Source organism: Rattus rattus, chromosome 5 (assembly GCF_011064425.1).
Source record: "Rattus rattus isolate New Zealand chromosome 5, Rrattus_CSIRO_v1, whole genome shotgun sequence".
Classification (NCBI taxonomy): Eukaryota; Metazoa; Chordata; class Mammalia; order Rodentia; family Muridae; genus Rattus; species Rattus rattus.
Window position 1 is genome coordinate 11,457,205 of NC_046158.1, and position 136,998 is coordinate 11,594,202.

The window sequence follows — 136,998 nt, forward strand, 5'->3', positions numbered from 1 at the left end:
AAGAGAGGAAACAGGGCCCACATGGCCAGAGTGAGTTCCTCCCTATGCCTTTCTAAGGAGGCTGGAGCCAACCTGTAGCCAACCTGATTCTTAGGCAGGAGGGGGACAGGATGTGTGGCCACCGATACCCTGGTGAGAGATCCTGGCACCAGAAAATTTGCTAGCAAACAACTCACAGGAAATGTCTTTGCAGGATTCCATGAGAGGGGACAGGCTGTCTCGAGGTATGATGGCCTAGGCAACAGCTAGCTGCTAGGATTGCAGCTCCTGAGTTAGTCAGTCATGTCCCCAGATGGCCACTTCATAGACAGATAGAGGCTGAGTTCTCTTCTTCTGTGAAAAATGGGCTCAGATGCTCCACGGCCGTCCTTAGCCTATCTCGCATTTCACTGTGTGGCTCACAGCCAGAAGAATCATGGGAGAGTACTCAACCACAGGACTTAGACCAGACCCAGAAGGACATGGCAGGAACACGCCCACTTTTACAGGAGAACTATTTCAAGGCCTAAAACGTTACACAAGGAGGTGAGCTCTAGGAACCCCAGAACTGAGATGCCCCCTTGTTAGTTTGGCCATCATGGAGCCTGAGATCCCTGGATGCACTAAGCCATCCACTAGGGTAAGCGCCATGAATGACACACAGTGGATTCAGCTCAGAGTTAAGAGATTAAGGAGAAGTAGATATCCTCTGGGCTCTGCAGCTACCTGTCCACCTTAGGATAAGCATCTAATCCAAGACTCTCAGATCAAGAAGTTTTTGAGCTACAGAATGGGAAGTCAGGCCGTGAGAAGTGGCTCGGCAGTGAGGAACACTGACTGCTCTGCCAGAGGACCAGGGTTCAATTCCCAGCACCCACATGACAGCTCGTATATGAATCTGTCTGTAACTCCATTTGCAGGAGGTTTTTTTTTTACACCCTCACACAGATGTGCGCAGAACACCAATGCACATAAAATAAAAATGAATAAAATCGTTTTTGAATTTATAAAGAAAGAGACTGGGAATTCCATCGGAGCATCAGGGCCCACTTCTGGCTGCTGGTGGGATCATTCTGTCCCAGGAAGGCAGGCAGTGGGAGGGGCTTCTGGTGATGCCCTGAGTGCTGGGTCAAGGTGAGGCCATTCCCATGAGCTGGTCTTTCAGTGTTCTCTATGGAGGAATCCGAATGTGACTTCAGGCTCAGACACATGAGAGGGAGGCACATGATGGCCTATAGCTGGGAAATGTGCCCAGACATCCCCTTGTAGCCACAGGAGAAAGAGACTCAGGTAGTGATGTGTGATGCCCAGAGATCCCCTGTCTTGGACAATAAACAAGGACCTACCCCGCCTGCCTTTGTGAACTTACGCAGTGACACTTCTCACCTTGGGGACCAACTTGGCAGTACTTGCTAGACCCGGATTCTTGTGGCCCATCCCCGGGGACACTGTTCTTCTGATCTTTCACTCATCTCACCTCACCCAGAAGCAGGAAGTGAGTATAGCCCAGACCCTGTCAAGCGAGGCTGTGTGGGCATCCCCAGATGAGCTTCATGACCCCCACCAACTGCCATCCCGCAGGTGCCAGACCCGTGTCACAGACCAGGTGGTGCGGACACCATGTTTGTGATGGACACTGTCCACTGAGGAGCATCTTAATGCAGGAACGTGGGTGTCCTGCTTTCAACAATTAGATGAACACGGTCCCTGTCCCAGCCCTCCTGTCTGAAGCTCTTCCTTGGTAACTAGGGGTTGAGGAGCACCATCTGTCCTCCCATAGGCCCCTCATGACGTCTCAGCTTCACCTCGCCCTGTGCATCTCTTGCTGGCTTCTGTGTCAGTGCGCCCAACCTAAAGTCTCTACTCTCTTCTTAGAGCCAACATCAGCCCCAGACTGTGCTCAGCTCTGCCAGGCCTCCACACTACTTTGGTGGATATGACAGGGCATAGCTGAGAACAAGGCCATGGTGTCCCCGGGTGATTGTGAGAATTTCTACAACATTCCAATAGTCATGAATTTCCTGACAGAGTCAGTGCTCAACGAGCGGAAAAGACTGACATGTGTACATGTGTGTCCACAGAGACATGCTTGCTTACTCTCATGACATGTGCACATGTGTGTCCACACAGACATGCCTGCTTACTCTCATGACATGTATACATGTGTGTCCACACAGACATGCATGCTTACTCTCATGACATGTGTACATGTGTGTCCACACAGACATGCATGCTTACTCTCACATGTAAGCACACTTACAGGTGAAGTGCATAGGCTCACAGGTTCACAAACATACTGCACACATATACACTTGTATACTCACTCATGGTGTGTACAACCACAAGCCGCTGTACATGTACACGTGAACACGCATAAAAGTGTGTGTGTGCACACATGCATACCAACTGATCTCAGCAGAAGCGGCTGACTGACAGAGTAACAACCTTGCTGGAGGCCCCGGTTTCATCATGGAGCACAGTGGGACTTCCACTGAGAACCCTGGAGTGGCCCTGGCCTACCTTGGCCTTTCCGTCATCTAAGGGGGAGAAAAAACTACAACCTGCAGACTGGGGGCTCAGATCTCCTTCCCCTTCTGCATGAGTGGTCAATTCTCTGACCTTTAGAGCCATAATCCTTTTAGTCTTGCTGGCTGAACAGCCTGGCTCCCATTCCAACGCTGGAGCTAGGGATGAGACGGCAGGCAAGTGTCTGGCATTCAGGGTTCCTATGGACATGAGCAAAGGGCAGAGGGTACCTGAGGGGTGTCCTCCCCAAAGCTCAGCCCTGCTTGTGCCTGGATCCCTGACCTACATACCCAAGGCACCTCGTAAGAGCCTGCAGTATCTTGCAATGGAGTTAGGCGATAGCTTAAAGTTGGCAGTAAGGTTGCCATGAAGACCGACCCTCCTCTAAGTACACGCTCAGCAGCCCCATTACCACCACAGAGTGACCTAAAGACCCAGCTTCCTCAGGAGACAACAGCCACATAACTGTATCAGGTTAGAGGTCAAACCCGTGGGCACAAGTGCAGCTCTGCGTTAGGGCGTTGGCCTCGAGTTCTGTGAAGCCCGGGTCTCTCCCCAGAGGAACACACACCCTGACTAGCCTTCAATTGTTGAGACTTCAGGGCTTAGCCCTTGGCTATTTTTCCAGGCCAATGAGGTGCCACATCTAAAGTGTCCCGGGCTTACCCACTAAGGTGCCTCAGTCCAGAAGCCAAGGTACACAGTGTCCCAGGCCTGGCCTGCACAGGGCTGACAGCATTCTCCTCTGAACTCCAGGCTCTTCCAAACGTGTTAGCTCCGTGGGTGGGGCAGGGGTAGATGGACTTCAGGCCTCAGAACAGTATATATACAGAAGGGTGGAGCCTCTGTGCACCCACATTCTGAGTGCTCAGCCCAAGAAGACACAGGAGAGGAATGAAGGTCCTACTGTTGCTGAGTGTGGGGCTGGGCCTGACCTGGGCACTTCAGGATCAAACCAAAGTTCCTGTGGCGCCGTACTTCGTCCCTGAACAGGTGATGCTCCGGGACCTCTGGCTGAGGCAGGGAGTCAGCCCATGTCTTCAGTTATTTTTCCAGGTCCCTATCACCTTACAGAGTCTTGACAGCAACTCACAGTAATGGGGACCAAGGAGTGGGGTTCTACTTGAGGCCACGGACTCAGAGACACTCTACCAGGTCCCCTCGAGTGTGAGCCACTTCAAAGCCCCACGAAAGATGGTCGGACCCAGGAGAAGCCTGAACCTAGGGACCCAATAGGATACACAGGGTAGCCAGGCCCTCTATTTTGTGTCCTACTGCACAGAGACCCGAAGGTTTCCATATGGTAGAGGACGTCATCGCTCTTTAGAGATCTGGAGAACAGAGAGCCACCACACTCTAACAGTACTCTCCATGGGCAATGGGTACAGTGTGCTGGCCTGTTTGGTTGGGGTGACATTGAAGCAGAGTTAGTGGTCCAGAAGGTTCCTTCTCAGCATACAGTAACACATGAGTTGAGGCCTGTACTCTATTCCTCTGCAGGACATGCCTGGCTCCTCCTGCAGTGATCCACTGTGATCCACAGGAAGATGATGTTCCAGGCTCAGTGGCCAGGATAAAACTTTACTCTGTGCAGGTGACAGGATCTTGGCATACCTTTGGGCTGGCTGCCACTGACCCATCTGTCGTTGAGGAAGGAGGTGCTTATCGGTGCTTCATGACTGGCATTGTTCTCCTGGACAATGGTAACCTGAACATCACCTACTTGCACAGGTATTTTGGCATGGAAAGACCTCTGACGAGGTTCTGTGGGGACACATTCTCCTTACCACCCCCCAGATCCTCAGTGACTCAGGGCTCAAACCCTGAGAAGACCTTGATGATACCGATCTTATGGGCTGCTCCCTAGAGCCTGAAAGCATATGGGGCTCCATCGGGGAGAGCCTGGTGACCCCATAGGACCCAGCTCCCACAGGGGATGGCTCAGAAAGGCTATTTTCCTCATAGAGAAGATGGAAAATGCGTGGAGAAATTCTACATTGCGGAGAAGACTGAGACACCTGGACGCTATACATTTGAGTGTGAGTGAAGGAAGCTGCTGCTTCCTCCCCGGGTGGCATGGTGACTTGGACAGTTGTGGCATCTGCTACAGTACAGATCTGACTGAGCAGAAATGACACAGACGGTAACCCCACAGCCCTCACAGCTGTATCTTCAGAAATTCAAAATCCAAAACCTGTGACTCCAAACTGTGCTCCCTTGGGTTCCCAGGGCTTCCCACAATCCTTCTGAAACCCAGCAGAGAGCTGACCCATTGTCAGATGTCAGGCCTTGATGGGGAGGCTGACAGGGAGAAGGGACCCAGGAGCCTCACCCAGCTGAGGCTCTGGAGTACTGTGTAAGGGCTTCCCTTTGGGACAGATGTCGCTTAGGCAGTGTTGGTGGGTAAGGGGCAGGAGGACAGATGACAGAAGACAGAGAGACCCTTGAGCCCTTCCTCCTTGCTGGAAATGCCCCTTCTCTGACCCAGAAAAAGACTCAGCTCAAGAGGCTAGAGAAGAGAGGGCTGAGGAGGCAGAGCAAGGGTGAGGCTGGTAGAGAAGCAGAGGCAGGAAACAGCCCCTACCTGGTGGGATTTGCACTCCTCAGTGTGCTGGCTTCTGTGAGGTGAGTTGAGCATGTGGAGGAAGGGCCATGCTGTGCTGCCTAGGGCAGTGCAGGGTACCAGGACACTAAGGATCCCAGCAAGTCCATGAACATTTGGTTTCTCGTCACAGACCAAGGCAAAAACTTTCTGACTTTTGTGGATGTTACTGAGGACTCCATCATCATGGACTTGGAAAACCAGAGCAAAGGGGGCAGCTTAATTGTGACTGAGCACCATGGTAAGTGCTGTTCCCACCCACAGCGTGAAGAAGGCAGAAAATGGCTGAAGCTAGAAGGTGGGTGGGGAGGGCAGGGAGATGGGGGCTGGAGCCACTGTCCCTACCCCAAGTACCCTCCCTACTGATCTCTTGGTTTCTCTGTGCATTCAATCCTGTTGGCTGTAGCCAGGAGTCTGTCCACAAGTGACGTTGGATGGGACTACTACTTCTCTCACACATGCAGAAGAGGCATCTCACCACTGGACATTGAGGAACTTTCCTTCTCTCGTAAGCTTCCCTTCCTACGTAGAGCTTCCTCTCTGTGGGGACCCAGCCACAGTAGCTGGGATGTCTGTTGTAGGCCACAGTGTTGAGGGGACGGAGGGGTCTGTCTGGGACTTTGGAGAGCTAGGGCTGATCTGATGAGGGGTCTCTGGAAGGAAAAGGAGACTTGAGGGATGAAATCTGACCTCTGCGTCCACTGTGATCCCCAACAAGGTGTAGTTCCTGAGCTCTGCAGGTGACAAGACTCCTTCCGGTCTTCATCCCCCATATTCTGGCAGACAGATTTTCCAGGGAGCATCTGTAAAGTATATATAACTCCCCAGTATATTAGCCAGGGTTTTTAAAAGGTGTTGTACCCAGGGTCCAGCCTGAATGAGAACATTAATGGGGCCCAGAAAGACCCAGGATCTCTCCAGGGCATCGGGGTGCATGGACACACACCCTTGCATGCATCTTGTGTGTGTGGATGCACATGTACCTCTGCACAAATCTTGTGTGTATGCACAGTCTGTATTCCTGGACTCAGGGGTCTCCTGGACCAGGCTCTCCCCGCAGTTCTATCTCCTGACTTCCCAGACTGCCTATCCATAACCTCAAGAAAGCAGGGTGAGCCCTATTAACCCAGGTCCAGCATTAAAGCACAAAGTGTGCAGAAATTCCATAGGTCCCTCAAAACCCTGGCCCTAAGAATCACACTCTGAGGTGGGGACAGGGCTCAGGGGTGGTTGGATCTTGGAAATTATAGCCCTGTTGGCAAACTTGGTTGACCATGTTGCTCTCCTGGGTGTGAAAGGCCTAGGAGATAAGAACAGCAGCTTGAGGGCAGGGAGGAGGCTGGGTCCTGGGAGGAAGAAACAGAGAGAAACTCCAGGGCACTGATCCAGAGCTATGAGCTCTCTAGAATGTGCAAGTTCCTGTATCCAATTGGAGATCATTCACAGAGCATCTGCCTTCTCCAGGTGAGTGTGACACACTCTAGTCAGCGTTTCCACGACCCACATCTCCTGAAGCTTCTGACGTCGTACACTGACCCACTCTTCTCCGAGTAATAAATAAACTCAGTATCTGCTCAAGGCCTCCAGTGATTTCTTGGCTGTACCCAAAGGCCACAGGGCTCCTCTGCTCAGAGGGAGGTCCATCGGGGAGGGGTGGTGCCCCCCTAGCTCTGGCAAGGAGGGGAAGGGATTGTGTCCCCAAGTAGAAATCTGTTGTCCAGGGCAGCAGCTGGTCTCTAAGGGGCCACAGGGAGAACGGGATTCCTGAGGTTGATCTTTCCAGGACAGATGTGGAGAGGACCCATCAGTGTATATCTGAGAGAGGACACTTGAATGGCCCAGGGGGCATGAGCTAGGCATCATTGTTACCATGCTAGGGTCATTGAACACCTTCCCCTCCTAGACCCTGGACCAGCGCTTTTGGGGTCAGCCACAACCAGATCAACCAAGGTCAGGAATGTTCTGTCCTCTAGGACACAAGGGACACATCATCAAGTCTCTCAAAGCCAGAGATATTTTGGCCAGGAGTAGAGGGTAAGACATCACCAGGGGAGCTGTGCATACACAGAAAGATCTGCAGGTAAGGCCAGGCTCTCCCTGGATGGGTTTGACTTTTCCTGATGAGTGACCATTTCCTGCCTCAGAAGTCAACTTAACTTTGAAGTCAAGGAGCAGGCAAGCACCTGCCTAATGTCAGCTAACTCAACCAATGAGAAGCTGGACTTCTTGTTTCCCTATCACAAGCTATTCCTGCCCCAAACCCAAAGATGGGGCCCATCCCTTTGTGCAGTTCTCTAGAGTGTCCCTGAACCAGGTCTCTGCAGGACAAAATAGGTCAGAGCCTGGGGAAAGGGCTGGGGAACAGACAGTGCAGAAGAAGGCGTCCTACTTGGCATGAATTGGGTGGGGAGCTGCTGAGACCTGCTGCTCTTGGTCTCAGGTACCAGGACACTAGGGAGGGCTATTGTTGGCTGTTAGGTTGTCGGTCCCACATCTGCTCTGCCACAGGGCCTGGCTGCTTGGGAAGGAGGGACTTGGGATGTTTGATTGTGCTTGCCTTATGCTGTCACCAGGGCAAGGATGCTGGGCAGTAGAGGAGCACGGAGACATCTCTCCAGAGTGGGGAAGTACAGTCTGAGAAGTGGGAAAGCTGGAGCTTCCTTGGGGTTCCCTGGGCCTGTGATAAGTCAGAGCCGTGGGGTTCTCAGGCTCTTGGACATCCAGATGCCATTGGGAGTTGTGGAAGTGCTGAGAACAGAGTAGGGACCCTCAGGTTGGGTCTAGTTCAGGGATGGAGGATGGGGAAAGGGAAGCTCCTACTAGTCCCATGGAGAGAGTCCTCAATGGCAGCAGGCATGGTGTTGGTTGTAGCTGGGAGTGCAGGGAGGCCTTGAACAGGTGATTAGACAGCAGCTCTGTGAGGCAAAGGCCTTCTCCACAGCTCCCAGAGTGGATCCTGATGAAAAGAGACAGTCTGGGTTGTGCGATCAGAACAAGTTAGATGGTGACTGTGGAACCGAATCCACCTTTTTACCACTAATCCCCATCTGCAGAAGAGGTCAAAACAGTGTCTCCTCAGGAGGTTGCTAACCCAGAGCACTATCTTAAATGCCCTCTTCAGAACAGGTGGGCACTGCAGTTTTTAAAAAATGATAAAAGCAAAGCTTGGCAAGCAAATCTTTATCTCTAAGTGGGAAACCATTGAAGACTTTTGGGCTCTATGCAACCACATCCAGTTGTCTAGTAATTTAATGCCCGGCTGTGACTACTCACTTTTTAAGGGTGGTATTCAGCCTATGTGAAAAGACACATGGGGTGGTTGGGGTTTAGCTCAGTGGTAGAGCTTGCCTAGGGAAGTGCAAGGCCCTGGGTTCGGTCCCCAGCTCCGAAAAAAAGAACCAAAAAAAAAAAAAAAGAGAGAAAAGACACATGGGGAGGACGATGGCTAACTACACTGAACGATGGCTAATTACATTACATTGAGCAGAGAGGAAGGGACTACAACCAGGTTTAGCTAGAGACGCTGTTGTGCCTTATTAGAGAACCCTCTGATGGCTGCGGTGATGAGCTGTGTGGAGCTGTTGTCGGTGTTAGAGCTAAGGGTGATAAGATAGCAATATGGACGACTGAATGTGAGAACAGAGATGCAGTCACACACATAGGGAGGGTGTACAAGGAAAGGGTAGGACGTCCTCTGAAGATAGTGATTGGTTATCAGTCCCACGCAGACACAGCTACAAAGAGCAGCTCCACCACTAAAAATAGGTTTGTTGTTTAAGACGAACCTTCTGAGTATCCTCACAGGAGACTGCGTCATGCATCAAGATTGGGAGCTGTACTGAAGCTGATCCCATCCAAGTGTTGCTAAGATACAAGAGAAGTCTCATTCGTCTTTGCTTGTACTTCTGTGTTCATTCTCCTCCCCCACCCCAACTCTTGCTAGTGCGTCCACTATCCCAATCAAAGAATTACAGTACGCGTCACCCACAACCCACAGATGTGCTCCTGGCCCGCTCTATAACAGCCGGGTAGAATTACCACGACACACACACTTGCCTTTCCACGGTATTCAGAGAAGAACGGGCATTTCTATCACCTTAGCAGGAAGAGATCTGGGTTTGTTCCACTGCACACAGGAGCGGATTTGCTGGTGTGAGAGTCTGAGTACAGCTTTCTAGCAACCTTCTCTTTCCTGTCACAGCATTGCTGTCACAGCATTGTCCTTGCTGTCCTCCTAAGACGGCTGCTAGATGTTAGTTTATTTGCTTCCCTGCTTGATAACATTAGTGATTCTGATTTCAGTTTTTCATTTGTTTTGAATTTTGTTTTCTTCCTCATGTAACATTGGTGAAGGATCCATGAATATGACAGAAAGGCAGAATAAATATTACATTTGTGCATAAAAGAAAAAAGGACAAGAGATAGACTGTGGTTCCAAACCATTTATTGTCGTGGTGGAAAGTGGATGGTAAAACCATACCCCACTTCTCATGTTGGGCCTAAGATGAAATGCCTTTTGCAGGGAGGAGTGTCTGGGCAGGGAGGCTCATTGGCTAAGAGTCTCCAGGCCTCTAGGTATGTCATTAGCATGGAGATCTCTCTATTGAGCCTACCCAACCACATCACTGTCTCTTTTCCTATTGTCTTGGTCTGAGATGTTAGGGATGCCTTATCCACACGTGGAAGGACTTGGGGCGTTGCCCTTACGGGACTGATGGCCACAAATCTATGGCAGGGGGCTGTGGCTATGGGACGGGGCATGGAGCACAGGTGCAGGTGAAACTCCTCCCATTCCTTCAGGGTCTCCCAGCTTCAAAGTTGCTCAGAGTCCACGGCCCGACATTGGCCGTCAATATAGGCCTGGCCCGGAAGAATCTGGAAGAGGTGCCAGTCAATCCAGACTTTGATGCACATAAAGTGAGGAGCATCAGGGAGTGAGCAAAACTGGGGCTGACTCCATAGCAAAGGAAGATGCTAGAAGAGTAGACAGCTCATGTTGTCCTGGATGCATGGGACCGAGAGGCCATGCAGCTGGGAGTGAGGGTGACCGAGAAAAACCCATTGTAGATCGGTACAGTAACAGCCCACACTGGCTGGGCACTGACATTCTTCAAGTGCTGTCCAGAGAGACTCTCTGTATGTGCCCAAGCTTCCCCATGCCCCAGGGAAGGAAGGAACTGTCTGGGTGTGAGGTGAACAAGGATGTAGAAGGGACCTTTCACTCCTGCTCTTGTGGCCAGTGGCTGGGACACACTAGGAGGATGGCGGGCCTGCCAATAAGGGGCTGCACCCTGAGGGGTAGACACACCTACGGTCTTCTGTGGCCCAGCCACCAGCCTCTCCCCGGGCTCCGAGGACAGACTCGCAGTGTGGTTAAGCTGCCCCGACAGGCTCACCGTGTTCGTGACTAACTTGAGTGGCACTGGGCTCTGCGTCAGTCCTAGGGAAGACTGGAATGTGCAGGGTTTGGAGGTCACCTAGGCTGGCCAGCAACTTCTTAGGGGAAGTGAGCTACTTGGGGTGTTCTTAGAGATGGGCTGCTGCTGGGACCCGCTGCTCTTGGCTGAACTCATGGCTGAATCTCCATCCCTGACTTCCAGCTCTACCTCAGAGCAGTAGTGATAAAGACAGTGTGGGATTGGCATAAAAACAGAATTGTTAATCAATGGAATCAAGTTGAAAACCCATATTTAAATCCACACAACTATGAATGCCTGATTTTTTTTATGAGACTAGAAATACACACTGGAGAGGGAGAAAAGCATCTTCAACAAATGGTGCTGGTCTAACTGGGTGTCTGCATGTAGGATAATCCTAATGGATCCATATCTACATCCTGCACAAAACACAAGTCCAAGTGGATCAATAAAGACCTCAACATTAAACCAGGTACACTGAACCCGAGAGAAGAGAAAGTGGGGAATAGCCTAGGAGACAACTTCCTGAACAGAACATCCATAGCACATACACAAGATTAACAGTCAGTAACTGCGATCCTATGAAACAAAATGCTTCGATAAGGCACAGGACACTGTCAATCTGACAAAGAAGCAGCATATACAATGGAGTTCCACCAGCTCCATATCAGATAGACAGTTAGTACTCAAAACATATAAAGAACTAAGAGGGCTGGAGAGATGGCTCTGCACTTAAGAGCACTGACTGCTCTTCCAAAGGTCCTGAGTTCAATTCCCAGCAACCACATGGTGGCTCACAATCACCTGTAATGGGGTCTGATGCTCTCTTCTGGTGGGTCTGAAGAGAGCTACAGTGTACTCACATACATAAAATAAATAAATAATTCTTTAAAAAAAGAAAGAACTAAAAAAGGTGAGAGCTCACCTTTTCTGAAAAGAAATGGAGGAGGAGTGGATGGGGAGGAGGAGAGCTGGGGGAGGAGAGCTGGGAGGAGGGAAAACTGTGGCTGAGATGCAAAGTAATTAATTTTTAAAAAGGGACACCTGAAAAAATTTAAAGATAGGGTATAGCTCTAAACAGAAAACTTTCAATAAAGGAAACTCAAATGGTGGAGAAACACTTAAAACATGTTCAACCTCTTTAGCCATCAGGGAATTCAAAACTACTTTGAGATTTGATCTTACAGCTGTCAGAATGGCTCCAATCATCAGAACAAGTGATAGCTTGTGCTGGGAGGATGTGGAGAGAGAGGAACAACCACCCATTGCAGGTGTGAGTGCCAACTCATACAGCCACTGTGGAAATCAGTGTGGTGGTTCTCAAGAAGATGAGCATTGATCTACCTCAATATCCAGCTACACCGCTCTCAGACAATATCAAAAGATTCTTCATCCTACCACAGGGACACTTGATGCTCTGTTTCTAGTATCCAGAAATTGCAAATTACTTAGTATTCCTCAGCAGGAGAATGGATAAAGAAAATGTGGTAATCTATAATAGAGTATTGCTTCTCCATTAAAAAATGATATGTGTCTGTGGGCCATGGTGCCGCTGAGGGCCATGTTGATGTCCAAGGCCTATGTTACCGTGGAAACCATGTGAAAGTCCATGATCCATGCTGCTGCTGACTGTAAAGGGCAAAGAAGCTACTTTTGTCATGGTTTCAGTGAATGCAGATTCACAGTTGAGACACAGAAGATTCTGTGACAACACTTACCTCCGCCCTCCCGAAAAAGTGGCAGCCTAGACAGAAAGCGATTGAAGAGAACTCTTAGAAAGTGCAGTAAGGAAGCTAAAGCAGAGCTCTGCACAGTTGATGTTTCTGGTGGATGGGGACAAACTCAGTTTTAAGGGACTGGTCACTGGGAGTTTGACCATGCTTAAGTGTATGGGCAACACAAATTGAACTGGCTCTCCTCCTCCTCCTCCTCCTTCTCCTCCTCCTCCTCCTCCTCCTCCTCCTCCTCCTTCTCCTCCTCCTCCTCCTCCTTCTCCTGGTCCCTCCTCCTCCTCCTCCTCCTGGTCCTCCTCCTCCTCCTCCTTTTCCTCCTCTTCCTCTCCCTTCTCCTCCATGTCGTCGTCTTCTTCTTCTACTTCTTCTTCTTCTTCTTCTTCTTCTTCTTCTTCTTCTTCTTCTTCTTCTTCTTCTTCTTCTTCTTCTTCTTCTTCTTCTTCTTCTTCTTCTTGGGGGTGGGGAGGACACAAGGGTGAGAGAGTTGTGATCAGGGTTCATGATGTGATGTTTCCAAATGATCAGTACAAATATTATGTATTTTAAAAATAACATCATGAAATTTGACTAGATGGAAAGAACTAGAAAATCATTCTGGGTGAGGTATCCCAGACTCAGAAAAACAAACATGGTTTACATTTGCTATATGTGGATATTATCAATGACGTCATTGATAACCAAGGGAACTAATCCATAGAGCCACAGGACTTAGGTATAGAGTAAGGGAACAAAGAGATCTTGTTAGGAGAGGGAAATAGAAAGATATAGATTAGGGGGCTGCAATGGAAAAATCAAGTGGGGAGTGACAGAAAGAGGTGGTTGTGAGAGGGAATAGAAACAACTAAAATTAAGGGATATCTGAGGGGTAGTATGAAAACTTCCTAAAATATATACATATATGAAGGTGATTAAAATAAAACCATTAGATAGTGGGAGAGACAGAGTCCCAAATGGCCATCTCTTGTCACCAAACAAAGCTTCCAGTACTTGTCAGGAGCTATAATGGGACAAGCTAATAACTAGCAGGTAATCTCCCTGAGATGGCCTGCTTCCGATTGTTATACAATCTGTGACAGGTTCACCCTTATTATGCAAGGCTGTAAGGGATTCATTTTAGGAAAGATTCCTGCTATTAAAATGCTTTTCCTGCTATTATTAAACTCATATAACAATCACTAAGTAATAACCCATCCCTTTGGAGCAGATATCTGCAAATCCATGAAGATGTACTGTCTCGTAGTGATGCTATATAGACAAATAGATGACTTCTTAAGTCTTTATGATGATCCTATAGGAATTCCTAAAACTGCTGGGGAAGAGAGCTGACTACCCAGGAGTGAAGACATCCTGAGACTGAAGGACAGACTGCCACCTCTGCATACCTCTGCCCACATCCCTGGTCCAAGGGGAAATTGCATAGTGCCTCTGGACACTATGGAATTTAAGAACAGACAGCCACCGGTACCCGAAGTTCTGGTCTGTGCCCAGGACTGAACTGAACCAGCCAAACGCTCCCTGCATCCAAGTCCCGTGGGGGAGAGAGCTAGAACCTCAGAAGTATAGATACTCCTGAGACGTCAGAGGAGAATACCCTCTGCCTACAGTCCAGACCCAAGAGAGAATTGCATAGTGCCAACTGTGCCCGCTGGGTGCAAGGACCTACACAAGCAGTCAGGTGCAGGACCCTTTGATTCCTGCCCACGCCTAGAGCTGGAAGACAGTCTCCAGGAGCTCCTCCACAGCTGAGAGCAGAGCACCTGTTCTCAGGAAAGGTTGAAGGAAAAAGGGAAAACAGTTCTACAGGAGTGCTGACACAGAGGCCTACAGCAGGGCCAAGTCACTCCCAGAAACAGCAAGACAAGCAAACACCAGAGACAACCCAATGGCTAGAGGCAAGCGCAGGAACCTAAGCAACTGAAACCAAGACTACTTGGCATCATCAGAGCCCAATTCTCCCACCACAGCAAATACTGAATATCCAAACACACCAGAAAAGCAAGATCTAGATTTAAAATCACATTTTCTATAATGATGGAGGACTTTAAGACATAAAGAACTCCCTTAAAGAAATGCAGGAAAACACAAGTAAACAAGTAGAAGCCCTTGGAGAGGAAACACAGAAATCCCTGAAAAATTACAGGAAAACACAATCGAACAGGTGAACGAATTGAAAATGGAAATAGAAACAATAAAGAAAGCACAAAGGGAGACAACCCTGGATATAGAAAACCTAAGGAAGAGACAAGGAGCCGTAGATACAAGCATCACCAACAGAATACAAGAGATAGAAGAGAGAATCTCAGGGGCAGAAGATACCATAGAAAACATGGACAAAACTGTCAAAGATAATGTAAAACGCAAAAGCTCCTAGCCCAAAACATACAGGAAATCAGGACACAATGAGAAGATCAAACATAAGGATAATAGGTATAGAAGAAAGTGAAGACTCCCAACTTAAAGGGCCAGTAAATATATTCAACAAAATTATAGAAGAAAAGTTCCCTAACCTAAAAAAAGAGATGCCCATAAACATACAAGAAGCCTACAGAACTCCAAATAGATTGGACCAGAAGAGAAATTCCTCCCGTTACATAATAGTTAAAACACCAAATGCACAAAACAAAGAAAGAATATTAAAAAAAGCAGTAAGGAAAAAAGATAAAGTAACATATAAAAGGCAGACCTATAAAATTACACCAGACTTCTAACCAGAGACTATGAAAGCCAGAAGATCCTGGACAGATGTCATACAGACCCTAAGAGAACACAAATGCCAGCCCAAGTTACTGTATCCAGCAAAGCTCTCAATTAACATAGATGGAGAAACCAAGATATTCCATGACAAAACCAAATTTACACAATATCTTTCTACAAATCCAGCCCTACGAAGGATAATAGATAGAAAACTCCAACACAAGGAGAGAAACTATACCGTACAGAAAGCAAGAATATAATTTCCTTGCAATGAAACCAAAAAAAGAGACAAAAAAAACATAATTCCACCTCTAACAACGAAAATAACAGGAAGGGACAATCACTACTCCTTAATATCTCTCAACATCAACGGACTCAATTCCCCAATAAAAAGACATAGACTAACAGACTGGTTATGTAAAGAGGACCCAGCATTTTGCTGCATGCAGGAAACACACCTTAGAGAGAACGACAGACACTACCTCAGAGTAAATGGCTGGAAAACAACTTTCCAAGTAAATGGCCCGAAGAAACAAGCTGGAGTTGCCATTCTATTATCAAATAATATTAACTTTCAACCAAAAGTCATTTTAAAAGATAAGGAAGAACACTTCATATTCATCAAAGGAAAAAATCCACCAAGATGAACTCTCAATCCTAAATATCTATACTACAAATGCAAGGGCACCTACATTCATAAAAGAAACCTTACTAAAGCTCAAAGCACACATTGCACCTCACACGATAATAGTAGATTTCAACACCCCACTCTCATCAATGGACAGATCATGGAAATAGAAATTAAACAGAGACATAGAGAAACTAACAGAAGTTATGAACCAAATGAATTTAACAGGTATTTATAGAACATTCCATCCTAAATCAAAAGGATATACCTTCTTCTCAGCACCTCATGGAACCTTCTAGAAAATTAACCATATAATTGATCACAAAACAAGACTCAACAGATACAGGAAGATAGAAATAATCCCAAGCATACTATCAGATCACCATGCACTAAGACTGGTCTTCAATAACAATAATGACAGAAAGTCACATATACATGGAAGTTGAACAATTCTCTACTCAATGACAACTTGGTCAAGGAAGAAATAAAGAAAGAAATAAAAGACTTCTTAGAATTTAATGAAAATGAAGATACAACATTCCCAAACATGGGACACAATGAAAATGGTACTAAGAGGAAAACTCATAGCTCTGAGTGCCTGCAGAAAGAAACAGGAGAGAGCATATGTCAGCAGCTTGACAGCACACCTAAAAGCTCTAGAACTAAAAGAAATAAATAAACCCAAGAGGAGTAGAAGGCAGGAAATAATCAAACTCAGGGCTGAAATCAACCAAGTAGAAATGAAAAGGACTATACAAAGAATCAACAAAACCAAGGAGCTGGTTCTTTGAGAAAATTAACAAGATAGACAAACCCTTAGCCAAACTAACCAGAGGTCACAGATAGTGTATCCAAATTAGCAAAATCAGAAATGAAAAGGGAGACATAACAACAGAATCTGAAGAAATTTTTAAAAATCATCAGATCCTACTACAAAAGCCTATATTCAACAAAACTGGAAAATCTGGAGGAAATGGACGATTTTCTAGAGAGTTACCAGGTACCAAAGTTAAATCAGGAACAAATAAACCATTTAAACAACCCCATAACTCCTAAAGAAGTAGAAGCAGTCATTAAAGGTCTCCCAACCAAAAAGAGCCCAGGTCCAGATGGGTTCAGTGCAGAATTCTATCAGACCTTCATAGAAGACCTCATACCAATGCTATCCAAACTATTCCACAAAATTGAAACAGACAGTGCACTACCAAACTGCTTCTATGAAGCCACAATTACTCTCATACCAAAACCACACAAAGACCCAACAAAGAAAGAGTCTTCAGACCAATTTCCCTTATGAATATTGACGCAAAAATACTCAATAAAATTCTTGCAAACCGAATCCAAGAACACATCAAAATGATCATCCATCATGATCAATTAGGTTTCATCCCAAGGATGCAGGGATGGTTTAATATACGAAAGTCCATCAATGTAATCCACTATATAAACAAACTCAAAGATAAGAACCACATGATCATTTCATTAGATGCTGAGAAATCGTTTGACAAAATTCAACACCCCTTCATGATAAAAGTCCTGGATAGATCAGGAATTCAAGGCCCATATCTAAACATAGTAAAAGCAATATACAGCAAACCAAACTAACATCAAACTAAATGGAGAGAAACCAAGCTAACATCAAACTAAATGGAGAGAAACTTGAAGCAATCCCACTAAAATCAGGGACTAGACAAGGCTGGCCACTCTCTCCCTACTTATTCAATATATTACTCGAAGTCCTAGGCAGAGCAATCAGACAGCGAAACTAGGTCAAAGGGATACAAATTGGAAGGAAAGAAATCAAAATATCGCTATTTGCAGATGATATGATAGTGTACTTAAGTGACCCCAAAATTACACCAGAGAACTACTTAACCTGATAAACAACTTCAGCAAAGTGGCTGGGTATAAAATTAACTCAAACAAATCAATAGCCTTCCTGTACTCAGAGGATAAACAAACTGAGAAAGAAATTAAGGAAATGACACCCTTCTCAATAGTCCCAAATAATATAAAATATCTTGGTGTGACTTTAACCAAGCAAGTGAAAGATCTGTATGACAAGAACTTCAAGTCTCTGAGGAAAGAAATTGAGGAAGATCTCAGAAGATGGAAAGATCTTCCATGTTCATGGACTGGCAGGATTAATATAGTAAAGATGGCCATTTTGCCAAAAGCAATCTACAGATTCAATGCAATCCCCATCAAACTTCCTATTCAATTCTTTATAAAGATAGAAAGGGCAGTTTGCATATTCACTTGGAATAACAAAAAACCCAGGATAGCTAAAACTATACTCAACAATAAAAGAACTTCTGGGGGAAATCACCATCCCTGAACTCAAGCAGTATTACAGAGCAATAGGCATAAAACTGTATGGTATTGGTTCAGAGACAGGCAGATAGATCAGTGGGACAGAATTGAAAACCCAGAGATGAACCCACACACCTATGGTCACTTGATCTTTGACAAAGGAGCTAAAACGATCCAATGAAAGAAAGGTAGCATTTTAAATAAATGGTGCTGGTTCAAGTGGAAGTCAGCATGTAGAAGAATGCAAATTAATCCATGCTTATCTTATCCAAGCTTATGTACAAAGCTTAAGTCCAAGTGGATCAAGGACCTCCACATCAAAACAGATACACTCAAACTAATAGAAGAAAAGGTGGGGAAGAGTCTCGAACACATGGGCACTGGGGAAATTTTCCTGAACAAAACACCAATGGCTTATGCTCTAAGATCAAGAATCGACAAATGGGATCTCATAAAACTGCAAGTCTTCTGTAAGGCAAAGGACACTGTTGTTAGGACAAAACAGCAACCAACAGATTGGGAAAAGATCTTTACCAATCCTACATCTGATAGAGGGCTAATATCCAAAATATACAAAGAACTCAAGAAGTTAGACTCCAGAGAGCCAAATAACCCTATTAGAAAAAGGGGTACAGAGCTAAACAAAGAATTCACAGCTGAAAATATCGAATGGCTGAGAAGCACCCAAAGAAATGTTCAACATCCTTAGTCATCAGGGAAATGCAAATCAAAACAGCCCTGAGTTTCCACCTCACACTAGTCAGAATGGCTAAGATCAAAAACTCAGGTGACAGCAGATGCTAGTGAGGATGTGGAGAAAGAGGGACACTCCTCCATTGTTGGTGGGATTGCAAACTGGTACAACCATTCAACATTCCATACCTGAGGACCCAGCTATACCTCTCTTGGGCATATACCCAAAAGATGCTCCAACATACAACAAAGGCACATGCTCCACTATGTTCATAGCAGCCTTATTTATAATAGCCAGAAGCAGGAAAGAACCCAGATGACCTTCAACAGAGGAATGGATTCAAAAAATGTGGTACATCTACACAATGGAGTACTACTCAGCTATCAAAAACAATGACTTCATGAAATTCATAGGCAAATGGAATGAACTAGAAAATATCATCCTGAGTGAGGTAACCCAATCACAGAAAAATATACTTGGCATGTACTCATTGATAAGTGGATATTAGCCAAAAAGCTCAAATTACCCAAGATGCAATCCACAGACCACAGGAAGCTCAAGAAGGATGATCAAAATGTGGATGCTCCCACTCCTTCTTAAAAGGGGGAAAAATATCCATAGGAGGGAATATGGAAGCAAAGTTTAGAGCAGCGACTCAAGGAATGGCCATTCAGAGCCTGGCCTACATGTGGCCCATATATATACAGCCACCAAAACTAGATAAGATTGATGAAGCTAAAAAATGCATGCTGAAAGGAACTGGATATAGCTCTCTCCTGAGAGACACATCCAGAGCATGTCCAATACAGATGTCAATGCTAGCAGCAAACCACTGAACTGAGAACATGATCCCTTGGGGGAATCAGAGGAAGTATTAAAAGAGTTGAAGGAGCTTGCAACCCCATAAAAACAAAAATGCCAACCAACCAGAGCTTCCAGGGACTAAACCACTACTGAAAGACTATACATGGACTGACCCAGGGCTCCAACTGCATATGTAGCAGAGAATAGCCTTGTTGAGGCACCAGTGGAAGGGGAAGCCCTTGGTCCTGCCAAGGTTGGACCCCAGTACAGGGGAATATGGGGGGTGCAGTAAGGGGGATGTATAGGAGGAATACCCATATGGGGGAGGGGGAGGGAGGGGAATGGGGGCTTATGGACAGGAAACCTGGAAGGGAAATAACATTTGAAATGTAAGTAAAGAAATATATCTAATAAAATATTTTTAAAAAAAGAATTCCTAAAATGACATCAGTGATTACTAAGCTCTTTTATAGTGGGACTGCTCTTAGGTCCTTTTCTGATAGTCAAAACTGCAGTGAGAACTCTGCCAGTCTCCCAAGTGTCACCAGATAATTGTTCTTAGATGGTAACCAGACTTTCTCCTACTCAGAGCACATTCTAAGAGGTTGGAAAAACATTAACCAAAGGTCATAGAAAGGGAACTAAGGATTTATTACAGGTGCTAGGAGAGAAGATAAAATATTGACTGGCTTTATCAATACAAAATTTCACTAACAACTTATAGTTTTCAACCTTCAGTGAACCTGTGGAGATGACCGGTGACGGAAGCTTAGCCGGATAATTCCTCCTAATGGATATGCATGCAAACATTCTCTGCTGTAAACTTCTATTTCAATTTATGATTTGATTTTTTGTGTGAACTTTGTAACATGTAATCATGTATTCTGAGGACCAAGAGAAGAGAATAGAGATATTTTTCCTTTTCCCTGCTTAGATAGAGAAAAAAAAATTCCCCTTAGGAGAATTTTTTGCGTTTCCCCGCTTAGAGTAGAAATTTTTCCCTTTCCCCACTCAGAAGAAATTTTCCCCTTCCCCGATTAGGATCTTCCCACTTTCCCCCTTAGTTAGCTTTCATAGGAAACTTTTTACAAATTAGTAATAAACTCTATAATCACTCTTTGAAGCGTCCCTTTTTCTTCCTGTGACATCCACTAAACAGGCTGAACGTTAGAGCCTCGCAGACCTGCTGAGGTAGAACAAAGGCCACATGACTTACTCCCCTGCTCTTGGGCTAAGCCAGCAGCCTTTTACCCTCAGAACGAGCAAGAATTTTTTTTTAGGATTTTTAGAAGTTATCATCAGCATGTCAGTACCGTTAGAGAGCAAGAATGTCCTGAGACCCTCAGACCTTAAGCCATCGTCAGAGTCCTATTCTGTATCCCTGCCACAGCCCTCTCTGGCCAGGTACTGTGATTAGGGTGCATCTAATTCAGTTGTTGGCCAAAAGGTTCCATGGGAACCCCAAACAGCCCGGGCTGGTGCCAAGACTATGGGTTGGACTCTACAAACTGACGGCAAGTCTCCATTTTGAAAACAACACCTGCATAACTCATTGAAAAGGGAGATGTGGAACCAGGGCCTTCACCTCAACTTTCCAGCATCCTCCTTAACAGGAAGGTACTGTGCACACTACCCAAAGAGTCGTGTAAACACCAAGCCAGACACAATCCTTTATCTACAGAGGTGCTCTGCCTGCAAGATACACTAGCACGAAGTTTGTGGGTGTAATCAACCAGTGGCCAATTTAAAAGCCCATGCATAAGATGGAATCCATACCCAACACTGCTTGTGTGACCAAGAACCTGAGCCTAGACAACCGGATCAGACTGGTCTGAAAGAAAGGGCAAAAGTGTAGTGATAAATGACGACCAATGACATTCCCCTATACTCCCAGATGAGTGCCTCTCTCAGCCACCATCAGAGAGGCTTTCTCCTGCACCAGATGGAAACGGATATAGAAACCTGCAGCCAGACATTATACAGAGAGCAAGAGACCTTAGAAAAATCAGCCCTAGAGGGGACGGCTCCATTAAACCTCTCTCCTCAGAACCTGGAGAACCCCAAGGGAGAGGCAGCAGAAGTGATAAGCCAAGGGAATTAGGACACTAAGGAAACCCAACTCTAAATGAGCACAAGCCAAGCTCACAAACTCACCGGGACTGGAACAGCATGCACAGCCTGCACTGGGCCTCTGCCTGTGTATGACAGTTTCCAACTTGGGTCTTTATGGGACTCCTGAGAGTGCCAACAGCTAGGTCTCTGATTCTTTCCTTCTCTTGGGTTTTCTTGTCCAACTTCAGTGTGATGGTTTTGAGATATATATATATTGAATGAATGAAAACCCAGGCACTGAGGCAAAGGTTAACAACTGCACTGTCACTTAAACCTGCTGGGAGAAGAAAATCAGTTTTCTCCAATTGACACTAAGCATGTCAACCACTCAGGAAAAGCTCATGTCCTGGAGTAGTTGACTAACATAGAATGCACTCCAGTTTGTGTGTGTGTGTGTGTGTGTGTGTGTATGTGTGTGTGTGTGTGTGTGTGTATGCGTATGTGTGTATGTATATGTGTGTATGTGTGTGCATGTGTAAATGCATATGTGTGTTTGTGTGTATGAATATGTGTGTATGTGTTTATGCATGTGTGTATTTATATGTGTGTGTATGTATATGTGTGTATGCATATGTGTGTATGCATATGTGTGTGTATGAATATGTGTATGTGTGTATGCATATGTGTGTATGTATGTGTGTGTATGAATATGTGTGTGTTTGGCAACAGTTTGCTGTTTTATTTTATTTTTGAGTATGCTTTTATTTTGTTTTCTTGGTTTTGTCGTGCTGGGTTTTTGTTTGCTTTTGGGGAAAGAACTTAAAGTTTGGTGGGAGGGGAACCTGGAGGGAATTGGGGGAGGTAAGAATATGATCAAATTATATTTAAAAGTTGCAAGTAATAAAAATAATAAAAAAATTTTAAATCAACAGATGAAGATATATATTTTTATGCCTGTCCTGTAATGGACGCATAATTTTATTTCATAAAAAAATTACCCCTTGAAACCAAAAAATTAAATCATGCATATGTGGTATAGTGGTGCACACCTTTAATCCTACCACTTGAGAAGCAAAGGCTGATTTCTCTGAGTAAAAGGGCAGCCTGACGTGCATAATAGAACGGCTAGAACTACACAGTAAGAGTCTATCTCAAAAACAAACAACAAAAGTTAAGCATGCGCCTTTAATCCTCTCACTTTGAAGACAGAAGCAGGTGGATCTTGGAGTTTCAGACCATCCTGGTCTGCATAGGGGGCTGTCAGCCTAAGATACATAGCAAGAGTTAGTCTCAAAAACATCAACAACAAAAAGACCAATTGTGTCTTTGTAGAATATAATACCAGAAATAGTCTAGACATCTGACAACAGGCTATAGAAGTAGGATGCATCTGGGTCAGCGGGAAGCTGGGGTGACACCCTACCCACACCCCGGACTGGGACCTGCTCCTTGATTCCTGGTCTATCAGGTCTTGGCCCTGTATCTCCCCATCTAGGAGGGCAGGGGGCTGCTTGGCTGAACTTTCCACAGGATAACGACTGGGTCAAGCTGCCACCTTATGATGTTCTGTCCCCCAAGGTCATGTGCAAAGCAAAGCTTGACTCCAGGAGCAGGAAGACATTGCATCCCGTTAGCTGCTGGATCAGCCCCAGGATCCCAAGACAGGTGTCAAAGCTAGGAGCTTCCACAGTCTGAGTTAAGAGACTCAGAGAGCTGCAGAATGTCAGTGCAGAGGCCATGCAGTGAATGCCACCCAGAACAGGCTTGGACACAGACAGCATGGACAGGGTGAGAGATGTGACTTAGCATAACAAAAAAGCCAGGACAGGGAGAGGGAACTTCTCTGGGTGCAGGGGTCACAATGGCTGGTGCCCCTCTCCCAGAGTCCAAGGAAGGAAGACAACCAATGAGGACACCCACAAATCACTAAGATCTCTTCAGGGAAGGCCATATGCTGGATAGCTGACTGGTGGCCCTTTAAACCATGTGACCCAAGGGCATGTGACTGTGAAGCAATATTGCAAAGTGAAACTGGTGGGTAATGACATTTTGCTATACTCCCAGAGTGCCTTGCTCAGCCATCATCAGAGAGGCTTTCTCCTGCACCTTGGAAACAAGAACACAAGAAGAGCTTGCAGTAGTGAATAAGATGGCTGAGGGTCCGGTTGGCCTAAATGCACTGACAAGGATTCTTGTCACAGTCAGACAAAGGGACCTTTGGGGCCCTGGAGGGGTCAAGTGAAGACAAAGGCAGAACTGGAACAAGGAAGAGGTTGAGGAGTGCAGGAAGCTGTCAATCCAGGAGCCTCCCCGGCACCTAGGGAAGTGTGGCACTGACCTAGTCTTCACACCCTACTTCCGCGCCTGAGGGGAGCAGATGTGAGGTGTTCAGGTGGTTTGTTACAGCAACCTCAGGCAGCCCCAGCCAGTGCTCTGAGAAGGAGAAAACCAGGAAGGGGAAGACATGGAGAGTGATTCTAGAAGGACAACTCAGTGACCAGGCTGAGCCCTGAGTTGAAAAAGTGGGTCCTGCAGGACACCCTTGGATGAAGCTACCAAGAGAAAGTTTGGGGTTCTTGGGACTGAGTTGCACACAGGGTGAAGTGGGTCTACAACCCTGCTCTGTCCAGATCGAACCCTTCCACATCACTGCCAAGAGCCCCTTCCAGTTCTCCCAATGGGGACAACACATCCTATTCATGAGACCTATCTTCTGTGTTTCTAATTCCCCCTCAGCTTCTTCAGACTAAAACCAGTAGCTGCCACTTTGGACCGACCATGGAATGTTGATCTCTTGAAGTCTTAACAAACTTTATGCAAAACCTGACATTCCCCTTCCCTGCGGGATGCGGCTATTACTCAGAAGGACCTGGTCCTCTCTGCCAAGCACCTTGTGGACTCTGCAAGAAGCTGAGTCTGAATGCAGCTGACCAAGGAGGCAGAAGAGCCTCCCAAGCCCCAGGAGTACATGAGGGCTGCCTGGGAATGCAGACTCTGGAGAAGAAGGCTCTGTTCTTCACCACTGTCCTCTGCCTTGTGGTCTCATTTCCCAGGATTCCCTAGCCCCGGCATGGAAGGAGCAGAAAGTGAGGCTATGATCTGAGACGTCAATAGACCAGATAGACTAGGGTTCTGGCTTCAGAGGGGACCTAGGTCTGGCCCTCACCTCTCTCTCGTCAAAAGAGTCCCAAGGCATTACTTCTAAACAGGACCACATCCCTAATCGTGGTTACCATCTTTTCTTCCCTCTCTGAACATTTAAAACACCTAAGCCTGCTAGAACACCTGACGATGAGCGGGTCATCTCCTCAGCACACAGGCATCCTCTGTCTGTGAGATGATGTAACAGGGACATCTGTGGAAGACAGCTGCTGCAAACAGAAGAGCACAAAGTTACCAGCACAGGACATCCTGCACCATCGACATCAACCACATCCATGTCACAATGGACACACTGCAGGAAGACGACTGAGCAGCTCCGTACTGCAAGGAGCGGAGGATCGGGAGGAAGAGAATGCAGAGGACAGGGAGAGTGGAGGGCACCGAGAAGTTTGAAGTTCACAGCTCAGCAAAAGCCCTGGCCTTGGGTGGGAAACAGGAAAGTATCCTGAGGAAGAAGCCCCAGCCCTGAGAGGGGCTCTGCCTTCCACACCTGCCTGGCTGTGCTTCCACTCCCTGTACTCTGGGTCCCGCCATTCCAGAAGTCTGACATTCCTGCTAGCAATAGAGACCTCATCCCACTTCACGGAGCTGCTGAGATTGCCCTGAGGCTTCCTCTGTCAGGTAGGAGAGGCCACTCCATGCAACTCTGCAGGAGCCTGCTCTGTCATCCTGCATCCTGGGATCACTGTGCTGGGGATGTGGTGTGAGGACGGTTAAAGCTCCCAGAAGTCCTCTTGTTACACTGAGGGAGTGGGCAGCACCACCTTAAGGAATCTCAGGGCTTCTACACACAACTGCTCAGGTGACTTGGAGCTCATGGAGTTTGTGTCCTCTGATCATTCTGTCTACTTTCACACCCTCTTCCTCTCTTCATGCCCTTCCCCTACTTCCTTGTACCTTTTTCCTCTCCTCCCTCTCCCAGCTTTTCCCATCAAGGATACCAGTTTGTGAGCAACTTCTTTGCCTGGAGAGCTCCAGGAAACTCCATACTGCTGGAAAGTTAAAGATGGCTGCATAATACGACCTGACACCAAGATCTGAAAGACATTGGGACAGTCTTGGTTGTCACAGCTCAGACAGGGTTTGACATTCAGAGAGCCAGCCTCACAGTGGCCTGCATTTTTGTGTCCACCTATGCTCTGTGTGTGGAGACCTAAGTTCAAGGTGATGGGGTCAGGGGTGGGGCCTTTCAGAGGTGCAGGTCTCCTAGTGTAGCTGACACTTGGAAGTGAGCAGAGGGGACCAGGGTTCTTCCCTTCTACCATGCAAGGACACAGTGGCTCACAGCCATCGGAGACCCAGGAAGTGGTCCCTCAGCAAACACCACACCTGCCAGCTCCTTCACCTTGGGCTCCCCCCAGCTCTGAAACTGTGAAATCAGTTTCTGTTAGTGAGCCACACCGCCTTTGTTCTTTTGTTCTCAGAGCCAAGTCAAACTCTGAGGTGCCCCTCCCAGGGTGCCCAGCTGGATGCCCTCAGCCAGGAGCTCACAGGGCACAAGAGCAGGAACAAAACTGACTGGAACTAATTACTAATGGGCAACATGGAGAACGTTGACCAATGGCTGAGCAGCAACGACTGCAATTCTCTAGCATGGTGAAGACCTAACCGAGAGACCTGCAGTTACAGAAGGCTGACAGGTGACTTCATGGGCCCTGGGGGATGAGAAGAGTGAGGGTAAGGAAAAGTCTCTGTAGAGAGCTGCTCTTACAGAGAAAGAGAGGACAGGTCAGACACTCACCAAGGCAGTCATAGGACAGATGGGGACATGTAGGAACAGAGGACAGCATGGACCTGAGGCAGAGAGCTGAAGGAACGCTAGCCAGCCCGCACCTGGCAAGTGAGAGTGACCCAGGCAGGCCTGGCCCTCTCCCCCATTCCCTCTGCCCTGCTAAAAGCCATTGGATTACAGTCCTACAGCTGGACACCAAGGCCCATTCCCTAATTTGGCCACCTCCTCCTCCTCCTCCTGAGGCTGACCACCAAGGTCCAGCTGTCTATCGAAGTCCCCCCTCCCCCCAGCTGCCCTAGTAAACATCTAAATAAAGTCACCCCATCCTGACACCCGGTTTCCCACTTTACCTTTATAAATCACCTCTTGCCTTTGTGACACGTCTGTCCTCTCTGTATCAAGAAGCAGCCTTTTGTCATCTCCCTCCATGTGCCCCCATATTCTCCTGCTGCCCTGGGACAGGCATCCCTCCTCCTCTCCCTTGTTCTTGTCCCTGCTTCTCTCTCCTCCTCTAGTTCTGGCTTTGTTTCTTATTCCCTGTCCTTGCCTCTCTAGGCAGATAATCCCCTCTGTGTTGAGAACTTGGCTTGGGGTATCCTTATCCAGCATGGTGCCTACTGTGTGGGGAGGGGTCAGAACCTCAGGCGGAGGTCAGCATGGTGGCCTTGTGCAGAGCCTGGTGGTCCTTCCCATAGGCCAAGCTCCCACCTCACACATGCCTCAAATGCAGCTGCTCTTCTTGTTAGGAACAGTCACTCTCCTGGCCAGGTGGTCCAGATGTGGAGAACAGTGTCCCAGCTCTATGGGCTGGGATCAGGCGCCATCCTGAAAGGAAACCTGTTGTTTAAACCTGATCTAGCTTGGAGGCCAAGAACAGGGAACCATGGCCATTCAGGGACTGCCACAGAGCTCTGTGAGGCAACTGTGGATACTAGGGGTCTGGTACTGAGAGCCCAAAGGGTCGCAGTGGCAGGAAGCTGGGCTCCGCAGGCACTGCATGGGAGAAGGGACTCCACCCTTGTGGCCTGCAGCTGACCTTATCAACTTGGAGGTTTCTGCAGCTTGGTAGCAGTGAGCTTGGGCCAGAGGCTGTAGCAACACTTAGTTTTAAGTGCCCCCCCCCACCCCCGTGGGGTCTGAGGACCCTGAGGCTGCAGTGGTCTACCCCACATCCCTGTCACAGACTCCACTTTAATATACACCTGGGAGACACTACCCTCATCTCAGCTAGAACTTCAGCTTCTCCTGGGAGAAGGAACTGAGGAAGTTCAGGAGGGAGAGGGGTAAGAGGGCTGCCCAGACTCAGACTGCAGAGCCAAGTACGGCCAGCAGAGGCCCCCGTACTCACTCAGGCAAAGTACCAAGAGATCTCAGCTCTGCTGCCGCCTTGTTTCTTGTGGGCTCAGCACCGGCCTAAACTGTAGGAGAGACAAGAGTCTCTTGACCACGCCACCTCCCAGCAGTGTCTAAATACAGGAGACCCAGAGAGAAGAGGCACAAATACCTTGGTGTTCTTTTTCTCTTGCCTCTCCTGATTCACCTTTTCCCTTCTGCTATAGTTCAGTAGTACCTTTATTTTATTTTTAAAATTCTATCAATTATTTTAAACCTCTTAGCCTATTTAATTTTGTTTATGCGTTTGTTTCATTATTGGGCAATCTTTTGTCTTTTCATCTTTCGTTTTAATTTTTCCTTTTTGGTCATAAAAATTTCCCCCTTTTTACTTTTAGCCTACCTTTAGCAGTAGTATTTTCTGTAGCTTCATGGTTCTTTATTTTGTTAATTTCATAAAGCTGTTTTTTTTTTAAGCATGGACTCAACAAATTTGCCAATATTTTGATTTTCTTAAATCAGTAAAAAAAAAAAAAAAGAATCAGCTTTTAAAAGGAAAATATACCTTTATACTTCATATCTTAGATTTTGTATAACTGATAAAATGTTTTATTGAAGTTATTTACATTTAAGGGTCCAGCTGACGTTGGAAATTGATATACTTTAAGATTTCTTTTTTTTAAACAAATACAAATCTGATAAGGGGAGTGAGGGAGGATGGCAAGCTTAAAAAAGAAAAGGGGGAAGGGAGGGTTCTCTTATGCCCAGAATTTGAGGCCGTTATCATGGCTGAAGCTTACAGTCCAAAGCCCCGGTGCTGTGCGCTCAGGTGTTGCAGGTGCAGTCTGGAGGCGTAGCAGGCTCCGCGTCGGCGGCCGGGCTCACGCTGGCGCCTTCTTTGCGCACAGCCTGGTAGGGGTCCAGCTTGGACACCAGCTTGGCGGAGGCCGAGAAGCCGTTCCACATACAGTCCTGCAGAATGATGTTCTTCACGAAGGTCTCGTCGTCCGGGTCGCAGACGAAGCTCTGCTTCACCGCGTCTCCTGGCAGCTCGGGCAGGTCTGCGGTGGAGAAGCTATCACCGTCGTGATCCCTGGGGGAGAAAGACGCGGCGACCGCTTCGCAGGGAGGCGAGTAGAGGCCGGGGTGGCCCGGGGACGGGCGCGGCGTGGGCAGCAGCTCGAATTTCTTCCAGATGTCCTCGCTGGGCGCTGGCGGCTGCGGGGGCTGCTGGTGCACGTCCTCCTCCTCATCGTCGCACATGAAGTATGGCTGCACCGAGTCGTAGTCCAGGTCGCGGTTGCCGTTGGCGAGGCTCACGTGGAGGGGCATGGTTGCAGCGTTGCGTTTGGAGGCGACCCGGAGGGGTGCAGGGCTGCTGCGGAAACCTGGCGCGCTGCGCAGCAGCCCCGAACCACTCCCCTTCCCAGACCCTCACTTCCGACTATCCCGACAGTCCCTTCTCCAGGCTGGCTCTCCCGCTGCAGCGGAGGGAGGAGGCGTCAGCTCGGCACCAGACGCCACGCTCAAAGTAGCGCGCCACCTTACGGAAAGGGGCTACTGGAGCCGCGTGGTGCGTGCACAGGATACATTTTCCGTGCACGCGTATAACCTATTCTCCGCATATTCCCACTCATTTCCTGCTAGTGTCTTCCCCTCCACCTCTCAGGCCTTTTCGTTCGCCCAGTGTCTCTTCTACTATCACGCCATCTGTAACGTGTGTGATTTCATGTATCTATAAAATCGATGAAAGAAGCAAAGATTTTTGTCTCCGTGAGACTGACTTAATTCACTTAATATGATAATCTCCAATTCCATCCATGTCCTGCAAATGACATTCTTTGCTCTTATTTATGACTGAAAACATTCCATTTCGGCATATGAACCGCATCTTTATTGTCCGTTCCTCTGTTGACGGGCACCTTGGTTCCATTACAGCTATTGTGAAAACGTCCATGATAAACACTCGTTCAAGGACCTCTGTGGTGGTGTACTTGCTTCCTGTCTTCTTCAATGGTTTTCTTAAAGCTACACTATTTTTTTAGATTTATTTATATTATTTTAAGTGTATGAGTGATTTGCCTGCATATATGCAAGTGCAGCACCTGCATTCCCACTGCCCATGGAGACCATGAGTGATCCCCTGGAACTGAATTGGGACACTGTGAGCCTTTATGTGAGTGCTGGGAACTGAGCCCCAGGACCTCTGCAGAGACTGTCTCCAGGGCCATCCCACACATCTCTATTGAATAGACGATGCTTGCATCTATAAATGGCTCCTGCAATTTTTCTAGAGCGTAGACACAAATATCTGTGTTACGCATTAAATTTAGGCATGAACTAAACTTCTAAAATTCGTTATTAATAATATTACTTAATGCCAGGCATTCAAGGCAGCTAGCTCGTGCATTCGAAGGCTGAGGCAGGAGGATTATCAGGGCTGGGCTTACATAGTAAGTTCCGGGATATCCTGACCTACATAGTGAGTTCTTTGCTCAAACATACAATAAAATCCATAATTTTAAAAATTCTTTAAAAATCGAAAGATCTAGCTTATTTTCTCCTTTCTTTCCTTATTTTATACCAAGTGTTTAGAAAGGAAAAATAAACAATTTAAAGAGCATACAGTCTATCTGGTTCCTGGACAATATCTTCTTATAGATATTTAGGTCTGCATTAAACTTCTGAGTGGGGCTGAGGGATAGCTCACTCCCTGGTAGAGAGCGTTGGCTGCTCTTTCAGAGGACTTCAGTTCAACTCCCAGCATCCACAAGTTCAAAAAGACCAACTTAAAAACAAAACAAAACAAAACAAAACAAACAAACAAAAACCCCAAAACAGTTACTTAGTATTTTGTGTTAACTTTTAATTCTTTGGGGTTTTAATTTTTAAATATTTTTAGTGATTCCTTTATTCTTATTTTATGCACATTCAGCTTTTTCCCACCTACTTATGTCTGTTTGATTGTGTCCTCTTGAACTGGAGTTACAGACAGTGATGAGTTGCTAGGAATGAAACCTGGGACCTCTGGAAGAGCAGTCAGTGCTCGTAACCACTGAGCCATCTCTCCAGCCCAAAGAGCTTTAATTTGTTTGTTTGTTTTTGTTTGTTTCCAAGACAGTCTCGCTGCGCAGCTCTGGCCGTCCAGAAAGTGTAGGGCAGGCTGGCCTAAAACTCAACCAAGAACAGTGTGCAAGGATAAAGGTGTGTGCCACCACACCCTAAGGTTTTCAACTTAATGAGGAGTTATTAAATGTCTTTTTGCCGGAACCTTTAATGTCTGTTTTGAGATGTAATTTGGGAGCCACCAAACCAGTACACACAGCCAAACCTAAACCGGATATGGTTTGTCCTTTACCTGACTTGGTACCAGCAGTGTTGGTCCCTGAGTACAAACACAGGCCATGCACAGCCATTTGACTCAGCCCCCAGAACCTTGTAAAATTGGAAAGAGAAAGAGAGCTGCCTGCATACCATCCTGACAGGACCTCCACACCTAGGCAGAGGCTTGTGCATATCTGCATAAACACAAGTAGTATAATAACAACACTTTTATTATCTATCTTGCTATCTGCCCAGCCCCTAACATGTGACCAGACCAACTGCAAAAAGTCACGAGGGGTAAACAAACCTCGGCAAACCATGAGATGCTTGGTCGGTCAGTGAGACCTTTGAAGAGACTGGGCTCGGGGTTCAAGAAGGACAGACAGAGTCCCTGAAGCTTTCCTTCCAGCAGAAATTAAGCCCGAGGAGTTTCAGAGAAGGCTCCCCTGCAGGGTAGCCCGCAGAAAGGCGGGCTACCTCTCCACTCCCTGTCCTGCTGGAATTCTGTTCCTCTCTCCTGAGCTATCATGCCAAATCCAGGGTACCACACCTGAACCCTCAGTACTGACCCAGAGGTCGGGAAAGGGGTTGGAGGGCTGTCATGTGTTGTGATGTCATCTCTGCATACTGAGGCTGGACTTAGAAGTCTTCCTCATGTACTGAACGCAACAGAGAACAATATCAAGTGTTTGAATTTGGGGCAGGTCTGGGGCCCACCGTTCAAAGCCACTTGTAGTCCCTGTCTTGAGCAAAAAGAGAGCCTGGTATGTGGTATTCAGGCTGGCCCCATTCCGCCCTCCAAGACTACTAGACACCTCAGGTCCCACCTTAGAAACATCTGATAGCGCCAAGCAAGAACTGGATCCAGATAGGAGAGGAATTCAAGAGAATGATGAGTCAGTCAGGTGGGAGTTAGAGCAGAGGCTCACAGAGCTGAGGGACACCAGCCTAAGCCCCAATGACCCCTCACAAAAGGCGACAAGCTGGACAGCCAGCCTCCACTGGCATTTGCACTTTGAGGCTGTTACTGATCATTTGGGATAGGAGACATCTGCTCCCTCACTGTGGCCCACTGTGGCCCTATTGGACAGGGAAAGCCCAAGCCCTGATCCTTGGACAAACTGGAAGAGGGATGGAATGGGGAATAGGGCTGGCGGACAACGCTGTAGCTGCTTCTGTCTTCCCGGAGGGAAGATGTAGAAGATGTTCTACCCCTGTCGTGGAGCTCAGCTCCTCAAAGCCGGGTCCTCCCAGTATTCAACCAATTTGCTAGAACAGGGCCCCTGAAGTGACATTCACACCATCTGAAGCCCCGATGGCTTCTCAGTCTTGCCTCCGCAGAGATCTCAGACACTGGTGAGAGTCCACCCTGACAGCAAGTAGCTCACCAGGTAGCTTCTAGAACCTTACATAGCTGGGAAAGCCAGATGCCATGCTCCTTGGGCGCTGGTGAGGCAATAGCGCTGTGACTCTCCCCAGGTCTCCTCCCAGCAGAGCTCTTAGAGCCCACACAAGGTTCTTCACAGGCTGAGCCAGAGCACTGCTGGAAAGCTTTATTTGGAGTGGGGGAGGGGAGCAGGTACTGAGGTGGGGGTTGGGGCGAGGCAGTGGGAAGCTTGGTCCAGGAGAGGTGTGGTGCCGGGATGTCCGTCCCAGCCTGGTGTGGAAGCAAGGCTGGCTCAGCTGTTGCAAACCTGGGTAGCTGCTGTGGTAGGGAAAGAGAGATAAGCACCCTCCTCCCAGTTTTTTTCAGGGGCAGCAGTCAGGGGAGGCATGGACAGGGATGGCACAGGGCAGATATGGGTCGGAGGTCCTCTTTCCCCACATCTCTGTGTGGTCCCTGCTGGGAGCTGGGGCCCTGCACCACTTCCGTAAGAAGCCAGACCTCAGCGTCCTTGGGGAGAAGGAAAAGGACCAGGGCAGGTAGAGACCGGACCAGATTGATCATGACAAGAACAGAATTCCTAAACATCATGGAAACTATACAAAGGGCCACATCCTGAGTGACCACACTTGTCTATGTGGATGGGATGGGGACCCTCATCCAGAGCCCAGAGCCCAGAGCCCAGCATTCTAGACTTTTCCACGGTCCTATGGGCGATGGGGTTGGGAGAGGGGGGACTTACCCTAGTCACTTTCATTAACACACTCATCTGTAGAAACCAAAAGAAGCCCAGGAGTGAGAAGGGTCCTGTCAGATGTCCCCATCACACGTGAAGCTCAGACCCTCCAACAAGACCCTCCTTCCTCTGAAGCAGAGCCCTGGGATATCCCAGTAAGAGCTAAGGGATCTGGAAGGGACAGACAGTACAGAGGCCAGGGATGCAAAGAGACCTGGGGAGACACTGAAGCAGAAGCACAGGAGATTTGGAGGTCATGGGGACACAGAGGGTCACAAAAACAGAATGTCCCCTTTGTGACATTGAGTTATGGGTGACACTGGGGATATTGTGGGGATACCACAGAGGCACACAGGCACATGGAGAGATATGAAATAACACGTAAGGGACAATAGGACCAGGCAGAGACAGGACACAGAAGGCACACACACAAACATGGGTTGGAGACAGGCAGTCAAGAGTCACATAGGGGACAGAGAGAGAGGCGTGGGCATTCCTGCTTTCACCTCTGATCTCTGGCACAAACATGTTTTTCTCTTGGAGTTCCATGCGCTGTATGAATTTCTTAAACTCTTCCATAGCCTCCGGGTTTTCCTCAGGGTTTCTCCCTGTGAGGAGGTGGGGCAGGTTTGAGGGGTGGAACTGAGCTCTGCAGGGCACCAGAGACACAAGATAGAGGTGCAAACCAGCACAGGAGTCAGCGAGGACCCTGGCAGTAGACAAGGAAGTTCAGTGTGTAGACATCCATAGACACCGACTGATCCTCAGACCCTTCAGTGTGTAGACATCCACAGACACTGACTGATCCTCAGATCCAAGCAGGCTTGCAGGGCCTACACAGTCCTATCGGACCCCTGAATCTCAAGGCCATGAGGCTGCTCCTTGCCCTGGAGGATTCCTACCTACAATAAAATGTCCCTACCAAGACATGTCCTTTTAAGTTCATGTGACTCTTGACTGAGAGCCTGGGAGTGGTATTGGCTGCTTCCAGGTATGGGACCCTCTCCTGAGTGTTCAGGCCTCCAGAGGCCACACAAACCCCATTCCTAACCCAGTTTTCCCTATTTTCCACTTTGGACCTCACACATTTTCTGGGCCACGTCCTGGCTGGGTCCAGCGCCAGTACCAGGCATGTCGCATGCCTTTCTCGTGGCTACCAGAAACAGAGACCAGGGACAGGACATGGGTCCTCTGTGGAACCTCACCCATGAGTTTTCCCATCCCAAACGACTTCCCGTTGTGCAGTCCTTCGCAGTAGAAAATGTAGTGCCCCTCCACTGATGTCTTTTCCACATGAACAGTCTTCTTGCCATGAACTGCAGATGAGCAGAAATAGCTTGTGAAGGAACACCTTGGAATTCTTGGGTGGTCACCCAGGACACCTTGCTGGTCTAGCCCTGGCCTTTCTGTGGTCCCCACGGAAGTTGCCAGGCCCAACAGAAGAGTTCATGGAAGTGGGAGCTAAGGTTGCCCCTTAAGCCCAAGTACCACCCTGTCTAGCTTTCCTGTCTTTGGGTCTTCGTGGGTCAAGAGCTGAGCCGGGTAAGAGAACAAAAATGACTCAGTTTTTAGGATTGACAGCCTAGAACAGGAAGTGACTGATGGCCTGTCCTAGAAGCTAGAGCAGGCAGGGACCCATCCACCCCAGGGCTTGCCACTGTAAGAGACACTGAGGCACAGGAACTCACAGGTACTGTATATGCCAGGTTCTTCCATTTTCCTCATCACAAACTTAAATTCATGGCACTGATCCTCCTTCCTGGAAAGCACAAGCCCACGGGCAGCTTCTCTCAGTTTCTCTCATAACTGAGACTTGTTCAGCTCATCTGGTGCATCGGTCCTGGTCAGGTGACCCCTTAAACTCTATGTCAGTCCTGTTCTACTTTTAAGGTGTTATCTAGGAACTGTGTTCCCTCAAAGGTGGGAATCTCTCAGTTACCTAACTCAAATAATGGCTAGCAAGGAAGAGAAAAACTGCAGAGAGCCCCAGCAGAGAACACGTACCAGATTGTAACTGTGACCTCCAAGTCTCCATCTTCCAGGGATACCACTTTCACAGGGAAAACCCTAGTGGGTAACTTGTGATGGGGTAGGCTCCCATTGTGTACCATGGCCTTCGGGTACCAGGTCCCAGAGTACTGCAGGAGACGAAGCTGTCAGCACACCCAGGTCTTCCCAAGTCTACCTCAGTCTAGCTCCTGAATAGACTCTGCAGAGCCCAGGGTGTAACCACTCAGGTGAGCTAACCCCACGTGTTCCAAGACCTGTGGTCAATAAAGAGATACCAGCACTTGGGCTGCCCAATCCCCTGATGGCAGAAGTGTCTTCCCCGAGCCCAGTGTATGTATTCGTTGATGTCTACCCCTCAAAGAGGGCACTGGATGGCTCCTCTGCCCCGAATGTCCTGCTCTCGATGTTCTAGCTCTGGGTGTTACTTGAACAAGGATTCTTCACCCAAACCTGGTTTTCTGTTCTGTCTCAGGTCTTAGAGGACCCATGTTTTCAGGAGGACCCCTATCTTCTATCCTTGATCCAATTGCTGAGATGAAGTATGGAGTCAAACTCAACCTTCAAGAAGATATCCTTCACCTTAGCATAAATCTACCAGCGTCAAGCAGGGGCAGGCCATCTCCAACCACCACCCATTGTCCCTCCGTCCTCACATCCTCCTGGTCATCTAATAGGGGTTCCTGAGCCGTCAGGACAGCCACCAGCCCCAGCAGCAGGACGGTAAGGAGCAGGCTCTTCATCTCCAGTCACTGGGCTCTCACACAATGCAGCTCACCCTGGAAGTGTGTGCTCTGGTTCCTCACAGGGTTCCCTTTATATCCCCCATGGAGAGGGACGTGTGCCCACTTGGCACTAACCAGGTCCCTCCTGTCCATCTCCCATGGCCAAACACACATCCATCATGGAGCCGAAGGTTGTTGTTGTTGGGATCTGATGTATATCAAGTCAGTGCCACCTGCAGATGAAGAAGGACACACAATGCCCTGCACGGTCTGTGCCAAGCAAGTGCTGTGCTCACAAAGGACCCAGGGGATGAGGAACTCAGGTGCAGGGAGGGAGGGAGGACCAGGCTTCCCTTCACACCCCTGCCCTGCATCTGCCCATGGCTGCCCTGAGCTCTGTTCCCTGAGACCTTGCTCCTGACCTCCTGATGCTGAGAACTGCCTGGGGACTCACCTCATTGTCCCTTCCATGCATGGATACCCCACCTGGACTTCCCTGTACATGGGGACACAAATTCCTGATGAGCCTAAATGCCTTCAGGGTAGACCCCATGCCACTATGGAACACCATGACCCCTGACCCACTTCATCCTGCACTGAGGCCAGGTAAGAGCACCTCTTGCTCAAATGTCTTGGTCCTTTTTCACTAACCGGCCAATGCTCATCTACTCAACCACCAAGAGGGTTCCCTTTCCATACATCTCAACTGTAAGCTGGCTGCATGAAGAATTCCATCCACACATTAGGGTCGTGAGTGTGTGTCCCCTGAAGAAATCAGTGAAAGGGTTCACCTCTGTGAACTCAAGGGGATTCATCTCCAACACAGGGACTTGACCTTCTGCTGCTCTGTCATCTGAGGGTCCACAGACAGGACATTTGCAGAGCCAGGGCTGCTCTGGTACAACTGAGGTCCATGTGATTCGTTTCCTGCCATCTTGTGTCCTGATGTGGGATGGAGAACCAGGTTCCATCACAGCCGGTCCTGAGTCACCCCTCTGCTCCTATTGAATGAACTCCATGCCTCTGGAGTCCACAGTCTCCCTTCTCATTAGCTTTGAGGACCCTCATGCTCTCAACAGAGCCAGGTCTCATTCCCTACAGACAAATGCACACAAGAGACACCATGAGTCCACCTGCCAGCCTGTGTTCTGAGTTCAGTGATGGTTGCCCTGGCCGCCCTGGCTGCCCTGGCTGCTGGCTTTAGCCCAGCTTCCCTCCCAATGGGAACTCTGCCTTCCACCCACCACTCGAGAGTTCCTGGACTTAGCCACCTGCCTGAGACACAGAAGGTCATCTCTGGAGAGGGTTTCACTTCCTGTGGGGCTGTCCATACGCCATGGCCTGGAGACAGGTGCTGGTCCCACAATGGCATCTTTGTGCTCTCTGGATCAAAGGTGGACAGGCTCAAGTATCCATAAACAATGTCAGTGAGGACTCTGACAAGCGCTGGGCTATGCTGAGGAGCTGGCATGGCCCGGCCTTGATGTGAGAATTGCAGGCACTGAGCAGGAAACCTGAGGAGCTGGGTGTGAGCGAGTGGGGCGGCGCTCTGTAGGAGAGATCAGGAAGCAGGTTAGCAGTTCCGTATCATGGGAGAGGTCTCTGTACCTGTCAGGTTGTCCTTCATGTGATGCCTGAATCGTTCCTGTACGCGTGTCCCCACAGAGGCACATGTGTCTCAATCCTTGGACAGGAGAACAACATGCACAAATGATTAGCAGAGCCTGGGGCACCGTCACTTTGCTGCTGACTTGGGCTGAAAGTCGAAGGCTGAACCTCACAGCTCCCTGAACCTGTGGTAGACACTTTGTGACATTGTGATAGCCTCAGTTTCCTAATCCAGTGCTGCATCTGCTCCCGTGTTTTCCTAACGCATGGCCTCAGTGAGCAGAGGTGAAGTAAGTTTAACCATCATGTTCGGATCTGAAGCATCCTCCAGAGGCCCACGTGTTGAAGAGTAGTTACCAACTAGTGGCCCTGTTTTGGGGTGTTCTGCAGAATGAAGGCACAGGGCTGGGAGAAATGAGTCCTTCAGAGAACACGTGTCCTTCAGCTAAGTCTTGCTCTGGCCTAGTCTTGCCAGACTCAGAAAGACAAATTCTGCATGTTCTCTTTCATTTGCAGAACGTATCCAAGGGTGACTGAGTGCAGGAAGGAGGAGTCTGAAGGAAGGCAGTAATGGGTGCTGGAAAGACAGACGTCACGAGTTCTCCCTTGTGGAGAATAGATATTCGTCTTACTTGGACACATCTGTTTTGTCATGTCTACTCAAGAGTTCTCTTGTCTATCTTACACATAAGGCCATGCAGGATGTAAGTCACACTGGCCTCAGTGGGTCCCAAATGGCTTTCTATCAAGATGCAGACAACTGCAGGTTCCCAGTGAGGTTTGGAGGTTCCCCAGCAAGCCCTCCTGCACCCGCAAAGGGAGACAGGCTTCTGCTTGCCGGGCAGCATGTACACCTTTCTCTGTTTGCTATTCTCTTCCCTGACCGTACCATCCTGGACTCAGGCAGATACCCTGGGCTGCTGCCACACCATGTCCCAGCAGGTCTGACGGAAGTGTTGTGGAGGGGATACCACCTCCTGCAACCGTAAGCTATGTCTTAGCTTTGTCTTCACCCTTGTGTTGTTCAGTGGCCATTACATAAGCCACCTCTTCTCTACCTATTGTGAAGTTCTGCTTCTTGATTGAACTCTGATTCATATAATTATAAATTATTTAAAAGGTCATAAATGTTATGTGGAACATCAAATGGAACAAGTCGTACAGACAGTGTTGATGCAGTGGGTGTTTGAATGTTAAATTGAATTGTCTGAGCCAACATCACCAAGGTGACATTTGAACACAAAAACTACTATGGTGGAAGAACATTCGACGTGGGAGGAACACAGCGTACAGACCTGGGGGAGAGAGCCAGGCTTGCTCCAGGAACAGACTGAAGGGCAGGATGTCCATAGCAGGCAATGCCTGTGAAGACCGGCCAAAGCCCAGGTCACTAAGAGGGCAAGACCAGCGAGGGTGGCTATCGGCCACTGGGTAAGGAGATTAGCTTTTTCTGTGAGAAGAAACAGGGAGGCCTGAAGGCTTGCCCCAGCACTATGTGGCATATGTTTAGAGTCCCTCCACCTGTTATAGTAAGACCGGATTGGAGACAGCAAGTGAGACAGCAGGGAAGACGGCTGGAAAAGCTGCAGTCAATGATTCAGGCCAGAATGTGGGTGTAATGTAACCCACCTCAGCAGAGGGGAAGACAAAGAATAGACTTATATATCCACCACCAATAAAAAGAAAATAGGAAAGAAGAAATCTGCAGCATCAATTTTATATCATGGAGCACAAACAACAAAGACTTTGAGTCCTTGGGGTGACAAACAATATGTGGTCACTCTTGTCACAGCATCTTGAAACCTATGGAGAATTTGAACACCAAAGAGAATGTCCGCAGCAGGGAGGGCCAGGGTCTGGCTGAGTGGAGGGGATGGTAGTGGAACTTGAGGTCAAGAGCAATGACTGCAACATGTGAGACTCAGGGAGAAAACCCCCACTTGCAGAAAGAACTCCAGAAATGTGTCTGTCAAGGGCTCCATGAGCAGCCAGGATAGTCCCAGACCACACAGGAACGGGATAAGCTCCTCACGTAGGGGAGGGAAGGATGGCCTCAAGTAAGAAACGATTCTGAGAACTATCGGGAGAGCACCTGGCAGCAAGGCAGTGGACTCCTGACGGAGTAAAGACAATCCAAGGGGGGAGGGCAGGCTTCAATGTGTCTCTGGGAGAATCAACAACCACCCACTCAGACCTCAGAACAGTTAGAGTGATGTGGATGTCAGGGAGAGGGAGGTGCGGGATAGTGAAGAGTCAGGGGACACATGGAGCTCAGAATGGCCATGCACTATCATAGGCAGGGCCACTGCTGACTTAGCCTGAGGAAGAAGGAGCCATGACAGGCAACAGATACAACTTTGAAGCTATAGCAACTGACCTTTCAAAACTCATCAGAAGACACACCATACTGTAGAAGTCGTTGCCCCAAACCACTGGGCAGTAGTTTCTGTGAAAGCCAGGCTCAGGTCTGGGGCATGCTGGCTTCAGATGGCTTGGCCCTTCTACAGGGAATCGAGTTTCCATTTACATAGTTATCTGTACCCATAGAGAGCCAACCTCACATCTCTGCCATGCTGGTTTCAGACAGCTTGGCTCTTTGACGGGGAAGTGGGTATCAGACAATGTATTCCATTTTCTACTGTCTATAGAGAACTATTCACTTTGTCTTCATCTGGCTTAGCCTTCTTGTAAGGAAGAGTTGGTTCACAGTCCCCAGTTCTAGTTGCCAGGCGATCCCTGTGGTAAGCCCTGTCACAGAGGTGGAAGCCAGTGAAGGGCCCTAGTTCTACTGAAGTGTGAGAGCTATTAAGAGGCTTAGCCTGGTAGAAAGTAGGTAGGTTATGGAGTTCCTGTGAAGGACCCTAAGGGCTTTTGACAGCTTTACACCCACCGCCTCAGGCCAAGTACCAGCTTCCCACCTCGCATCAAGGTTAGGCCAAGTTCCATTCTCCACCCACAGGTCTCAGGAGGAGCAGGGACATTCTTGAAAAACCACAGAACGTACTGATAGTCACCTGACCCTCTGGTCCCAGATAGAGTTCGAATGCATGTCGTATGCTGCTAGCCAATAGATTTAAAGGTCAATACGCTTAGCCAGTAAGTTTAAACTGTAACCTTGCTGGTGTAACCTGTACCCCTACAAAGTATAAAAACTGCTTGTTATAGCCATTCGGGGTCACCTTCCAGTCACTCGCCATGAGGTACTGATTAAAGGTTGTCCCCAATGCGCTGGAAAATAAACCTCTTGAGTTTGCATCAAACTCTGTTCTCCTGTCTCACTTGGGGGCTCTCCTGGTAGTTAAGGCTCACTTAGAGCTTTACACCAGTGGCCGTGTGGCTCCTCAGGTCTGGTTTTCTGCTCTGAGCACTTTCCAGACCTACAAGTGTTTAGTATGTGCCAGAACTTCGTTCTTTCCTGTGGTTCACTGAAGCCCTCCCCAACCCCTTCCGAAAAACTAAAAACCAAAAACCAAACCATATGTACTCATCTACTCTTTATTTTTCTTTTTTTTTTCTATTCTTTTTTTTTTTTCGGAGCTGGGGATCGAACCCAGGGCCTTGCGCTTGCTAGGCAAGCGCTCTACCACTGAGCCAAATCCCCAACCCCCCCTCATCTACTCTTTAGTTGACAAACACGGATCCCACTGTGGGATTATTAGGAAATGTGCTATGTGGACCTTCACATACACATATTCATGTGGACTTAACATTCTCAGTATCCATACTCCTAGGTACCGAGCTGCCCAGTCAGGATCTCTCTCCACCCTGACATCTGGAGATCTGGAAGGTTGCTTGGCACAGTGACTGCATCACCTCACAGTCCCATCTGTAAAGTCCAGGGGTCCCCATTTCTCCAGGGGCTTGGTAACGCTTATGGCTGCCCCTATGTTGTTGACAGACATGAACTTGGAAGTTCCACCTGTAAACGTTTACAAAGCCAGACCAAAATTAGTCTCACCATATTGATCCAGTGAGTTTATGTATCAACTCAATCTTTGACATTTCAGTATGAGTGGTTCCAGCAACCATTGTCCCTGATAACCCTGGGACTACACCCCTCTTGTGTACAGGCATTCCAAAAAGTAGCTCATTGTGAGTCAGGACAGCAGAGCAAGCTACAGGGCCGGACAGAGGGCAGAAACCCGAGGGCATCGGTTGACAGGTGGATGATTAGGCAGATGAAAAGATGGGTGGGTCATTGTTGCAGGAACGAGGGAATGAATGAACCCCCAAAACAGTGGCCTAAGCAACATGAACCTCTTTTTAAGGAGGAAGGAATCGATGGTATTTCGGCTCTGACCCTGAACAAGGTCACACTGCCTGTTTGTACATGCCTGGACTCATTCCCCACCTCTGAGAGGATCACCCTGCCCTGGAATGCTGGAGATAAAGGTCCCTTTGGGTGAGGCAGGCACACAGTTTGCCCCAAAGGCCCTTCTTCCCTGATTCCTCTTGCTCCGTTGAGCACTGTAGACAGTGATGCCCCCAGTGGTCATTTCCAGAACTGTGCCTAAGGCTTCTAAATCAAGAATCAATTTGATTGGTTGCCTTCCAGGAAGCATATTCCCAGGAGGCGAATGAACCAGCCCTTCGAGCTTCAGAAGTGAGGAAGGGCTATCAAAGACTTCCTTGTCAGCTCTTCCTCGGCCCCAGGTCATCCAGGTCACTCAGGAATCCACTTCGAATGACCCTGGCATGAGGACCCTGTGACATCACTAAGGGTTTGGAGAAACCTTAAGGACCATCCCCAGAGCCCCACAAGGGAGCACAGTCCTGGTGCCCCAGACTTCACCTTGGAGTCTGTAGAGTTGGAGTGTGTACATGTCTCTTGTTTTGAGCAGCCCCGGTGGTAAAAGTTGTTTCTGCAGCTCAGGACGCCCCTGCAGTGGCTGGGCAGGTCTCCGGGCAGGTCTCCAGGCAGGTCTGACCTGCAGCAGGCTAACCAGTCCCTCTGGTTCATGCTCCTGAGAGTTAGCCCCTCATCCCCAGATCTATGGCACTATCAAGTTTCCTTCTACAGATTCTCCCCCGAAAGGTCCACCAGGCTGTCTTAGGCTCCCCCTTTAGCAAAGACTGCATCAAAGTAACTGGACCATCAGAGACTTGGGCCTCTATGGTGCCTGGGCCCATATAAGTGCCTTCTGAAACTACAGAAAGACTGACCAAACTTGTGGTTCTGCCACTGTGGCTTTGGGCCATTCCCTACACTAGACACCCACTACCCCAACCTAGACCCCCACTACCCAACAGAATGCTGATTACAACGGGCAAACAGAACCTTCTAGACATGCCCTCCTCCACTGCAAGCTAGCATGGCTGGCTCTGCTCTGAGCTAGAGATGGAGCTAGGAGTGTATGTGCACATGTGTGTGCATGTGTAAGCATGCATGCGTGTGTATGGGTGAATATGCATGCATGTGAATGAATGTGTATGTTATACACATATGCATATATTATACATGTGTGGTCATTGTGAACATACATGTGCCTGTGTAGGTGTCCAAGCGCACATATGTACATTCTGCATATATGCATATGACTGGGTGTGTATGCAGGTAAGCGTGCTGTGCTCAAGATGGGGTGTGGGCATTATGTATGCTGGAGCGTGTTTCGGCATGAGACTTTGCATTCTGTGCGTACATCAGTGTGCTAATGGAGCTGTTTGTCAGGGTGCAATGCTCCCACAACATGAGTGTGCACTGTTGTGAATGTGTGTGTCAGCAGCTGTCTGTGGCGATTCACTTTTACAGTCTCTGGAATGAAGTCATTGAGATCTGCTCCTGCCCTGAAGTACAGAAACCCCAGACCTGAGAGATGTAGCCATGACCTTCGGGAAACTGAGCCAGGTGGTAAGGATGGGGTTCAGGGGAACACATTGATCTAGGAAGCAGAAAGAGATCCCAGAGGCTCCGGACCTGTGGGCTGAGCTCAGGATAAAGCCTGTCTGTTTTACAGAGCAGGGTACTGGTGATCTTCCAGCCCTGTGGGCGAGGCTCCCTCTGCCATGCCCAGTTCCTCCACCTTCCCACAGGAAGGGCTTTCATTGTCTCACACACACACTCAGAAAGGCCAAGTGGAAAGAGGCTCTCCAAGAGTGTCCTCCCCTCAGAGACCAAGTCCCCAGGCAAAGCTGAGAGCTTGTGGGTTACCTATGGTTCTCCTGTGCGTATAGGTCAGCTGGGGATACTACAACCAAGGGCCCTAGACAGAGGCCTAAGCAGCATTTATGTCTCAAAGTTCTGGAGGCGATAGTCCAAGAGGCTCCCATGTGATGAAATTCTGGAGAAAGCCTCCTCCCAGATGACAGAGTGACAGGGTGTGTCCTCATATGGCAAGGCACTCTCCCCATATCATCACTGCAGGCCAGAGCTTCACATGAGGGGTCGACTGTGAGCCCCCTGCGCCCCTCCTCATCTGTCATGTTACTACATCAGTCACAGGTTCACCTCTACGTGCTGCTCAAACTCAATAACTGCCCTAGCCTGCCACTGCACGCTCGATGAGCAGACAGGGAAGGATTCTTTAAATTGTACTTTACTCAGAGCGGCAAGCGGGGAAGCCAGGGGAGACAGCCTTGCCTGAGCTCACCCTGCTCTCTCTTACTCTCTCCGGTATGTTTTATAGAAAACTGGGACAAAGGATTATTTGGGACAAATAATCACCCCAAAATCTTGTCCTTCTGGCCAGGTGATCAGCCTTGTCTCGGAGATTTATGACATTGCACTTTCCCCTTACTTCTCTTCCTGTCCCTGTTCATTAATCAGTCTCTGGAGTAACAGACAGCATATGTTACGCATATGGTATTATGGTTACATATGCTCATCCATGACTCACCCGTGACCTGGCAATGTGGGGCTCTCTCTTCCAAACTCACATGCTCACACACACATGCACGCACACACAAACACACACATGCACACACATACACACACACGTGCACGCACACACAGATGCACACACATACATGCTTATACACACACTTGTGCACACACACACACATACACACACACACACACACACACACACACACACACACACACACACACACACACACACACACACACACACACCACAAGGCAGAGAGAATCCCAACTGTGCTGCTGCCTCTGTGAAATGAGTCAGGGAAATGGCATTTAAAAAGCTCCTGAGGCCACAGCGACTGTGAATCTCTTCCCAGAGCCCTGCAATAGATCTAACCTTACAGGCTCGTGTGAGAACCAAGGTTAGACTGTTGCAAACAGCACTGGGATCTGCAAGGCTGGCTCTGTGAGACTTGAGACAACTCTGCCCACACCTAGCTGACTACCTCAAGAGAGGTTACTGTCAAGGGTAAAGGGACAGATTCTGTGAGTCCACCCTGTGAAGCACATGTAGGCATCCAGACCCACTAAGTGACTCATGTTCCAGCCTCTGGGATCTTCCGAGGTCCCCTCCTCCCAACATCATCTCCTCCTCCTCCTCCTCTTCCTCCTCCTCTTCTTCTTCTTCACCTCCTCCTTCTCCTCCTCCTCTTCTTCTTCTTCACCTCCTCCTTCTCCTCCTCCTCTTCTTCTTCTTCACCACCTCCTCCTCCTTCTTCTTTTTCCTCCCCCTCTTCCCCCTCCTGCCCTTCCTCCTCCTCCCCTTTTACCCCCTCCTCCTCCTCCATCATCTTCCTCTTCTTCTCCTTCTCTCTCCACCCCCTTCTCCTCCTCTCCCATCTCTGTTAGGGCCCAGCAGGCAGGAAGACAAGGAGTCTGAGGCCCCTAGAACATAGTGATCTTATCCACTGATGAAACGATAATCTAGAGATTGTTAAGACTAGATGGCAAGGCATGGCTGTCCTTCGCTCTGCAGTGGACACCATCTGTCAAATATTAAGGACCAAAGCTATCAGAGGAAGAGACAGGAACCCCAAGCTCAGCTCCCCGTGACACACCTAGACCATAAGGGGTGCTTAAGTCCCCACCATACTTGAACCCTGGGTCCTTCCCCCAGGAGGGTTAGGTCCATGCCTGATGTTGACTGCCAACCTCCCATCATACTTTGGTTTTAGATCCTTACCAGGAGATCTTGAAGCCATGCCTGACATCAACAGCCTTCCTCTAGTATAGACTCCTGGGCTTCTGTTTTCATTCATAAGCCAAAAATTATGTGTAATTGCCCTGGACCCAAAAGGCTGGTGAGCGGCATACATACAGTAATGAACTGAAGAACACAGCAGGCAAGTGCCTTACATGAGAGCCTAGTAAACACCACAGATAGCACGGACAGAATCCCGTGTCCGTCGACATGATCAGTCACGTCACGAAGGACACAGATTACCTACCGTTGATACTCCTGCCAAAAACGTTTAAGCAAACCTAACCACTATCAAAGAAGCCGCCAGCAGTACAAGCCTTGTGGCCATTGGATGGATTCACACTGCCGTGTGTGGAAACCTCCTCGTGCCCCGGGTGACAGCGTGGCTAATGAGAGCCAACTCCAAACGCAGCTCCGTTCTGCAACAGCTCAGTGAAAGACTTGAAAAGACCAAGCTAACTCCATGTGAGTTAGCTGTGTGTGAAGCTACTCAGAAAGTCCAGCCAGCAACCGCGTAACCGGTCTGTGGGTGTAGGCGGCAAAGCCTGGAGGCACGCCTGAGAACTCCTGGACGGTGGAACTGGTTCTTGCTGCAATTTTGTTCATTCTGTGTGCCAAATTAGAAGGACAGAGAGGCCACTGGGTAAATAAAGGGCTTGCTGCTAAGCCCTATGACCTGAGTCCCATCCTAGGACCCACATCTCGAAAGGGGAGAAGTCTGTGGGCCAGCACTGTTGTGATCTTTTACCCACATGGTGGGTTCAAAGTGGAATACGGCTACAGTACACGGCCACACAGGACTGCCCAGCACCTGAGGTGGTTTCTCTGGTACAAAAGCCTGCCTTGGTGAGGAGGGCCTGGAGGAGAGACCCGTGTTGGGGAAAAGCAAGTGACGGAAAAGCTAAGCGCTAGCCTAGCAACAAGGCGAGCTGGTCCCAGAGGTCTCCAGGTGACCTCTGTCCCAGCTCCTTGTAGCTGAACATGGCTGAGTGGTCAGGGGATAGAGAGGAGTGACCATGGCCACTGTGGAAGTCAGCATGGAGATTCCTAGACAGAAAATATACAAAACTACCATCCGAGTTCTCCTAGAAACACGTGTGTATCTCTGTTTATTGATGCACTGTCTTCGGTGAGCAAGATACAGGCCCAGTCGGGATGCCCATCAGGATGAACCAACAAAGGAAATATGGCACAGGTACACCAGGTTGGGACACACACACAGTAGAATTTTATTCAGCCGTAAACAAGAGTGAAACAGTGACATTTGCAGCAAAATAGATGGAAGTGGAGATTATTGTGTTAGGGAAATGGGAAAAGGATACAGCATCTTGACCCTCATAAGCAGAGTCTAGATTTTTTTATGATTTGTATTATCTGTTGTAGGCTTGTGTGTGTGCACATGTATGTGCAGCTCTCCTTGTGGCCAGAAGACCGAGTTGGATCCTCTGGAACTGAGGCTACTGGCAGTTGTGAGACACCCGCCTTAGCTTCTGGGAGCTGAACTTGAGTCCTCTGGAAGAGTAGCAAGTGTTCTTAACCAGTAAGCCACTTCCCCAGCCCCAAGGTCCAGATTTAAAGTGTGTGTGTGTGTGTGTGTGTGTGTGTGTGTATGTGTGTGTGTGTGTGTGTTGAAAATAGGAGACCATGAAAATATAAGAGATCAACCAGAGGCTGGAGAGATGGGTCAGTGGTTAAGAGGGCTGGCTACCTGCTCTTCCATAAGTCCCAGGTTCAATTCCCAGTACCAACTGTCTGTCTGTAACTCCTGTCCCAGGGGATCTGACGCTCACACAGACAAATATGCAGTTAAAAAACACCAACTTACATAAAATTAAAAATCAATAAATTCTTAAAACACAGAGAGAGACAGAAAAAATGGGGACCAGTGGAGGGGGAGCTGGAAAATGAGAGGGGACAGGGTGGGTAAGAACAGAGCATGATAACATCAACAACGCTTCATGTGGGCACAGCTTTAGTCCCAGCACTAGGGAGGCAGAGGCAGGCGGATCTCTGTACATTTGAGACCAGCCTTGTCTACGTAAGTTTTGGTTTGGTTTGGACTTTGTTTTGTTTGTTTGTTTGTTTGTTTGTTTGTTTAGACAGAATCTCTCTATGCAGTCCTGGCAATCTTCAGACTCACTCTGTAGAACAGGCTAGCCTCAACACAGAGGTATCTGCCTGCCTCTGCTTCCCAAGTGCTGAGATTAAAGCCTGAGCCACCACCATCCCGCTAAGTAGTAAGTTCCAAGCCAGCCAGGACTACATGGTGGGGCCTCACTCAAAACAAAAATAAACAAAAAAGCACATAAGAAGATGAAAACTTTTCAAAGATCTTTATTTTTAATTATACGTATGTGTGGCAAGTTGTACATGTGTGTGCAGTGCCCACAAAGGCCAGAAGAGGCTGTTGGATCCCCTGGAGCTGGAGTTGCAGGCGGTTGTGAGCCACGCAATATGGATGCTGGGATTGGACTTGAATTCTCTGCAATGTGTTCTCTTAACCACTGAGCTATCTCTAGCCCCCCAAATAAAGAAAGCCTTTTCCAAAGAAAACAAGGAAATGGGAGCAGGGCGAGCCTGAGGTCAGTTCTGGCCTCCCCAGGATGAAGTAATGGTAAATTCCAAACTCTGCCTCTGGTGAAGTCCAGGACCCTGCAGGGCAGGTAGACCAAAGAGAAGGCCATGAGTGCAGCCCAGGGGAAGTTTGCTGGGATTGGAAGATGCAAGACAGCTCAAGCTCTCTGCAGCCAGCCAGTCACTGGCCTACAGTCACCAAATGTCTCTGAACCGGCCACTGAATGTCACAGCCACCACCCAGAACAGCATTCCCAGGATCTGGAGGACTCTCAAGTCAAAGGACTAAGCAGAAGGTGGCTGGCTGTCAAGGCAGGATCGTGTGTGCACAGGAATCTGTGGGCAAGGATAAAGGTGCTGAGAGGCCTGACTGCCAACTCTGTCGCAAATACACATGAGGGCCCTTACCCCCATCGCCCTCCCTGGATTCTAAAGAGGGTTGAGATGTGCAGCCTCCATTCTGAGTGTCAGAGAGTTTATTGCAATCCAGGAACCATCACTGTTTGCATGGAGCCCTGATTACCCAGGGCTGGAGGAAGCCTGCAGGCTCAGCAGGGAATGAGGACACTGGGCATCTTCACAGCTCATTTTGCAGACGCATGGTTACACACACAAACACACATGCGCACATACACATGCACACACACACATGCACACACACACATGCACACACACAAACACACATGCACATACACATGCACACACACACATGCACACGCAATGCACACACACACACATGCACACACACAGAGAATGAAAAGAGAGTAAAAGTCATGTGGTACCGTCTTTTGGAAGGATGGTGGCCTGCTTGGTGAGCTGTAGAATATGACAGGTGTCCAGGAATTCTCGCAGACTCAGGAAGCTAGAGATGTTCTGTCTGTCTGCAGTTAGAGGCAGAATTGGCACAGCAGGGGTGCCCATGTGACATTTGGAGGGCTGCATGCTGATCTTCCGTGCTCCCTCTCACGGTCACTCTGACCCTATAGTCCACCGTAGCCATCCCTGGGCACATCCAAGCCTGCTGCTCCCTAAACATTCCTCTGCTCTGCTCTTTCCACGGATCCCTCTCTGTAGCCCAGGCTTGTGCCCTCCTCCCCGCTATGTCACCTCTATCCACCCTCCCCAATACTTTCCCTAACATTCCCTGTCCCCACCAGGTTCAGCCACCTAAATCCTAACACTTCGTTTCCCAGAACTCAGAACTCACACTCCAAGTTTCTGCCTCCTCTCGGGCCGCACCCCAACGCTCACACGTAAGGCTGTCTCACTGCAGCTCTCACATCTAGACCTCCTCTGGTCAGGGTCTCCCATCGACTTACCCCATTGACACCATCTCCAGTCCTACGCACACACAAGCTCTACTTCTACAGCCCCTCCCAGACCACCTTTGCCAGACATCCTCCCTCCCGGTTGGCCAGCCTTGTCTTCCCTTCACCCTCCCTCACCCCTGTGTCTCTGGTCCCTGAGCACCCCACTGCCATGGCTCAGACACCCAAAGGTGACTGACCCTGCACAGGGTACTCACTGAAAAGCAGCAGGCTCTTGTAGTTGCTGCCTGCACGCCCCAGGCGGAGGTATACCAGGCCGTAGGTGTAGTCAGTGGACAGCACATGGAAGCCCTTTACCCCCCTGACTGCAAGAGAGATGCCAATGGTCACTGGTGCCTGCACATCCGTGCCCACCCACAGTACAGAGCCCTCACTGACCTCACCTCCCAGGCCAGGCCATTCAAAAGAACTCAGCCAGCTCTGGAACCACAGGCAGCCTGCCCATCTGGCCTGGGTGTCTGGCCTGACTGCCATGTATTCAGTTCTCCATGGCCCAGACATCCTACTCACCGGCATTCCTGAACACAGGTCTCTTCCTGTCTTTCTTCAGAGTCACCTCCCTGGACTGGCATCCCCGAGGCCTAGAGGACAGATTCTGTGAGCTGCAGCCGGAGGTCCTTCTTATCTACTGCCTGCCACCTTCTACCACCAACTTCTCCCAGTCTACTCACCCTCTGTCCCTAGAGCCCAGGGATGGGGTTTAGGGAGGCAAGCTAGCCAGTTTGGAGAAGAATCTTCTAATTTGGGCAAAGGCCTGCCCAAAGCTGAGAGATCTATTCCCAATACCTGCTCCCTGCCACCCACTATTTCTCCCTAAATCACTCCTTGGGCTTTAGGGGGCAAAGAGGAAGTAGAAGCGTCTGACAAGGCCGTTTCCTCTCGGGACTCCACACTGCTTCCTTTGGGCTGAGAACTGACCTGACTAGCCTGCAGAGGCATGCCAGGACCACACGCACATCACACCTGCCCACTAGCTGAAGGCGATGACCACCCTGGGCTGCACAACCCCTTACCGGCTGAAGGCGATGACCACCCTGATCTGGCCTGTTTTGTGCACCTTGACCACAGATGCCCCCAGCTTCCTCTTGTCTCTAGCCGGTAGGAACCCCTGGGTGTCTGTGGCGATGGCAAGAATGTACCAGAAGCCTGAAAACTGCAGAGGCATGGGGGAAGGACATTGTCAGAGCTGCCACACCATGATGCCTGTCCAAGCTCCCAGACAGACAGACAGACAGACAGCAGACCCAGTAAGTGATTCTTTCCCAAGACCCAGACCACATCTGTATCTACAGGGGAGTGCTACCCTGTCCCAGGCTAGGCTAGACAGGAGCCGGTGCTTGGCTGGTTAGGTGCCGCAGAGGCTGAAGCCTGGGCTGGGTCCCTCCTACCCACCTCAGAGGCCCCCTCTCTCCCTCTTGGCCTCCGTGTGACATGAATGCTCAGTCCTTCCACTTGTCTCTGAGCCACTAGCCACCTAGTTCTTCCCTGCAGCAAATCCCTTGCTCCTAACAGCTCTGTGGTTGTGTATGCTATTCACGCTGTGAGGCTAGCCACTGTGCCTAGAGTCCTAGAGTCCTGCTTCAGCGCTTGGCTCTCCACCCTGCTGTTCCTCTTACAGCCCACAGCTCCTTTGTAGAGGTGTCTGTGAAGGGGTCCCAGGGTTCCAGTGTTGGAAGAGAACAGGTAACCAACACGGCTGGCCTCAACAGCTGCCGTGTTCTCCTGCTGGGGACATTGCCTCAGATGGTCTCACAGCAGGGGTCTTTAACCCTAGCACTGATGAAGGTGCCAAGAGGCGTGGGGCTCACCTTGCTCCAGTTGAGGGTCTGGGCCTCCTTAGGGAAAAACTCCTGTGTCCAAGATGCCACAGCCAGGACTAGGGCTATGGCCAGGGCCGTCTCCAGCTTCATCCTTCGCTTGGACCGCTCAGTTTAAACCTGTATCTCACTGCATCTGCCGTCTTAGAATGGGATCCACCCTGGGGCCTCGGGCTGCTTCAATTGGAGGGAAAGAGGTGGGCAGGTGTGGCTTCAGGCTGTGCCCCTCCTTCTGAGGGCTTCAGCCTGGCCATTGTTGGCTGCAGCAGACATGGGCTGGCGGGGAGGACCCTGAAGATGGACACCTCAGTGTTCTCAGAAGCCGTGTGGAGGCTGATCCTCACACCCCTCACTACTGAAGTGCTAAAGCTACCACACCTGCATACTACTGCGGCCCGGAAGGCCTCAACTAGCCCTGGTGCCTTGGGACTCTCGTAACCCTAGCCCGGGTGAGAGGCAGAAGCCTAGAGTGTCTGAGACTAGCCTCTTGGGCTTTCCTGCACACAGGACAGCAGAGAGGGAAGGAGTGGCCACTAGGCATAAACTCTGGGACTCCCTTCCTGAGGCTATGTATAGAGTCTGAGGCGATACTGATGCTCTTCCTGGACTGGGAAGAGATGAGGAGGTGCACTCCTGTGTGCACAAGCTTTGACTCCCTCTTACCCACCCCACCTGTATGTGTTACTTCCTAATAGATGACACCATTCCACCATTTCCAGACCTGATATCCCATTTATAATGAGGCCCATAGCCTCAAGCCTTTGAGAGTTCCATACCACCACCATCACCCCCATATGACCCCCATGCCCACTAAAGCCATGGGCAGAAAAAGAAGAGCTAGAGCCCTGGCTGTGTCCCCTTGATAGGAAGCTCACAGATACCGACCTCCCCTGCTAGACCGACTGTGGATTCTGTATGCTCCTGCTAGGCAGCCTGAGGATGCTAACCCCTACTAGGCTGTTGTAGAATGCTACTGTGCTCTCCTGCTCTCTGTGCTCTCCTGCTGTGCTCTCCTGCTCTCTGTGCTCTCCTGCTCTCTGTGCTCTCCTGCTCTCTGTGCTCTCCTGCTCTCTGTGCTCTCCTGCTGTGCTCTCCTGCTGTGCTCTCCTGCTCTCTGTGCTCCTGCTCTCTGTGCTCTCCCTGCTCTCTGTGCTCTCCTGCTGTGCTCTCCTGCTCTCCTGTGCTCTCCTGCTACTGTGCTCTCCTGCTCTCTGTGCTCTGTGCTCTCCTGCTCTCTGTGCTCTCCTGTGCTCTCCTGCTCTCTGTGCTCTCCTGCTCTCTGTGCTCTCCTGCTCTCTGTGCTCTCTGTGCTCTCCTGCTCTCTGTGCTCTCCTGCTCTCTGTGCTCTCCTGCTGTGCTCTCCTGCTACTGTGCTCTCCTGCTGTGCTCTCCTGCTCTCTGTGCTCTCCCTCTCTGTGCTCTCCTGCTGCTCTCCTGCTCTCTGTGCTCTCCTGCTACTGTGCTCTCCTGCCTCTGTGCTCTCCCTGCTCTGTGCTCTCCTGCTCTCTGTGCTCTCCTGCCTGCTCTCCTGCTCTCTGTGCTCCTGCTCTCTGTGCTCCTGCTCTCTGCTCTCCTGCTCTCCTGCTCTCTCTCTGTGCTCTCCCTGTGCTCTGCTCTCTGTGCTCTCCTGCTCTCTGTGCTCTCCTCTCTCTCTCTCCTGCTCTCTGCTCTCCTGCTCTCTGTGCTCTCCTGCTGTGCTCTCCCTGCTCTCTGTGCTCTTCTGCTCTCTGTGCTCTCCTGCTGTGCTCTCCCCTGTGCTCTCCTGCTCTGTGCTCTCCTGCTCTCTGTGCTCCCTGCCTCCTGCTCTGTGCTCTCCTGCTCTCTGTGCTCTCCTGCTCTCTGTGCTCTCCTGCTCTCCTGCTCTCTGTGCTCTCCTGCTCTCTGTGCTCTCCTGCTCTCTGTGCTCTCCTGCTGTCCACATCCATGCAAGGCATAGATGTTGGATTCTGATAGCCCAGTGGCTGCCTTAATAATGTCCTGACCGGCTCAACAGAGCTCTTACCTAGCCGGGCACCTCAGCCTCTGCCTTTCCAGGGGCTATATCTTGCCCCCAGTGAAAACCTACCAGTCCTGTCTTCAGGCTCAAGAACTCCAGCAAGGGAATTCTTGAAGATTCTTTTGTCTCTGAGCTAGCACTGTGGTTCCATGGTCTGATCTCTGGTGATGTCCTCTTCCACAGCACAGGGGACGCCCCCCACCGCCCCAGAGAAGACACATTGTGGCAGGTTTGCTTGTGAAATCACTTTATTTTCAACCCAAGCAAGAGCCCAGGGGAGCAGCTAACCAACACCAGTGCCAGCAGCCACTGCAAAGGCAGCGCCTGCCCATCTCCACCAGAATGCCAGGATGCTGTGGGGCTATCTCCAGGGTGTGGCGTTCACTGAAAACCAGGGCAGGTGTTGGGATTAAGCTCATGATAGCCATCGTCCCCACCTTCTGTCACCTTCCCACCGGCAGAGCCATGGGCTACACCGCCTTTGAAGATGGTCCACCCAGAGGCCCAGGCTCCTCCTGCTCCCCAAGGAGCTGAGAGTGATGAGCAGAAAGGCGGCCTACCTGGAGGATCTTGTGTGCACAAGTGACTGTGGAAGAACCAAGCTGGTTGTGAGGATGGGGCTGTAACAGCTCCCAGGACCCTACCCACAAGCCTCTTTTGAGGAAGCTGTCCATGCAAGTCTGACTGTGACAAGGCATAGCTGATCCCTTGAAGCACCACACATCAGTGAAAGCGAGAGATGTGCCGCCGCCACCCTGGTCACGCCTTTTGTGCACCAGAACTCCCTGTGTTCCCCTGAGGCCCATAGTGGTGACACTCACAGTCCTTCTGCAGCTGGGCCTGCTGTTGAGACAAGAAGCCCAGACCCTGGCTCCATTTGGTGAACAGCTTCATGGCCTCATGGCTGGCTATCTCTGTCCGACCTGGTCATGAAGGAGCAGCCTCTGAGAGGTGACCAGCGTGTGGCTGTGACCCTGCCCTTTTCTTTACCCCAATCCCTAGCCAACCTCAGGGTGGCTAGGGGTTTGGCCCTGTATGTTCCTCACTAGGGGCTGAGGACACAGAGCACTCACCTGGGTCTAGAGTACCAGGGACCCTGAGCGACCTTGCCAGACCCCACTTACTGTACAACTCCACTGTGTTGAAGACCTCATCCCCAAATTCCAGCTGTGTGAAGATGACAGCATAGTCTTTGAAGTTAGTGCCCAGTACCCGATAATCCAATATTCCCAGAGCTAGAAAGCAAGTGAAAGGTCTAGGGGTAAAGGGGAGCAGGGCTGTCATGCCAACCGGGTGTGAAACTGGAATTGGCCATTACAATGGGAACAGCTTCAGGGTAAGACTTTATCTAACCTCAGCAGAGGTCTCAAGCCCTTTCTCCAGGTCCTTGACCCCTACACTGTGCCAGTAAGAAGCAGTTGTTGGTTGCTAATCAACAGATGGACGGCTGAGTGCTTGTCCCATATCAGCCTGGGGTGACTAAAGACCAAGTGGGTCACCCTCCCCCAGTCTTATCCTATTGGAGGAAGAACACTACTAACCAGGTTCTTTTCCTTCTGAACCCACAAAGGAGCCCAGGGATCACCCACGGGCATTTGGGCACACATTAGGGAATTAAGGTCTTAAGACCTCTGCTCAGGGGACTCTTTCCCACTGAGGATTGGCCCCACGTCCTGACTGCTGAACCCGTTAGCTGCCCACAGAGCTGTGCCAAGAGCTCGGGAGCAGAGTGGCCTCCTTTCCTGCCAACCACAGCGCGTGAATGCACAGAGGGCTGGCCTTCCTGGCCATCTGATGAGCAGGAACCAGGAGCACCACACTCACAGGGATTCTCAAACACCCATCGGGAATCTTGCTTCAGCAGCTCCACGATGCTCTGATGACACCCGTCTGGCCTAGACAGAAAGGGAGAAGGGCATCTCAGAGTCACACCGGTCCACCAGTGGGGAAGGCCTCACCTCTTTCTCGGTGCCTGGGATACCCAGAAACCCCACGCTGGGGTCTGAGAAGCACCAGCCATTCCCTTTATTCCCAAGGGACCCATGCAGTTGGGTACTGAGGACTCAAGAGACATCAGCCTATAGTTCATGTGAGAAGCCACTATCCAGAGATCCCCATGGCGTTGGCCTCTGAGGTGAGAAGCCATGAGAGAAGTACAAGGAGGTCTGTTGAGCAAAACAAGTGGCTTCAAAGACTGCTGAGAACAAAAATGCCTGCAGGGGCAGGTGCTGGCGAAGTTCTGAAAGAACAGCTGCACATGCGGCCCTGCACATGCGGCCCTGCACATGCTGCCCTGCACATGCGGCCCTGCTCATGCTGCCCTGCACATGCAGCCCTGCACATGCGGCCCTGCACATGGGGCCCTCCACATGCTGCCCTGCACTTGAGGGCCTGCACATGCTGCCCTGCACATGAGGGCCTGCACATGCGGCCCTGCACATGCGGCCCTGCAATGCTGCCCCTGCACATGCGGCCCTGCACATGCTGCCCTGCACTTGAGGGCCTGCACATGCGGCCCTGCACATGCAGCCCTTCACATGGGGCCCTGCACATGAGGCCCTGCACATGAGGCACTGCACATGGGGCCCTGCACATGCGGCCCTGCACATGGGGTCCTGCACATGCTGCCCTGCACATGCGGCCCTGCACATGCTGCCCTGCACATGCGGCCCTGCACATGCGGCCCTGCACATGCGGCCCTGCCACATGAGGCCCTGCACATGCTGCCCTGCACATGAGGCCCTGCACATGAGGCCCTGCACATGCTGCCCTGCACATGAGGCCCTGCACATGCGGCCCTGCACATGGGGCCCTGCACATGAGGCACTGCATATGTGGCCCTGCACATGCTGCTCTGCACATGAGGTACTGCACATGCTGCCCTGCACATGTGGTTCCAGCAGACAGAGGCACACCTGGAACCCCAGCCATATCCAAGTAAGTAACAGGTCCAAGAGACAGAGTAGAAAACTAAAATCAGAACATTTGCCAGACATGCCTCTATGATAAAGGTCATAATTCAGCATGTGTGGCTGCACAGCAACCTGAGTGTACCTCACATTTCTAGCCCAGGCAAAATTCTAGAAATATCAGAAAGAGAAAGGAGCCCCTCCCTACATCATGGCACATAGAACCCTCAGAAGAGAGGCTGGCACATATCCAGTGCAAAATAAAAAAGCACTTAATAGAAAAAATGTTCCCCTCAGGCCTGGAGAAATAGTTCAGCAGTTAAGAAAAAGTCTCCCGGTTGGGGATTTAGCTCAGTGGTAGAGCGCTTGCCTAGCAAGCACAAGGCCCTGGGTTCGGTCCCCAGCTCCGAAAAAAAAAAAAAAAAAGAAAGAAAAAGTCTCCCCCATCAGAAAATCAAACCGGGAAATAAATATTTGTAACTAGTTTTTAATAACAGACTAATTAATTGCTTAAATTCCCATTCCTCACAAACAAGTAAGAAACATTATAGAAAAAAATATACATACTACTTAAAGAGAGCTCACTAGGAAAGAAGCACAGAAGACCCACACACGTTTGAGGCTCTCTGTATCAGGGACAGGGCATGTGTCGGGTGGTGAGCCATCTCCTCCTGTCTTGAGGAGGGAGGTGGAGGCACGGGCAGCACCAATTACAACAGGACGGTCTCTATAGGAAGATTTCTCGGGGGTCTCCAGTCCTTGTGGGGAGACAGAAAGCACAGAGGAGGTCTCATTGGCTGGGGAGGGGATGGGGACCTGGTGGTACAGATGTTACAGTGTAGATCTGGAATGTCCCCAGAGGCCATGTGTAAGCTTCCTGCCTCTGCCAGTACTGGAGGAAACAGGTAGAGTCTGGTGAGAGGAAGTTTGGTCCCTGGAGATGAGTCCCTCAAAGTGAAACTGAGATGACTCTTTTCTTCCCTCCCCCCTCTTTCTTGTCTTTTTCTCTCTCCCTTCCTAGCACCAGGAAGTGAGCTTCCTCCTCCATATGTCCTCTACCATGATGGACCAAGCCACCATAGTCTCAAAGCAACAGGGTCAGTGGGTAACCAGGGACTGGAACCTTCGAACTCATGAGCCTACATAAACCTTCCTTCCTTATAAATTGTTTATCTTGGGTATTTCGTCATGGTGATGGAAGGCTGCCTCCTGGGGATAAACTTTCCATTTGGGAAGATAGTGGTGCAGGAGGCAAGAGTGATCTCTAAGACACAGGGTGACAAAACACTCTACAAAGTGGGAGTCACAATACAAAAGCCCTGACTGGACAAAACTGGCTGACCGAAACGAGGTGGAAGAAAAGGATTCAGCTGCCTGCCTTTGCAGACTGCAGTTTTTTACTTCCCAATACATTTCAAAGAGCGACAAAGAAAGAACTGACAGAAGACCCCTTGGCTCCCCTGAAACCCATCCCACCCTGCATGGGCCCAAGCCTGCCCAGATTCCTGTGAGTGTTTTGTTCTGCTGGCCTCACAGGAACCCACCCACCCATTCGCTGTTGAGCAACTTGGCCAGATATGTGGTCTGGTGTTCATAAAAGCTACACAGAAGAGGCACCTTAGATGAGACCTCTCTGCCCCTGCTTCTCCGTGCCCTCCCAGGTCCACAGTGAAAGAGGCCCGGCCACGCCCTTCTCGAGCAGACTACTCAGGGGGAAAGAAAGGCTTTCTCTGAGCCCCAGGCTGTCCCGGTGGCTCAGGTCCTCACCAAGCAGCCAGCCTGTCAGACCAATTGAGCTACATGTAAGAGACATTGGTCCTAGCCTGGCAGTGGTGGCAAATTCCTTAAATCTCAGCACTCCAAAGGCAGAGGGAGTTGTACATCTCAGTCCAAGGCCAGCCTGATCCGTCAGTAGAGAGTATGGCAGCTCCACAGAGCAAGTTCCAGGACAGCCAGGGAGAGACAGAGACAGAGAGAGATTCCACCTCCCCACCACCCCTACCAGGCCCTCCAGGGCCTGCTGTACGTGTTATCCTGACTAGTCAAGGACAGCTTGACCCCACAAGCCACTGGCATGAAGCCTTGGTGACCTTCTTGCTGAAGAGATTGATTCTGTGACGAACCGGGTGGCCCTGAGCACATGAACCAACTTCACAGACTCCAGAAGACCCGCGGGGAAAAGAAGCGGCATGCAGACCAGGGCCAGCCAAGCCGTCAAGAACAACGGAGTATAGAGGCCGGAGACACAGGTTCAAGAGGCCGGCAAGAAGTGAATGAGCCAGAGTCCAGTGAGGAGAGGAAGTGTAACCGATGCAGAAAGCGTGAGTCTGGGGAGCTCAGGGGAGAGCGGAGAGTAACCTGGGAGCCCAGGGGGACGGGGAGCCTGCCCTGGAGAGCACAGTGGGGTGGGGAACATGGGGTACCTGCCTTGCATCCGGGAGCGCACAGGTAGACCAACCCTGTAGCCCTCCCTCAGGTGATGGCGCTCTTTGTGAGGAAGCTTAACACAGGGATTACCGACTCACCCATGCCGAGAGGACTGAACTCTCAGTCTGTTATCTGGAGTAAGAGTCACCACGACACCTTCTACATTCCTCATGTCCTTCTCCGCCATGAAGTCCTTTGCACGGGAGGCCACGGCCAGGATGTACCAGGGCCCGAGGAGCTAGAGGAAGCATCAGCTAAGACGCCTGGCTGTCCTCCCTCAAAGCTCCCTCTGTCACACAACTCCAACTCCCTCCACCCATGCTTTTACGCACCCAAAAGCTGTGTGGCCTCAAAGGTGGGGCCTGGCCCCTAGGACCTGCTGCCCAAGGACCTGTGCCCAAAAGACTGTTACCTGCTTAGGGTCCAGCCTTCCCAGCCACACTGCCTGCAGCCAGGCCATAGAGACCAAAGCAAGAAGAGCAGCAATCAGAAGAACCACCCTCATCCTCCCAGAGGGCCAGGCACACTACACCACAGGATGTGCCGTCTCCAACCAAGAAACAGCTTATACCTCCAGTGCCTCGGTGTGGGTGGCCACCAGCTGCCCAGATACCACCCCGACCTCTCTCAAAGCAAAATTACTCAGGGTGGAGGAGGACGCTGTTAAACTGCGGTGGCCTTGGTGCCCAGCTCAGACAGACGGCAGAGACGAGAGAGGCCCAGGAGCCTGTTCTAATCAATAGTGCAGTGCCAGTTCCATACGTCTGCCCACGCCTCCTTCCCAGAGAAAGCTCAGGAGTAAGCTGGCCGCCTGGCCTCCTCCCCAGCGGAGTCTGTGTCTCCCCAGCAGACCAGGCAGGCAGAGCACTGTCCTTGCCCAAGGAGGTCAGGTCCGAGTCCTGGCTGTGCAGTTGTCTGTCCAGAAGCTGCTGTCTCGGACATCTTTTGCCCCATCACTAAAAACAACAACAACAACAACAAAAACAAAAAAATCTGCCTCTATGACTTTCATAAGCCTCCATGACTTTCATAAGTCTCCATTGTTACCCACACAACCTTGTGCTTTGCTGGCCTGTGGCCTTCCACTGGCTCTAGAAGCCAGTTCTGCAGCCAGACTGTCCTGCTCACTCTGTTCCCATGTCTGGGTCTGTCTGTCCATCCATGTCCGACTGAGCCGAAACTACCTCACGACCCGACTCTTAGACCCGTCGACGGCAGCCTGCAGCCTGGACCATCTACCATCCGATCATCAGAGCTGCTGACAGCACAAGTTGTAGGTGGAACGTACTGGCAGGGTGGAGAGGTGGTAGGGAGCCACACGCTCCCTGAGATGTGCCCATTTGTTCGCTCAGTCGTCATCAAGATGTTCTGAGTACTTCTGCAGAGCACCAGGCCTGTGGGCAGCCGTCACGGAGCAAACTGAAGCTTACACGTTTGCCTCCACACGTCCATCCCTCCCGTCCCTGCCTCACTCAAGCCAGACTTGAGAACTTGCGGGTGCAATGTGTCCACAGCTTGATTCTCTGTAGAAAAGACATCCAATAAAGCTCCCCAAGTCCCTGCTGGGGACAGACTCCTCAGATGATGGTGAACGGGAGTAGATCAGAACCTGTATAAACGCCAGCTACTTGTTCTGTTTTGCTCAGTAACACAGAGGCAGGCCTTGATCCTGGGTTAAGATGGCTCCTGGCTGCTACCCTCCTAGACTCCTGATTTTTAAAAAAAGAAAATTTTCTCTTAGGAAGGTAATTGTTCCAAAATCCCCACCCTAATCTTCAGCTCGATGCTGTCTTTTGTCTGTCTATTCGTTTGTTTTTTGAGGCAGTGTTTCTCTGTGAAGCCCTGGCTGTCCTGGAACTCACTCTGTAGACCAGGCTGGCCTCAAACTCAGAGATTTGTCTGCCTTTGCCGTCCACGGGCTGAGATTAAAGGCGTGGACCACCACGCAGCCACATTAGCCATGAAATACACTGCCCAGCAGTGATGGCCATACCTTCAGTACCATCTCTAGGAGAGAGAGAGAGAGAGAGAGAGAGAGAGAGAGACAGACAGACAGACAGAGAGACAGAGAGACAGAGAGACAGAGAGACAGAGAGACAGAGAGACTGACTTAGTTAGGATTTGACTGCTATGAACAGACACCAAGACCAAAGCAACTCTTTTTTTTTTTTTTAAAGATTTATTTATTTATTATAGATGAGTACACTGTAGCTGTCTTCAGACGCCCCAGAACAGGGCGTCAGATTCCATTACAGATGGTTGTGAGCCACCATGTGGTTGCTGGGATTTGAACTCAGGACCTTTGGAAGAGCAGTCCATGCTCTTAACCACTGAGCCATCTCTCCAGCCCCCCAAAGCAACTCTTATAAGGAGAACATTTAATTGGGGAAATGAGGCTGGCTTACAGGTTCAGAGGTTCATGAATTATCATCAAGGTGGGAGCATGGCAGCATCCAGGCAGGATTGGTGTAGGCAGAGCTGAGAGTTCTACATCTTCATCTGAAGGCTGCTAGTGGAAGACTGACTTCCAGGCAACTGGGATGAGGGTCTTAAAGCCCACGCCCACATTGACACACCTACTCCAACAAGGCCCCAACTTCTAATAGAGCCTCTTCCTGGGCCAAGCATATAGAAACCAGGATAGGGGGAGGGGGAGAGGGAGGAAGAAAGGAAGGAAGGGGGAAGGGAGACAGAAACCTCAACTCAGTTTTCTTTTTTTTTTTTTTTTTTTTTTTTTTTTTTTTTTTTTTTTTTTGACCAAGTCTTGATTTTTATTACTTAAAAAGCTGCACATTTCTTTTTGCCTTCTGACTCCATGCTTGTGCCTTCAACACTTCAACACAACGATTTTCCGCTCCTCAGTAAGGAAAGCCCACTTGATCCTGTCACGGACACACTTGGCACACATGGAGCCACCGTAGGCCTTGCTGACGTGCTTCTTTGTCTTAGACAATCTCAGAAGGACTTGGGGTCTCACAGCACGAACCCCTCGCAGTCTGCCTGGGCACACGCCACATGCGGACTTGGGTGCTTTCCCAACCTTCTGGGGTAAAGGTGAACAATCCTGTTGCCAGGATTCGAGACAGCCTGGTTTTGTTAGAGGCTGAATTGTAGGAAAGCCTTTGACCGTATGTCAACCTCTGGACCATCCTGAGTGCCTCTCCTCGTCCCTCACCACTAACCCCAGCTACAGCACAATCCCTGAGGGTGTCACACCTGCCTAACTCCTCGGATGGGTACAGATCGTAAACAGAAAAGCCACAGAGCAGAAACAGGCCATCATACCTCGGTTTTCATTAACTAAATGTCTCATAAATCCAACTATATAATTACAAATTCTTGTTCCTCTGCGCCACAAAAAGCTCATGCTGTTAACTCATGTTGTTATCTCTTTTGTAAACGTATAAGCTACAGGAAACCCACTCAGACCTACCTCTCACAGACCAAATAGACTCCACCTGGATGAGTACATCCGCCCAAAGTTCCCACTAACTTCCTATTCCAGAGGCGGGATTCCTGTGGGTTTCAAATGTACATCTAAGGAAAAATTTTCTTCCAAATGTACTTAAACTCTAACTATAATAAGTGTGTGTGTGTGTGTGTGTGTGTGTGTGTGTGTGTGTGTGTGTGTGTGTGTGTGTGTGTGTGCTATAGCATCTTGTCAAGTCCAGGAGTTTACTACATATAGGACAGCTCGGGAGAAGCAACCTACAGATGCTCCAATCTCTCACAGACACAGAAGCTTCTATTGGGCCTGTTCCTTCTGACCTCTCCTCAGATGGTTCCACAGACCCTGGACAACAAAGAAACAGCCAACTCTAAGACTGGACAAACAGGCCCATACCCACTTTTCTAGATTCCCTAGAAACACATTGCCCCAAAACTAGCATGAAGCAGTCAGAGATCATGACGACCCTATTCCTACTCCACGATCGACTCTTTTGAATTTTTAATTTTTTAATTAAACCAAAAGGGGGAATGTTAGCATTCTGTCTAAGCTCCACCCCACAGTTACCTAGCAACAGCCAGGTGTGTCTGACGCTATAAAAGGGGCTGCTTGCCCCCTCCTCACTCTCTTGCTCTCTCTTGCTTTTACCCTCTTCCCCCTCTGTCCCTTCTCTCTCCATTCCCTTACCCCCATTCTCCCCAGGGGCTCATGGCCAGCCTACTCCTCTCTCTCTCTCTCTCTCTCTCTCTCTCTCTCTCTCTCTCTCTCTCTCTCTCTCTCTCTTTCTCTCTTCCCTCCCCTCCCACAGCCCTGAATGAACTCTATTCTATAGGACACCATCGTGTGGCTGGTCCCTGAGAGGGAAGGGACGTACAAGGGAAGGAAGGCATGGCAGAGTTCATGGCAGTGAGACAGGGTTTCTAACTGAACTGAAAGCCCAATAACTTGACTAAATAGGTTGGCCAACAAGGCCCAGGGTTCCTGCTGTGTCCACCTCCCCAGCACTGGCATTTTTTAACATGGGTTAAAGGAGATTAGATCCAGATCTGAGTGCTTGCAGGGGAAGCACTTTACTGACTGGGCTACATCCCCAGCCCTGAATATGATCTTGCTGTCCCATGATTGTGAGCTTGACATCAAGCTCCAAACCTGTGCAATGACGTACTGTGGCTGGAGTCCACGGAATGGAGTCAGAGCAGACTGAACCTGGCAGGGCGTCCAGTCACAGGTTAAACTCTAGGACTTGGTGTGGGTGTGGACCAGAGGCTCTGAGGGAGATCCCGTTGCTCCCCCGTCCCCTGGGTATGTCAGAACTTCATCTCTGGATGCCTCCTCTGAGGTTTCTCTAGCACTTGGTTCAGGGTTAGAGCGGGGCAAGGTGTGTGGAGTTTTCCCTTTGTGGCCCACTGTGATGTCTCGCTCAGAGGCCCGGGTGTTAACATCTCTCCGCTCTCGCAGGGCTGCCTCTCCGTCACCCCACAGCACTGTTGTACCACAGGCATCTCTGGCCTGCTTCCATCTCGGGGCTTCTACTCTCAGAAAGGAAGCTTCCAGCTGCCTTACTCTGCAAATAAAACCTATGTGCTCCGAGGGGCTGGCGCTCAGACCACCCCACATTCCTGTCCTTCCTGCCTTCTAGCTGCAGCAGCAATGGTGCAAGTCCAGGACAAGCGGACAGCAGTGCCTTTAGGCCATGGCATGAGGGACACAGAGATGAGCACTCAGGTGCAGCTGGGCAGAAGACACAGATCGTGGGTGGAGGGGTGGGTGCTACAGGGCCACCACAAGACACAGAGCACGTTACGGAGGGAGGGGTGCTAGAGGGCCGCCACATCCAGGAAGGCCCAGGAAACGGTGGCTGGGATTTAAATGCTACACAGAAGGGAGCCCTAGGAAACACTCCCCCTTCCTTTTGAGAGAGCTACTGAGACTACAGAGGAGACCTGCTCTCATCTCTGCTTGGGACCCGCAGGACTGCTTCCAGATAACAAGAAGACAAGAGACTGCTCCAGAATGAAGACAAGAGTGCGGGCCTGAGTCAGTCCATCAGTGTGCGGACCCTGATCCAGCTATGTGAGCTGTGTCCCTTGCAGGGAATTCACAGAGAAATGCAATGCGTTCCCATTCAGCAGGGCCGCTGTGGGTGTGTACGGAGCCTGCACAGGGGGCCTGGCCCTACACGCTCAGCTCTTCCCCTGGAAGCTGGAAGTTGTGGTCTCTGCCCATAAAGACAAATTCGTGGGCAAGATAACGCCAGGGCAGCAGTGCTGGTGTCAGCCCGGGCATGCTGGCTGCTCGGCTGGTGGGCCTTGGCTGACTGCATGGCTTCTTCATGACCGAGAAAGACAGTCATGGGGTTGGAGGGATCACGATGCTCTAGCCCACTCCTGCCCCTGCAACCCATCTGTCCTCATTCCCTCTGCCCTCAGGAAAGATGCCGGCAGCGGGTGGTAGCAAGCTTTATTTTGCACAGGTGTGGGGACCCCTTGGGTAGGGAAGGAGAGGCCAGGTAGGCCGAGCTACTGCTTCCTCCTCAGATCCATCCCTGTAGGCAGAAGAAGCAAGCTCAGAGCTGTGTGTGGCCTCCAGGGATCCTGGCACCCACTGGCCAGGGTCACAGCCTAGGCTCCTGTCGTCCCAGAAGCTGGCTTTGGCAAAGCCTTGATTTGTCTATCTGAAAAATGAGTCATATCTAGGGGGTAGGTTGTGGTAATGAGGTCACACTGGTGGTGGATGAGCACGGTGCTGGTGTAGAAAACCCTAAGATATCCAACAGGGTCCATTCCTCCCCGTGACCCCCCCCAACCCCCGCCAGCACGTGAAAGGACAGAATCAGGCAGTAGTCCATGCTGAGCAGAACAAGGGCCGTACCAGCCGGCTCTGTCCCAACGTCCACAAGCTCGCCTATCCACCCACCCCCTTCCCTCTAGGACTTAGCCTGACAGCTTGGTCTCATGTTACAGACGGCGTCTCTTTCCAAACCACAGCCTCTCTGGAACTGTCAAACAGTGCCGTTGGGCATCCTGACCAGAGGACAGGTATACACACCACCGGGGCCCGGATCCGTGTCAGAACACACAGGCTGCAGTTTAGAATGAAGGATGCGTGCTCACCTGCTTCAGGGCCTTGATTCGCCAGCCTGGAGGGCGAGGCAACATGAAATGAAGGCGGGAGAGTGCCAGACCCCACCACCGAGGCTTCGCCTGGCTGCTGTGCCCAGAGGGGACACCTGAGGCCTCTCGGCCCTCTGGCAGCCTAAGCTCTGGAACTTGGATCTGCCCGCTCCAGGAAGTGTGATCAGACATACTCCAGCTCCCCTCAGACACCAGACCAGTGTAAGTGGTCCTTTGCCAATGTGACAGAAAGGAGCCCCCGCCCACCCCAGGTGCCCAGCTTCATTCAGGGACTCACCGATTGCAATACCTTCACACAGGTTACTGTGGACAAAAGCCAAGTGAAAGGGCCGCACAGGCTCGGGTCTGGTCCATCCCTGGGAAGCCCTGACCCCAGTGAGGCCCTACTCACAGTCTTGCTTGAGGATGTATAGGTCCGTTTCTAAAAAGCCATGGTCCGAGGTTATCTTCCGGAAATTATAGAGGGCTTCCCCATTGTCGTCCAAACTCCGGCCTGCAGGTGAGATGGGACAGGGATTCTATATCACAGACATTCTCCCTCCCTGATGTAACCTTGGGATTCTCTCCTATCCCCACCCCAGACAATGAGATGAGGCATAGGGGAGTTACCCTCACCCCACCCCCAGATAAGTCTAGGCTGGACTTACTGTACAGTTTCATGGTCCGATGGACTGCCCCAGCCACCAAAGAGGTGATATCAACTATGGCATAGGTCAGGTAGTCGGTGGCTTCAACAACAACTTCTTTCTTTCCTGGGAACAGAGGAAAATTCCCTCTCACCTGCTCTGTCAGGGCTCTCTGTTCTTAGCTGTGCTTCTGCTCGTAACATACTCTCACACAAGCCTGTACTTGCAACACACTGGGACAGCCTGGAATGGGCCATGAGAATCCAAGTGAATAAGAGAGGAGGGCAGGGATCCCCAGGGACCCAGAAAAATGAATACTGAATCACACCTAGGATTTCAGAGAGGAGGCTGCCAAAGGCCAGGCAAAGACATTAGAGGCTGAGGCCGTGGCTGCAGGAGCACCTGCCCAGGTTCCTGGCATCTGGGGATGGCACTGAGCTCACACCCTTGCAGAAGATCAGACAAGATACACCAGACAGCACCCCCAGTGACACAGGGTCCTTCCCCAACCCCATCCAGAACAGTGGTAGGTATATATCGAAAGTAAACCAAAGTGCCCAGAGAAGCCACAGCATCCACCAATCTCAGGATAGATAGCATTCTTGCCTGATAGTCTGGTGACCTGAAACTTCGCCGGACCATCCCCCTTAGTAGCTGTAACCTTCTCCAGCACACAGTGGTCCTCACTACAAAGACAAGTAAGGCAGGCCAGCTTGTAATCCCACCACAGGAAGGTGAGGGGACTGAGTCAAAAGGATTGCAGTCTGAAGCCAAGTTGGGCTATATACCTAAGTCAGAGCAGCCTGGGCTATACAGACAGACAAAGAGGATAAAAAGTGTGTCCCACAGTACACACTCGGTATGTCTGATCCTGTACCTCAAACCGTGTCTTCAGACTCAAGTGTACTATTCCTCAGAGACTGTATCCCTCAAATGTGTGTACATCCCTGGGCAACCTGGGCTAGACAGACAGACAGAGGAGTGTGGGAAAGAATGAAAGGAAGGAGAAGGAAGACAGGAGAGTACCAGCCATCTGCCTACCAGGCCTTATAATACATGCCCCGAGGGAGCAGGGTGTGTGACTCAGGAGTCCAGAGACGAGCCACATACAGCTGGCCTAATGTCTTCTGAGCCTGTGACCCCAGAGGACAGGACCCCTACCCAGTGGCTACCAGGGAGATGGAGCTGGAGTAACAAGAGGAAGTGGTTGTAGAAATATGACCCCAGTGATCCCGCCTGAGGACCTACTAAGCAGTGCTGAGAATCGGTTTGTGCACCTGTCTGAGGGATAATCTAAGAAACGGGGTTACACTTGTGTCTGAAGTACAGGAACAAACGCACTAAGGGACCCACTCAGTGCCACCGAGGGACACACTGCTATGAATAAGCCATCCGGGAACATGGAAACACACATCTGAGAGACAGACTTGTTGAAGTGAAGAGACACACATCTGGGGGGAGAGTTCCTGAGGAGCACACTTGGTGGTAGAAGGACATACATATTTAGGAGCAGAGGAGCAAAGAGACATATGTGAGGTCCACAGTCTCTGAGTAACACACAGCTGAAGAACACAGTGTTGAGGTGGAGAGACATGTTCGGGTCTGAAGGACCCAAACTCTGAGAGTCAGGAACGTACTCTGGTACAAGCACATTCATCTTGTGAGACACACATTAAGGTGACAGGATACATATCTGAGGGTACAAGCTCTGAGAACCACAGTTATGTACATCTGAGGACACGTTCCCTGGGGATAAGGGACATGCATGGCTGAGGGAAACAAGTACATACATCCGAGGGCCACTCTGGGATGAAAGTACACACTTTAAAGGGACATTGTGAGAACAGGGATGCACATGTGTCTTTGTGGAAGGATGTGCCTTCAACTTGTGGAACTCGAAGTTGTCTCCTGGTCAATCAATAACACTCGAACTTTCACACTGCTGGATTGAGTTCCAAGATGACTCAGGTCAACCTTGCCTCACTTCTCAGGCCTTGACATCTGTCAGTCAGAGGCTGGCATGACTCATGACCCTAGAGCTAGGAAACTGGACCTTCAGGCTGTCTGGTTAGTCACTTGCTTTGCTCAGAGTCCGGGGTGACAGTCTGAGGTTAAACACCTAACATGATCATAGAGTTGGTCACTCCTTAAACTGACTTGGTAGACAATGGGACACTCACGATGCCAAGGATGTCTGGTCTCATCTGAAACAGTTGCCTCCCTGTCCGCTTCCGCAGCTGAAGCTGTAGCACAGACATGGGTAGAGGCATCTCTGGGGAAGGCCTACAGCACTGTACCGACTGCTCCAACTTCCCTCTATGGCTGTAGTCAGAGCCTTAACTCACCTGTAGTAGGTGGTGGTCAGAGCCAGAAGGTTCTCTTTCAGCTCGACCACCATGGCTCCCATCTTCTCCTCCTTGTGTGCCAAGCCCTGTGTACCCATCTTGGTGGCAAAGGCAATCTCATACCAGAAGCCTAAAAACTGGGGGTAGGGAGTAGATAAAGGAACTGCCCAGGTGTGCCATCATTCAGGACCTGGGACCCGGGAATCATTCTCTCCCCCTCCTTCCCAAGGGATGCAACAGTCTAGAAAGGTCTAGGCGCAAAGGGTTCCCCACATGGTAGAGCATTGAAGATTGAATCTCAGCAGGGCCCAATCCCCATAAAAAGCACTGACCCTGGCCCACTGTAACTGTGACTACCTTGCTTATGTCGAAGTCCTTCACCACTGCACCCTCTGTGCCAGCTGCCAGCCCCACACACAGTCCCAGCAAGGCGAAGGGCATGATGTTCTCCATATGGATGGCAATAGGACACACTGGCTCCCCAAGCAGAAGCCACGGCCTTTGGCTCAGGGCCTCTGGACTTTATATCCTTCCCCGTGGATACTTGGAATAGGCATAAAAGGTTCTCACTGGGTGGGTTGGAAGCACACTGTAAGCCAGCCAAGTGGATCACCCACCTGCTAGAGAGCAGGGCCTCGGGGGAACGCCTCCAGGGTACACAGATCTTGCCTCTGGGTGTCTACTCATGTATGCATCTGTCCATCCACTCAGTGATTGAGCTGATTCTTTTCAGATACATGTGGGTGACAGAGCCGGTTCCACCAAGGCCCCTTGGCAGGCTTTGGTCATAGGCAGAGAGCAGCTAAAGACCTGATAGGGGCACGACTGTGGCAGCTGTAGCAGGTGACCCTGGCATCAGAGGCCTGGAGATGGCAGGGGCAGGTCTGAGAGCACTGGAGCCATGCATGACTGAATCTGTTCAGCTCTATGTCCAGCAGACTGAGACTCTTAGGAGTGGGTTAGAACACTGTAATCCCTCCAACCCCACCACTGTCTTTCAGAGTACTTTGAAGAAGCCATGGCAGTCAGCCAAGGGTCACCAGCCGAGCAGCCAGCGTGCCCGGGCTGACGCCAGCACTGCTGCCCTGGCGTTATCTTGCCCACAAATTTGTCTTTATGGGCAGAGACCACAATTTCCAGCTTCCAGCTGAGTGTGTAGGGCCAGGCCACCTGGAGTCCTCAGCAAAGAGACAGCCTCTTGTGATATCACACCCTAGGGGCAGCTCAGGTCCCGATCCTTCAGGGCACAGACAAGGATAGGGGAGTATTGTCAACTACAGCCAGTGTTCAAACTATAAGGAGAGAGAGAGGGGAGCCGGGGAGAAGGCATGGCAAACAGTTAAGGACTATAAAAATGATTCAGGGCTATAAGAATGCAGAAAGGGACATCTAATGCAGACAGAGGTGACGGCCCACTGGATTTTCTAGCTCAGCTTGTGGGCCGGTGCACCCTCTTTCTTCCTGACAGAAGCCAGTGTTCTCAGCTCTTGAAACCAGTCAACCGGCTGTTCTGAGGTAGCCCAGATCAAGTCAGGCGACCACTAGGGCTATGCCAGACTCCTTCCCACCTCAGCCGGCCCCAGAGTAGCAGCCAGGCCTCTCTGAAAACCTCAAGCGAATGTTGGGTCTGTTCAGAACTGAGCTGTCCTGATGCTGACACTCTCATGCTAGAATCTGTGATTTGGAAGTGATCCCTGAAGTCCAATAAAGTAAGCTCTGGGACCTCTGGCACCAAAAGTTTTGTGGGGGGCTGTATAACCAGGAGTAAGGATCTGTATCTTAGAAAGTCCCTGGGCAAAAAAAGAAAAAGGAAAAAGGAAAGGAAGGAAGGAAGGAAGGAAGGAAGGAAGGAAGGAAGGAAGAAAGAAAGAAAGAAAGAAAGAAAGAAAGAAAGAAAGAAAGAAAGAAAGAAAGAAAGAAAGAAAGAGTGTTTTGATCAAACAAACAAACCCTTCAGGATCCTGCTAACTGGAGGCTGCCACACCTACCCTCAAGATCCACACAGTAGCCACGGCAACCCCTTTGCCATCTCCAGAAGGTAACGCCAGATACTGGGTACCGGCTTCAGGACGGAGTCCTGGCACGGACTCGATTCTGCCCTCTGAAGGGCAGCTGCCCAGCTGTCTAACGGAGACAAGACACTTCAGAAGGAGGTGTCAAGTAGAGACAGATGCAGAGGTGCAAGCCGACAAGGTGGGCAGAGGGAGGGTCAGAGGCCCCGTGATAGCCAGAGTCCCACATTTCTCTCCTGGAGGCCATGCTTCCAGCATGGTCTTCACCCTGAGGCGGCCTTCCTGAGGAGCATCTCTCTGCTTCTCCTCTGCCCAGCTGCCCACAAAGCTCCAAACTGCTGTCATTCTTGCTTGTAGCATCCTGGGGTGCCATCAGCATTTATAAGCAGGAGTGACACTGTCACAGAATGAGAGGGGGACACTGGGACCCACTCCCCAGGACAGGGTGGAGCAGGACCTTTTCTCACGGGAGTATAGCACTGGCTGCCCTGTGGGCGAGGCACATTTACAAGCATTCCCAGAAAATGTCGGCCTGTTCCCTCTACCTGGGCCAGAGAAGCGTTCTGCTGCCACTTCCCCCACCCCACCCCCAGGAAAAATACTGGGCAGCATTTGGCAGCAGGATTTATTTGGAGCAGGTGCAGAGGCTCTTCAGCAGGGGCAGAGAGGCCAGGTAGGTGGGGCTGCAGCCATAGGCCTGGGCAGAAGCAACTCAGACAAGTCCCTGCAGACAGAACACCAGAGCTCAGGGCCATGCATGGCCTCCTGGTACCCCAGCTGCCTGGCTTGGCAAAGCATGGTTCTCTGAGCCTTGGAGTCTCTATCTGCAAAATGGGTTATAGTGTCAACCTCTAAGGCATGGGCTGTGACAGCAAGGTTGTATAGATTGCGGGTTAGCATGGTGCCAGACACAGGAAACCCCAAAATATCTAAAAGAGCTGAACACACCATCACACTGTCAGGACATGAAGGTACAGAGGTGTCCCAAAACCCTGAAGAGCCTTGCTGTGCAGAACAATGCAAACAAGGAACCTCTCTTCCCCAACCTAGTTCTGTCCCATACTCAAGAGCCCAGCATGACAGCTTGGGGTCACATAGCAGACTGCTCTTTACAAAGACTACAAAATGGATGCATATGAAGCTGCCAGCGGGGCTGTTGGTTGTCTTGATCAGGGAAGGGATGGACGACCCTTCCTTTCCAGAGTAAGGATCGAGCAGTACCAGCAGGGGCTTCATGGGAGCCGAGCTGCAGTGTAGACCAAGGGTAGTGTGCTTACCTCTTTCAAGAGCTCAGCACACCTCCCTGCAGAATGGGACAGTATTAGCACAGTTAGGGGGCCTCAGACCCCATCATAGGGGCCCGATACAGCATCCTCCCCAAGATGCTGTCCTCACCATGTCGGGCCAGCATGTAAAGGCCTTGGTCTGCTGTCATTTCCCGGAACCTCCAGAAGCCTGGCTCATCCTCATTCTCAAGGCTCCGAGCTGTGGGGCACCACAGTGTTGGGCTGGCAGCCTGAAGGAAGGCGGTTGCAGGGCAGAGCCCCAGCCCAGGCTGTACTTACTGAAGTACTTGAGCACATGGAAGTTTCTACCCTGCCAGAGCACGGACAACTTCAGGATGGTGTAGCGCTCATAGTCCGTGTCCAGCACGTGGATCTCCCTGTTGCCTTCAGGGGCGTCAATGGCAGGCAGGATTAAGGAGGTTTGCTCAGACATGAACACGCCAGGGAGCAGACCTAGAAGGCTGGGTCTGCAGAGTCTAACTCCTTTCTGTTTCTGCCTAGTGCTGGGACCTGCCTGTGACATCTGAGAGGACAACTTCTGAAGGTCAACCCAGTACACTAGTAGAGATGAGGGGCCTGGGGCCCAGGGCCTGAGAATCCTAGGAAGGGCAGGCACAGAGAGCAAGGCCAGGGGAGATGTCCAAGCTCAGACAGCTGCCTCTAGCAATAAGGCAACAGTACTTACCAGGAAAAGCAAATTCCCCTACAGCGTCTCTTTCTGAACCCACTGATCTTTCTGTCATACAACTTCCTGAGCTGAAAAGCAACATAGGTGTTTGTTAAGAACCTGCCAGCCTGCATTCCACCTGCTGGGCACAGGTGCTGTCAAGCTCATGACCATGCTGGAGTCTAGGGTCCATGCAGAAGGAGCCATTCATGGGGCAGAGCTGCCCCAGCCTCTCACCTTCAGAGAGTCAGGTAACTACTACCACCCACACTCTCTGGTAAAGCAATGGGGCTTTATCTAAAGTCCTTGCTTATGTTTTGGCAGAAAGGCAGATCCAGGAGCCTGAGATCTAGCTTTCTCTGGGGCTGGAGGACCCAAGCACATAGACATGGAAAAGGCTAGCCCACATACTGATGATCTCACCACTATAAGAGGTATAGCTTTGTCTGTATTCAACTACGTATTTGGCTCTTCCTTCCCAGCAGGCCACATCCCCCAATGACCCAAGCCACTTACCTGTTGTACACGGCTTTCACAGTGACATTCCTCCCACTGAAGGTAAGGAACAAGCCTTCTACCCTCCTTTGAGCCTTCAGCACCAGGTTTTGGTCAGAAGCCACAGCTACTTCCTTCCAGAACCCTGCGATCTAGAGAACAGAACTAGAGGTAGCCCTGATTCTGCACAACCAAGCCAAACTGGGTCTCCAGCACCTAGGCTGTAGAGGGCGTTTTAGGGACACTCGGGCAGCAGTGGATGGGCTTGAGGAGCAATCCACAGTCCTCGGCCGAGTTTTCCTTCCCAGGGAACCTTCCAGGACACCAGACAGCAATGTTCCTTCCAGAAGATGCTGACACAAGGTTTGCTCCTGGTTTGTCACTCCTGACAAAGCTTTCCAACAGGTGTGTGGGGAGCAAGCACCCCGGCATCCAGCTTTCACACTGAATGAAGCACAGTTCTACTAATCTCAGGCTCCCCGAGATCACGACCTCCTAGAGTGGCAATGTTCTCAGAGCACAGGACATCACCTGAAACTTTTAGAAACTCGTTACTGTTAAAAGAGAAAAGAATCTATGTCCCCCAAAGCCTGACCCCTCTGAGTTTAGAGTGTGAGTCTGGAAATCTCAGGAAGGATGGGGGGGGGTTGGAGCGTAGAAGGAGGAATTCAAGCAACGAGCTGTCTGCTCTGGAGAAGCCCTCTTAGGAACCCTAGAGCCAGGAAGCAGGAAGGGATGCCAAAGCTGTAAATCACCAAGGACCCTGAGGGGACCGGCCTGAGGACAGCAACTACTGCCTCAGGACAGGTGGCCCATGAGAGAACTCAGGGAGGGGAGAGATCCACAGAGCTCAGAGCTCCACTAAGGACTCACTCTGACTGCTGTCTTAGGGATGGAGGCCTCAAGCCTGGGTCCAGCCCCTGCCAGCTAGGAGTTGGGTGGAAGGAGAGAGACTTCCAATGGTTGTGCACTCTGTTCCCTCCCTGTCCAACTTCCCATTAAGCCCCAGCAGTGCCTCGAGGCGAGAAGAAAGAGCCACCTTCTCTGGAACCAGCTCCACCCTGGTAGACTCTGCCTGCAGCAGGAACTCCAGGACGAGTCTGCAGATGACGACCAGCAGCCTGGCTTCCATCTCAGGGCCTGGCTTGTGGCTTCTGTTTATGGAAGGCAGGAGCTTATATTTGGAGAGAGTGCAACCACCCAGACAATGCCATTGGGCAACGCTCAGAGACTCAGATTCTGCTCGAACGCTATCAACCCACATCCAGAGAGGGATCGGACCAAGCGAAGACAGTAGTCAAGCTGTCTCCGTCCTAGCATGTGGACCATGCAGTAAGACTGCACCAACCAAATCCGGCACCACCCTCTGAGCTGTGACCTGGGCACCCCACTATTCATCCAGGTTTCTCCATTTGTTACAAGAACTTTAAAACAATGACAAAATAGTGAACTGGACAAGGAGGATTGACTCCGACCAGGAACCTCACATCTTGCAACATCCTGCACTCCCAGGACCACCCTCCACTCTGTGTGTGTGTGTGTGTGTGTGTGTGTATGTTTGTATGTGGTATCTGTGTGTGTGTGGTGTGTATGTTTGTATATGGTATTTTGGGGGAGAGTGTGGGGGTTATATGTATGTTTGTGTGCAGTATGTATGTTTGTGGTATTTGTGTGTGTGTGTGTGTGTGTGTGTGTAGGTAGTGTCCATGTCTTTGTTCTTGTTGGAAGAAGGCGTACATATATTCACATGGATATGGAAGCCAGATTTCAACCTCAGGTGTTGTTCCTCCAATACAAGTCACTGTGTTTTCCTTTGTTAGTTAGTTAGTTAGTTAGTTAGTTAGTTAGTTAGTTCATTGGTTGGTTGGCTGATTACTTATTTTTTTTTTGAGACAGAGTTTCTCACTAACCTGGAGCATGCTGAGTAGCCTAGGCTGACCAGCCAGTGAACCCCAGAGATCCCCCTACCTCTGTCTGCCCAGCACTGCACCATGTGATTTCAAATACACACCACCATGCCTGGCTTTTTACATGCGTTCTGAAGAAAGCACTTTACCAACTGAACCATCTTCCCATCCCCAATGACACAGTTTTTCAGTATATGAAACAAATACCTCAGAGAATTTTTTTTAAGATTTATTATATATAAGTAGACACCAGAAGAGGGCATCAGATCTCATTACAGATGGTTGTGAGCCACCATGTGGTTGCTGGGAATTGAACTCAGGACCTCTGGAAGACCAGTCAGTGCTCTTAACCACTGAGTCATCTCTCCAGCCCCAGAGAATTTTTTTTAAGGCAGACAACTTTTATCTTTAAAATCAACTTTATTTGTGATTAATACTAAAACAAGGAAAAAAACTAAAAATATTAATTTTTCTCACAACTGTCTATTTCTTCCAAATAAAAAGGAAAGCAACAGGATAAACTGGGACCATGAAACACCCTGGATGCAAAGCCCTCCCTGACTGACACTCCCAAGCGTGCTTAGTCACCTTTCAACCCAAATCTCTAACTCCCAGCTTGTACAGCAGAGAGGCATGCTCCGACTGCCTGGGACGGGGCCCTGGGGTATCCCAAAACAGCTCTACCCAGGTCAGCATCCCTCCTCCTGCAGAAATGGTCTCCAATCTTTGGGACCCACCTGGAGCTGTCTCAGCCTTGGACAGCTCACAGGAAAGTTGTAGCCTCTGAAGCCCACCCTCCAGAGGGAACTAGACTACAGAAGACATAGGGGTGGGCAGCAAGGAAGGTATAAGGGATGAGTTAGGAGAAGAAGCACACTGGGTGCCAGTAGGAACTATCCAAAGACCTCAGGGCATCAGGGCATCAGGAGGGAAGCTGAGGACCCACTGGCCCCAACAACAAGCTGACAAGTTGGGGTCCTTGGGGATGCAGAGACAGGTTTGGCTAGAGTAAAGGAAAGGGAAATGGCGTGGGTGGCACCTGGCTCTCTGGGTGGCTGGGACAGGATGTGGGCAGCAGCTGTGAGGGCTAATTGTTTTCGGTTCTTGTTGTCTGAGGACCACAGACAGAGAAGCAATGGAGCAAAACCAGCCCCTTCCTGATCCCCACGCCTGGTCTTTGAAGTAGAACAAGGCCCACTAGAAGAATGGGAGTTCTGTGACATGAAGGCAAGAGCAGTGATAATCCCTGGAGAGGAACCCCTGTACCCCACATCTTGTTCAAGAGCAGCACAGAGACTACACCGTGCCCATCATGTGACCTGGAATAACCTGCCCAGCCTCTGTGCCTCGGTGTCTCAATCTCAGAAAAAATAATGGATGGAGTGTATGTGTATCCAGGAGGTCTGCCATGGAAATCATGACAGCTAGCCTAACAAGGTCTCTTAAGCACAGCGGCCATTACCCTGACCTATTTCTCAGGCTCCCAGAGATCCAACCCGCTTGCCTGAGATCATAGGTGGAATGGGAATTGAAACCCAGACAAGATCAGCATTATGGCCCTCCTGCTGTTCCAACTCCTATAGCCAACCAGGGAGACCCAAGGGAGCCTAGACCCTAAAACCATCCCTTACAAGGCATCTCAGTTCCACCAAAGACACTGTGAAGCCATGGATGCCACGTGTGCTGTGTTCAATTCTCCTCGTGGATGCAGCGACTTTCCTTCATTAAATTTGAATCAAACATCCTGCCCACCCTCCCAGGAGAACCTAAGTGGCCAGAGGGCTGTGATGAAGAAAGGGTCCACTATGCTCCGCCCAAGGGCATCTCCAAAGAGTCAAGGAGCCATGTGGATGCTGAATCTGTTTATTGGGTAGAAGGAACAGGACAAGAGTAGGGACACAGGAAGGAAGGAGGTAGGGCCCAAGAGGGCCTCTCTCAGCTCCTAAAGATCACAGTGAGATCGATACTCTTGAGGTTGGCAGCCCCAAGTTCTTCCTACACTAAAGGGACGCAATCACTCCATCGCCACTCCTTTGTCAAACATCCTCCATACTCCCCACAAGCTAGACACTGCCTCCAAGGCTGCCAACCCACAAAGGCAAGGAAAGATAATTCTGTCACCAAAGCTTCTGCAAACCAGTAAAACCCTCCTACACTGCCCCTAACCCCTGAATAGAGATGACTCTCTAAGGCGCTTCCTGGAGACTGTAGAGACCTGCTGCACTTCTGAATCCCTAGCTCTTACAGGACTAGTAACCCCTAGGCCCTGTCAGGCCCTGGGCAGAGAGACCGAGACCGTAGTAATAGGAAAAATGACAGAGTGATTTGGCATTGATCCATCCTTTTACATTTTTAAAACTACCTGATGGCGGAGAACACACAAGTTCAGCACAGATGTTTACATCCATGGACAGTCAAAGCAGCAGGCATCAGAGTGAGCAGGCAAGAGGAGAGGGTAAGAAGAGAGAAGAGGCCCATCATGACCGGCAAAGTACCAACATGCAGAGAACCAGGAGGCTCGGAAGAGAACAAGACAGGGCTACCAATTTGAAGAAACACTACAAACCCTCCCCATCCCAGGATAAACCATAGAGGTGACTCCCCTACCCCCACTCTCCAGGACATTTATACATTCACATGCCATCTACTAGTGTGACTTTGTGAGTGCCAAAATTGTTAGCAATGAGCTTGGGTAGAACTGGGCAGCTTTCTGCCATGGTTTGGTTGGGTAGGTCTCCCCACAAACCTGCCTGTATCAAGACCCCAAGGACTTCTACCCCAACCCTGTAGTGGGGCAGTAGATGAGAAGCAGCTCTGCCCTCTCAGGGTCTGTGGGAAAAGGATGATACAATTAAGATATGGTACAAGCCCTGGGAAGGGGAGACCCAAAGGCTAGGAAAACATGGGGTACACTGGATTGAAGAGTATCCCCCACCCAGAACCTCCAAACAATATCTTACTGTCTACAAAAACCTTGGTTAAGGATCTCAGATGATCCTTAGGTTCAGGTGGCCCTAACCCAAAGACAAGCATCCTTATGGATGGAAGAATTCAGACTCAGACGGGCAGAAGAAAGAGGCAGAAATTAGTGATGCAGCCAAGACTAAGGTTGCCCAGAACAGAAGACGCATCAGAAGCTGCAAGGTGGGGACTGGCAAGAGCCGTCTTCTAGACTCCACACAGCTGGATTCCCGACTTCACCCTCCTAGAGCAGAAGAGAATTCTTTCTGTCTCTTTGCCCTGGCTTACTGTGACGGTCCCAGGAAACCAGGATGGCTTCTTCTACCAGACGTATCCAAGCTAAAGTCATAAGTGTACAGCATGAGAGGTAGTAGCGACAGCAGATTTCGGGGATAGGATAAAGGCAGCAAGGATCTTGCCATCCCAAGCTCAGAAGAGAACTCACCCTGCACCTAGCCTGAATGTGTTGGCACTGGTCACTTGGGATGTCTGAGTACCTCCTTGCCCATGGGAGCACACAGGAGAAGATCATTGATTTTCCTCCTTCCCCTCAGCCACACTCCCCTGGGTGCTTGGGTCCTATTCACCCCTATAATCCCCACAGAGCTGGTTAAAAGATCAGGAGCCCCTTCCCTGCACTGGAGGTAGAAGCGGGCCTAGACGATGTAGACCTACACTCTCCAGAGCTGAAGGGCTGGCCCAGGCACGTGGTCTGGAGGGCCAGCTCAACTAGTACCCGATTTGGGTAGCGTTACCATCATGCTACCCAAGAGCCCCACTGTTGGGTAGAAGTCTCAAAGGGCCTTCCAGACCTGGGGACTGAGGTCTTAGCCCTGCCTGCTGCAGAGAAGTGATTATGTGTGCACCCTTCACAGTGACTGTGGCAGAGGCAAGAAAGGAGTGAGTAAAGAGTCTCCTAGCCATGGGTACGGAGCTAAACAGAGTTGCAAATGGCCAAGAAACCCTTAAAGAAGTGCTCAGCATCCTTAGTCATCAGGGAAATGCAAGTCAAAGGGACTCTGGGACTCCATCTTACAACTGTCAGAGTGACCAAGATCAAAAAGCTCAAGTGCTGGGCTGGAGAGACGGCTCAGAGCATAAGAGCACTGACTGCTCTTCCAGAGGTCCTGAGTTCAATTCCCAGCAACCACATGGTGGCTCACAACCATCTGCAATGGGATCTGATCGCCTCTTCTGGTGTGTCTAAGGACAATGACCATGTACTCACACAAAATCTTAAAAACACCTCAAGTGATCAGGATGTGGATCAAGGAAACACTCCTCCATTGCTGGTGGAAGTAAAAACTAGTACAACCACTCTGGAAATCAATGTGGTGGTTTCTCAAAAAAAACTGGATATTTCAACCCCAAGACCCAGCTATACCACTCCTAGACATATACCCAAAAGATGCTCCACCATCCCACAAGGATGCTGGTTCAACTACATTCAACTACATGCAGCTTTATTCATAATAGTCAGACTAGAAACGCACTAGATGTCCCTCCACTGGAGTGGATTGTTTTAAATGTGGTTCATTTACACAATGGAACACTACACGGCCATCAAAAACAAGGAAATCATGAATTTTGGAGGCAAATGAATGGAACTTGATAATATCATCCTGAGTGAGGAAACCCAGTCCCAGAAAGACACATGCGCTATACATTCACTCATACGTGATCAAGTGAAGGAAGGATAACCTCGCCACAATCCACAGGCCCAAAGACACTAGGTAACAAGGAGGGTCGAAGGGAAGATGTGTGAATCTCACTCAGAACGGGAAACAAAATATTCATCGGAGGGGATGGATAGAGGGAACTGGGTGGGAGAGGAGAACAGGAGAGTAATGGGTGCAGCTATCAGGTGTGGGGAGAGGTGGGTCGGGAGAGCGCTGGGACTAAGAATGGAAATCAATGGAGAGTGGCATCTCTGGGATGAGCTGAAGACCTGGAACTTGGGGCAGGGGAGGAGGGGAAGGCTCCAAGGAGTCTATGGGGGTGAACCTAGCTGATACTCCTTCCAGCAACGCATATAGAGACTGAAGTGGCCACCTCCTGTAGCAAGGAGGGACTTCCAGTGGAGGGAGGGGGACATCAACCCACCCACAAAACCTTCAACCCAGAATCTGTCCTGCCTACAAGATGTGCAGTGATAAAGACGGAGCAGAGACTGCGTGACCAGCCCACTAACGGCTGGCACAACCTGAGACCCACCCCATGTGAGAGAGCCAGTCCTGACACTATTCATGATACTCCACTGTGCTCGCAGACAGGAGCCTAGCATAGCTGTCTCTTGAGAGGCTTCATCCAACATCAGCCAGAATTAGGGGAGTCTTGTGGAAAGCGTGGGGGTAGAATTAAGTGAGGCAGAGGGGTCAAGAACACCACAAGCATAACTACAGTCAACTGACCTATGGGGCTCCCAGAGCCTGAACCACCAACCAGAGAGCACGCAGGGCTGGACCTAGGCCCCTACGCATTTGTAGCAGATGTGCAGCTTGGTCTTCATGTGGGTTCCCTAACAATTGGAGCAGAGGCCGTCTCTGACTCTGTTGTCTGCCATGGATCTCCTTCCCCGAGCTGTACTTTCTGGTTGGGCCTCATCGAGACAGGATGCCCTTAGTTCTGCTGCAACTGGATGTGGGGTGGGGTGGGGAACCTAAGAGGGAACGTATCTCCCTCTGAGGAGAAGGGGAGGAGATAATGGAGGAGGGACCTGTAAGGGTGGGACTGGGAGGAAAGGAGGGATGGGGAGATGATCAGGATGTAAACTTTTAAAATGAAGAAAAGAAGAGTCTACTAGCCTCATATCACTTCCTGGAGCCCTGACAACAAGGCTGTTGACTGTGTACTGTCCCTTTCCAAAACCTTTCCAGGTTAGGCTTATGTCAACATACATATGCACGTGTGTACACACACACACACACACACTCATGTTGCACAGCCTTTTCTCATTTTGCACAAGGTCCTAATGGAGGCCAGAGTCTCTCACTTTACACCAAGCCCTGTCTCCTCAAATATCTTTCCCTGCAGTGTTCCACACACCCTCCAGCCCCCAGCTCTCCTCTCTCCAGTTTGGGAAGTGGGGGAAATTAAAGTAGAATCAGCCTCAGTGTTAGGGAAGGAAGGAAGGATTCCCAGTCTAAAGAGGTATCTGTGTGGTTGGTCCTCAGGGACCCCTGGCAGCAAACCCTTCCTGGAAAACAGCTGAGGGGAGTTTCCCCTGCCATTCTGTAACACCCATCTCCACCTACCACCCACCATGCCTGTCCTAGCCAGCCTGTCCCAGATGGATGAGATGTGGGACAATCCCAAGCATGACCTAAACAGGGGGCAAGGAAGGAGTGAGGAGAAGCTGAACGCGGCCAGAGGGGAGGGGGATTCTGGGAAAACAGTGGATTCAACGGGGGCGGGAACACAGAGAGGTGAGGTGGGCCAGGGGAAATGCAGGCCTCTCGCTGTAGAGCTGTTCCATGGTCCTAAGCATGCCTTCCAGCCTCTCGTTATACAGAGCACTGCAAAGGAGCTACGGTCAGTATCAGACACGCACACGTCCAGGTAGTCCAGGGCTGCATAGGTGTGGCGTAGGTGGCTAAGATGTGGACAGGAGTTGGATCCACCCCTGCTGTACCGCACCAGTGAGACCCTGGAGAGGGGTCCCTGATATAAGCCCAGCAGATGCTCCCATGTAGTATTAAATAAAGCCCAGTACAGGGTTACTACCCACCTCCATGGTTTACGTTCATGAATGAAACACACACACACACACACACACACACACACACACACACACACACACACACATATTTAATATGCCTTAAGCAACACAACAGCTGGGCGACTGCCTAACCTCCATGCTGTTGGAATCTATCTCCCACCAATAAATCCAAGTTACTACATTCTAATTTCTATGTTTCATCTTGGCTGCCCTTGACCCCTCTGAGCCACATTCTCTTGGTCCCTTTACAGAAAGTCTCTGCTTCTCCTTCCTATACCTTATTACCCTTCCATGGCAACCTCTGAGTCTCCCTCCTTCCTCCTCTTCCTGGTCCCAAGCCTGGGAGCCCTAAATCCCTGCTGTCTCTCTCCTTCCCAGCCATTGGCTGCTGGCGTCTCTATTTACCAATCAGAATGAACTGGAGGCAGGTTCCCAGAAGCTACTGCTGACTCCAAATCTTGGAGGCCAGCACTTAGCATTAGAATACAAGCAGTGTTAGGCCAACCTACTACACTCCCAGAAGGCTTCCTGATCCCCAACAAGACCTATCTGGATCTCAGAAGTTGTCTTTGGGACCCTATCCTCAGGTATTAACCTCAACCTAGTTATAGCCATTACCCTAGAAGGACATAGAGGCACACTTCCTGCTGGAGTATTTGGCCCCTTCCCAGCCAGCCAGCCCACAAGCCCCATGAGCACACAGCCTTGGGTCCTGGAAGTCGTTGCAGTAGAGTAGCAAGGCAATGACATACTGAAGGCCTGCGGAGCTCAGGGTGGTTCTGTGACTACAGGCCAGTAACTGCCCGTGGACCTCTTTGCCCAGAAACCCCAGGGAAAAACGGAAGAGCAGAGAAGCAGGGGCCTGTGTGAGGTCACACAGTGAGAGTCTCTGCCAGGGTGGTACCACTGATCACTTTGAGCCTCTATTTCTCACTGTAGAGTGGCCCACAGATGGCCTGTGTCGAGGTCTAACGCTTTCTTTGACTAGCTTCAGCTGAAGCTGGGTCCCTCCCAGCCTGGGCACAGCTGGAGGCTTAGTACCTTTTAGGTTGCGGTAAGACCTCAACTTGAGCCTCAGAAAAACAATGGTGTACAGCTCATCAGGACTACCCCCATCCCGACACCTGCTCTCCAGCCCTGGCACCCAAGTCGCCCAGCCCCAGTGGCACCGGCTTTCTAGACCAGCACAACCCTGGGTTTGGATTTGAGTTTGGGGAATGAGCAGAAGGCACCTTGGAAGCCGAGGTCACAGAGACGGCAAAGGCTCTCTCATATTGTCAGGACGTATATCCCACACACCTCTGTCCATCCTCTAGCCTGTTTAGGTTCAGGGTGCTGCTGGGAAACGGTCAGGCGTGGGTCTACCCTGGCAGTGCTTACCACTAGGATGTTGGGTACCATTGGATCCTCCCTGCCTCTCTCTCTCTCTCTCTCTCTCTCTCTCTCTCTCTCTCTCTCTCTCTCTCTCATATCCAATCTGGGCTGGGGTCACTTCTGGGCTTGCTTCTGAGGCAGAGCTTGTACAAGCACAGTCCTGAGATAGCCTTAGACAGCTTCCCTCCAGATACCTCCTGCTGGACCTCCTGCAAGCAGGCGGGGCTGGGCAGCACTTAAAGTGGACTGTGGTATCCATGGCTACCTTATCACTAGTTTCAGAAGTGTGCATGTGGAAATGAACATCAGGGAGGCACGGGGCTGGTGAAGGCCAGAACCAGGAAAGGTCTCTCTAAGTGACCTTTGTCACCACAGAGTACCTATGGACACTGGTCTCCAAGCACACCACCCAGAACCCTCTAATCAGGATTCAGGGTCCATTAGAGAGACCAGAGCTGTAAGTCATCCAGGGCACTGCAGACAAAGCATTGGATCAGAGAAAGACCCTCAGTGACCCTAAGAGATGGAGGGAGAGGGACAAGGGCTTGACACTTTTGAGACATCTCATGAGGTACCAGATCACCAATGTCACAGGATACAGCGGAGAAAGCCTTCCAGGAAAGGATAACCAAGGGACTGAAGTCGGATCAGACGCTATGATGAACTCATGAGATTCAATAATAAAAAGCAAGCCGAAAGCATGTCACCGAAAAAAGTCAAAGATTTGAGGGCTGGGGAGATGGCTCAGTCAGTAAAGTGCTTGCCACACAAGCATGAGGACCTGATTTGGATCCCCAGGGTCTGCATGAAAAACTGGTCACAGCAGTAAGGGGCCATGTAGTCCTAGCACCAGAAAGGCAGAAGCAGCTGGGTTGTGGAACTCCATGGCTAGCCAACCAAGGCACATTAGTAAGTTCCAGGTTCAATGAAAGACTCCACCTCCAAAAGCAAGGTGGTGAGACCCAACATTAACCTCTGGTCTCTGCACGCACACACATACAAATGCATAGGTACATACATAGATATCTACACACATATAATGTCAATACATTCACATGCATACGTGCCAAAGATTTGCAAAGACCTTCCACCGAGGAAAACATCTGGATGAGAAATGATCAAATGGCAAGATGCCCACTGTCCATCATCAGAGACATGGAAGTGGACACTAGTGGGAGAGCCAGATGCACACCTCAGAATGGTCAACGCTTTCTAAGACATGCCTAGTGCTGGTGACGATGAGGACCAATGGGACCCCTCCCATGCTGCGGAAAGAAGCAAGATGGTCACATTCAGAAAACATGCCGTGAGAAACCCCTAAGCCCTAAAGCAGCAATCCCAGCGAGTTTACCAAAACGAAACGAGAATTAGAGTTTACAACAAACCAGTGTACACTGCCGATTAACAGTCACTTTAACTAGAGCAGCTGATGCCCTCACAGTGACCGCACTGTGTTCATCCCTGTGGCAGAGGCTGCTCAAGGGAGTCCCTGCAACAGGGCAGCGTGGCGGTCTGGCAAGCACGGCAGCGTGGCAACATGGCCATCTGTCTTAGTCAGGGTTTCTATTCCTGTACAAACAGCATGACCAAGAAGCAAGTTGGGGAAGAAAGGGTTTATTCAGCTTACACTTCCACATTGCTGTTCATCACCAAAGGAAGTCAGGACTGGAACTCAAGCAGGGCAGGAAGCAGGAGCTGATGCAGAGGCCATGGAGGGATGTTACTTACTGGCTTGCTTCCCCTGGCTTGCTCAGCTTGCTTTCTTGTAGAACCTAAGACCACCACCAGCCCAGGGATGGCACCACCCACAATGGGCTAGGTCCTCCCACCTTGATCACTGACTTACAGCTGAGTCTCATGGAAGCATTTCCTCAAAGGAGGCTTCTTTCTCTGTGATAACTCCAGCTTATGTCAAGTTGACAGAAAAAAACCAGCCAGTACAGCATCTTAAATGATTCTTCTGGGGGAAAGGAGCCACTTTGAGAAGTCTGCAATCACCTTTCTCCTTTTATATGGCACTCTAGAATAGGCTAAGCCACAGGAACTGTGGGACATGGCTTGCTGACGTTGAGAGAAAAGAAGGGTGAGGAAGCTCTGGAAGGGATGGAGCTGTTGCAAGCCTGAGAACAATGCTGCCATGACTCTGTCTGTATCTCTGGATCATGCAGGTAGGCAAGTCCTGCTGTCTGTAAATTATGTCTCAGTGTTTATAAAGCAAGTGAGATCATTTTCTTGTGTGCCATTTCACCCTGGAAGTTTCCCACAGCTGCAACCTGAAAAGAACAACTTAAGGAAGAAGAAAGGGCTTATCTGACTCACAGCGCAAGGGTTAGGCCTATCGAGGCACAGAAGTCACATGAGTCAGGGATGCAGGAGCTTAAAGCATCTGGAAGTTGAGTGATAAATTCACTCTGGATGCACTCTGTATTCATTCTCTCTCTCTCTCTCCCTCTCTCTCTCTCTCTCAACACACACACACACACACACACACACACACACACACACACACACACCATAGACCTGAAGATGAATTTTCATGACCCCAGTCACTAATCTGACAGGTGAAGAACACAAATGATAGATCGATCAGTAGATAGATAGATAGATAGATAGACAAACAGACAGATAACAGATAGATAGATAGATGACAGACTGACAGATAGATAAACAGACAGATGATAGATAAACAGATGACAGACTGACAGACAGACAGATGACAGACTGACAGACAGATAGACAAACAGATGACAGACTGACAGACAGACAGATGATAGACTGACAGACAGACAGATGACAGACTGACAGATAGACAGACAGACAGGTGACAGACAGACAGATACAGATGACAGACAGACAGATAGACAGATAAACAGACAGACAGATGACAGATAGACAGATGACAGACAGATAGACAGATGACAGACAGACAGATAGACAGATAAACAGACAGATGACAGATAGATGACAGATAGACAGACAGATGACAGATAGACAGATAGACAGACAGATAGACAGACAGACAGATGACAGAAAGACAGATGACAGACAGACAGATAGACAGATAAACAGACAGATGACAGATAGATGACAGATAGACAGATGACAGACAGACAGATAAACAGACAGATGATAGATATATAGACAGATGACAGATAGACAGACAGATAGACAGATGACAGATAGATAGGTGACAGACAGACAGATGACAGACAGACAGATGATAGATAGACAGATGACAGACAGACAGATAAACAGACAGATGACAGACAGACAGATAAACAGACAGACAGATGATAGATAGATGACAGACAGATAGACAGATGACAGACTGACAGACAGATGACAGACTGACAGACAGACAGATGACAGACTGACAGATAGACAGACAGGTGACAGATAGACAGGCAGATGACAGACAGACCAATAGACAGATAAACAGACAGACAGATGACAGATAGACAGATAAACAGACAGACAGATGACAGACAGATAGATAGACAGATGACAGACAGATAGACAGATAGACAGACAGATGACAGATAGACAGATGACAGACAGATAGATAGACAGAAAAACAGACAGACAGATAAACAGACAGATGACAGATAGATAGACAGGTGACAGACAGACAGATGACAGACAGACAGATGATAGACAGATGACAGACAGGTAAACAGACAGATGACAGATAGACAGATGACAGACAGACAGATAGACAGACAGATGATAGACAGATGACAGACAGATAGGCAGATGACAGACAGACAGACAGATGACAGGCAGACAGATAAACAGACAGGCAGATGACAGACAGAGAGGCAGGTGACAGGCAGATGACAGACAGACAGATAGATAGATAAACAGACAGACAGTAGATGGATATCGATGCTGCCTGCTGTTGCTGAAGTCTAGGGTCTCTATAGCACAGTAGCACTTGCAGCAGACGGGACACATGTAGCAGCATCTTCCTTGTCCTTTGGAGCAGATGATGTTCCAGACCCCAGCACCAGCCCTGCCAGTCAGCCCTGCACCCTCTCCTTGGTGTCCAGCACAGGTCATGAGGTACAGACAGGGCCTCCAATATATTCTATGACCACATCTCCGCAGTGAAGAGTGATACAAGGCAGCTTTCTCCTCAGAAGGTCAGCAGGCAGGGCTCAGGGCCAGAGCGGGAGACACTTGGCCCTGAAGAGCCTCAGTGGGTGTTTTCTGTAAACAGCCTCTGTGCTGGCAGCCAAGGGCTGTATGTACAAAGGCGGAGACAACAGACTGACAGTGATTTTAGGGGCGCACAAAGTCCTGCCCCCAGATCCACTGGGAAGGGGTTCACGTGGGAACAGGCAGTAACCCAAACGATAAGAACTCCCTTCTCACCAAGGGAGATGTTGAACTGAAACAATATTGACACTGGTTGTAGTGAGAGAGGAGGCCATCTCTGGGAGGATGGAGAAAGACCTCCCTGGATTCTGTCCTGGGCATCCCGGTGGAGTGCTGCTGACAGGAAGCTGAGTACAGGGAACAGACTGGATGGGGCACCACACGCCATGGGTCTCTGTGAGCCATGCGGTATGGTTCTTCATGAGATGCAACAAGTGCCAGGGCGTTACTTTCTGCCAGCCAGGGCCGGACCAAAGGCTCTGCAGAGGAGCCGGGGAAAACCACTCAGCCTAAAGGACACTTCGCTCCTCCAGCCACGAGTGCCCTCTTCTGGCATGGAGGAAAAAGGCAGTGCCTGCTCCAGGCCTCTAGCTCTCTGGCCCGCCTCTCTTTCTGGGGTCCCCATTCCTCCCACCTCCTGACTCTCCCTGCCTCCCATCACTCACAGGAAGAAAGAACTAAGTATGAACTGTGTGCCTTGGACCTTTGGGACATGCCATAATTGTGGTTGTTTGAGCTGCAATGGGAATTCTGTGAGGCCCACCCTAGAGGTAGGTCTAGATACTTCTGGAGTGTCCTGTGATAGCCCCCCAACAGGGGGAAAACCCCCAAGACCAGGTCATAAGGGGTCTGGCCGCCATTTATTGGTAGCCAGGAATCTTGAAAACAAGAAAGCACTACAGTCCTTCTCCCTGTCCAGGGCCAGCTTAACTCACAGTCAGCTCTCGCCACTCAACAGCACTGCTGGACTATACACCATCTACCATCAAGGCCTCCCTGCCCAGGGCCAGAGCTAGGCTGGCTGAAGGACAGTGTTACAAACCGCGCTCTCCCAGGTCCTTGGATGAGGCCACAGCACCCTGCCGCATGTGGGGACGGTCTGCAGGGAGCTAACCATCAGGAGGTGACCATGAGAGTAGGCCAGCAGACCCGGAGTCCACAACAGACAGGCACAAGATAGGCTCCACCAAGGAAGGCCGTGTGAGGATACACTGGGAAGTGGTCAACTCTAGAAGTCAACCCGCTCAACCTCTGAGCTTTCCCCTGCCTCCTCTAGAACCACAAAACACAGAGGCCTGCTGCCAGAGGTGCCTAACAGACAGATTCCACTGTGGTCTCCCAAGGACATCATGAAGGCATTGCTTAGTGGCAGGGGCTGTCCACATGGAGGTCATCACTGCTGGGGCGGCAGCATGGACCACAGATGCCAACAAGGCCTCCTGGACCACAGTGGTGCTCTGTTGCCAGGGGGATCCCATGGCCATGCAGCCTGTTGGGGCAGAGCAAAGGCATCTTCATAAAGTATTACACTACATCCTACCCATCCTGCTGGGCAATGAGTGACGTCAGCCGCCTCCCCCACCTCTCTCTCTCTCTCTCTCTCTCTCTCTCTCTCTCTCTCTCTCTCTCTCTCTCTCTCACCATCTCTCTCTCTATCATCTCTCTCTGTCATCATCTCTCTATCACCATCTCTCTCTGTCACCATTTCTCTCTGTGTCACTATCTCTCTGTGTCACCATCTCTCTGTCACCATCTCTCTCTGTGTCACCATCTCTCTGTGTCACCATCTCTCTCTCTGTCACCATTTCGCTCTGTGTCACTATCTCTCTCTGTCACCATTTCTCTCTGTGTCACTATCTCTCTCTCTCTATCACCATCTCTCTCTGTTACCATCTCTCTGTGTCACCATCTCTCTGTGTCACCATCTCTCTCTGTGTCACCATCTCTCTCTGTGTCACTATCTCTCTCTCTCTGTCACCATCTCTCTCTCTGTCACTATCTCTCTCTGTGTGTCATTGTCACCATCCCCCTGTCTCACTGTCCCTGCCTTCACGTCTCCAGTCCCTCCTTTCTCTGTAGTGCAGGCACTGCTATGTTTTTCTCTTTCCCACTGGTGAGGTCCAGGAGTCGCCCCACAAACCACAGAACACAGGTCTCAGCTAACCAGGGATGGTTTACTGAATGCACACTTCAAGACTGATCGACCAGGATGAGAGCGCAGGCTGGAGAGACGAAAGCTGAGCACTGGACATCTCTCAGGGCCAGCTTAACAAGGCTACAACTGAAACGCACAGTGAGCTCATATGCAGGTGCTGGAAGTGCTACCCAGTGGTCGGGCCTGGCTCAAGCCATTTTAGACATAAAATCATATTGACCTTTACTTTGATGGGTCCTAAGTGAAGCCTGTGGTTCTGGAATTTCTTAAGATTAACAAACCTCAGAACATAAAGAACATATCAGGGCATGTGGTCAGCATGGCCCTGTTCTGAGTCACTTCTCTGTGTCAGTGACTGGCGGGCATGTTACAGCAACAATATGGGATAGCTGGGGGCACGGAACAAAATGGCTACAGCTATGCCAGGGGCCGGGCCTCAATGCCCAGCTCTCCATCACACATTGGTTCTTTGTAGTAGCACCTGCCACCCTGACCTTGAGGTGGCAAACAGGCCTGGGTCTGTCGCCAAATCTTCAAAGTCGCTGGACCTGTCTCAAAATATAAGGTAAGATAAGTATTCTTGTATAACAACAGGTTTATATTCTGAGATCTTAATATACATGTGAGGAAAATATATAAGAACCCACCCCAAAATAATTAAATAAGACGTGGATATCGGGCTCAGGCCTACACACTCACACACCAGAAAAGTAATGCGTGCTTGCAACCCCAGCACTGGAGGAGCAGAGACAGGTAGGTCCCTGGATTCAATGGCCAGCCAGTGTAGCCTACTCGGCAGGTTCTAGAGCCCCTCTACCCCACCACCCACCCGCCTCTCTCAAAAACAAAAACAAAACAAAACAAAAAAACCAGTCAATTCAGCAGACTGATGACCTGAGTTCAACTCCCAGAGCCCCACACATAGAAAACCAGAAGCAGTTGTGCATGTGTCTGCAGTCCCAGTGCCTCTGCAAGGAGCCGGGAGCTGGAGCATCAGCCGGAAGCTGCTGCAGCGTAAGGCCACCTGCAGCACTGCAGAAACGAGTGACCTCGAGTCCCAAAAGCTGCTGTCTGACCACACATGACTAATGACATGTGCATCCCTTCACCCTCACAAACACAGCACACCCCACACAGAGATACACACTGAAACAGACAAACAGACGACGGTAAGCTTTATCTTAAAGGTAGACAGATGTCGAGCCTGGTGACACACACCTTCAATCCCAGCACTTGGGTGGCAGAAGCAAGCAGAACTTTGAGTTCGAGGTCTACAGAGCAAGTTCCAGGACAGGCAGGCTACATAGTGAAGCCCTGCCGCAGAAAAACAAAAAAACAAACAAATAATTGATAATGAGGGAAGAAACAACACCCAAGGTTATCCTCCACACACATGTGCGCATACACACACACCTACGTGCACGCACAGAATCGTCAACTACAGAAAAATATGCCGCAGTGATCTTAGAACCGTCCAACACTAAATGAAGTAGATAGAACTCAAGTGGGAAGGAATTTCTCATAGGTTTCCAGTGGTGTTTTTATTTTGTTTTTGTCTTATTTTAGAAATAGCGTGGAGCAGAGCCAGTGCCTCATGTACCTGAGTGAATGCCCTTCCCCTGAGCTACACTCCCAATCCAATTTAAAAAATTAAGATGGAGTCTTACTATTTAGCCCTGACTGACTTGAAACTCACTATGTCTACCAGACTAGCCTTAAAGTTGTACACATCTTCCTACCTCTGCTTCCCCAGTTTCAGGATTAAAAGCATATGCCACAATTCCTATCCAAATTTAAAAGACTAAAATTCAACTGCACAGTGTAGAAAAGGGACTAGCAGCTGGGCGGTACTGATGCGTACCTTCAATCTCGCCGCTCAGGAGTCAGAGGCAAGTGGATCTCTCCGAGTTCTAGGACAGCCAAGGCTACACAGAAAAGCCCTGTCTCCAAAAACAGGAGAAAGAAAAATGATTAGCAGGGTTGAAGAGACAGCTCGTGAATACTGCTTCTGTGGAGGTCCCAGTGCTCAAGTCAGGTGACTCAGGACCGCCTGAAATCCCAGCTTCAGGGGGCCACTCTATTCTGGCCTCCTCCCGCACCTGCACACACCTGTACATGCACACAGACACATGGACAGACAGACGGATGGACACACACACACACACACACACACACACACACACACACACACACATACACACACACAATTAAAAACAGAAATCCAGAGGCAGGAACAATGACCCAGCAGCTGAGCACTGGCTGCTCTTCCAGAGGACCGTGAAGGCTTATAACCATCTGTAAACTCCAGTCCTAGGGGATGCAACACCCTCTCCTGGCCTCCATGGACACTTGGCATGCATATGGTGCACAGACATACATGCAGGCAAAACACTCACATGCATAAAATAGTAATCTTTAAACAGAAATAAAAATAAAATCTAAAAAAAAAAAAATGACCCAGGTGTAAAGTTGGCTGAAAGGAGGTGACTGGAAAATGTTCTCCACATTAGACTTTTTAGGTTTAATGGCTTTTAAAGCAAGTATTTATTTACTTACATTCCTGGACTTTTTATTTTTGAAAGACCCCCGGACTGGGCAGCGTTCAGCCTGAGCCTCAGCCTGCTGCAGTTGGAGATGGGGGAAAGCTACTGCTCTGTTAGAGAGCTGGCTTTTTGATGGGCCTCAGGGGTCAGGCCTGGGGCAGGAAAGAGCACATTCTGCAGGAACTGGTGCCAGTGCGGACAGAGAAGGAAGTCAGAGGCCTGGAGGCATGCTGGGGGAGGAATGAGGCTGAGGGGTCTGACCTGCAGGCAGGAAGCTGCAAAAGGATCTCGCTCAAGGAAAGGAGAAGAAACGGGCCCTTAGGCAGAAAAGAGACTCAGCCCCCCACCTTCCTCTGCAGTTAAGAACAGCCTTTGTGTGTTGCAGCATCTTCTTTTTTTTTTTTTTTTTTGGTTCTTTTTTTCGGAGCTGGGGACCGAACCCAGGGCCTTGCGCTTCCTAGGTAAGCGCTCTACCACTGAGCTAAATCCCCAGCCCCCGCTGCATCTTCTAACTCAGCTACACAGGTCTGTCTTGCTCTTGAAGAAAATAAGTTCTTTTATAAAGGGACAGTGTTGGCAATGAGAACTCCACCCGGGACCCTGGGTTGTCCCACCGATGATAGGCACAGACAAACACTGAGCACAGGCAGTGATGGCTTCCAGCTTTGGTTGTGAGCCTAGCCTTCGACGGCTGAGCCATCAGGTCAGGGTTAGTCATTTCTATTGCTTTCTTTAGTAGATGGAGAACTAAGACACAGAGAGCCAAAGGCACTTCCTGGACATCACACAGCAAGTAAGGGACCACCAGAGGAGAAGACCTGGCCTGGCTGGTTCCAATGACTGAGGGGATTGGTGGTGTAATCTCCTGGCTCCTTCCTGGGTTAATAATGGCAAACAAACTCCTCTGGTGGCTGGGACACAAAGCCAGAGACAGGAGGAGATACTCTGAGAATCACCAGAAGTAAATACAGGGGCTCCTGGGGAGCTTCAGACACAATAGTTGCCAGTCTGTGAAGCCAGGCACTGGAGTCAGGCAGTCGATCCTGGCAGAGAGGGCTTTGCTAGCCAGAGCTCAGTGCCATACCGCGAGCAGCCTCCACCTGGACTCTACACCCCAGCTGTAGCCATCACCTGACTACACCCTTCTCCTGTCACCAGTTCCTTGACCATGCCAGCCACTCAGGTCCCCATGGATACCCTGCTCACTACTGAGCCCTAGTCAGGCCAGTGCCAGACTTTGCAGTAGGTAGGTATTAAGCTGACAGGGCGGGGCTGGAGCGATGGCTCAGAGGTTGAGAGCACTATCTGCTCTTCCAGACGTCCTGGTTCCCCAGCAACCACGCGGTGGCTTCTAGCATCTATAATAATCTGATGCCCTCTTCTGGCATCCAGGTGTGCATGCAGATACAGCACTTGTATACATGAAATAAATAAATCTTTAAAAAAGGTAGGCAGGGCAGAACGAGGGTTCTGCTGGCCCAGAGGGCCAGGCCCAGCTCTTTCATGGCCCAGTGGCCAGCTAGTGCCTCATATTCTCTCAGCAAGTCTCCGTGCACATGGTTGGGAGGCTGAGAGGCCCAGCATGTGGCTCTGGGGGGCTTAGTAGGTGACCCTCCAAGGACCCTTTGTCAAGCTTTGGCTTTCTGAGCTACTTCTTTGGTGAGAAACAAAAGAGGAAGGGAGAGGAGGAAGAGGAAGGTGGAGAAGGAAGAGAAGGAGGTGGCGTCCTCGTGCCCCCAGATCCCCCATGCTGAGAAATGGGGGTGGGAAAGTGTGCTGAGTTTGTGAGTATTGCGTTCGTGCGCTACAGGGAACTACGGGGTGTGGTGCTGGCCATCTGGTGACACACAGGAAGTGTGCCTGGTTTTATAATTTGGGCTCCTTCTCAGGAGAAAAGCTGAGCTGTGAGGAATCCAGGCAGCGAGGGTCTTCACTTCATACATCATTCACCAGCCTCAGCCTCCCAGAGCCAGGGAGTCAAGGAGTGACCGCTGTATCCAGAGCAATGTGGTGGCCTATGCTGTGGGCCTTTCCAGTACTGCTCTGTCTCTGTTCCTCCCAGGCCCTGGGTCAGGAGAGTGGTGCCTGTCCAGGTGAGAGGGTCCACTCGGGAAGGTGGACAAACACATTCTGTGTGTGTCTGCCCATGTGGCAGCAGTGAACAGGACACTTCAGGAGGGCAGCCTAAGGCCACATCCGAGGCTGCTTGAGTGTTCATGGGTACAGAAAGCTGTGGGTTTTTTAATGCTACTCAAAGCCACCCCTCTTTTTTTTTGTCTATGCAGATGTTAAGATCGTAGGTCTGGGGGCCCAGGACAAGGTGGCTGTCATCCAAAGTTGCCCTAGCTTTCCTGGCCCACCTGGACCGAAAGGGGAGCCTGGAAGTCCTGCTGGGAGAGGTAGCAATCTGGATGGGACAGGGATTCCCCCTCACCTCCCCTTGGTCAGTCTCTCTCCAATCCTACCTAGGAGATGGGATCCAGTTTCATCCTTGTGTTTACAGGGGAACGGGGCTTACAGGGCAGCCCAGGGAAGATGGGACCCGCCGGCAGCAAAGGTAAGAGGGGATTCTCCCCGTGTGTTTACCTGCTTGAGGTCCAGACACACACACACACACACACACACACACACACACACACACACACCCCTTAAGAATTGTCTAACAAGGGAGCCCAATTGCTCCCTTGTGGAGGCTGGCACTATGAGAACGCCCCTTCTATCTACAGGAGAGCCGGGAACCATGGGGCCCCCAGGAGTCAAAGGTGAGCCTGGTAATCAAGGCTTCTGAGGAAGGGACCAGAAAGGGCCGCTCCACCAGGAGCAATATGGGATTAGGGTGTTGTTGGCTTAAGGGGAGCCTTGAATACAAAGAAGGGTGGGTGTTCCCAGAAGCATGGCTTCAATGATCCCCAAAGCCTCCCTGGCTCATTATATCAGAATGTTGGGGGCTCACAGGCCAGGGGAGAGGCTGAAAGCTGGGGGAGGGGTGAACAGGAGAGGATGTGGCAGGATTCCCAGCTCTGGGACAAGGTTGGTATGCTGTATTCCTCCAGGGGAGAAAGGACAGAGAGGAACTGCATCACCACTGGGTGAGTACACCCTAAAGCCTCTTCTAAACTTTCCAGCATCTCTCTCCCTGTGGCTGTTAGTAAAGGAGAGTGAGCTTTGGGGGCTGAGTAGCATGGTCAGTAGTCTGTGGGCCCAGCTAGCCTCCCAGCCAGCACCCTGACCTATCCCAACTCTGGCTACAGTCACAGACCGGACAAAGCACACGCAGCAGCCCAACACACAAAGGAGCCTGAGCCAGCAGGGGCCAACCCAGATGGCTGTGCTGGGCTCCTTAGCAGGGGGGTACAGCACTGACTATGTCACGTGTAATATGGAGTCTAGGGGAGTTATATGTGCTGGGAAGGGACCAAGGAAGAAAATAACACTCAAGTCTCTGCCCAGGTCAGAAGGAGCTGGGAGACGCCCTGTGCCAGAGAGGTAAGTGACCTCCCAGCTCCCTTGTGGAGGCCGGCACTATGAGAACGCCCCTTCTATCCGCTATCAAGAATACAGCAGGACCCCACCCACATTACTGGATCCCCTGCTTGGAGGTCTGACCTCGGAGCATACCCCAGGTACAGGCCAATCCTGCCCACCTCCCCGTGGTACAGGGCCCTGGAGCTGCAAAGACTTGCTGACACGGGGGATCTTCCTGACTGGCTGGTACACCATCTATCTTCCTGACTGCCGGCCACTGACTGTGCTCTGTGACATGGATGTGGATGGTGGGGGCTGGACCGTGAGTAAGGAGGCTCAGTGTGGGGCATAAGAAGTTTGCACACAGCAGCTACACTCTGGAGAGCCGAAGGTGGCAGAGTAGCCAGAAAAAAAGAAAAAAGAAAGATGTGGTGCCTTGCCCTCCAAGGACACCCTAAGCACTGACGGGCCAGATCTACAGCTCTGTGAAGTGAGTTAAGTGGGCAACAGGACCCCAGTCATAGCAGATGCATCAAAACATGTCAGCCCTGGGCCGCTAGCATCAGCCAATTGCCCCTCAATCCCCTGTATCCCCCGCCCCTGAAACCTCATCCTCACTCAGTTCTTTATAGGAGTGGGAAAAACAAAACAAACAAACAAAAACCAAACAAAAACAACCAGACCTGGACGTACCCCTCGGGTTCCTGCTCTTAGGATCGTGACACCCACAGGCTGCCCTGCCCACCCCACAGGTTTTTCAACGACGAGTGGATGGGTCCATCAACTTCTACCGAGACTGGGATTCCTATAAAAGAGGCTTTGGCAACCTGGGCACGGAGTTCTGGTTGGGTAATGACTACCTCCACCTGCTCACAGCCAATGGTGAGGAAGCAGCCTCTTGGCCATCACCTGCCTTCCATTACTCTGCCCGGCCTGAGCCTTTTCCTTCCTTCTACCCATGCTGCTAGGGAACCAAGAGCTCCGGGTTGACTTAAGAGAGTTCCAAGGTCAAACCTCCTATGCCAAATACAGCTCATTCCAGGTATCTGGAGAACAGGAGAAATACAAGCTGACCTTGGGGCAGTTTCTGGAGGGCACTGCAGGTAAATCACACAGAAAGCTTGAAGCTGTTGGTGGGGATGTGAAAGGGGGCCCACAAGCTGTCCCTGCCCATCTGAGCTGGGCTCCGCCTCGGCCCTGAGGGCTGGGCTCCGCCTCGGCCCTGAGGGCTGACAGGTCTTTGCAGGAGACTCCCTGACAAAGCACAACAACATGGCATTCTCAACCCATGACCAAGATAATGATACGAACGGCGGGAAGAACTGTGCAGCTTTGTTCCACGGAGCCTGGTGGTACCACGACTGTCACCAGTCCAACCTCAACGGGCGCTACTTGCCTGGCTCCCATGAAAGTTATGCGGATGGCATCAACTGGCTAAGTGGCCGAGGCCACCGCTACTCCTACAAGGTTGCCGAGATGAAAATCCGGGAATCATAAGGTGCCCCAGCCTCCACCCACCCCTGCAGCCGTGCCCAGGCCATGTGGGGACACTGAAGGAAGGGGTCACGAGAAGATGGAGTCTGTATGTCGTGTGCTCTGGACACTGTCCAGCACTGACCACTATGCACTAATAAAGGCCAGAGAAGCAGAGGTGAAAGCCTGTTCGCTGAGAGGGTCTGCAGCATGGAAGGGCAGCAGGCAAGGGAGGTCCCACATCCATGGCCACCTTGAAGCTGAGACGCAGGGAGCCATCAGTACAGCAGCACTGGGGGTTGGGGTGGGGTCAGCACAGCCTCACAAGACCTGCTTCCAGCAACACATTAGTGAGAGGAAAGGTCCACAAGGCACCGATTTAGTGCCTGCTGTAGCCCTGAACAGAGAAGTGCAGCGAGGGTTTCACAGGGCCTGGAGTCTCTTCTACCACAGCAACTCCATGGCCACTCTGGGCACAGGGGACATAGATTGAAGTGACCAGTGCTGAGTATAGTCTAGTCCCAGAAAACAAAAGGCAGATAGATGGAGGATGGTGACCTCAGGAACTCTGGGAGGACAGTGGGCTGAACGGGGGTCCTGTTGACAGATACAGGGAAGCCTTAGGGAGCCTGAGGCTCAGCCAGGAGCCCAGAGGCCCCAGAGGCCCCTGGGCAGGTGCTCACATTGGGCAGATGGTCACACCATACCTAAGAGCAAACTGAGGCCCAAAGGACTGAGTGTTACTGAGAACCATCCTTGGCTCATTCTTAAAAAACTAATTTCTATCTTCTGGAAGGTTCAGAGAAGGAGCCTACACTGTAGCCCCATAATAACAGAGCAGTGCTATATCCAGGCTAGGCCCAGAAGTACAGAGCCAGGACCCACCATGGGAAAGATGCTACAAGTAAGCAGGCAGATCAGGAGCTCCCTGATGGTTGGTGACTGCACGGCCAGCCTTGTCAATCATCTTGAAGGTCATCTGGCAGAGAAAAGCGGGCAGCAAGTACAGGAGGTAGAGACAGCAACTTGGGTGAGACCTACTGGTTGGGGCCCTAAGAAAGAGAAGGGGTGGAATAGGTACCAGGAGTAGGGGGACGCAAATGGTACCCCATGTGGACACACGGGCTGTAGCAACAAACTGAAGTGAGGCAAATCTGGGGACACTGGAGACACCACTGTTCCTGTGTTAGGGAAGCTGGAATCTTAGAGCCTGGGAACACAAACCCAACTTGCTCTTCTCCATAGAGCAGTGGGAAGAACAAGAAAAAGGGTCAGAAGCTGGGTGGGAGAAGGGAGACAGCAGAGGCTGAAGTGGGGATCTGAAGAAAGAGGGTCCCCTCTCAGGGCCTTCTTCCTAGATACCCCAGGTGTTGGTATTAGGAATTGCCTTCAGCAGCGACACTATTTGGTCTCTGTTGCTATGGCAATGGCCATACAGTTCCCAGAAGACCTTTTGGCTCAATTCGCAACCCCACCTGGGAGTAGTTACATCATATTCCAAATAAAAAGCAGACAGCTTCTGTTCGCTCTCTCTCTCTCTCTCTCTCTCTCTCTCTCTCTCTCTCCCTCTCCCCTCCCCCCCCCCACCCTCTTTTCTTTCTCTCCCCTTCCCTTGTCTTGTTCTCCCATTAAATCTCTCCACATAGAACCATGTTGGTGTTGGTTTGGTGTATTTTATTCAGATGGGCGCAGGCTGATATTTAACAACAACACCGGGGCTCCCAAGAGTCATGAAGGGAACAGACATTGGGAACCACTATTGAGTTCCTTTTTCATGTCTCTTCCACTGTTCGGTACCAGCTAACGCCAGGGTTCCATTTTTACTTTTAGAAGCATCTGTGTTACTCTAGGGTTTATATAAAATATTATTTAACTAAAAAGAAATAATCAACCTTTGAAAAAATTTTTTCATGGGCTGGAGAGATGGCTCAGCGGTTAAGAGCACTGACCGCTCTTCCAGAGGTCCTGAGTTCAAATCCCAGCAACCACATGGTGGCTCACAACCATCTGTAATGGGATCTGATGTGTCTTCTGGTGTGTCTGAATACAGCTACAGTGTACTCACATACATTAAATAAATAAATTAAAAAAAAACTTTTCATTTCATATGTGTGTGTGCATGTGTGTGTGTGCATGTACGTTGCCTGCATATATGTCTGTGTAGCACATGTACCTACTACCTGTGGGAGCCAAACAAGAAGAGTAGATCCCTGGGACTGGAGCTACAAATGGTTGTGAGTTGCATGAGAGTGCTGGGAACAGAACCAGGTCCTCTGTAAGAGCAGCCAGAGCTCTTAACTGCCAAACCATCTCTCTAAGCACCCAATTATCAATCTTGAAACAAACAAACAAACAAAGAGGAAAGAAAAAGTATAGCTGGGTGTGGTGACATGCCTTTAGGCCCAGTACTTGGAAGGCAAAGGAAGGCAGATCTCTGAGTTTGAAGCCAGCCTGCCCCACAGAGCAAGTTGAACAGTCAGGGCTATGCAGAAAACCCTTGTCTTGAAGAAAAAAAGGGGAGAGGGAAGAAGAAGGAGGAGAGGAGGAGTAGGAGGAGGAGGAGGAGAGAATCATTCTGGAGAGATGCCTCAGCAGATAAGAACCCTCTTAGTCCTGTAGAAGCCTGGAGTTCAGTTCCCAGCACCTGGATCAGGGCTCTGTCAAAGATTCCTGCAACTCAAATCCAGGGGATTCAATACCCTCTTCTGGCCTCTGCAGGCACCTACACCCACGTGCTCCTATCCACACACAGATACACATGGCTACAAAAGAAAAACAGAGGTCTGAGGAGATGGCTCTGCCTTTAAAGCTCTTCCCATGCAGCCATGAAGACCCGAGTTCAATCTCTCCCTCTCCCATCATCTCCCTCCCCCATTGAAACAGGTGCTCAACGTTAGCCCTGACTCAAAATCACCCTGCCTTCACCTCCCTGGTACTAAGATGACTAGGGTGCCACAACACACTTTTCATCCAGGCATAGTCACCGGCAACCCTTAACTGTATGCAAACCTGCTATCCACCGTCTAAGCCCAAGCCGTACAGCTGAATCCTGACACAGACAGTCAATCAGGCTATGCTACGAACAGGACTGCAGAGACATTCCGTGATGAATCAATCACAGAACCCACTCCATTCCCTGGGACGTTTTTGCTGCCCTCTCTGTCTCCAGCTCCTTTCATGCATGGCTTGAGTGGCAAAGATGCTATCAGGTACTCCACTCACCTGAGTCCTTGTGTTCTGCTACGCACGGCAAAGTCCTTGCCCCTCCCCAGCTCTAAGACAAGCCACAGGGTTCTCTTCCACACACCATTCAATCCTCTTCCACCCCTGGCTCATAGCTTTTTCAGAATGCTCAGCGCACCTGCTTCCCTCTGAGAACCTTCTGGATGTCCCATGTCTCGGCCTCTCCCTGTCCAGCCAGTACCTTCGGACCTCCTGTGGGCAACCAGCCTAACTCTATAAACTCTTCCATAGTCCCATGCCCTGACACCGAAAATGGGCTCAGTTGAATCCAAAGTCTCTACTCTGCTGTGGTTTTCTGAGAGAGAACCCTTAACTGTTTGTAGTCACTGTAGTCTTAAAATAAGAAAGTCCCATGTCATGTAGTAAGAACAATCACTGTGCTCTAGGAGTATGAAAATGAGGGCTTGCGAAAAGCCAGGCCTGGTTCAAGGTCACAAAACTCCCAAGCTCAACTGCAAGACAATAAACAATACCGCTTCGCCCCGCCCACCAGAAGCTCATGGTAATAGTCTCCGCCCCCTAAACCTGGCGGAGCCTGACCTTCTCTGCTACGTTCTGCGCAGGCCCGAGTCTTAGGCCCCGCCCCGCCCCGCCCCAAGTGCTCCTTGGCGGAACCTGACCAACCATGGTGAATCTGGGCCTGTCCCGTGTAGATGACGCCGTCGCCGCCAAGCACCCGGTGAGAAGGCTGGCCTAGCTGACCTGAGGCAGAGTAGAGGCAGGGGGAGCCCGGTCAGGGAGTGGGGGGACCCTCCTGCCTTAGAGATAGGGCACGCTAAATGGGTTTAGGAGAGGGTGGAATATATCCAGCCCCCATTCTCCCTCGCCGAGGCCAGGTGATGCCTAAAGGAAAAGCTGGAGGAAAGAGAACTGAGCCATAAACACGTCCCCCGCCCTCCAATTCCAGGGACTCGAGGAATATGCTGCCTGCCAGTCGAACGCCTTCATGAAAGGCGTTTTCACTTTTGTCACAGGTAAGCTAGTTCCACGGGTCTTGAGGAGCAAAAGAACCCTTAAAAGGAAAAAAAATGTAACCTCCTGTCCCACCCTGTCTGTCCAGCAGGAGGCGCCAAGTTGGCAGGTGTGGCAGGTACCCTGACCAGCACTTTGCTTGGCTCTTGGCAGGCACTGGTGTGACTTTTGGCCTGCAGATGTTCATTAAGAGGAAGTTTCCATACCCTGTGCAGTGGAGCTTCCTGGTGTCTGCCGGTGAGTACTCCACGTCGGGTGCCTAGGCCCTGAAATGCATCCATGGCCAGTGACTCTACAGTGTTGGTGTGTTTCCAATAAAAACCAGACCGTGGTCCAGCCTGTTTGCCCATAAATAGCTTATGCCAGGTCCCATTCCAAAATGTGCAGAGGCTGAGGTCCCCAACACACCTCCCTCCTGTACTCCAGTTGTAGGATCTGTGGCCAGCTACAGAGTGACAAGAATGGAGTGTCAGAAATGCAGCAATCTGTGGCTCTTCCTGGAGACCGGGCAGCTCCCCAAAGGCATGAGCACAGGTGAGAGGCCCCAGAGGGACAGCAGGCAGTTTCAGGAAGGCAAGCCCACAAGACTCCATCCAGTTCTACCTCCCCCTGGAGAGGCTCGGGCTAGAAGCAAGCATAACAAAGATTGAGCAGTGCATTCCCAGGAGGAAGATCCAGGAAATTAGAGTACCCCTGAGACAGAGGGAAGGGCCTTTTCAGGACATAGCAGCTACACAAATAGCCCAGGGAAAAAGTGTCCAGGATTGTGACTATGAAACTCATACCAAGTCGGTGGACCTCAGGCCTGCCTGTCCTTGTTACTGGGCTCAGATTTTTTGTTTTGTTCTTCTGAGGAAGGGTCTATAGCGCGGGTTGGCCTTGAGTTCCTGCTTCTACTGCTTCTTCCTCCTAGGCTTGGGATCCTAAGTCTGTGTAACCACATCTGACAGGACCTTTTGTCCTGATAGAGCAGGATCAGGAACTCAGAAACCACAGACACGAGTTCACCTCTCTCCCTTTGCCTCTTACAGATCACAACAACTAGAAGAGCTCTGGCTGCTGGAGTGTGCAGGATGTGAGGTGGGGAAGAGCCTAGAGCACAGACTTGGACAGCATCTAACTCCAGGCTGGTCCTTCCTAGCTCACCAAATACACAAACAAGCATGTGTCATCTCTCTCCTACACGCACGTGGGGGAGCTGCCTGAGAAACCTGTGAAGAGCACTGCTGCTGTGAAGATCCATCCAGGACTTGCCAGGGAGGCCAGCTCAGAAAAGGACTTGGGAGAGGGGGATCTCTTCCAGAGCAGCAAGGAACCAGGGTATCGTTTTGGATCCTGTCACACACAACTGTTGGGGCAGCAGCCTGCGTGTGGCGCTTTCTGTGGTGCTTTGGGGCCCTTCTCTGACATGTAGGCCCCAAATCCAAGGAGAATGTTGGAGAGTTGTAGCTAATAAATGGCTTGTCCTTTTTCCTATGTGAGATCTAAAGCAATTAAACACAAGCTGCTGAGGTAGTTCTGTGGTTATAGCACCTGGCGCTAAGTCTGGTGACTGACCAGGAACCGCATGGTGGATGGAGTAACAACTCCCCCAAACTGTCCCCTGATCTCCACATGCATACTGTGGCATATGGGTCCCCATTATGCATGTACAGACACAGGAAATAAATAAATAAATACAGGTCTAATAGTAAAAAAGAAAGGCCAGGCATAGTGGTATACACCTTTAATCCCAGCACTCGGGAGGCAGAGGCAGAAGGCTCTGAGTTCAAGGCCAGCCTTGTCTACAGAGTGAGTTCTAGGGTAGCCAGAACTTCAGACATAAAACTTGTTTTGAAAATCCAAGATGCTGGAGAGATGGCTCAGCGGTTGGGAGCACTGACTGCTTCCAGAGGTCCTGAGCTCGGATCTCAACCACCACATGGTGGCTCACAACCATCTTTTTTTTTTTTTTTTCTTTTTTTTTTTTCGGAGCTGGGGACCCAACCCAGGGCCTTGCACTTGCTAGGCAAGCGCTCTATCACTGAGCTAAATCCCCAACCCTGCTCACAACCATCTGTAATGGGATCTGATGCCCTCTTCTTGTGTGTCTGAAGACAGCTACAGTGTACTTATATATAATGAATAAATAAATCTTTAAAAAAAAGAAAATCCAAATAAATAAACAAGAAAGTAGAGGGTAAGATGATGTAATCATGCGCCTTTGTGGCCATACAGCAAGCATTCATTTTAGCCCATGGTTCTGGAGGATCAAGACCCAGCAGTCACTTGGTGGCTGTCATTCTGGGAGACTCCAGGAACATCCTAGTACCCTGGTAACTTAAATTCCAGCCATCTCTCAAAGGTCCTGCCTAGAACACAACAGGGGTTAACCCCAGCATGAACTTTGCAGGGCAGTCATCTTGACACCCTGGCTGTGCTTTAAGAGCTGCACTGGGGTTGGGGACCCAGCTTCCTTCCATCTGCTTCCTGTTGTCATGGTTCCCATTTCCCAGTCTAGCTCATCCTGCCAGGTCACTCCACCAGCTCCATCTCATTTAACAGGAAAAAGAAAGGGAGAGGAGGGCGGTCTATCCACCATGTCTGCATACACACTGCTGGCCAGAACAAAGCCACATGGTGCATCTGCTGTGAGGAGACTCGGGAAGGCGGCCCTGCTCTGAACAGTCATTTGACCCACTTCGTCTGAGGAGAAAGGAAGAGGCAATACCAGGGGATACAACAGACTCTGCATCAGCAGAATTCCAAGCCAGGTCACCAAACACTAGGGAGGTAAGGTGCGCAGCTGTGGCCATGGCACATCCATCCAGTCCTCTTGAGGATGAAGCATAGACCAGAAGGGAGGCAAGGGGTGAGCATGGAGTTTAGACCGGACAGAAAAGTGGCTAAAAGGTCATAGGAAGATAGGCACTAGTGTGTCCAGCGGTCTGACTACATAGCCTCCAAACTCCATCCGTGAAATCATAACTCAGGGTACTCAGAAGGCAGTGATTGGAGATGAGCCCTTTCATGGAGTGATTAGGGCTACTGATGCGGTGGAGACTAATCCGTCTTTCTGGCATCCTTGTAAGAAGAAATTAAGACACAGATAGGCACAGAGGTACAACCACACGAAGTCAAAGGAGTTGAAAGCTTCCATAGCCAAGGAGACAGAGCAGCAGAGCCAGCCATGCAATACCCTGACCCAGCCCTGCTCCCAGACTGAAGAGGAAATGCCCAGGAGTAAACTCCCCATGTACTTAGTGATGCAGACACCTGCAGACTGGGAGTCTGCACTAAGTATCTCGCATACCCCATAGTGTTCTACCCTACTGATTGCTTCTGGCACACTGCTCTAAGGGACGGAGTACAGTGTGGGTGTGTGGACTAGCCTCTGCCAATAATTTGTGACCTAAAATCCAGGGGGTTGAGGGATGTAAGAGTCAGGCAGGGTGGGACCAGACAGGCCAGCACAGGACTGGGAAAGTTGGAAGAGATGGGGCAGTGGTGGGCAGAAGCTGGGGTGGGGTGCCAAGTCACCCAGCGCCTGGGCTTTGAACAGCAAGTATGGATTGAAGAGAGGTCTCACAAGGCACTGACTTGAGGTTACATGTGGGAGGCTCAGTCAAGCTGTTTTGTGGCCCTAGGGGCCAGGAGGGGACAAGGATGTGGGCAGGTACCAGGCAAGTGTAGCGGTAAGCCACCACAGATTCACCACCACCATCAAGAGGGCTCTAGAGGCCAACAGAGCTCTCGAAGCAGCCACCTCAAGACTCACTTCCCTTAGGGAAACCCAGAGATGACCCTAAGAATGAAATCCTGGAAGGATGGAATTTCAGAGTTCCCTGGGCATTGAGAACCTTAGTCCTCATCATAATGGGCTGAAATTCCACAGACAAATCTCAGCCCGAGCAGGCAACTGCACAGGAAGGGTGAGAGGCACACAGAACCCCCTCAAGGGAGGGCCTTTGGGCCACCATGAAGATACACAGTGAAGCAGCGGTGGAGGCACAGATACAGGAGCTCAGAACCATCACTCGGCTCCAGGGTGAGCCTCACACTGGGGATTCCCTATCCGCTCTGCTACTGGGCCGCTTGCCGTCCTGCTACCCACCCAGGCCCCCACAGTGGGTAAAACTCACAGAAGGGCCTGCCATCCGAGGGGAGCGTCCAGGGAACCTGTGCATTTCCCACAATATTGGCCCAAAGTTGGAGGAATCAAGGAGATTCTCTGCACCATTCCTGGTCTTGGACCCTCTTTCTCGCCAGCAGCCATCCCTAGAGAGGCCTGCAGATTACCACTTTGAGCATGGATGCTTGTGAAGTCCAGAGCAGGGAGAGAGGAGAGGAAGTGATCACAGAGGTGATGCGCTTCGTGGAGATTCTCAGCCAGTCCTTTCACCTGGTAATCTTGTTTCTCCACCACCGACAGAACAATGCCGGGGGCTCCAGATCCAGGGTGTGAAGGAAAAGACAGCACAGAACAAAGCTACCATGGGCCTCCTGCGCAGCAACCTCCGTCGAGGGGCCCACGAATGGGCTTTGGCTAAGAAGGTGCAAATCCCTAACCCCTTCGGAGCCTGGTGTTAGGTCATGCACACACCCTACCCATCACTCTGGACCAGAAGGCCTGCAGGGGTGGTTTCCTCTGTAACTGGTGCCCAGGGCAGGTTCCCCAACACCCACACAGAGTGCTTAGCGCCAACAGCAGACTCTTTGGGGACTCTGACCTCCTTTCCGGACCCCATAACATCAGAGCAGGGATGACTCCGGAGGGGTCCTGCGCGATCTGCTTAGGGGTCCCAGGACCAAAGGTCTCCTTGCTGGGCTAGCGGCGAGTAAGAGGCGTTGGGGCCAGGCTCCAAGCTCAGCCGCCACCGCCGCTCCACAGCATGATCAATGGACCACCTCCAAGGCCTGCGGGAAGGATACGTCCCTGAGGCTGGCACACTGCCGCAGTACTATGGAGGTAACATGGCAGGCGAGGACTGAGAGGATCCCTCGCCCCTCTCGGCCCCAGTCCCCAAGGCCCGTCCCCAGTAAAGGTTACGGAGCTGGCGGAAGGCAAAGCGCGTTCCCATCTCTTGCATCCCTGTGGGGCAGTCGCGGGTCCCCAGCCTGCTACCTTCCTGGGGTCCCCGCAGCGCTCCCTCTCGCACCCACGCGCGGGCGCCCTCCCGGACCCAGGTAGCTCGGGAGAAGCTGCGCAAGTATGTCTTCGACCGCGTTAATACACACAACGTACTGATCCACCTGGTTCGGAGACGCGGACAGAAGCTGGAGGGCTTGGAACTGGAGCTGACCAGCTTGCGAAACAAGCCTGAAGCTACTAAGGAGGAACAGCGGCAGCTTCAGGTGCCCGGCGGCGGGGCTTGCGCGCGGGAGCTTTTGAAAGGAGTAGGACTCAGCCAGCGAGGCTTCCAAGGGTTGTGTCTGTGTCGGAGGATGTGGATATTCTGTAAGGGGGACAAAAGCCACTTCAGACAGGCACTGCTATAAGGGCGGAGCCGCTGATTAGACAGTGTTCGGTGAGAAGAGCGTCCTCGTCTTCGCTGTGGTGTTGTCTGTGTAAGAGTAAAAGCTTGGTAGCCTGTGGGACTGGCCTCCAGTGAAGGGGCGGGGCAACATCAGAAGGGTGGGACCTGCGGGCGGACTGGACCCTTTGGTTAGTGTGTGCCCTTATAAGACTGTGTACAAACAGGAAAGCTTATCAACAAGGAGCGGGAAACCGATGACCTGAGGTAATGTTCTATCACGCAGCTGTAAACATGAAGTTGGGGATCAAAGCCATTTTCTGCACGGTGGCTGGGAGGTGGATAAAATGTACAATAATTACTTCATCTGCAGGGCCTGAAGGCAGGGGCAGGATTAGGGGAGCCCAGCATCCTTGTGTGAAAACCTAGCCCCAGTCCCCACCTGCCACCCCATTTACCCTCCCGGGCAGGGTTCAGTCGCTTCACACAGATGAGAACTTGTAAGGAGGTGGGTCTTGTCACCAAGCTTTTTCAATGATTCCATAATCCCACCACCATCAGATTATCCGCCAACTGGAGAACAACATTGAAAAGACCATGATCAAGATCACCACCAGCCAGAACATCCACGCGCTGTACAAACAGCTGCTGGATTACCTGAAGAAGGTAAAGCCCCTTAGCCAGAGAGCCTTGCCTTCGAATCTCCTCCAGGCAGCCAGCGAAGCTGCCCTGAGGATATGGAAACGTTCCTTTGAGAATTTCACTTGTGTTGTTCCACACAAGCGTCTTAAGGGCTACACGTGGTATCAGAGGTGTATACAATCTTAGCACTCAGGAGGCTAAGGTGGGAAGAGTCCAGGCCAGCCTGGGCTACACAGCGAGACTCTTATTTCAAAAACAGATGCGAATTATTACACACACCACAAAACCACAGAATTCTTTCTTTCACATATGGCTTAGTTTGGGTCCCTAAGGTTCCAAGATGGGCCATACCCACTTCCCAGGAAATCCCCTAACATGCTTCAGGAAAAGACTCCTCTCCCAAAATATGCTTAGCTCACAATATCCTGTCCACTTTGGATGTGGCTCTCCCCTGCTTTCTGTGAATCCAGGAGGAGGCAGACTCTGACCCACGGAAGTCCCAGGGAGTCATGATCATTATTCTCGCTGAGCACACTCCCAATGTGGCACTCACAGAGCAGAGCAGCTGTGGTGGAGAAAGTGCTTCAGGGTAGCAGGCCACCTAGAGCAGAGTGGTCGATAGGCCTGAAAAGGCTGCCAGGGGAAGACTCCTAGTACCCTTACCCTAGGAACAGGAAGTGAGTGGGTGGCTTAGCTTGGGAGAAAGGGTTGGTATGTAAGCAATTAATACAGCTTTTCCCTGCCGAGGTCATACCCCGGAGCCAGAACCTCAGCATCAGGCTCTGCTCTGTCCCTGTGACCTGACCCTAGTGCTGGAGGCTTAACTGAAGGCCCTCCCACCTTTCTTCCCTATGTCTGCCCCTCCCCACACTCCTTCCCTGTGGTATTCTTTTTTTTTTTTTTTTTTTTTTTTTTCTTGGGGCTGGGGACCGAACCCAGGGCCTTGCGCTTTTTAGGCAAGCGCTTTACCACTGGGCTAAATCCCCAACCACCCCCCTCTGTGGTATTCTTTGTAGAACTTTCTTTCCAGAACAAACACACTTGAAACAAATCCCCAAGTTCAACCACATTTTTTTTTTAATTGGCAAAGATTCAGCACGTATAGGTTTTCAAAGTGAAGTATTGTCAATGCCTAGGCTGCCTGGACCATTGATGCACTTAGCTGTGTACTAAGTGTGCTACCTTACTCTCTGTCCACCCTGACAGCAATCTTTGACAGACAGTGTCACTGTTAAAAGGTTAGGTATGATCCCCAGGTCACATAGCTGGCTGGTTACAGGTGGCCTTCACTCACAGCCCTGTCCAGTTCCATGCCCATCTTTCAAGCAACTCTTTTCTACTTCAGACCAAAGTTGTCCCCCAAGCAAACCCTCCTGGATTTTAGAGTTGACCTTCTATGGGGTGGAACATTGATTCATCATATCCTCTTTTTTTTTTTTTAAGATTTATTTATTTTATATATGTGAGTACAATGTTGCTGTCTTCAAACACCCCAGAAGAGGGCATCAGATCCCATTAAAGATGGTTGTGAGCCACCATGTGATTGCTGGGATTTGAACTCAGGACCTCTGGAAGAGCAGTCAGTGCTCTTAGCCACTGAGCCATCTCTCCAGCCCCATCACATCCTCTTGTCCTGGGTGGTGAGAGTCCACAGGTCACCAATGCATATCCTTGCTAGAACATTTCTTTCTCTTGTTCTGTGCCTTGTCCAGATGCTGGGCCACAGATGCAACCAACCCCTATCATGTCCCAGGACTCACACAGTCTGGGCGTGAAGGGTGGAAGAGAACCAAGGGGCTCAGGAGAGCCCGCCATATGGGATGATAACATGAATCTATGGCTTTATGACCTATCTTCATAGGTGCTGGCAGAGTACCCCACAGAGCTAGACAAGCTCCAGAACCTGGTGGCCAACTACCGCTCAGAGCTATCAGATATGACAGTCATGTCCCAAGATGCCATGATGATTACTGATGAGGTCAAGGTGAGTCCCAGTATTGGGGTCTAGCAACAACTGGCTCACCTGATCTGTCTTGTTCAGGACCTATCTAGATCCCAGCTATACTACCTATCATCCCTGGAGAAATCCATTGTCAGCCCTATCAGCTGATCTGCTCACCCATGGGACATTTGAGCACAGAGGCCATGATAGATACAGCTAGGACAGTGTGTATCTATTGATCCTGTCACAGTGCCAAGATCTCTAGGGAAACAGGACTAGAAGGCCAGCAAGCCCTACCCTCCTGAAGTGGGTAATTCATCTAGTAATCTACCACATCACATCAAGGTTAATATGGCAGACAGAGGCCTCAAGGGTGGCTTCCCATGGAAATATGATCGAATGAGCTCTGAAGGACAAGCAAAGTCAGGGGTAATCACAGCTCAGAAAGAGAAAGGACAAAAGAGCCAAAGCTCTTGCCACGTGTAAAAGCACCGAAATCCACATAGTTTCCCTGTCAGTGGAGGTTCTAGTGTTCTAGGGTTTACGGCATCAGAGCAGATAAGGGGGCACGGGATTAGACTGTGCTTTATGCTAGGTGTGGTGGCACATGCCTTTACTGCCAGTACTCAGGAGGTAGATCTCGGAGTTCAAGGCTAGCCTGGTCTACAGAGTGAGTTCAAGGACAGCCAGGAGCTACACAGAGAAACCCTGTCTTGAAACGCCAAAAGCAAAACACAAAACAAAAATAGATTGTGTTTTATAACGGCACACATTAACTACAGCCCAGGTGGCCAGGCTGGTATAAGAGTGGAGCGGCCAGAAGCAGAAAGGATGGGAAAATCCTTAAGGGGTAACCACAGTGAGCTTTAATGATAGGAGTCTGTACGAGATGGGGCAAAACACAAGCAAAGGCAGAATGTAGGTGATGACAGGACTGGAAATCAAGGGGATGAGTTACTTTTAGATATGTTAAATCTAATGGGCTCTAAGTGGAACATGTCGAGAGATAACTAAAGCCAAGGACCCTGAGGAAAATAGAGCAGCTGGGCTAGAAAGGAAAGTCATAGCATGTGTCAGCCAGGAGTCTCAAGGCATCATGGAGGCAAAGGAGCACCCAAGAGGATAGTGGGAGCCAGTCAGAAGAATGGCCAGCTTTCTCCCACAGCCCAGTAACATGAAGACTGAAGATTTGTTGCTAGTTTTAGGACCCTGGGAGGATCCGTGGTGAGACACCATCCCCATTGAACTTCTTGTGTCTTCAGAGGAACATGAGGCAAGGGGAGGCAACCTTTATCGAGGAGCGAAGAGCACGGGAGAACCGACTGAACCAGCAAAAGAAGCTTATTGACAAGATCCACACCAAGGAGACAAGCGAGAAGTACCGCCGTGTACATCTTGAGCCATGCCCCATGGCTCCCTCACCCATGGGGGAGAGTTGGGAGGAGCCTTCCCTTCTTCTCCTCACATGGTTCTTTCTCCTCTCAGGGCCGGAGGGACTTGGATTTCCCCTCCAATCTAATGAGTATGGAAAGCATGAAGGGTGAGTGAGCCTCAGCCTTGCCTTTCCAGCCCAGGTCTCCAGTAGCCAGCAATGTCTGGGGCCTCCCAGGCAGGCCACGATGACGTCAAGTATAACCTATGGTCACTAAGGGTGAGGCTGACAGCCCCTGCCTCTCCCTACCTGTCCCTGAAGAAGCTGACAACCTTTGGCACAGGGTGGCTACAAAGATGTTATCTCTAACAACTAGAGTTCAGTCACCCAGTGACATCTCAGAAAAAATTCCAAAGTACTCTGAAGGGTCAGGCTGAGGAGAGCAGGTACAGGTCACATGAAGGCACCCAGCATCTTCGGTGACTTCTCTGAAGCCTGAGTGTCTACAGAACTACCAGGTAGCCATTCTTGCACACTGACTAGATCCTCCTTCTCTGCTCTGCCCAGTGAAGAAAAGAGAATCTTCCGTAGCAGATATACAATACCAGACAAAAGTGACTACTTTGGTAGAGAAGGTCAAATCCGCTGTACAGTGCTCCCACCTCTGGGTAAGTCTCCCTGGCACTCAGAGGGTAGCTAAGCCAGGCCAGGGCCTGGGATGCTCTGCAAGATGTTCACAAAGATCAGACCTCTCCATGGAGGTCCCCAAACATGATGGTCCCAAGCCTGGAAAAAGTCTGGGTTTTTGAGGTGGAGATCAGACAGAGCCTACTAGAATTGGAAAGTCCAAATGCTAAGAACCTGGCCTCTCACCTGCTCTAGCCCCCTCCCAACTTGGCAGCCACAGCAAACAGCTGCTTCTGGTGGCCTCCTTTTGTCATAGACCCACCTGAGTTACCATTTTCAGGCCTTGAGCACCATCCACAGCATCTTGACTGAATGTGATACATGGTCTCTTCGTGGTAGGTGGGGTTGTTTACCCTCTGCCTATCATGAAAGCTGTGTAACTAGGATATGTACAGGCTACCATTCTGCCCAGCTCCTCACAAACCTTAGCGCCCAAAAGTACTGTGTCATGACTGAGCCCCAAGTACCAAGAATCTGCCCTATCTACTGCAAGGGGCCCCAGAGACACCAGAGCTAGAAAGTCCTACTGCCTTCCAAGCCCACACCTTTTCTCTCTGCCCTGGACTGGTTAGGACATAGCTGGCCGCTTCCTGGCTCAGAAGACTACAGAGGAGAACCTAGTGCTGCAGATGGAGGATTGTGAGGAGCGGCGGACACAGTTAGAGGCCCTGATGAAGAAGCTAGAACTTGAGGAGGCTGTGCTCAAGTTCCACCAGACACCCAGCTCTGTTGGGTATGTTCCAGGGCTGCTGGATGGCCCCTCAGGAACGAGCTAATAGCTGCACATATCTACTGCCAATAAGCCTGTTCATCTGCAGAAGACATGAAGACCTACCCGCTTGCAGCTGAATTAATGAGTCCCTGGTTCAGGACCCCTGTGGGCCCGCGCCCCCTGGGGGCCTGCCCTCACTGCTGTGCCTGCCTCCTCCACAGCTTTAGTTCTCTCCAGAAGAAGATGAAGAACATGCTAGAGGAGGAAGAAGCAAGGCTCCGGCAGGTCCAGAACAACATGTACAAGAGCCAGCAGCTGCTGCTGGTCATCCAGACAGGTATTGACAACCTCTACATCCGGCTTATCGGCATCGCCCCGCAAGCCTTCCAGGTATCGGCCCCGGGGAGGGGCTGCTGCGCACTGGGTTCCCGTGTGGGACCACAGGACAAACAAGCTGCTCCTCTGGCTTACAGAAAGAAATCGCGGTATCTGACACTCTTGATGTGTATGGCAAACTGGATTATTGTGAGGGCAAGCTCATATACCTGGCTGAGCGCACGCAAGCGCTGTCCAGAAATGAGGAGGTAACCCTGGGCCACGGAGGGGTCCCCACAAAGCCTATGTGCTCTCCAAGCTGATAATGGGTGCTGCCCTGCAGGTTGACACAAAAGTGAGGGATTCCTTGGAGTCATCAACTCTAAAGGAGAAACATAATACCAGAATTACCTTTGAGGACCAAGAGGAGGACATGATAGGTGAGGTTCTAGATGCCAGCCATAGGAAGATGGAGAAGGGAACAGGGACCATAGCTGCAACTAGATGGGGTCTGAACTCAAGACAAGAGATGGCATGGGTACACCCTGACTGGAACATTCAAACTGGGTGCCGAAGGGAAAGGTTTTAAGATAGATGTGTCAGAAGCTACCTTTTCTGAGATAAAGGGGCATACCATGGCATGGGCCAGAAGGGAGCCCAGACCAAACTTTTTTTTTTTTTCCCGGGGCTGGGGACCGAACCCAGGACCTTGCGCTTCCTAGGCAAGCGCTCTACCACTGAGCCAAATCCCCAACCCCCAGACCAAACTTTTATCAGAATTTCTGCCTCAGAGGCAGGGTAGGGTGAAAGGATAAGGACAATAGTGTGGATAATCCTGGCAAATCCTAGTTGTTTGGCACCTGGCCTTGGGTGACTTAGGGCAGGGGTCTCCAGTCGTTGATACATCTCTGAAATGAGCTCCCAGACACAGGACATGGCCCATGGCAGCAAACGCAAACGGGTAGAGGTGGAAGGTCTCTGGAAAGAGGGGGCCAGCCACTCCTTTTCTTGCGGGTTCAGAAACCTTCCAGTTTGCGGATGTGGACCATAGCTACGTCCCTTCGCGGGCGGAGATAAAGAAACAGGGCCAGCGGCTGATCGAGGGGAAGCTCAAGGGAGCCAAAAAGAAGAAAAAGTAAACCTGTTCGGGCTGTAGTACAGAAATAAACATTTTTCCAGAACTACACTAGAAGAAAGAGAGAAACCTCGGGACTCTGAGGACGGGGAAGCGGATGTTGGAATGGAAGTGGGGGGAAGGGCGGAGGGGGACAGCGAGGCGGAGGGGACCAGGGAGATGCTAGAAAGGGGCGGGACCTAGTGCTCTCTCTCTCTACGCATGCGGCGTCTACGTGTCCCTTTTGGTATCCCGTAGCCGCGCCGGCGCCAAGATGGCGGCGCTGACGGGTACCTGGCTGCTACGCCGAGGGCCGTGGAAGCCTGAGCGGAGCCATAGAAGCTGAGGCCCCAGAACCTCGCTCGAGGCTGCACCCGCCATCTGGCCCCGGCTTGTAGCCGCGCCTGCTCCAGCCTTGGGGGAAGCCTGGGCCGGCCGGACATGGTGCGAGGCGCGCTGCGCTGCCGCCGCCGCTGAGCTCGCAGGCCAGCCCAGCTCGCACGTCCAGCAGGAACATGTTCTCCGCGTTGAAGAAGCTGGTGGGGTCGGAGCAGGCCCCGGGCCGGGACAAGAACATCCCCGCCGGGCTGCAGTCCATGAACCAGGCACTGCAGAGGCGCTTCGCTAAGGGGGTCCAATACAACAGTGAGTGCGGGTCGCGCTGGCGGGGCCCGGGGCGTCCATTCAGCATACGAGGGTCTGGGAGAACCAGAGGGTAGGGGTGGACCCCGTCCCTGAGTTCTGAGTAGTGGTCGTTCCTTGAGAGTCATCACCTGACAGGAGACCTCCAGAGAAGAGCTGTGCATCTACAGTAGTGGAGCAGCGGTGGAGGACCCTGATTGGCGCGGGTACCCTGCGGAGAGAGACCATTACATAACCCGAGGGTGCGCGCGCGGGTCTGTGGCTGGAAGGATGCGTGCCGCCTGCCTTCTCTCCGCTCCCCGCGCCTGCTCTCACTTGAGGCACCCGAAAGTGGGTCGGGTGTGGGCCTTCAGCCGTGTTTGTTTTTGTTTTTGTAAGGGGTATGTTTTTTAAAAATTCAAGAGGCCCTAACTCTCCGTCTCTGACCCCACAAGAAGAAAGCTCTGCCCTTCGTTATAAATTATGTATGTTGTGCAGCGAGAAGCACACAGTTCTCTTGACCTCTTTAGAGTTTTTCCATTTGCAGGTTCTTTTCTAGAACAGTCTAAAGATTCTTGGGCAGTTTCTTGGTCCGATATTGTTTACTTCTCAACTATTTCTATTCTGCCAGATTTTTGAAGTGTGCACACGTGCTGGCGCATACACACAGTTCACTTTAAGTGGTGTCTTACAGGGTCATTGATATTTGGGTGATAATGTGACATTATGAAACTTAGTAAGAGGATTTTTGTACATATTTAGAAGCAAACAGTGTTTACAAAAGTCTATTTCTCTTGAGTCTATGGAAGAGAATATTGAGTCAAATATTCGGTGGTTTGTGTGCTTTGGGATCTATCTTTGCATTCTTTATTTAGTTTATATAGTATTATTTGCAACCTAATTCTGGAAATTAGGCCTGAATTGGAAGCTTCTTACTTTCTAAACTTGCTCCCTACTGGACCCACGCCCTGGTGGTCCTAAAGAGGAGGGAATCTAAGAGTCTTCCATATTTTCCAAGATGTCTTCCTTAGAGGAGCAAACCTGCAATATAATAAATACAAATTCAGGATTCTCGTAAGAGTTTCCAGGTTTTGAATTGTTTATTACAGAATCCTGTCTGGCTCGGGGAGGCAGGCATGACAGTCTTTTTTTCAATATGTCAAAAAGTAACTAAGGCAGGGCAGGTGGTACATGCCTTTAATTCCATCACTTGGGAGTCAGGGGCAGCTGGATCCTTTTTGGTATGCCCAGTGAGTTCCAGGACAGCGTGAGCTACATAATGAGACCCTGTTTCAAAAAAGCAATGGAAAAAGAACAAACTCAAAGAGAACCAGAATTTTAACAACCAAAGATCACTGGGAGTTGTCTGAATTTCAGAAGCAAAAAGAGGGAACTGTGCAACCCGAGTAAAGAGGTCATGCTAAGGAGCAGCCCTGAACTGATGACCCCGCTCCTGCACAGGCTAGAATGCTGCTGTGCCCACAGCCAGTGTGTGATTGACAGCGTGCTGAGCAGAGGGTCTTGCAGAAATAAATCCTAAAGGGTGTTCTATAGAAAAAAGTAGCCGAAGCTGAAAGGATAGGAGTGGGATTTAAACAACAAAAGTAAGCAAAGGAGTGGGTGGGTCCATATGTAGTAAGCCCTAGATAAGCAGTGGTTGTTAGCCACTGGTGATAATGATTTTTATAGGCTGTTGGGTATTTGTTTTTGTTTTTTAACAATACTGAAGTAGGTGGAGCCAGCCCTTAGTCCAGAATGGAGCTGCTAAGACATTGAGACTGGGGGCGGGGGCATCTGAGACACAATCTTACTATGTATCTCTGGCTCTGGAACTCACTTTGTAGACCAGGAGGTTGGCCTTGAACTCATAGAAACCCGCCTGCCAACTGCATCACCACAGCTGGCATACATTTAGAAGTTTTTTGACTTCATATCACAATAAGTGTGAATGTTAAAATGTACAACTCTTCCAACTATGCCAGGCAAAATGTGGGAAAGTTTGCCCAACTTAATAAAAAGCAAAGATGGCTAGGAAGAACCTATTAATAGTAACTCTAAATGCCATTTTTAACCATTTATTTTTTGATACATGTGTGACGGAGGACAGCTCTTTAGTTTTCTCCTATTATATGGCTCCTAGGCATTAAACTGGGGTTGTTAGGCTTCGTGGTGAGAACCTGTACCTGCTGAGCCATCTCGTTGGTCCATCTCACTTGTTTGTTTGTTTGTTTGTTTTTCTCTTATTGGAGATTGAACCTAGGTTCTTGTTAAACACGTGCACTACTGCTCAGCTACACCCCAGCTCCTAAAAATTATTAAATTAAGCAGTAAGAATAATTCCATCTCTATTAGCAGACACAATGCAATCAAGAAATTTGAAAAGAAATCCCTCTAATTGGGCCCTATGGCTTTTTAAGGGGTACGTCTATAATATACAAGCAAAGGGTGGGAGTAAAACAATGGGAAAGAAAAAAAAAAAACAATGGGAAAGGATAGTGGATAAGTCTGAGCATAAGAAGACTGCTGAACTGTGGCCTGCTCCCCTGTAGCTGTAGTACCGTGTGGCACACACTTCGAAGTGAAGGAGTGGGTTTGGGGTAAGGACAGTACAGACCCATTCGGAAACAGGTTACCTGTACATGACTTCCTCTGTCCCTCTCAACCAAAGGACAGCCATAAAAGTTGAGAGTCCCAGCAAACCCCTGAGAATGGTAACAGGACCACATTCTATGACAGTGAGTGACAATGGGGAGACTCTGTATTCTGTGACAGTGAGTGACAATGGGGAGACTGTATTCTGTGACAGTGACAATGGGGAGACTGTATTCTGTGACAGTGACAATGGGGAGACTCTGTATTCTGTGACAGTGACAATGGGGATACTCTATTCTGTGACAGTGAGTGACAATGGGGAAACAGTGTATTCTGTGACAGTGAGTGACAATGGGGAGACTCTATTCTGTGACAGTGACAGTGGGGAGACTCTGCATTCCGGTTTGGTTTTATTCTGAAATAGTGCCCACTGTTCTGCTCAAACTGTTAAACTTGTATGCCAAACTGACCTTTTATCAATATTCTGAGTAGCTGAGACTACAGGCATCTACTTCAGCTATCTTTTTGAAGCTTAAAAGCAGTTCTTTATTAGTTCTCCATTGCTATGGGATGATCAATGTGTAAAAAGTAAAAGTTTAGCAGTCAGGCAGCAGAGGCAGAATTTGTTAGGACTTTGGTTGGAGGTGGGAGAAATTAAAGATCCAGATGGCAACAGTTTCCAAGAAGTTTATGATACAGTGAAAAAATTACCTGAAAATTAGAAAGCTCTCTCTGCAGATAGTGGTGGCACATGCCTATGATCCCAGCACTCAAGACGCAGAGGCAGGCAGATCTCTGAGGCCAGTGCGGTCTACTGAGCAAGTTCCAGAACAGCCAGAGTTACACAAGGAAACCTTATCTAGAAAAAAAATAAATAAATAAAAAAGAAAGTACTTAGAACTCATGGGTCACAAGAGACCCATATTCTTATAAGTTGTTGAGGTAAGAGCATAATTTGGAAGTCTAAAATAATTAATTTTGGGAAAGTAGAAGGGAGGAAATACATGAAAAGACAAGAGCAGATGTTTTTTTCCTTGCAGGCATTCTTTTTTTTTTTTTTAATCTTTATTAACTTGAGTATTTCTTATTTACATTTCATTTGTTATTCCCCTTCCCGGTTTCCGGGCCAACATCCCCCTAACCCCTCCCCCTCCCCTTCTTTATGGGCTTCCCCTCCCCATCCTCCCCCCATTACCACCCTCCCCCCAACAATCAGGTTCACTGGGGGTTCAGTCTTAGCAGGACCCAGGGCTTCCCCTTCCACTGGTGCTCTTACTAGGCTATGCATTGCTACCTATGAGGTCAGAGTCCAGGGTCAGTCCATGTATAGTCTTTAGGTAGTGGCTTAGTCCCTGGAAGCTCTGGTTGCTTGGCATTGTTGTTCATAAGGGGTCTCGAGCTCCTTCAAGCTCTTCCAGTCCTTTCTCTGATTCCTTCAACGGGGGTCCCGTTCTCAGTTCAGTGGTTTGCTGCTGGCATTCGCCTATGTATTTGCTGTATTCTAGGTGTGTCTCTCAGGAGAGATCTACATCTGGTTTCTGTCGGCCTACACTTCTTTGCTTCATCCATCTTGTCTAATTGGGTGGTTGTATATGTATGGGCCACATGTGGGGCAGGCTCTGAATGGGTGATCCTTCTGCCTCTCTTCTCAACTTTGCCTCCCTATTCCCTGCCAAGGGTATTCTTGTTCCCCTTTTAAAGAAGGAGTGAAGCATTTGCATTTTGATCATCCGTCTTGCGTTTCATGTGTCAAGAGCAGATTTTTAAAAGAACTGGGTGAGGCATTCAACAGAACATTTTGAGAGGACCATATGATGACTATTAGACAAATCTTGGAATGTTAATTTAAAAGACAAACAACCAGGTACGGTAGCACATGCCTTTAGTCCCAGCACCTAAGAGGCAGAGGTCTCCAGGCCAATCAAGGCTTATAGAGAGGCTGTCTTAAAAGAAAGGGGTGAGGTGTGCAGAGATAACTCAGAGGTTAAGAGTGCTGAACGTTTTTCCATAGGACCCAGGTTCAGTTCCCAGGACCTACATGGTAGCTCACAATTGTCTATATATAACTCCAGTTCTCTCGGGGATCTGATGCCTTCAGGATCCTGAATGTACTTGGGGTACAGGGCACATGAACTCACACAACCATACATATATATGCATAAAAATAAAAGATATTAAAAAGCAAACCATAAAGACTTTGTCTCTAGGGCTGTAGAGATGCTCAGTAGTTAGGAATGCTTGCTGCTTTTCAACGGGGCCTGAAAGTGTACTGGAGCTTCCAGTGGCAGCAGGTGGGCAGAGCTCCGAGAGCTTATATTTTATATCCCAATCACAGTGACACACTCCTAATCTTCCTAAGCAGTCAACTAAGCCAGCTGTTTGACCATGTGAGTGCACTTATGGGGGCCATTCTCATTCAGACTATAGCAGCAAGATGGGGCCAAGCACATCCCGGAATCCAGCTGAGCCAAGGTGGCCATTGGCTTCTGGTACAGTAGAAGGGTTTGGAAATGGGGGGAGGCTTGGCTGCAGGCAGAGCAGACAGCTTAGGAGAAGGAAGCAGGTGGGTAAGGAAACCCACAAGCATCCCCTTGCTCCTGCCTCTGAAGCTCCCGTATCTTCTTTAGACCCTTTTCTAACTGGTTCCTGGAAGTCTTGAGGGTGTTTTCGGTGGCATTATCAGCCTCTGCCTCTCCCATAGTGCTGCCCAGGAAGCACTAGGCTGACACCCATGCCTTCCCTCCCATCTGATCATGCTCAGTCACTCATGGCTCTCATCTCACCCAACAGAGCTGTCAGCCTGTCCTCAGCTTTGCCTTTGTTCCTCCTGGTGACACTGTCAGCTCCAAACTGCTCCTTATCACATTTCCGAAACACCTAGTGGTGAGCCTCTCTAAAAGGTCTCTTGCCTAAGAACAATACTCCATCCCATTCACCCCATTCCTGAGGATATGTCTGTCCCTGCCCAAAGCCAGGAGAGCCTGCTGAGTTCAGGCCTGGTACTCAGGGATGAGTGAAATAGGACACAGACGTATAGAACTGCATCACAAGCATGATGACTGTGAGAAGGGTTAGCAGGAAGCCATGTCCTAGGCACAGTCCTGGTCCTGTGCATTGTCAGTCCAAGTCTGCAGCCCAGCTCTGATCCTGGACCCCTGGCAATTCCTCGGAGTGTATGACCTCAGGAGAGCCAGGCCCAGACAAAGTGCTCCAGTGTTGCTTCCTCTACCAGCCTGGCTTCTGTTCCGGTGCTACATTTATGGCCACTGCCAGGTCTGCCGAGCCAGAATTGACCTGTGGGAGCTGCTGGTATCCTCACCCATCCCTCCCCTGCATGCCAGTCCCCTGCGCAAATAGGGATTCACCTGGAAATAGAACAGGGTGGTACTTTACAGTCTTTAAAGGGTGACTGATTGATCTTCCTTTCTCTTTTCCGTGCTCATCCTTGCCCCAGTGAAGATTGTGATCCGGGGTGACAGGAACACGGGCAAGACAGCTCTGTGGCATCGACTGCAGGGCAAGAAGTTTGTGGAAGAATACATCCCCACACAGGAGATCCAGGTCACCAGCATCCACTGGAACTACAAAAGTGAGTTCAAGGCCTATAATAGTTCACTGTTTTCCCCCTATACAGTATAGTATCATCCTGCCTTCCAGGTTCCTAGAAAGTCCTTTTAAATATGAGAAAATACTACCTATGTGGGAGACCCCACTAATTAATGTTGCATGTGACTCACCCCATCTGGGTTTTGAATCTGTGACATTTCTTCTCTGTGGTGCCTCAGGCCCAGGATACTCAGGGTTACAAGTAAGGAAGCAAGGACACACTTTCAAAGACTAGAATTCCCTGGACACCTCTAGGAGCAGATCCACCCATACACATCAACAGCACACATGGCTGCTTTGCCTCAGGAATGCATGCTATGAACCATGGTAATGCTTGCCCCTAGAGAACAATGGCTATTTCAACCCTTGCCAGAATTCCCCTTCTGTGTTCTGGGGTCTCCACCATCCTTACAGCCCCATTAGCCCTTAGGACATCCCAGAATGGAGAGTTGCTACTGAGGAGGGGTTGAAGAGCTAACAGGAACTTGGAAAATGATTCCTTTCTGATGCAACTTAGATCTAACAGCATCAGAGAAAGCCTTAGGAGACTGTGGGCCAGGTAGGCCGAAGGCTGTGATGCGGGTGTCAGGGTTACAGCTCACCTAAGCCTGCTTAGGTGACCCATCCCAGCTCTGGCCTCTGTAACTGACTTTGCATTTTACATTCTGCTCAGCTCTTACTGAAAACTGGCCAGTCAGGTAAAGAAGTAGGCTTGGGGAGATGTGACCTAGACAGCCATGTTGGTTTTTATCTGTCCAGGGTGTGAGCGTCCACTAGGGTACCTGAAGGGCCCAGGGACCCACAGGCTACTACTGAGTATAGGTTGTTCTATGATGACCTTGTCTGTGGGCCGGTAGATGCAGCTCGTGCCAGGCCCTGGAGGAGCCTCCCTGCAAACCCTATAGCATGCATTGCAGAGGCCCCAAGCAGCTAGTGACACCAGAACGCCCCTGACCCCATTTGAGAGCCCAGAAGGGGCTGTGATACTGGGCACTAATTTGAGAGGTTTTTTGTTGTTGTTGTTTCAGCCACTGATGATGTAGTGAAAGTTGAAGTCTGGGATGTAGTTGACAAAGGTAAGGTACATTATCTCCTTAGTGCATGGTAGACTCTAAGGCCCCTCCCCTCCACACCCCGCATTTGCATGTACTGTGCCCATCCATTGCCCCAGGTCTGGTTGTTTTCCCTTGGGTCCCATGTCCTGCTTAGCCCTGTCACAGAATCACTTGTGACTCGAAGCATGTCACAAGCACCAGCTTTATCACCTGAAGAATATAGAAGGTTTAGATTCCTGCCAACTGTTAATGTCTGGGTTACATCAGAGTCCCTGTCTGATCCCTTCCCTACCTGCTCTACATTCTGGGTCCTAATCACTTCTATCCCATGTCTGGTAGGCAGAGTAAATGTTCACCCGTGAACCTATCACACACACGTGGCTCTTTTGAGCATTTTGGGAGGGATGGGTATGCTTAAAACTCCGACCTTATAAAGCTGTTCCCAAAGCCCGCCTGTGTGTTTGCCTGTGTCAGCCCTGTACCCATAGTCACACAGCCCTAGAGTCCCAGTGACTTGGCAGCCCTACTCTGAAAGACACAGAAGGGTACCTCTGTCAAATATTCTTTACTAGGTGATGGCTTGATGTCTGTTGTTTGAAACTGATCGGTGGTCTCTCTAATGAGAACTTGCTTTCACAGGCAGATGCCCACAAGGCTGTTGTCTGATTTGGGTCCAGTTTATAGCTACCTGTTTGGCCCTCTGGCATTGGAGGCAGCCCTAATTATTGAGATAGACAGTGTAAGTACAGCGCACCAGCACAGTGAAAACATGCGGGGCTGCACCATGTGTAAGTGCAGCAGCGCAGTAGATTGATGTGGGGCTGCACCACGAGTCCAGAAGACTGGAAGGCAGGGGCAAAGTCAAATGGAGAGAACACATCTTGGGGCAGTACCTTGGTGGGCCCAGGACATCATTCAAACCAATTTCCCACAAACACTTTTAACTGGATTTAGAGAGAAGGCAAGCTGGAGTTGCTTTTGTTACTTCAGCCCATCTCTGTCATTCATGTTTTGGAGGTCAGCAGCCTATATAGAGAGCATTTCTTACAGAATGGGTCACCAAGTCAAAGTACCTAGATAGACCCAGCCACACAGAGACCTCTCCTCATCTAAACCTGCAAAGGGCATCAACAACTCCTCGGAGTACCTTAATGACAGGACCTCTCTCTTTTTTTTCCGGAGTTGGGGACCGAACCCAGGGCCTTGCGTTTGCTAGGCAAGCGCTCTACCACTGAGCTAAATCCCCAACCCCGATCTCATTTTCCTTATGTTAGGTCTTAAGTCCCTCTTTGATCCTGGGGTGAGAGCTCATAGTCCTCCCTGGTATGGGCATTGTGTGTGTGCATGCAGACCTCTGACCAAACAGGCACACCATCACCTATTTACCAGCGTAATAAACATGACCATATAGACATCACTGGCCTCATCAGCATGGTTGTGCTGCATCACCTCCAGGTCCAGAACTTTGTGGGAAGATGTGTCTTCAGGGCTCTTATTTTTTTTGGCTCAGGGTGTGCTTTCTCCTCCTTCCTCAGCCAAGTTCCTTTTGAGTATGGTTTTGGGCCAAGTATTGAAGAACAGTTGAAGCCAGTTTTTTCTCTGATTCCAGCAGTAATACAGCCTAGTTGGACCCTATCCATTGAGCTTCCCTGATGATCCTGATGTGTCTGTATACCTCTGAGTGTTTGTGTATGCATCTTTGGAGCGTTGATACATGACCTGAAGTCCATCACTGTACACACTGAGGGCAAGAGTCAAATCCTTTGAGGCCATCAAATAACTTAGGCCAGCTGTTCCCCACAAGCCATGACCCCATCAAGTCAAGATGTGGAGCTGCTGCTCTATAGAGGGACCACCCTTTGGAACCTCAGTGCCTTCCTAAGCTCTTGCCTCAGCTCTGGTCTGCACATCTGCAATCTGCTGCAGTGGGATGCACTGTCCTATAGAAAGGGTTTTGAAGAGTGGGGTCAGAACTTGGGGCTGGATATCAGATGGGACCATAATGCAGTAGCCTCAGTCTCTCGCTCAGGGCCCTTCAGAGTAGCATTTTACACCCTTAGATGGCCCGAGAACAATGCAGCAGAGTGACACCTCCACTGCCCAGGAGCCAGGGAGGACTTCGCTTCCTGCTATGCTAGACTCACACAACTTCTGCCACCCCACCCAGATCTCTGCTCAGGTCCTTGCTCAGCTGCAGTCAGGCCGGATCCCAGCACAGAGTTCCTAACTCAGGGAGTGCCTGCATGGTCATGGCTGCTGTTGCCTCTTCATTGTAGAGGGTTGGGGAGAAAGGACCTTCTGCCTCTCCTCCCTCCCCATCCCCATGATCCAGTGTCTGAGTAGTGTCCACAGCAAGCAAAGAGCCTTCAGATGTGAGAGAAGTTAAAGCAACTAAGGGCTCAAGGGCATTGGTAAGTTCTCCAGAGGACTAGCCAGGTAGTTGAGCTTAGCAAGCATTAAGCTTTGTGGAGGCAGTATGCTCTAGTCCTTGTTCAGAAGCTTTAAAAGGGAAAGTTGAAAGGAAGTAGCCTGGCAAGTCTTTCCCAGGCCTCCCAGCTACTGTTCAACACTTTTCTATTCCGCCCCAAGAATAGTTCCCCCAAACACTTTACAACAACTTACAGGAAGACGCTGGTGGGCTCGAGGCTCACACCCTAAATGCCCCACTTGCCATTCAGCCTCTGAGGGTCAGGCTGAATCAACTGCGCTAAGGACAGAGGCTGACTCCCCAGGCTGACCTGAGTGTGACAGGCAGTGTCAGGCTGGACTGGCCTCTTCTCTTCTTCCCAGTGTGCCATTGACTTAGTGATACAGGAGAACTGTTTGAGTAACTCAGATTTGGGGTCTCTTTCTCAGCTTTGACCATAGCAACCCTTTATCTCAGGCGGTCTCTTAGCCTCCATGAGAATGAGAGCCAGGCTGTCATGAGGAGGGATCCCTTTGCTCAAGGCAGACCTGGATAGGGAGTCTTTCCTGGCCTGTCTGCTCAGACGCTGAGCACTGACTTCCTATCTAGCTCTACCAGCCTAGGCAGCTCTCACAGTTCTGTATCTCTCCAAGATGAGCGAGGGGCATCTGGACCTACCAGGAGGTTCTTTTAGATTCAGAGGCTGAGTACAGTGCAGTCCCATGTGGCATTAAGGCATTGTGGCAGGGAGGAGGAGGTCTAAGGAAGGATACTCCCCACGTATGCAAATCCTGGGCCCAACAATTTCATTCCTAATTTTTTGTCTGTCTTTTAATAAGGAAAATGTAAAAAACGGGGTGACTGCTTGAAGACGGAGAATGACCCCCAGGAGGTGAGCCACACTGTCAGGTGGGTCTGTGCCAGTGTCTTGAGCAAGGCGCCTGTGGCCACTCCCTGGGCCTCCTGCCCTTTCTGAGATCCTGAACAATCTCATGCTATAGATGCAGTGTCACTGACTGTCCTTAAGACCTTCTGAGATTCTCTCCTGCCTGGGCTGTTTTAGGGTTCCTGCCTACTTAGGGTGCCTGCCCCATATGCGTGGTGTGTGTTCTGCTTCACTCCACAGACATCACAGTGAACTGTTGTGTGAATGGCCTCTTAGGGACCATATTTTACATCTCTGTTACAGTGGCTTTGTTCTTTAAAGTGCTGGCATATTTTGGAGATGTGGCCGTAACACCACAGGTGAGACCAGGTGATCTCTGCTTGCTCCCTGGAAGCTGTGACACAGTGGGCACATTTGTGTGGTCCTTCCTTTCAGTTGTTTTAGAGACCCCTGCCCTGTCTTCTCCTCCTTCAAGGCTGGAAGTTTAAGTGATACATAACCCCTTCCTGGTACTGTCCCATGTGCTGTGTGTTTGGGACTTACCTTGATTGCTTGGGTTTTGTTTTTGCATAACTTTCTGTTTGGGTTTTGTTTTTTTTTTTGTAAATTTATTGACAGTTTCATACACATGTATAATATATTCTGTTTACTCTTTACCTCTTTCCTGTCTCCTTCCTACCCTGTCATCTGTTCCCTCTTCCTACAAGTCTCCTGTCCTGTGTGTGTGTGTGTGTGTGTGTGTGTGTCCGTGTCTGTGTGTGTGTCTGTGTGTGTCTGTGTCAGAGGCAGGGGACCCAAGTGATTTTAAACTAGGACCTTCTGTCTGACCACATGTTTGGAATTATCCATCGGCATTTGTTATGCTCACTGTTGGGTACAGGGTTAGGACCCCAGGAGACCTAGCCTCCCAAGCCTGTGATTGGCTGTTGGCAGATGCAGGCCACCACACTTTCTTTCTGCTCTGTATTCAGCCATGTTCCCTGAGTCTAGTTTAGAGCTATGCACTAAATGTCCATTTATTCCTAACACCTCAAGCAACCAAAAAGAAAAGACTTTTTTGATTAAGTATGAGAGTAGCATTTCTGTACAAACAAAAACATAATGTGAAATGCAGTTTGGCTGAGGAACAGCTGTGACCCACTCACCTCGTCCACTGCCTGGGACTGCCCAGCCATGGCGCTTGCCCAGGGTTATAGCACCGAATGTTGTGTTTGCTCTCCCGCTGGAGACCATCTCAAGGGGTAGCTGACAGCTCCAGCACTGGCTTCTGGGAGTCCTAAGGCAGGCCTCCCTGTAGAGATGGAACTCGCTGCTCCAGCTCCCACAGCTAACCTTGTGTGCACCACAAGTGTTTCCTCGTTTTTTTGTTTGTTTGTTTTTTTAACATGAAGTAACTTTTAGATTAGAAAAGCCCCACTCTGCGTTTTTCAGGTGTTTGAAGGTCCACAAGTGTGGGATTGGCCAGGGACACAGTCTTAGCCTTTCTTCCTTCTGTTTCTAGGCAGAGTCTGAAATGGCCCTGGATGCTGAGTTCCTGGATGTGTACAAGAACTGTAATGGAGTGGTCATGATGTTTGATATCACCAAGCAATGGTAAGAGGGGCAGGTGACCGGCAGAGGCCGCATGCCTTCATGTACTCTGCGATTCCTCTTGGTGTGAAACCTGCTATGCCAGGTGTGAGTAGAACCCCCTGACCTAGGGGACTGAGGCATCGATATCACAGGATGGGCAGAGTTTAGGCAGGAGCTGGCTCAGGTTTATAGCCAACAGTGGTAAGGATTAGGTGTCACTTTGTACAACCTTGCTGTCCTGAAAACACCATATAAAATTTGTCAGAATCAAGTGGCCTGTAGTATTGGAGGGGCTCCCAGAATCAGCCATACACACATACACACTCAGTAACTCACCAAGAAGGCACAGTTAAGATTTGTGACAACAAAGGTCAAAGAACAAAGTGAGAATGGGCCTGGCGGTACAGTGAGCAGGTGCAAGCTTCCTAAGATCCACCATACTGCACTGAGGGGACATCGTGAGAAACGTGCTCCAGAGACTGCATTGCATACCACTGGAAGACGGGAAACTTCTCTAACTGACAGGAGGAAACCCAAGGGCCCCAGAGGCTCGCTTGCTCTGTACCCTGAAAAATAGTCTCTTAACACTGTAGCAGTCAAACGTGGTGCACACATATAAGCCCAACACTTGGGAGACAGAGACAGGTGGATCTCTGTGAGTTCAAAGCCAGTCTGGTCTACATAGACAGTTCTAGGCCAACCATGGCTACATAGTGAGACTCTGCCTTAAAGAAAACTGACTACAGTATAAGAACAGAAGTCCTGACAGCAGCCCATGTAGACGCAGCCCTGGGTTCACCTTGATTTTACTCTGCGTTTACAGTTCTATTAGTGTTGAGTGTGTAATCTGTGTTCAGGTTGGAAAGACAGAGAAAAGCATTCTGTCATGTCATGTCACTGCCGACGGCTGAGCAGGCCAGCTAGATTTTCATGCATCATATGCATACAATGGAAGCATATCTTCCTCGGTTTCACTCGTGCTATTTAAGAATAGTCACACACTTGGTTACACCAGCCTCCAGCATGTATACATGCTAAGCCTCAGAGTCAAGTTTGCACTGTGCATGTCACTGATTCCGGTTTGACGGTCTTGAACCCATAGATCCTTGGTAGCCACAGCCTACATCACATACTTTCTATAGCCTCTGCACCGTATTCACAGGCCCAGCTCCAACCTTCCCAACCTTCGGGACCTGTATGCTTGCCTGACAAGCTGTCAGTTGTCACATGCAAGAATCCTTTGGGGGCTATAAGAGGCTCCAGTTTATAAGCTCCGGTTCAGCAGTACACGTGCCATAGACACACATGCAAAGCTGTACTTCTCATGCACAGATCAGAGTGCACTGCTCTTTTATACATGGACAGTGCGTTTTCCCATGTGAGTGAGGGCAGTCTGTTTGCCTATTATTTGGGACATGGCCTCCCCGTGTGACATTATGTTTGGACATGGAAGGCCTCTGTGCTTCATGAAGTGTTTCTTTGCAGTCTAACTTCACAGACCCTGTAGCTGTCAGGGGATATTATAGAGGGGCAGGTAGCACAGCAGGGACCTAAAAGCTTGGCTTAGCATCAAGACACAAGTTCTACAGAGTGGGTAGGAGGCTAAGCCAGCTCGGGAAGAATGTCCAGATGCATATGTGGGGACCATAAGGCTTCATAGGCCCTTGTCACAAAGCACCATTTGTCAGACCACAGGACCAGGGCCGTTTCTTGGTGTCTGAGATCCCGAGTCACCAGCATGTTTGGCTCAGCTAGTCCTGGGAGTCAGCAGACACTGTTCAGAGTCTGGACACTGGTCATGGATGGAAACAGCTAGGTTCACACAGCTACCATTTCAGGCCAGCAGGCGCTCTTCAGGTGTTGGGTAGGATCAAAGGTGCAGGAGATGCTTCAGGTGCATACACCACGGACAGGAGAAGCTGCCATGGTTAAAATGTGCTGCATTCATAATTGCTTGGCTGGGAAGCTGGGTCAGACCCATTTCACTGGTTGTGGGAGGTGCTAGTGGGTTTTAAACTAGGTCTCCGTGTAGCTGACCTGGAACCGACTATACAGGCTGAACTGGCCACAAACTCCTAATCCTCTTACCCTAGCTTTCTGAATACTGTGGTTATTGGTATGTACTGCCTTCCATGGGTTTTGGGAAAAGGGGGAGGGGAGCAGGGCATGAGTACTGGAGATTGAACCTAGGACCTTGCATTTACTAAGCAAGTGCTCAACCACTGAACTATATCCCCAGTCCTGGTTGGGGCTTTACAAGCCATTTGAAGACATTGGGTGACTTTAAAGTAGAACTACGGGGCACCCCCACATTAAGTCAGTCTTGGAGAGACCTGTAGACTTTGTGAACAGCATGGTCTACACTGCAGAATAAGGAATGTCCTAGAGACAAAAACACATCACTAAGGACACTTCAGTGATGGTAACCAGGAGGCAAGACAGCAAGCAGAGAGAAGTGAATGAGCTGCAACCCCAGCACCTGTAATGCTACAAACAGGTGAGGCTCCAAGCCTTTCTTGGGGGTAGTGGGAGAGAGTCGTGTGATGGAGACCAGAGGACAGGCTGAGTCAGCTCTTCCACTCTATCATGTGGGCCCAACGATCAAACTCAGGTCATCCAGCCCAGCGGCCAGCACTTCTACCCACTCAGTAAGCCACCCCACCAGCCCTTGAAGGTGATTCATAGGGACATAGACAGGTGTCATACCAATTAAAGGCAAGAGAACAGGTACCTTGAATTGGGCTCTCTGGAGAGGCAGTGGCCAGGGATGCGGGCCGAAGGTTGTAGCGTTTGTTCATCTCTGAACCCTGCCTGAGGTGACAAGTGCTCTGCAGAGTTAGACCAAAAAGGTAGTTACACACAGCTCTCTGAGGATCGCACAGCTAAGGCAAAACACTCCCTCCCTTTTCAAAGGACCTTCAATTACGTTCTCCGGGAGCTTCCCAAAGTGCCAACCCATGTGCCTGTGTGTGTGCTGGGCAACTACCGTGACATGGGTGAGCATCGAGTCATTCTGCCAGACGACGTGCGTGACTTCATTGAGCACCTGGACAGGTGGGTGCTACCACTTCTGCTCCTGTGATGCACTCTGGTGGTGTCGGGGAAGCTGGTAGACACTGGAGCAGTACAGTACAGGCCGTGTCTTAGCCTGTGTTGGAGATAGGATGACAGCACCTGGCCAGACAGGGTGAGGAGTTCAGGTCTCCAGGGGATGGTAATGCTGTAGAAGATCGGAAGACCTTATATGCCAGGACTGTGGGCCCCGCCTGGCTCTTGTCTGGCTCTTCAGACCACCCCAGGAAGTGTGCAGCAGAATGTCCTTAGGAACTGGCTGCCAGAAGGAGGCTGGGTAGGCAGGATGCCTTAGGCTTAGGTGTGGCCCTGGACAATGGGGCTGAGCTATACTGCCTGTCAAGTTCCTTTTTCTTTCTTTGAAAACAGACCTCCAGGTTCCTCCTATTTCCGCTATGCTGAGTCTTCCATGAAGAACAGCTTTGGCCTAAAGTACCTGCATAAGTTCTTCAACATCCCATTTTTGCAGCTACAGGTAAGTGTGTACCAGGTAGGGCAAACAAGTGAGAAGCCATCACTTCTGTGACTCTCACAAGAATTGCCCTTCTTCCTAAACCTGATACCACCCTTGGCAACCTTCTTGGGAACCGGCTACCACATGTATGTAGTGGGTGCTACCACATGTATGTAGTGGGCTGGAGGTGGCACAGGTAGTCTCGGAGCAGTTGGCCAAGAGTCAGGTAACATGTCCTGCTCTCTAAGGGCATTTGGAAGTCAGGACAGCATGGTGTCTCTGAAGCGCTGACTGAAGTGCACACCCCCTTTCCCAGATAAACAGATAGCTGTGGAGGAGGTCCCAGTCACACTGAGGTGTCTTTCAACAAGAGGCAGGTCCCAGGATATGCAGCTTCTGTGACTACATTCAAATGCTGGGGCTGGCTGTACTCTGTGAACCATGCCCTCTGCCATCTATCTCATGAAGAAAAGAAAACCTGTAGCCTTGCCAGAAGCATCTAGCCGTCCTGATGCAGTGGAGGCAAGTAGGGTGCCTGTCAGGGTAAAGAGCTGTGCCTACCCTGCTTTTCCCCTAGTGCTCCTGTGGAACCTTCTGGATGTACAGAAGTGGCCAAGGCTGTCCGTGGAGACACAAGCCTGTAATCCAGCATTCAGAAAGCTGAGTCAGGAAGATCACGTCAGGTTAAAGGGTACATAGTAAGGTTCAGTAAGAGGGAGACCCATCTAAAAAACTTAAAAGGGTAATTCCAGTACTTAGGAAATAGAAGCAAGAGGATCAGAGGTTCAGGGTCATCCTTTGCAATGTCACAGGTTCAAGACCAGCCTGGGCTCCCTCAAGAACAGAAAATGTTGCAGAGGTAGTAAAACATGACCATATCCCCACCCAGTCCCCATTATCTGCAGTTTGTTTCTACATTTGTCTAAACCAAGGAACCAGTATCGATATGTGTGTAAACTAAAGGCTCCATCTAGTCCCAGTTTCTTCAGAATCCTGCCCTGCTAAGCTCTGGTCAGTGTCTCTGTTCTCGATGTGTGTTGTAGCTTCTCAGAGCTAGTAGAGCCACAGACCATGTAGACGGTGGAACAAGGCTCTCGATCCTAAGCATAATAACAAGACCAGGGGCTGGAGAGATGGCTCAGTGGTTAAGAGCACTGACTGCTCTTCCAGAGGTCATGAGTTCAATTCCCAGCAACCACATGGTGGCTCACAACCACCTGCAATGGGATCAGATGCCCTCTTCTGGTGTGTCTGAAGACAGTGACAGTGTATTCATATACAATAAATAAATAAAAAACAAAACAAAAAAAGGACCAATCCCTGAGCCACATCCCTTTTGGTACAAGGTCTCTGGTGAACAAGAAAAGGCTAAACAGTCTTAGCTGTCTTTTTTTTTTTTTTTAAAGATTTATTTTATTTATATGAGTACACCGTAGCTATCTCCAAACACCGCAAGAACAGGGCATCAGATCTCATTATAGATGGTTGTGAGCCACCATGTGGTTGCTAACCTCTGGAAGAGCAGTCAGTGCTCTTAACCACTGAGCCATCTTTCCAGCCCCCTAGCTGTCTTTCTAGACCTGTAGCCTCCCCTGTATCTAGTAGCCTTTCATACTTTATGCAAGACATCCATCTCATTTAGAAAGGTAAAGCCTTCCTTTTCTTCATCTCTTCTTTTGAGGAACATGAGGTTCCTGCAGATGGGGGCTGTGATAAGGAACCTCTACCAGAGGCCTTTCCTGTTGAGTCACCAAACTTTTTCTTGGGAGACATCACACTGGTCTACTAAATCTAGGTAGGGATCCCATGACAGACGGTATGATTACTGCCACAGTCTAACCTGGTGACCCAATGAGTTTCATTGGGGTTACTTACAGGAGCAGAGATGACTCAAAGACAACTGCATCACCAGAGCCTGCCCAGCATGGGTGACAGCTTACACAAGCTGAAAACCTGGAGTTCATTGCATAGCCTTCCCATGCAACTGGTCTGGTCTGGATCTTTTTTGCAGCCTTTCTCCTCAGAGAGTCAGCCTTTATTGCTGATTGGGACAGGGGGGCCTAGTGAATCTGGTCAATTTCAGGGACTTCCTGAAGCTATATTCAGTTGTTTGCCTTCTTATTTAAAGAACTCTGCAGCATGGATGTTTTAATCTAGGAGGAAACTGTTAACCAAACTCCTCACATTGCTCTATTCTATGAAAGCTTTACCACTGACTTAGACCAAGGGACGCAAAGTAGTGCCAGAATAGTCATTTGTGCTAAAAGCCTGAGCTGAGACCCAAACCAATACAGCTTTCCTCCATGGTTCCTTGCAGGGAATGATGGCCACTGTCTGCTGTCAGGGTGCTGGGTACCTGGAAGTAACCATGAATTGAAACATTCCATCTTGGAGGGGCTGGCTGCTCTTCTAGAGAATGGCAGTTCAATACACAGCACCCACGTGGTGGCTCACAACTGTCGATTGTCAAGGGATCTGAAATGCCCTTCTGGCTCTGTGAGCGAGCACCAGACATGTACATGGTACACAGACACAGCTTGCAGACAAAACATTTTTTTATTAGATATATTTCTTTATTTACATTTCAAATGTTATTTCCTTTTCCGGTTTGCTGTTCATAAGTCCCCTATCTGCTCCGCCTCCCTGATACAGGTGCCCCCCCCCATCCACCCCAGACAAAACATTTTAAAAGAAAAAAAACATTACTTTTTGGATTTGGGAATGTAACTGTTAGATTACTTGCCTACTATGCATGACCATGTGTGGCACAGGTCTATAATCGCAATACTGGGGAGGTGGAGGCAAGGAGGAAAAGAAATTCAACATCATCCTTAGCCATATAGCAAGTTCAAGGCTAGACAACCATGAGGCTGGAGAGATGGTTCAGTAGTACAGCCTGCCGCCCTTCCAGGGGGTCGGAGTTTAGTTCCCAGCATCCACATTAGGTAGCTCAGAAATGTGTATGCTTCAAGAGAGCCAGTACACACTGTCATCTAAACATGCGGCTTCACTTAGACATGTGTGGGCATGAAAATCTCAGAACGTCTTGGGTATGGTGATGCACGCCTCTGATCCCAGCACTCAGGAGGCAGAAGTAAGTGGATCTCTGAGTTGGAGGCCAGCCAGGGCTACACAGAGAAAAGCACCTACAATTATTTAAATCACCAGTTACTAGTCAGTATTCAGGGTAAGATCTAAATAGACTATACAATGTATGTGATGTGGCCATCTGGGCTTTTCTTAGTGTAGCACATGTTCAGTTTTAAAGTAGAGCCCTCGTGAGTCTGAGGCATGCCTGCTTGTTAGTCCTGAGTGTCGACTGCATCATTCTTGTGTATTTCTTTGTACTTTTCTTTTTCTTTTTTTTTTTTTTTTTTTTTCCAGAGTTGGGGACCAAACCCAGGGCCTTGCTTGCTAGGCAAGCGCTCTACCGCTGAGCTAAATCCCCAACCCCATTTTTTTTTTTGTCTGTGTGTACTTTTCAAAGTATAAACAAACCCCAGGTCTCTTGGTCTGCAGTTAACTCCCACTTTTTTCATTTGGTTTGTTTGCTCTGTGCTGAAAGGACCCCAGTGTGAGCCTGGGACAAGCCAGGCAGTGCCTCTTGTCCACCAGGGCCTCTCTAGTTAGGAACACAGTCCTGTTCTGTGCTCCTCACACAGCCTAGAAGCCGCTGTGTTTTAAGATTAAGTTTTAATGCAATAAGCCATGTTGACTGACAGCCATGACAGCTGGACTCTGATTTGATCAGCTTTGTTCATCAAACTAGAAATGCATGTTTTACCCAGTTAGTACCTGGCAGAGTTTCTCACCTAAAGTTGCCCCTGAAGCTCCACAGACACCATAAGCACCTGTTTCCATGCTTCTGTGGCCTGATAAGTATTGTAGCCAACAAAAGTGCTAGTGACCAAAGATGCGGAACAGCAGGCGGCACTTCCTGGTGCAGCTCCACGTGGCTTATATCCTCCAAGTCATGAAGCTGACCTTGCAGGCAGCCAGACCTCGGGTCTCTGACAGAGACAGGCTGTAGAATGGGGAAGAGGCATATTCAGCTATGTCCGCTTCCTCTGCAGAGGGAGACACTGCTGAGGCAGCTGGAGACAAACCAACTAGACATCGATGCAACACTAGAGGAGCTGTCCGTGCAGCAGGAGACCGAGGACCAGAACTACAGCATGTACGTGAGCCAGCGTCTACGCCATGTAGGCCCTGACTACATGGAGTGGGAAGGATGGGTCCTACACCCTGTTGCTTCATGTCCACAAATAGGAGCCGGGGCCAAGCTTTGGGCTGTACCTATGAGGCAGTGGAAAAAGCACCATATACAGTCAGCCTGAGTGTCCTTCAGCCAAGACCTTGGTACTACTCAGTGTAGAACAGTATGGGACGCATCGGACTAACATGGCTCAGCAGCTCCTCTCAGCCTTCTAGGACGTGTCCATGCTGCCCAAAGCTCTTCCTGTTCATCTATTGGGGTTTAGTTATTAATATGAGCTAACTAGTAAGATATTTAGTCAGATCAACATTTGTCTAGAACAAGTAGATTAACACTTTGAACTGAGCTATGCTGACCTGAGGAGCAGCCTCAATCTCCCTACATTTCCCTTTTAGTTCTTGTAGAAAGTAAGGGCGCATGCTCCTGAAGGTGGGCTGTGTCAGCTCTGGCCCTCTCCACCACCAAGTACTTTGGAGCCTACAGAACCTACAAAGTGCTTAGACCTGTGGTATTGTTCCTATGTGTGGATCAGCACGTGCCTGGATGAGAGCCACTCCTCTTCTCAGGTTGCCATATCTGTCACCATGCACAAAGCTTAAGTGGAGGGTCAAGGGCCTCAACATAAAACCAGACACATTGAATCTGATAGAAGAGAAAGTGGGAAGAGCCTTGCACTCATTGGCACAGGGACATTTCCTAAACAGAACTGCAATGGCTCATGCTCTGACCACCTCGCTAACCATAACCAGTCCCACTTCTTCATCCCTATTGGCCATGTGGGGACTGCCCAGTGCTACTGGCCTGCCCGGACCCCATAGGCATGATTGGTCCTGAACCTCTGCTGAGCAACTCGGGTCCCAGGCTGAAGAAGTGCCCGAGTAGAGGGAGAGCATGTCCTTGGGAGCAGCCGTGCTAAAGAGATAAGATAGGCAAGGGAGTGGTCTGGGTACCAAAGGCTGGGACAGTGGACTGGCAGACAGACCCTGTCCTCTGCCTAATAGTATCAATATAAAAGACACACTGATACCTGAAAGCCATGGAGAGAGGGCCAAGAAGAAACTGGTTCCTCACTCCCTGCCCTTTTGCCCTCCTAGCTTCCTTGAAATGATGGAGGCTCGAAGTCGAGGCCATGCATCCCCTTTGGCAGCCAATGGGCAGAGCCCATCCTCAGGCTCCCAGTCGCCAGTCGTGCCTCCAAGTGCTGTATCCACAGGGAGTTCCAGCCCCAGCACACCCCAGCCTGCCCCTCAGCTGTCTCTAGGTGTCTCCTCCACCTGTCCCTCAGCACCGTCTCCTGTACCCTCTTTGGAGGCCACGCCCTCCTCTGTACACCCTCCAGCCCCAGCTCCAGCCCAGCGCCGCAGTATCATCTCTCGCCTGTTTGGGACCTCACCAGCTGCAGAAGTGACCATTTCACCTCCAGGTAAGCCTGGGAGCAGCTCTTGTGTGTGAATTTGGGGCCACCTTCTGATATTTTGAGCCTCCTATTCCTCACTGGAATGTCCCTGTGCCCCTGAAAAGCCACATGGACCAGCCACTCCTTAACCTGGTTCTAAAATAGCCAAGTCTCAATCCTTCAGGCACAGTTTTGGGGCTTGCCTAGCATGGAGGCAAGGACCAAATAAGAAGGAAGCAGCATTTCTCTGTAGAGCCAGCTCCAGCCCTAGAGGCTCCAGTGAGAGTCCAGAATGTTGAGGATTTTGTCCCTGAAGATGGCCTTGACCGAAGCTTCCTGGAAGACACAACCGTGCCTAAAGACAAGAAAGTTGGAGCCAAAGGGCCACAGCAGGATAGTGACAGGTAAGGGTAAAACATTGATAACAGCTCGAGGACCAGTCAACAGAGCTTCCCCATCCCATTCATACCCGGGCCTCAGAGACACCATTGGGGTTGTGGACACAGCTCTCTGCTGCTTGCTAGGTTGGCAGTCAGCTCTGAGGACAAAAGCTATGGCTGGAAGAAATGAGGGAAGGGCTTAGATCATCTCAAAGCCCACTCAGGCTGGTCACTGCCAGCCGCCCTGGGAATACAGACAAACAGCTTACCCAGGAGTAGGACAGAGTTTATGACCACAGCAAACTACAGCTGAACATTGAGCTGAGTCTTCCTAGGATAGCAGGAGCTTTGGCAGGTGGCCTACCAGGGACATAGGCCTCTTGAGGCCCCAGTCTATGTTGAGGTATAGCGAAAGTCACCTGGTTCTCCAGACCTTGAGAAACAGGCCCTGGCCAGGTCTGACTTCCTGCAGCCAGCCCTTCTCACAACCCCCTCTCTAAACAACATCTGTCTATAGTTAAGCCTGCGACTACTCCCTCTAACAGATCAAATGTTGAAAGACTATTACTGTCTCCAGCATCACCATTCTGTATGGGACCAAGCTTCCCTTCCAGAAACAAATTAGAGGCTTCTTTCTGGACTCCTCCCACTGATTCCCTCATTGGCCAGCAACAGGCAGTACCTCCCTCACTCTTTAGTCCACCTGTTCTCAGCAGAATGCCCAGAAGCTCTTGCCACTGGAATGTGGTACTACAGACAGGGCAGATCTAGAGGCAGCGAGTCGGGTGGGTGATCAGCAACACACAGCCCCCTCAGAACTTCTGATGGCCAATCCCTCTTTGCAGTGATGATGGAGAGGCCCTAGGAGGGAACCCAATGGTGGCAGGTTTCCAGGATGATGTGGACATAGAAGACCAACCACATGGCCAATCCCTGCTGCCCTCAGACCCCATTCCCAGTAAGAACATCAGTCTCTCAAGTGAGGAGGAAGCTGAAGGATTGGCTGGCCACCCCAGAGTGTCTCCTCAGCAGTGCTCAGAGCCTGAGACTAAATGGTATGGGCTGGGATTCCCAGAGTGTGGCCAGCTGAGGTGGTGGCAGCCCAGAGTGGCCTCAGAGCTCCTGACATTTCTTCTTATATGAAGGTCCTCCACCAAGGCCTCACATCCACAAAAGAAGGGAGCCCCCACGCGAGGCATACCACCGTGGTCAGATGGTCTTAGCACTGGCTTGGGGCCCGAACTCAGCAGTACCAAGCCACCCACTGATGGTTCTCAAAGACCCCAGGAAGGGAAGGACAAACAGGTGTCATCAGAGAGCGATCCTGAGGGTCCCATTGCTGCCCAGATGCTGTCATTTGTCATGGATGACCCTGACTTTGAAAGCGATGAGTCGGACACCCAGAAGAGAGTGGTAAGGAGAGGCTGCTGCTTGGGCAGCTCGGGCTCCATCCTTCGAGAGATGGAGGACAGTCAAGGTCTGTTTCCCAGAGGAGGGTCTGAGGAGATGCAGGAGAATGTTCTGGCTCCAGTTCCCCACTGCAAGCCCTTTCTTATTTACTGTGTGTCTGAAGCCTGATGGAGAAAGTGAATGAGAGTTCATGGGAGGGGGCCCATTGTCTACATGAAGGCACTGCTGGTCTTTCTGAATCTGGGTCAGCTTAGCCCCTCCCATCTGGCCCCATCCTAGCCCCTGGAGTCCGAAGTGGACTTGCCAACCTCTCTTCCCAGATCCCATGTAGTGGTCAGGGGACAACAGGCCTACCAACTGCTCTCTTTCCAGGGCAGGTTCCCAGTAAGAGAAGACCTCTCTGATGTAACTGATGAGGATACTGGCCCTGCTCAGCCACCCCCACCCTCCAAGTTCCCAGTCCCTGCTTTCAGGCTGAAGAATGACTCAGATCTCTTTGGGCTGGGCCTGGAGGAGCTGGGACCCAAGGAAAGCAGTGAGGAAGGTAGG

At 50.2% G+C, this 136,998-nt stretch overlaps 11 protein-coding genes and 2 pseudogenes across 11 annotated transcripts in view; 6 read left to right on the top strand and 7 right to left on the bottom strand.

The window, feature by feature from the left end:
* Positions 1–3,384: 3,384 nt before the first annotated feature.
* LOC116900092 (beta-lactoglobulin-1A/1C-like) lies at positions 3,385–6,644 on the top strand. Its single transcript, XM_032901871.1, has 6 exons — positions 3,385–3,498; positions 4,100–4,236; positions 4,471–4,544; positions 5,241–5,352; positions 5,518–5,615; positions 6,572–6,644. Exons 1-6 carry the CDS (start codon positions 3,400–3,402, stop codon positions 6,589–6,591), a joined length of 540 nt encoding a protein of 179 aa, XP_032757762.1. The 5' UTR covers positions 3,385–3,399; the 3' UTR covers positions 6,592–6,644.
* A 1,509-nt stretch (positions 6,645–8,153) lies between these two features.
* LOC116900023 lies at positions 8,154–8,885 on the top strand (annotated as a pseudogene).
* Positions 8,886–28,249: 19,364 nt separating this feature from the next.
* Positions 28,250–29,210, bottom strand: LOC116901284 (protein B-Myc). The gene has a single exon (XM_032903073.1). It carries the CDS (start codon positions 28,998–29,000, stop codon positions 28,494–28,496), a length of 507 nt encoding a protein of 168 aa, XP_032758964.1. The 5' UTR covers positions 29,001–29,210; the 3' UTR covers positions 28,250–28,493.
* A 3,322-nt stretch (positions 29,211–32,532) lies between these two features.
* LOC116900094 (odorant-binding protein 2a-like) lies at positions 32,533–35,866 on the bottom strand. Its single transcript, XM_032901872.1, has 7 exons — positions 35,776–35,866; positions 35,117–35,250; positions 34,801–34,871; positions 34,318–34,428; positions 33,619–33,720; positions 33,119–33,145; positions 32,533–32,697 (listed from the first exon to the last, which is right to left on the bottom strand). Exons 1-6 carry the CDS (start codon positions 35,860–35,862, stop codon positions 33,120–33,122), a joined length of 531 nt encoding a protein of 176 aa, XP_032757763.1. The 5' UTR covers positions 35,863–35,866; the 3' UTR covers positions 32,533–32,697; position 33,119.
* Positions 35,867–47,826: 11,960 nt separating this feature from the next.
* Positions 47,827–51,340, bottom strand: Lcn10 (lipocalin 10). The gene is made up of 6 exons (XM_032901873.1): positions 51,223–51,340; positions 50,428–50,567; positions 49,925–49,995; positions 49,612–49,719; positions 48,869–48,967; positions 47,827–48,422 (listed from the first exon to the last, which is right to left on the bottom strand). The coding sequence occupies exons 1-6, from the start codon at positions 51,322–51,324 to the stop codon at positions 48,394–48,396; spliced, it is 549 nt and encodes a 182-aa protein (XP_032757764.1). The 5' UTR covers positions 51,325–51,340; the 3' UTR covers positions 47,827–48,393.
* Positions 51,341–53,457: 2,117 nt separating this feature from the next.
* On the bottom strand, positions 53,458–59,098 carry Lcn6 (lipocalin 6). Its single transcript, XM_032901874.1, has 7 exons — positions 58,976–59,098; positions 58,662–58,801; positions 55,052–55,122; positions 54,352–54,462; positions 54,049–54,150; positions 53,788–53,813; positions 53,458–53,611 (listed from the first exon to the last, which is right to left on the bottom strand). Exons 1-7 carry the CDS (start codon positions 59,066–59,068, stop codon positions 53,609–53,611), a joined length of 546 nt encoding a protein of 181 aa, XP_032757765.1. The 5' UTR covers positions 59,069–59,098; the 3' UTR covers positions 53,458–53,608.
* Positions 59,099–61,337: 2,239 nt separating this feature from the next.
* On the bottom strand, positions 61,338–61,712 carry LOC116900024 (annotated as a pseudogene).
* Positions 61,713–64,826: 3,114 nt separating this feature from the next.
* On the bottom strand, positions 64,827–68,265 carry LOC116900097 (epididymal-specific lipocalin-5). The gene is made up of 4 exons (XM_032901876.1): positions 68,117–68,265; positions 66,378–66,457; positions 65,793–65,897; positions 64,827–65,638 (listed from the first exon to the last, which is right to left on the bottom strand). The coding sequence occupies exons 1-4, from the start codon at positions 68,212–68,214 to the stop codon at positions 65,529–65,531; spliced, it is 393 nt and encodes a 130-aa protein (XP_032757767.1). The 5' UTR covers positions 68,215–68,265; the 3' UTR covers positions 64,827–65,528.
* Positions 68,266–70,739: 2,474 nt separating this feature from the next.
* Positions 70,740–73,724, bottom strand: Lcn8 (lipocalin 8). Its single transcript, XM_032901877.1, has 7 exons — positions 73,616–73,724; positions 72,598–72,728; positions 72,100–72,170; positions 71,694–71,798; positions 71,524–71,613; positions 71,406–71,431; positions 70,740–70,852 (listed from the first exon to the last, which is right to left on the bottom strand). The coding sequence occupies exons 1-7, from the start codon at positions 73,706–73,708 to the stop codon at positions 70,841–70,843; spliced, it is 528 nt and encodes a 175-aa protein (XP_032757768.1). The 5' UTR covers positions 73,709–73,724; the 3' UTR covers positions 70,740–70,840.
* Positions 73,725–93,360: 19,636 nt separating this feature from the next.
* Positions 93,361–96,507, top strand: LOC116900099 (ficolin-1). The gene is made up of 10 exons (XM_032901878.1): positions 93,361–93,485; positions 93,678–93,791; positions 93,896–93,949; positions 94,119–94,154; positions 94,446–94,481; positions 94,843–94,878; positions 95,052–95,179; positions 95,610–95,739; positions 95,826–95,960; positions 96,104–96,507. The coding sequence occupies exons 1-10, from the start codon at positions 93,398–93,400 to the stop codon at positions 96,352–96,354; spliced, it is 1,008 nt and encodes a 335-aa protein (XP_032757769.1). The 5' UTR covers positions 93,361–93,397; the 3' UTR covers positions 96,355–96,507.
* A 3,654-nt stretch (positions 96,508–100,161) lies between these two features.
* Tmem141 (transmembrane protein 141) lies at positions 100,162–102,060 on the top strand. Its single transcript, XM_032903074.1, has 5 exons — positions 100,162–100,252; positions 100,481–100,547; positions 100,699–100,782; positions 100,972–101,079; positions 101,577–102,060. The coding sequence occupies exons 1-5, from the start codon at positions 100,199–100,201 to the stop codon at positions 101,588–101,590; spliced, it is 327 nt and encodes a 108-aa protein (XP_032758965.1). The 5' UTR covers positions 100,162–100,198; the 3' UTR covers positions 101,591–102,060.
* Positions 102,061–104,341: 2,281 nt separating this feature from the next.
* Positions 104,342–112,854, top strand: Ccdc183 (coiled-coil domain containing 183). The gene is made up of 14 exons (XM_032903075.1): positions 104,342–104,572; positions 104,957–105,078; positions 105,416–105,493; positions 105,712–105,879; positions 106,560–106,664; positions 108,502–108,624; positions 109,845–109,970; positions 110,068–110,122; positions 110,522–110,622; positions 111,214–111,374; positions 111,575–111,743; positions 111,827–111,937; positions 112,012–112,108; positions 112,689–112,854. The coding sequence occupies exons 1-14, from the start codon at positions 104,503–104,505 to the stop codon at positions 112,805–112,807; spliced, it is 1,605 nt and encodes a 534-aa protein (XP_032758966.1). The 5' UTR covers positions 104,342–104,502; the 3' UTR covers positions 112,808–112,854.
* Positions 112,855–113,021: 167 nt separating this feature from the next.
* The window catches only part of Rabl6 (RAB, member RAS oncogene family like 6), a 25,731-nt gene continuing 1,754 nt past the window's right edge, over positions 113,022–136,998 (top strand). Inside the window, exons 1-13 of the mRNA XM_032903076.1 lie at positions 113,022–113,427; positions 119,450–119,584; positions 120,630–120,677; positions 123,903–123,955; positions 125,451–125,542; positions 128,435–128,575; positions 128,963–129,068; positions 133,121–133,224; positions 134,358–134,686; positions 134,913–135,063; positions 135,885–136,094; positions 136,185–136,452; positions 136,822–136,993. Of these exons, the coding sequence (XP_032758967.1) occupies positions 113,298–113,427; positions 119,450–119,584; positions 120,630–120,677; positions 123,903–123,955; positions 125,451–125,542; positions 128,435–128,575; positions 128,963–129,068; positions 133,121–133,224; positions 134,358–134,686; positions 134,913–135,063; positions 135,885–136,094; positions 136,185–136,452; positions 136,822–136,993 (1,939 nt within the window). The 5' untranslated portion in view covers positions 113,022–113,297. The remainder of the gene's footprint in view (positions 113,428–119,449; positions 119,585–120,629; positions 120,678–123,902; positions 123,956–125,450; positions 125,543–128,434; positions 128,576–128,962; positions 129,069–133,120; positions 133,225–134,357; positions 134,687–134,912; positions 135,064–135,884; positions 136,095–136,184; positions 136,453–136,821; positions 136,994–136,998) is intronic.

Excerpts from the sequence above, each read along its gene's own strand:
- LOC116900092 (XM_032901871.1), top strand. The coding sequence starts at position 3,400 with ATGAAGGTCCTACTGTTGCTGAGTGTGGGGCTGGGCCTGACCTGGGCA. Across the intron at positions 3,499-4,099 it reads CGTACTTCGTCCCTGAACAG|GTGACAGGATCTTGGCATAC; the intron begins GTGATGCTCCGG and ends TACTCTGTGCAG. Across the intron at positions 5,616-6,571 it reads TGAGGAACTTTCCTTCTCTC|GTGAGTGTGACACACTCTAG; the intron begins GTAAGCTTCCCT and ends TGCCTTCTCCAG.
- LOC116901284 (XM_032903073.1), bottom strand. The coding sequence starts at position 29,000 with ATGCCCCTCCACGTGAGCCTCGCCAACGGCAACCGCGACCTGGACTAC.
- Lcn10 (XM_032901873.1), bottom strand. The coding sequence starts at position 51,324 with ATGAAGCTGGAGACGGCCCTGGCCATAGCCCTAGTCCTGGCTGTGGCA. Across the intron at positions 49,720-49,924 it reads ACCTGTGTTCAGGAATGCCG|TCAGGGGGGTAAAGGGCTTC; the intron begins GTGAGTAGGATG and ends TCTCTCTTGCAG. Across the intron at positions 48,968-49,611 it reads CAAGAGCCTGCTGCTTTTCA|ACAGACAGAACATCTCTAGC; the intron begins GTGAGTACCCTG and ends CTCTAACTGCAG.
- Ccdc183 (XM_032903075.1), top strand. The coding sequence starts at position 104,503 with ATGAAGATACACAGTGAAGCAGCGGTGGAGGCACAGATACAGGAGCTC. Across the intron at positions 111,744-111,826 it reads TCGCCCCGCAAGCCTTCCAG|AAAGAAATCGCGGTATCTGA; the intron begins GTATCGGCCCCG and ends TCTGGCTTACAG. Across the intron at positions 111,938-112,011 it reads CGCTGTCCAGAAATGAGGAG|GTTGACACAAAAGTGAGGGA; the intron begins GTAACCCTGGGC and ends GCTGCCCTGCAG.
- LOC116900094 (XM_032901872.1), bottom strand. The coding sequence starts at position 35,862 with ATGAAGAGCCTGCTCCTTACCGTCCTGCTGCTGGGGCTGGTGGCTGTC. Across the intron at positions 33,721-34,317 it reads TGGGATGGGAAAACTCATGG|GGAGAAACCCTGAGGAAAAC; the intron begins GTGAGGTTCCAC and ends ACCTCCTCACAG. Across the intron at positions 33,146-33,618 it reads GTTTGTGCCAGAGATCAGAG|ATGAGTGTGTTAATGAAAGT; the intron begins GTGAAAGCAGGA and ends TGGTTTCTACAG.
- Lcn6 (XM_032901874.1), bottom strand. The coding sequence starts at position 59,068 with ATGAGGGTGGTTCTTCTGATTGCTGCTCTTCTTGCTTTGGTCTCTATG. Across the intron at positions 58,802-58,975 it reads GAAGGCTGGACCCTAAGCAG|CTCCTCGGGCCCTGGTACAT; the intron begins GTAACAGTCTTT and ends TGCTTCCTCTAG. Across the intron at positions 55,123-58,661 it reads GTTCAGTCCTCTCGGCATGG|GCCAGACGGGTGTCATCAGA; the intron begins GTGAGTCGGTAA and ends CTTTCTGTCTAG.
- LOC116900099 (XM_032901878.1), top strand. The coding sequence starts at position 93,398 with ATGTGGTGGCCTATGCTGTGGGCCTTTCCAGTACTGCTCTGTCTCTGT. Across the intron at positions 93,792-93,895 it reads TGGAAGTCCTGCTGGGAGAG|GGGAACGGGGCTTACAGGGC; the intron begins GTAGCAATCTGG and ends TTGTGTTTACAG. Across the intron at positions 93,950-94,118 it reads GGGACCCGCCGGCAGCAAAG|GAGAGCCGGGAACCATGGGG; the intron begins GTAAGAGGGGAT and ends TTCTATCTACAG.
- Tmem141 (XM_032903074.1), top strand. The coding sequence starts at position 100,199 with ATGGTGAATCTGGGCCTGTCCCGTGTAGATGACGCCGTCGCCGCCAAG. Across the intron at positions 100,548-100,698 it reads CGTTTTCACTTTTGTCACAG|GCACTGGTGTGACTTTTGGC; the intron begins GTAAGCTAGTTC and ends GGCTCTTGGCAG. Across the intron at positions 100,783-100,971 it reads GAGCTTCCTGGTGTCTGCCG|TTGTAGGATCTGTGGCCAGC; the intron begins GTGAGTACTCCA and ends CCTGTACTCCAG.
- Lcn8 (XM_032901877.1), bottom strand. The coding sequence starts at position 73,708 with ATGGAAGCCAGGCTGCTGGTCGTCATCTGCAGACTCGTCCTGGAGTTC. Across the intron at positions 72,171-72,597 it reads GTGAAAGCCGTGTACAACAG|CTCAGGAAGTTGTATGACAG; the intron begins GTAAGTGGCTTG and ends GTTGCTTTTCAG. Across the intron at positions 71,432-71,523 it reads TTACATGCTGGCCCGACATG|GGAGGTGTGCTGAGCTCTTG; the intron begins GTGAGGACAGCA and ends CCCATTCTGCAG.
- LOC116900097 (XM_032901876.1), bottom strand. The coding sequence starts at position 68,214 with ATGGGTACACAGGGCTTGGCACACAAGGAGGAGAAGATGGGAGCCATG. Across the intron at positions 66,458-68,116 it reads CTGACCACCACCTACTACAG|TGAGGACCACTGTGTGCTGG; the intron begins GTGAGTTAAGGC and ends TTGTCTTTGTAG. Across the intron at positions 65,898-66,377 it reads TCAGGTCACCAGACTATCAG|GAAAGAAAGAAGTTGTTGTT; the intron begins GCAAGAATGCTA and ends CTCTGTTCCCAG.